General features: G+C 37.3%; 2 protein-coding genes and 1 pseudogene across 6 annotated transcripts; all 3 read right to left on the bottom strand.

Moving 5' to 3' along the window:
* Nucleotides 1–28,902: 28,902 nt before the first annotated feature.
* On the bottom strand, nucleotides 28,903–73,872 carry ANAPC4 (anaphase promoting complex subunit 4). Of its 2 annotated transcripts, XM_077136532.1 has the most exons (29): nucleotides 73,778–73,872; nucleotides 73,516–73,654; nucleotides 68,276–68,381; nucleotides 64,933–65,065; nucleotides 63,025–63,099; nucleotides 62,402–62,428; nucleotides 62,276–62,320; nucleotides 61,532–61,616; nucleotides 60,779–60,883; nucleotides 58,637–58,720; nucleotides 54,147–54,233; nucleotides 53,664–53,728; nucleotides 52,391–52,433; nucleotides 52,220–52,296; nucleotides 50,663–50,763; nucleotides 50,528–50,579; nucleotides 45,544–45,599; nucleotides 41,367–41,413; nucleotides 40,246–40,302; nucleotides 39,873–39,929; nucleotides 37,844–37,937; nucleotides 35,204–35,301; nucleotides 34,579–34,640; nucleotides 34,459–34,497; nucleotides 33,774–33,875; nucleotides 32,675–32,749; nucleotides 30,585–30,758; nucleotides 29,734–29,857; nucleotides 28,903–29,255 (listed from the first exon to the last, which is right to left on the bottom strand). In XM_077136532.1, exons 2-29 carry the CDS (start codon nucleotides 73,642–73,644, stop codon nucleotides 29,028–29,030), a joined length of 2,427 nt encoding a protein of 808 aa, XP_076992647.1. In that variant the 5' UTR covers nucleotides 73,645–73,654; nucleotides 73,778–73,872; the 3' UTR covers nucleotides 28,903–29,027. The 2 variants fall into 2 exon arrangements, with proteins under 2 accessions (XP_076992647.1, XP_076992648.1); XM_077136533.1 differs by lacking the exon at nucleotides 62,402–62,428.
* On the bottom strand, nucleotides 54,556–57,955 carry LOC143663520 (septin-7 pseudogene; annotated as a pseudogene).
* An 11,627-nt stretch (nucleotides 73,873–85,499) lies between the features above and the next one.
* Nucleotides 85,500–127,047, bottom strand: ZCCHC4 (zinc finger CCHC-type containing 4). Of its 4 annotated transcripts, none has more exons than XM_077136528.1 (13): nucleotides 126,843–127,047; nucleotides 125,945–126,063; nucleotides 125,030–125,112; nucleotides 117,915–118,190; nucleotides 117,418–117,498; nucleotides 107,685–107,757; nucleotides 102,757–102,907; nucleotides 101,098–101,207; nucleotides 92,612–92,733; nucleotides 92,303–92,378; nucleotides 90,771–90,822; nucleotides 90,134–90,278; nucleotides 85,500–86,602 (listed from the first exon to the last, which is right to left on the bottom strand). In XM_077136528.1, exons 1-13 carry the CDS (start codon nucleotides 126,967–126,969, stop codon nucleotides 86,467–86,469), a joined length of 1,551 nt encoding a protein of 516 aa, XP_076992643.1. In that variant the 5' UTR covers nucleotides 126,970–127,047; the 3' UTR covers nucleotides 85,500–86,466. The 4 variants fall into 4 exon arrangements, with proteins under 4 accessions (XP_076992643.1, XP_076992644.1, XP_076992646.1 ...); XM_077136529.1 differs by having other exon boundaries at nucleotides 101,098–101,198; XM_077136531.1 differs by having other exon boundaries at nucleotides 117,915–117,986.
* Between the last annotated feature and the right edge of the window lie 17,132 nt (nucleotides 127,048–144,179).

Genomic DNA, 144,179 nt, shown 5'->3' with positions numbered 1-144,179 from the left:
CTCTCCAAGACTCTCACCCGGCCCGGGAAGGAGGGAGGGAGGAGCTCCGGCCGCCACAGCTGCCACTGCTCGGGAAATCGCGCGCCGCTCGGGGATCTCACTGCAGCCGAGTCTCGCAGTCAGACTAGCCAGTTCAGACTGGGGTACGCTGTGTGTCCATTCCCTGCCGTGGCCCTGGGAGCTGTTCTGCACTGTTTCAGTTCACCTAGTAGTTGCTTTGGAGGAGGAACTAAGACGCACGTACCTTACTAAGCCGCCATCTTGGCCCCGCCCCCCCTGTCTCACTTGTATCCTTTTTTGTAATTTTCTGTGGTCCTCTCCTAAGTTGATTTCAAGATGCCTGATGCTTACGTCTGACAAACCCTTGTCCAAAAGTTGGGTTTATTTCAATCAAAAGAAATACATTTCAATCTGACTTTCTGGTTCATAATTTTGACATTCATCAGGCTTCCTGGAGGCTTTTAAGGAGACCTACAAAGTATTAAGGGCAAGTGGTAGGGATCATGGTTACCAAGATGGCAGGGCAGTGGGGCACACAGCTTGGCAAAAGTATTTAGTGATCATTCATTGTGTTTCACTGGCCACTCAAAACCAAGGTAAGTACCAGGTGTTTGCAAATGTGGCAGAATTCATTGTCCCAACAGTCATCCAGGCAGGTATCAACCAGGCACATTGGTCTTCAAACTGCTAGTGTAACAGAGCAGCAATGGAAGCTCGGGGGTGAGGTTGTCGATTATTCATCAGCAACATTTACTTGTCCAAGGCCACTCCCCAACACTTGACTTTAGAGCTGTGACTAGAGCAAAGGGATATCTTCCAAAACAACCTATCCAGAATTGTGGGTGCAAGTGAGCACTTCTTCCTTTCAAATGGCCATCCTGGGACTGTAGGCTCACTCCACCAATGCTACTGTTTTTCCAGTAGGCTGAAGAATGCCTCCATGAACCTGCCAATAGCCCTTGTGGCATATTGGTGGAGGAAAATGTTCATCTTTTGAGCATTTGAAGGGGAGTCAAAGCCAGACCTTGAAGAGATGGAGGGGGTGCTTATATAGGGAACTGCTCTTTGATTTAAAAGAAAGATCAAACCAAAGCCATGCAACTGATGTTGATGGCGATGGTGACATAAAGTTAAGTGCATAAACAACAGAGAACTAAGGATGGCCAAGCATCCTGGCTGTCAGTTTGCGCTGATACCTTTGTTATGTTGTTGAGCCCTCACCTTAGTTAGCCCTGTGTGGTAGGATCTGTAGCCCCATTTCACAGATGAGGACGATGAGGCTCCAGAGGTGTAGTAGCCTGGTTAAGGTCTCCCAGCTACTAAGTGGCATTGCTCTGAGCTGCTCTGTTAACCTGAGAGGCTTTTGTTAAAAATATGGCAAAGGGACTGGTCCAAACAAGGGAAGGGAAGGAGCAAGTGTTGCAGGGAAGACCGAGCACTCAAGCTGGCTCAGTTGACTTGGGAAAACTGAGATGGGAGCAATGAGAAAAACAAGTACAGAAAAGCCTCAGCTTCTGGTTGAGAAGCAATGTGCTTTTTGCTGTGAGCCCAAATTAGCAAATCATTGGGAAAATGTGTCTATTTTCGTGCTTTTGAATATTTCAGGGTGCATTAACAAGGCTGTTTACAAGTAGAGGACTGGAGAAGCCACTTTTATAAATGACAAAGAAGACACTGAAATGAGATTTTATACTAATTTTTATTAGTATAAGCCTGAGTTCCCTGGGTGTGGTGCCCATATATGTAAGAAATTAGATTTTACACTTATATGAGAATTGGTTTTGTGTAACTAGGTGTTGTTTAGGTCCATGGACATTTTACACTCCACAAATTAAATATTGTCCCTGCTTTCTCTGCACAAACTTTTGGCACAGTTCATATGCTTAAAGAGATTTCTTTTTCCTTCAAAAACATAGATCAAAACTTGCCTATTTAAAATGAACAGGATCTGGATTAGTGAAGTTTGACCCAAGCTGGACATTTGCTCCAACCTGCACTCACTGACCACCCATACCGCCCCTTCTGGCCACCGTGAGATGAAGGGACCAGCCCCTGCTGCCCTGAAGGAGCTGCTGTAGTGGGAAGGAAACCGGCACGTGGACAGGCCACAGGGAAGTTGTCTGCAGTATTTGAACCAGAATTCATCGAGGAGACCCTCAGGACTTGCCGACAGCGCCATGTAAGAGTTAGAAAGCTGCATGTAGATCAAGCTGCACCTAAAGCCACGGAGTGCCAGGGAAGCATCCTTGGTCATCAGCCTGGGGACGCATCCAGGAGCAGCTCCATAATTTGCAGGGCCCAGTGCAAAATAAAAATGTGGGGCCCCTTAGTAAGAATTTCGAGACAGCGACAGCAGAGCATAAAACCACGTGTGGGTCCTTCTGAGAGTTCTGGGCCTGGGTCACAGGTCACACACCCATGTGGCCAACCTGAACTGGCCTGGCCCCAACAAACCAGCAAGCTGCTCTCCTCTGCAGGTGTTCCACCCATCCTACCACCTTGCAAGACAAGGAGACCTCAGGACTCCCGTCTCCTGATGGGGAGGCTCCCACACAGGTCTTCCTCTCCAGACGTCCTCCTTTCTGGGCACCACACCCAGGGAACTCAGGCTTAGCCAGAAAGCCCACAATGTGCCCTACAGCCTGGGCTGCCTGGAGCGAGGACTGCCTCCAGCCATGGGATGTAGCTTCATCCTACCTTGGGTGGCTCAGCAAAGCTGACCAGGTCCCTAGGGCTGGGGAGCCTCAGTGTGGCCTGCTGGGGGCTAAAGTGACACATCTGGCACCAGGGGGCGCTGTGGCTTCCCCAACAACCCTCAGGATGTCAAGTCACCATCATTCACAGGGGCAGGGCTTCCCAGAGGGCACAAATATTTAGCTGTGGGATGCTTGCCCTTTAGGAGCTCACAGCCAGAAGGGAAATGTACATCACTCATAATTGAGGGAGAAGGTGGGGAGATGGAAGAAATGTACAGTGTGTCATTGGGAACTTGCCCTCCCCCCTTCCCTAGCTGTGTGACCCTGGACAAGTTATCTAACCTCTCAGTGCTTCTCATGTCCTCCTTCATGGAGGTAGGAGAGAAGAGGCTGAATGAGCTAATACATGTAGCGCTTTTAGTCCATGACCTTGCCCCAGGTGAGTGGTTAAAGGATATCTCAGTTATCAGGAAAACTGCTGAGGCCGGAGATCACAGCCAGCTGGGGGATGAGGCAGGGGGATTTGGAGGAGTGAAGGGAGGCTTCAGAAAAGCTTTTGAGTTGGATTTTGGGACAGATGGAGGGAAGGCAGGGGACAACAAATCATAGTTCTGAATGAGAGGGACACATTTAAAATACTTCTCCATACAGCATGGCCCTATTCCCTTCTGGTTTGCTTCAACCCACAAAAAGTACCCATATTCATTTTCTTTTCTAACGATTTGCACAATGTCATTTTTGCCACATCCCTCTGGCAGTGAGCAGTCATCCCTCCCTCCAGCTTTCAGAAATGAGTTGGACTGGGGTGTGCTTTACTTGCCTATTGCCTAGCCCAGAGCAAGACTAGTTGCTAATTAGCATTACATTTAATTAAAAATAAATAGACCATTGCAGTAACTTTGAAACTATAGGGAACGAAAAGTACTGAGCTAGAAATTTGAGAGATTTAAGGCTCATGTTTTAACTGAATTGCTGAGTCCATTTGCATATTTGCGACTTCAACTTCCATTTCTCAAATAGAATCAACATGATTGCATTTCCTGTTCCATCCCGGGATTATCTCAACCCGAGTCTCTTTTTCTTCTGATCACTGTTCATGATTTATTTGGTGTTTTAGATGGTATGACCCTGGGATATTTGGTTATATTGTTCATAGGTAGAACCTTCTTTTTACATTAATGGCAGTATACACAAAATAAGATCCTTTACAACAGTTATGCCCAAGACATGCAGTGTTGGATTTATACATTGGAATTCAGGATGTGATCGACTGGGGGGAAAGAATTGGACTAGATATGTTGGATGAAGCAACCAGAAGGTATATGAGACATGATAACTACACATTCTTCTGGTTTGAAAGGCAGCTGCAGCATGTGCAGGCACTGGGGCCTCAGAGGTGAACTATTTTATACTGACCAGTTTGGGACTACACAAGATAAGTATCATCTCCCTCATCAGGATACAGCTGTAGGGTTTAATGAACCATTCCTTCATCTAACTTTAAGAATTTGATGCTTTTTCTAAGTTATCTTAATGTTACTGCTTTAATCACAGATCAGATAAAAAGGACATGCACAACCCCCAACTAAAATCCTGTTGTAGACTAGACAGTGAAGTGGCACACTGAAGTCTTAAAAATTGCAGTTTCTTTTGGACCCCCACCTCCGCCCAAGTTGTGCTTGCACTCTTCTTCAAACAGACCTCTTCTCCAGGAATCAGAGTCACCTTGACAGCAACTGAGACTTCATTCTGTCCTGAGATGCAAGCAACATCAAAGAAGATGTCATCTTTGATTCCATAGGGACCCTCAACATGGTGGAAATTGAATGTACCCACCTTAGATTCTCCATTTTACTTTCTGCCAAATCTGCCAAGGACAGTCCAATGGGCCAGGAGGTGTGGCCTATCAGCTTGATCACCTCACAAGTACCACCTTATGGTGGTGATGGTTCGTGAATCTCTTCCCACTGTTCCTTCTCTGCATTTGTTCAAGAGACCCAACAACATTAACTCCACTCCACACAGTCTCCCTGCTCCTCAGGGACCCAGCTGTGACAGCTTAATGGGTGAACTGTCAGCCTCTCCCCTAGGTAAAAGAACCAGGCAGAATCCAGACTGCAACCAATTGCAGTAACACAGTTTTGGGGAAAGCCACTTACTTTCCAAGCAACGTAGGTAAAGATACACACTGCTTTGGAAACAACAAGCAACTTACAGTTCAGGCTGTATTTTATATCATTAGAAATTGCAACCAAGAAGTTAGGATTTAAGGGATGATTATGACTACTGAATCATAACATATTCGTTTTCCTTTTATTTTTTAACATGGGCAGGCACCAGGAATCGAACCCAGATCCTCTGGCATGGCAGGCAAACCTTCTTGCCTGCTGAGCCACTGTGGCCTGCCCTCGTTTTCCTTTCTGTATATAGAAAGAGAAAAATACCTGAAATCTCTGAACTATAATTCCATGTCCCTCATTGGTGATAATGATTGCCCCTGGCAGATACATGAATTTAAACAGCACTATCCATGCTCACAGGTTGGCTTAATATATTTCTTCTGTTTTTTTGGTATCCTTTATAGCTGTGGGTATCTGTTAGGAGCTCCCATAGGGCAGGCATACTATAGAGTTTTAAGAGCACAGCTCTATTTCAGCCCACCTGGGTTTAAATTCTGGCCTCACTACTGATAAGGTGACTTTAAGAAAGTTATTGGCTCTCCTCTTTGCCCTTTCAAAGGCCCAGTGCCTTGCAAGCATGTGTAACTTTTCCTCCCCTCATTCTGCCTCATTGGGATCATGTCTGCTTCTTTCAGCCACTTCGCCTCAATAGTGGCCTCAGCATCTATTCTAGTTTGCTAGCTGCCAGAATGCAACACACCAGAAACAGATTGGCTTTTAACAAAAGGGGATTTACTTAGTTAGTTTTCCGAGGAAAGTCATCTAACTTTCAACTGAGGTTCTTTCTTAGGTGGGAAGGCACAGGGTGATCTCTGCTGGCCTTCTCTCCAGGCCTCTGGGTTCCAACAACTTTCCCCGAGGTGATTTCTTTCTGCATCTCCAAAGGCCTGGGCTGAGCTGCGACTGAAAGCAAACTGTTTCTGGTGGTCCTTACTAATAGCTATTGAGAAAAAAGCATTTGCCAGATCAATAGCTGCATACCAGGTACCAGGGGATGTATTGGTTTGCTCAAGCAGTGATACCACATCTGGAACAGCAGCTGCAATTGGAGTTACCACCTGGTTGAGCTTACGATAATCCACTGTCATCCTCCAAGACCCATCTGCTTTCTGCACAGGCCAAATAGGAGAGTTGAATGGAGATGTGGTGGGAATCACCACCCCTGCATCCGTCAAGTCCTTAAGAGTGGCAGTAATCTCTGCAATTCCTCCAGGAATCCGGTATTGCTTCTGATTTACTATGTTGCTACGTAGGGGCAGTTCTAGTGGCTTCCACTTGGCCTTTCCCACCATAATAACCCTCACTGCATGAGTTAGAGAGCCAACGTGGGGATTCTGCCAGTTGCTCAGTATGTCTATACCAATTATACTTCTGGAACTGGGGAAATAACTACAGAATGGGTCTGGGAGCCCACTGGACCCACTGTGAGATGGACCTGAGCTAAAACTCCATTGATCACCTGGCCTCCATAAGCCCCCAGTCTGACTGGTGGACCAGAGTGACGTTTTGGGTCCCCTGGAATTAATGTCACTTCTGAACCAGTGTCTAATAATCCCCGAAATATCAGATCATTTCCTTTTCCCTAATGCACAGTTATCCTGGTAAAAGGCCGTCGGTCTCCTTGGGGAAGACTTAGAGGAAGGTTAACAGTATAAATTTGTGGCAATGTAACAGGGTTTTCCCCCAAAGGGATCTGGCCTCCCCTTCATTCAAGGGACTCTGGGTCTGTAAACTGTTTCAGGTCTGGAAATTGATTAAGGGGCCATGACCCTGCGTTTTTGTAATTCAGGTTAGACTTTTGTTCACTTGACCTAGAACTCTTTTGTTTATACAGCTCGAACAAGAATTTAGTAGACTGCCCTTCTATTGTATTTCTAGGTACCCCATGATTTACTAGCCAATGCCACAAATCTCTGTGAGTCATATAATTTTGATGCCTGCTTTGAGTTTGCTATCTATTTTAATAGCCACTTCTACCCTGTCTTTGGCGATTAAGTGCTGCCACCTGGCTTCTGCTAACTGGGGATCCCGTCATCCCCATTGTGTTTAAGGATTCCAGCTCAGTGACAGCAGTTCCTACAGTAATATCTGACCTACAGAGAAGTGCAACCACAGAGCTCTTCAGGGATGATGGTGCTAGTCTCACAAATTTATTTCTCACTGTTCTGGTAAAAGGTGCATCCTCTGGATATTCCTGGGGTATAAGAGCAGGCTTTGCATGATAAATCCACTCTAACATTCCAATTTCTCTAAGCCTCTGGATCCCCTCATCTACATTATACAAGGGCAGTTCTGGTATTTCAACCTCAGGTAATGTTGGCCACCTTGTATCCATGTTTCAACCAACCATCCAAACAAACTGTTAATACCTTTTCTAACCCTTTGAGCTATAACATGGAATGCAGAATCTCTGCTTAGTGGGCCCATATCAATAAATTCAGCCTCATCCAGCCTTATATTCCTCCTACCATTATCCCACACCCTTAAAATCCATTGCCACACATATTCCCCTGATTTCTGTCTATATAAATTGGAAAACTCACATAGTTCTTTTGGAGTATAACAGGCCCTTTTAGGGCCTGTTGGGACTTTAGTCTAGTTATAGGTCTGGAAGAAATGAGGGGTGGTAGGGGTGGGTCATGAAAAGAATTGGAAATATCTTCCAAGCCATTTGCTTCAGGGCCTTCATTTGCAGTTTCATCTGTTGAACCAGGATTAATCAATCTAGGGCTAATCCCTTTAGGAGGAGGTTGGGTGGCCAACTCCTCAAGGAAGGCTGGAGGTGGGGCAGCTATGTCCTCAGGGCAAACTATTACAGGGTTGTTCAGAGAAGACTCAGCATGACCTAGGGTTTCAACCTTACCCCAGACAGCATTGTCAATCCATATATCACCATCCTACTTTTCAGGGTCTCACTCCTTCCAATCAATACCCTCACTTTAATGGCAGACACCATGCAACACTGAGATTTCAGCTTACGCTGTAAAGTTGCTACTCTAACAATAAGATTCTGATCTGATTTTCAGAGATCTCAAGTCTATGGCTACAGGAAATAAGATTTTCCTTCAGGATACTCATCGAAACGTCTACATCTGTCAGACAGCGCTTAAGCATCTCGTTTGAAGGCTTAAACCCATCCCTTTCATTCCTTAATGTAGCCAGTGTATCTAACAACAAGACAACATCTCTATACCTCTTATTTCCACAAAACTCTATGAAGGTGTCAAAAACATTATCCCCCAGAGCCTGGCTTCATACAAGCAAAGCTTTAGGAGAATCGAATGGTGATATTTTGACTATCTCTTTCACAAACTCACCCCATGGATTGGGACTGTCATTCTGATTATGAGAATCAGACTCCTTAGTGCCTTTGAGTCCAGAGTAGAAAAACATTCATAAAAATCCATTTTTAAGATCCCGTTTCTTAAGAGCCATTCCTGGTACCAAGATGTATTAGTTAGGGTTCTCTAGAGAAACAGAATCAACAGGGAACACTCGCAAATATAAAATTTATAAAAGTGTTTCATGTTATCATGGGAACACAGAGTCCAAAATCCGCAGGGCAGGCTGTGAAGCCAATGATTCTGATGGAGGGTCTGAACAAACTCCACAGGAAAGGCTTGCCTGCCAAAGCAGGAAGAGAGCCTGTTTCTTCTGAATCCTCCTTAAAAGGCTTCCAGTGATTAGATTGAGCATCACTCATTGCAGAAGACACTCCCTTTGGCTGATTGCAAATGGAATCAGCTGTGGATGCAGCTGATGTGATCATGATCTAATTCTATGAAATGTCCTCATTGCAACAGACAGGCCATCATTTGCCAACCAGACAAACAGGTACCATCACTTGGCCAAGTTGACACATGAAGCTGACCATGAAACTATCCAATGCACTATTGCCTTCTACACTATTATCACCATCTTTTGTGTGGCAATTTTAATGCCACACAAAATCATACAAATGAGAAACCCACAACCCTGGCTTCTCAGTTCTTTTTTTTTTTTTAATTTTTAATTTTTTAAAATTTTATTGATAAAACCAATCAACATACAATGTGAACATTCTTTTTTCATCACAGTTGTATATTCATCATCATGTACATTTCTTAGAACATTTGCATCAATTCAGAAAAAGAAATAAAAAGAAAACAGAAAAAAATTCGTATGTATCATACCCCCTACCCCTCCTTTTCATTGATCACTAGTATTTCAATCTACTAAATTTATTTTAACATTTTCCCCCTATTATTCATTAATTTTTTTAAAATTTTTTTATTAATCAAAAAAAGAAAAGAAATTAACACAACATTTAGAAATCATTCCATTCTACACATGCACTCAGTAATTCTTAGTATCATCACATAGATGTATGATCATTTCTTAGTACATTTGCATCGATTTAGGAAAAGAACTAGCAAAACAGCAGAAAAAGATATAGAATGTTAATATAGAGAAGAGAATTAAAATAATACTAATAAAAAATATATATATAAAAAAAGGAAAAAGAAAAAAACAAAAACAAAAGATACAAACACACAAAAAAACTATATTTCAGGTGCAGCTTCATTCAGTGTTCCAACATAGTTACATTACACTTAGGTATTATTGTGCTGTCCATTTTTGAGTTTTTGTATCTAGTCCTGTTGCACAGTCTGTATCCCTTCAGCTCCAATTACCCATTATCTTACCCTGTTTCTAACTCCTGCTGGTCTCTGTTACCAATGATGTATTCCAAGTTTATTCTCGAATGTCGGTTCACATCAGTGGGACCATACAGTATTTGTCCTTTAGTTTTTGGCTAGACTCACTCAGCATAACGTTCTCTAGGTCCATCCATGTTATTACATGCTTCATAAGTTTAGTCTGTCTTAAAGCTGCATAATATTCCATCGTAGGTCTACGCCACAGTTTGTTTAGCCACTCGTCTGTTGATGAACATTTTGGCTGTTTCCATCTCTTTGCAATTGTAGATAATGCTGCTATAAACACTGGTGTGCAAATGTCCGTCTGTGTCTTTGCCCTTAAGTCCCTTGAGTAGATACCTAGCAGTGGTATTGCTGGGTCGTAATCCATTCTGCCAGTCTATGTCTTTTGATTGGGGAATTCAGTCCATTAACTTTTAGTGTTATTACTGTTTGGATAATATTTTCCTCTACCATTTTGGCTTTTGTATTATATATATCATATCTGATTTTCCTTCTTTCTACACTCTTCTCCATACCTCTCTCTTCTGTCTTTTTGTATCTGACTCTAGTGCTCCCTTTAGTATTTCTTGCAGAGCTGGTCTCTTGGTCACAAATTCTCTCAGTGACTTTTTGTCTATAAATGTTTTAATTTCTCCTTCATTTTTGAAGGACAATTTTGCTGGATATAGGAGTCTTGGTTGGCAGTTTTTCTCTTTTAGTAATTTAAATATATCATACCACTGTCTTCTAGCTTCCATGGTTTCTGCTGAGAAATCTACACATAGTCTTATTGGGTTTCCCTTGTATGTGACAGATTGTTTTTCTCTTGCTGCTTTCAAGATCCTCTCTTTCTCTTTGACCTCTGACATTCTAACTAGTAAGTGTCTTGGAGAACGCTTATTTGGGTCTATTCTCTTTGGGGTGCGCTCCACTTCTTGGATCTGTAATTTTAGGCCTTTCATAAGAGTTGGGAAATTTTCAGTGATAATTTCTTCCATTAGTTTTTCTCCTCCTTTTCCCTTCTCTTCTCTTTCTGGGATACCCACAACACATATATTTGTGCGCTTCATATTGTCATTCAGTTCCCTGATCCCCTGCTCAAGTTTTTCCATTCTTTTCCCTATAGTTTCTGTTTCTTTTTGGAATTCAGATGTTCCATCCTCCAGTTCACTAATTGTAGCTTCTGTCTCTTTAGATCTACCATTGTAGGTATCCATTGTTTTTTCCATTTTTTCTTCTTTGTCCTTCACTCCCATAAGTTCTGTGATTTGTTTTTTCAGATTTTCTATTTCTTCTTTTTGTTCAGCCCATGTCTTCTTCATGTCCTCCCTCAATTTATTGATTTGGTTTTTGAAGAGTTTTTCCATTTCTGTTCGTATATTCAGCATTAGTTGTCTCAGCTCCTGTATCTCATTTGAACTATTGATTTGTTCCTTTGACTGGGCCATATCTTCAATTTTCCGAGCATCATCCATTATTTTCTGCTGGTGTTTGGGCATTTGATCAGATTTCCCTGGGTGTGGGACCCGGCTGGTTGAAAGGTTTTTCTGTGAAATCTCTGGGCTCTGTTTTTCTTTTCCTTCCCAGTAGGTGGCGCTCCTGGCACTCGTGTGTCTGTGGGTCCCAACAGTAAAAGATGCTGTGGCTCCTTTAATTTGCCAATCCGAATCTCGCAGTCGGCCCGGGAAACCACGCGTGGAGGGGGGGTCGCCGGCCGCCGCGGCTTGGGGGAGTGCCGGTCCAAATTGCCCAGCTGGCCCGAGACGCCAAGCGTGGCAGGAGGGCCCCGCTATCCAACGTTCCCAGTCAGACCGGGGAGCCACGTGCGTGGAGGGGACCCCAGTCGCCAGCCGCCCTGGCCGGGAAAACGCGCGCCCCTCAGGTTATCTCACCGCAGCGGATTCTCCCTGCCCGTTCAGCTGTTCCAGAATGGGGTACGCTGTCTTTTTGGTCTCTGTCGTGGCTCCGGGAGCTGTTTCGTATTGTTTCTGTTTCTTTAGTTGCTGTTCTGGAGGAGGAACTAAGACCCGCGCGTCTTACTAAGCCGCCATCTTCTCCGGAAGTCCCTCACATGATCATCTTGATGCTGGAAGTCGCGAGCCATCTGTAACTCACATACTGTACTATGCTGTGGCCAAGCTCTTTAAGAGTTTGCCTCCCCGTCTTCCATGTGAGTCCTTGGAAGGCAGGAACTGGGCTTCATTTGTCTTCGTGTCCCTGTGCTGGCAGAGTCGTTGCTCGGTAAGCTGTTTTCCTCACCGACTCTCATTAATTTTTAATCCATATGTTTTACTCATCTGTCCATAAGGTAGATAAAAGAAGCATCAGACACAAGGTTTTCACAATCACACAGTCACATTGTGAAAGCTATATCATTATACAATCATCTTCAAGAAACATGGCTACTGGAACACAGCTCTACATTTTCAGGCAGTTCCCTCCAGCCTCTCTGTTACACCTTAACTAAAAGGGTGATATCTATTTAACGTGGAAGAATAACCTCCAGATAACCTCTTGATTCTGTTTGGAATCTCTCAGCCATTGACACTTTAGTTTGTCTCAGTTTTCTCTTTCCCCTCTCAGTTGAGAAGGTTTTCTCAATTCCTTGGTGCTGAGTTCCAGCTCATTGTAGGATTTCTGTCCCATGTTGCCAGGAAGGTCCACATCCCTGGGAGTCACGTCCCATATAGAGAAGGGGAGGGCAGTGAGTTTCCTTGTCATGTTGGCTGAGAGAGAGAGGCCACATCTAAGCAACTAAAGAGGTTCTCTTGGGAGTGACTCTCAGGTCTAATTTTAAGTAAGCTTAGCCTATCCTTTGTGGGGTTAAGTTTCATATGAATAAACCCTAAGATTGGGGGCTCAGCCTATTGCTTTGGTTGTCCCCACTGCTTGTGAGAATATCAAGAATTCTCCACTTGGGGAAGTTGAATTTTCCCCATTTCTCACCATTCCCCCAAGGGGACTTTGCAAATACTTTTTTATTCACTGGCTCCTCAGTTCTTGACCTGCTTAGCTCCAGAGGTTTTCCTCTTCACCCCATTGTTGCCACCTGCCACCACATTATACACGTCATCATCGATTCCCACCACCTCTGTGATAGTCACTGCAAATATCCCACTCTCTGGCCATAGCTTCTAACTTTCCCTCCCTCTGATTAAGAAATTTCACAATACTCCCACCTTATAATCCATTATAGGACTTTTTTTTTTTACTAGTTAACTCACCCTGTACCCTCATTTCCACTTTCCTTGGCCTAGTTCTCACCATCTGGCATTATAACTACCACCACTTTTTCCAAGTTTCCTTTGGTGGCTTCTCCTTCCCCTCAGACCCTGCAACAGGGGTTCTATGCCTTGGAGGAGGCCAGAGCAACAACCTCAGGTCCTCCCATTTGACCTTGACTTCACATCCCAGGAGAGCAGGGACCAAACCATATATATTTTCTATCCCTCACACCTCTTATGAAAACAATTAGCACTTCACAGGACAAAATAAGTGGCGAAAGTAAGAAGGGAAATAACTTATCCTGTTGTTATCAATGTTAGAAAAATATTTTCAGCAGCACTTAAAATGTTGACAGTTACTGTGTAGTTTATAGCAGATGCCTTCTGTAATGGTTAGGTTCAGCTGTCAACTTGGCCACATGATAGTGCCCAGTTGTCTGGTTAGGCAAGCACTGGCCTGTTACTGCAAGGATACTTGATGGCTGGTTTAATAACCAAAACACCAGTTTATTAAATCATTAGTCAGTTGATTGCATTTGTGGCTGATTACATGTAAATCAACTAAGGGTGTGTCTTCTGCAACAAGATAATCCAAATAGGTTGGATTTGATTCAGACACTTGAAGACTTTAAAGGGAAAAGAGAATTTTCACTTCTTCAACCAGCCAGCCTCTCCTATAGTTTGTTGAGAAACTTCATCAGAGTTGCCATCCTCATGACCTGCCCTTGCATGCCCACAGTTGTATGAGTCACTTTTGTTTTCTTTTTTTTTTATTAATTAAAAAAAGAATTAACAAAACAATTAGAAATCATTCCATTCTACATGTACAATCAGTAATTCTTAATAACATCACCTAGTTGCATATTCATCATTTCTTAGTACATTTGCATCGATTTAGAAAAAGAAATAAAAAGACAACAGAATAAGAATTAAAACATTAATAGAAAGAAAAAAAAAAAAACAAAAAACCTATACCTCACATGCAGCTTCATTCAGTGTTTTAACATAATTGCATTACAATTGGGTAGTATTGTGCTGTCCATTTCTGAGTTTTTATATCCAGTCCCGTTGCACAGTCTGTATCCCTTCAGCTCCAATTACCCCTTCTCTTTTTTTTTTTTTTTAATTAACGGAAAAAAAGAAATTAACCCAACATTTAGAAATCATACCGTTCTACATATGCAATCAGTAATTCTTAATATCATCACATAGTTGCATATTCATCATTTCTTAGAACATTTGCATTTAGAAAAAGAAATAAAAAGACAACATAAAAAGAAATAAAACAATAACAGAGAAAAAAAAGATTATACATACCATACCCCTTGCCCCTCACTTTCATTTACCACTAGCATTTCAAATTAAATTTATTTTAACATTTGTTCCCCCTATTATTTATTTTTATTCCATATGTTCTACTCTTCTGTTGATATAGTAGATAAAAGGAGCATCAGACATAAGGTTTTCACATTCACAGAGTCTCATTGTGAAAGCTATATCATTGTTCAATCATCATCAAGAAACATGGCTACTGGAACACAGCTCTACATTTTCAGGCAATTCCCTCCAGCCTCTCCACTACATCTTGAACAACAAGGTGATATCTACCTTATGTGTAAGAATAACCTTCAGGATAACCTCTCGACTCTGTTTGGAATCTCTCAGCCATTGACACTTTGTCTCATTTCACTCTTCCCCCTTTGGTCGAGAAGGTTCTCTCAATTCCTTGAAGTTAATTCTCAGCTCATTCTAGGGTTTTTCTCAGTCCCTTGATGCTAAGTCTCAGCTCATTCCAGGATCTCTGTCCCACATTGCCAGGAAGGTCCACACCCCCGGGAGTCACATCCCACGCAGAGAGGGGGAGGGTGGTGAGACTGCTCGTCGTGTTGGCTGGAGAGAGAGGCCACATCTGAGCAACAAAAGAGGCTCTCTTGGGGGTGACTCTTAGGCCTAAATTTTAAGTAGACTTGACCTATCCTTTGTGGGGTTAAGTTTCATACAAACAAACCCGAAGACTGGGGACTCAGCCTATAGCTTTGGTTGTCCACACTGCTTGTGAGAATATCAAGAATTCAACTTGGGGAAGTTGAATTTCACCCCGCTCTCACCATTCCCCGAAGGGGGCTTGCAAATACTTTTCCACTCACTGATCAAATCATTCTGCTCTGTTAAGCAAAACCTAATCTCACACAGGTAGGACATGAGATTTTTTTGGTTTGTCCAGAGTGATGCCCCGATGAATCCCAGCATGATGCACTTTTATAAATCTCATACTTACATCTCTTTTGGTTCTGTTTCTCTAGAGAACACTTACTAATACAGCTTGGTACTGAGAATGGTTCTTGAGAAACATGATCTTAAAAATGGGTTTTTGCAATTGGCTTTGTATTCTGATTAAACTCTAAGGTACTTGTTCTAGTTTGCAAGCTGCCAGAATGCAATATACCAGAAATGGAATGGCTTTTAAAAAGGGGAATATATTAAGTTGTAAGTTTATAGTTTTAAGACTGTGAAAATGTCCAAATTAAGGCAAGGCTATAACAATGTCCAATCTAAGTCTGGACATTCAGGGTTCCTCTCTCAGCTGGAAAGGCACATGGCAAAATCTGCTAACTTTCTCTTCAGTGGTATCCTTGGTGCTCTGTCCATTCTGTTGGCTTTATTGCTTCTGGTGGCTTTCATGGCTGTCTTGGCTCTAAAGCTTTTTTCAAAATGGTTTCCTCTTAAGCAACCCCACCTTGAATGGGTAGAGACACATATCCATGGCAACCATCTAATCAAAAGTTACCACCCACATTTGGATTGGTCACATCTCCATGGAAACAGTTAAGAAGCTCCCACCCAACCATACTGAATATTGAATGAGGCTTAACGAACTTGGCTTTCCTGGGGTACACAACAGTTTCAAACCTGCAAGGGTAGGTTGTGAGGATGGCAACTCTGATGAAGGTCCTCAACAAACATCTATAGGATGGCTGGCTGAAGAAGTAAAGTAGAGATACACAAAGTATCACCATTTGATTCTAATAATTGTATGCTTATGTGAGGCAAGGCTCTGGGTGAGAGTGTTTTTGACACTTTAACAGAGTATTGTGGAGTTAAGAAGCAGAATGATGTTGGCGGGTTGTTCTTAGATATGCCGGATAGTTATGGAAGAAAGAAATGAGCTGAAGGTTTCAAATTTGCAACTTAAATGCCATATTAAAGATGTAAAAGTTTTCATGTGGGCCCTGAAAGAAAATCTTATTTCCTGTGGTGGCAGATCTCTGAAAACCACACCCAGAGTTTCATTGTATGAGTAGCAGATTTACAATGTAAACTAAATTCTCAATCTTGCAAGGTATCTGCTGTTAAAAGTAAGGGATTTGACTAGAAAAGAATGGCATCCTGAAACTTGGGATGGGGACATATGGGTTGATAGTGATGGCAGTGGAAACATGCAAACCCTGGATTCTGCTGAGTCTTTGCTAGAGAGACCTGTAATGGTCTGTCCTGAGAAAACAGCTACCCCACCTCCAGCCTGTCCTCAGGAAAGAACTTCTGGACTTCCAGCCTGCCTTGAGGAAACAGCTCCCAGGACTTTAGCTATCCTGAGGAGCCTGCCATCTATCATACACATAATGAGATTAACCTTTCAGTGTCTTCTAAACCTGTAACCACTTCCCCTGGGGAAACAACCCTCATTCCTCTGTCTAGAGTGATTAATTCTGTTTCACAAGATAAAACTGCTATGGAATACCATGAGGTAATTGGCTTGAAAGGCACTTCTGATTATTTTCATGACCCACCCCCACCACCCCTCTTTTCTTCAAGACCTACAACTAGACTAAAGTTCTAATAGTCTCAAAAAGATGAGATACAAAGTTTGACCCATGAGGAGGTACACTATACTCCAAAAGAACTGTATGAGTTTTCCAGTCTATATAGACAAAAATCAGGAGTGTGGGAATGGTTATTAAGGGTGTGAGATATTGATGGAAAGAATATAAAGTTGAATCAGGGTGAATTTATTGATATGGGCAACTAAGCAGAGATTCTGCATTCAGTGTTGTAGCTTGAGGGGTAAGAGAGGGCATTAACAGTTTGGATGATTGGTTGAAACATGCATCCAAAGATGGCTAACATTACCTGACGTTGAAATGCCAGAAAAGTCCTGGTATAATGTAGATGATGGAATCCAGAGGCTTAGAGAGACTAGAATGTTAGCACAAATTTATCATGGAAAACTTGCTCACACATGCCAGTAATGCTCAGAGGACATTGACCATTTTACCAGGACTTTGAGGAATAAATTTGTGAGACTAGCTCCGTCATCACTGATGAGCTCTGTAGTCACTCTTCTTTGTAGATCAGATATTACTGTGGGAACGTCTGTCACTGAGCTGGGATCCTTAAACATAATGGAGATGACTGGATCTCGAGTTGGTAGAAGCCATGCAGCAACAGTTACTCACCACAGACAAGGTGACTGTGGCCATAATAATGGACAGCTATCAAAAATAATCTAACTCACAGAGACTTATAACATTGGAGATGATGGGTACCTAGAAGTTAAATAGATAGGCAGTCTACTAAATTCTTCTTGAACTGTATAAGAGAAGAGTTCTAGATCAAGTAAATAGAAGTCTAACTTGAAGTACAGAAACAGAGAGTCATGGCCCCTTAATCAATTCCCAGACTTGAGACAGTTTACAAAGCTACAACCTCTTGAATGAGGGGAAGGCCAGGAATCCTTGGGGAAGAACCCTGTTACACTGCCAAAAATTTACACCATTAACCTTTCTTCCAGCCATACCCAAGGAAACCTATGGCCTTTTGCCAGGGTAACTGCGCATTGGGGATAAGAAAACTATCAGATATTTCATGGATAACTAGATACTGACTCAGAAGTAACACCAATTCTAGGAGACCCAAAATGTCACTCTTGTTCACAGTCAGAGCAGGGGCTTCTGGAAGTCAGGTGATCAATGGAGTTTTAGCATAGATCTATCTCACAATGGGTCTAGTGGGTCCCTAGTTCCATTCTGTGGTTATTTCCCCAGTTCTGGAATGCATAACTGTAATCAACATCCTCAGCAATGGGCAGAATCCTTACATTGGTTCCCTGATGCATGGTGTAGGGGATATTATGGTAGGAAAGGCCAAATGGAAGCCACTAGACATACCCTATTCTAGTTTGCTAGCTACTGGAATGCAATATACTAGACATGGAAGGAATTTTAAAAAGAGGAATTTAATAAGTTTCTAGTTTACAGTTCTAAGGCTGAGAAAATGTCCCAATTAAAACAAGTCTATAGAAATGTCCAATTTAAGGCATCCAGGGAAAGATACCTTGGTTCAAGAAGGCTGATTACGTTCAACGTTTCTCTCGCAGCAGGGCACATGGCAAACATGGCAGCTTCTGCTGGCTTTCTCATGGCTCTACAAAAGGGACCCTCTCCAAAATGTTTCTTCTTTTAAAGAATTCCAGTAAGCAGCTCCACTTTCATTGGGTGGAGACACACCTCCATGGAAATCATCTAATCAAAAGTTACCACCCACAATTGTGTGGGTCACATCTCCATGGGAACAATCAAAATGCTCCCACACAGCAATATTAAATGATTAAAGGACATGGCTTTTCTGCGGTCCATCACAGATTCAAACCAGCACAGATTCTAATAAATGCAGTGTGTAGATAACTGTCATAACTTTAAGAGCTGTCAAAGAAACTCTGATTTGCTCCTGGTGAAATCATGCAACCCATGATGTCAGTTACATCTTCTCACTAGAAGTGAATATTCAGCACATGTCTGCTTGTGGACTTCCTCCAAGAATATGAAAATACTTAGATTAACTGAGTTATATATATAGATTCTCCTAGTTTTGGGGCCATGAACTTAAGACTCTACCAAAATAGTTTTCTTCACATTTATATTCAAATGCTCTGAATTAAGAAATAGAAATATTTTGCTGTGTAAACTTTTTATTTTGGAATACAAAACCAAGAAAAAAAAAAGAAACAAGAGAATTAGACTACTGTAACAGGCCTGTTGAGTTTGGAAAAAATAATAATTGTTTAAGAAATCAACAGTTTCTCCTGGAAAAGGGTAGCACAGAACATTGTAAATAAGAAGTACTACTATTTTATTTCACATGTGCCAACTACAATGCTTTACAGGCACCCTTCATTTAATACACAAACCCTAGGAAAAGTACTCAATTGTCCCCACTTCATGAGGCCAGAGTTATACACCCAGTAACTGGCAAATCTCCAATTTCCAGAGGCCTGCACATCCCCACACACCTCTTGCTACTCACTAAACTCAAAACTCAAATTTAGCATCTGCTGGCAAACATTTTAAAAGTAAAGTAATGGGGAGAGAGTGCACACTTAGAGAGGTGTGGGATTTAGTTTGTCTTCCAGAACAGCTACTAAATAACCAGGAACAGTACAGAACAACTGCTGGGGCCACATCAGTGACCGAACACACAGGGTAACCCAATCTGGATGAGGTGGACTGACTGCGAGTCCCCCCAGAACCATGAGTTCCCCAAGCCGCAGCGGCCGGCGCCCCTTCCCCACAGGCTGTTTCCCAGAGGGGAAAGGAAAGGGACTTTACCAGCAGCAGGGGTTGAGCACAACTAAGCTTCAATTAATTCAATTTGGAATTAATTCACAAATTATGACCACTAAAAATAGGCCCCCAGCTCAGCTGAACCTGGTCCAAGTGGAGGTTGCTGATTTTTTTGCCCCGGTGCCGAGGGGAAAGGGCTGACGGAAAAAGAAAAAAGAAAAAAAGAAACAGAGGTTTTTTGGATTGGATAGCACATAATACTTGAAAGGGTCTGGGCCCTGAAGGAAAGGAGAGGGCATATAGGATCTGAAAGTACACAAAGAAACATACCAACTTATGCTCTTGATTGGCAAACCTGAGGAAGGGGGGTCCTGCTTTGAGAAGGATTTCTCTCTTTCTTTTTTGTGGCTGTGTTTCTACAAAGGCTTGACTGCCTTTGGATACAGCAGCAGGACTTCTCAGGCTGCAACTGCACCAGGCATAGGCAGAAACAAGCTCGTTTGCGGGCTTGTCTGGAGCCTGTGCCTTCCCCAAGAGAGGGGTGGGGCCCAGCTCAGGTGAAATCCCTCCCTCAAGGAATTCAGACCCCAGGGTTTGGAAATTTGAAGTGACTAAAGCCAGCCTACAACCTCTTCTCAGTCTCCATACCCCACCCCCAACCCCCAGCAGAGAGAGTCTGCCAAAGTTAAAGGTACTGAATCACCTTATGCTGGCAGGACCCACAGGCAGACAAGCATCACATACTTGGCAGGATAAGAAAAACACAGAATCCAGAGACTTCACAGGAAAGTCTTTCAACCTGGGTCTCACCCTTAGGGAAAACTGGTGCAGGTGACTCTTTCCTTCTGACAGGAGGTCAGTTTGGTCTGGGAAAATCTGGCTGGGGACTATAATACCTAAGTAGACCCTCCTAAGGGTGGTGGGGGTGGGTTGGGGTTGGGAGGGAAAGGCACCATACAGGCAGGGCAAGAAACAAGAAAACAAGAACTGAAAAATTCTGCTCTGTTAAGCAAAACCTAAGTTAGTGGTCCAGAATTAGCTGAACTGAATGTCAGAGAATAGATAGACAACAAAGTCATCCAGCAAGAAAATTCTAGGTAAAAGAAGTGAAAACAATCTCCAGAATAAACTAATTAGGGTAATTAAATGCCTAGAGGCCAGCAAAAAATAATGAATCACACTAGGAAAATTGAAGATATGGCCCAGTCAAAGGAACAAACCAACAATTCAAATGTGATACAGGAGTTGAAACAATTAATTCACAATGTTCAAACAGACATGGAAAACCTCATCAAAAATCAAATCAATGAATTGAAGGAGGATATAAAAAAGGCAAGGAATGAACAAAAAGAAGAAATCAAAAGTCTGAAAAAACAAATCATAGAACTTACGGGAATGAAAGGCACAGTAGAAGAGATGAAAAAACCATGGAAACCTACAATGCCAGAGTTAAAGAGGCAGATGATAGGATTAGTGGACTGGAGGATGGAACAGCTGAAATGTGACAAGCAAAAGAAAATATATGGAAAAATATGAGCAGGGACTCAGGGAATTGAATGACAACATGAGCATATGAATACATGTATTGTGGGTGTCCCAGAAGGAGAAGAGAAGGGAAAAGGAGGAGAAACACCAATGGAGGAAATTATCACTGAAAATTTCCCAACTCTTATGAAAGACTTAAAATTACAGATCCAAGAAGTGCAGCATACCCCACACAGAACAGATCCAAATAGTTGTACTCCAAGACACTTACTAATCAGAATGGCAGATGTCAAAGAGAAAGAGAGAATCTTGAAAGCAGCAAGAGAAAAGCAATCCATCACATACAAGGGAAGCCCAATAAGACCATGTGTAGATTTCTCAGCAGAAACCATGGAGGTGAGAAAACAGTGGAATGATATATTTAAATTACTAAAAGAGAATAACTGCCAACCAAGAATTCTATACCCAGCAAAACTGTCCTTCAAAATTGAAAGAGAAATTAAAACATTTTCAGACAAAAAAATACTGAGAGAATTTGTGACCAGGAGACCAGCTCTACAAGAAATACCAAAGGGAGCACTAGAGGCAGATACAAAAAGATAGGAGACAGATGTGTGGAGAAGAGTGTAGAAATGAAGACTATCAGTAAAGGTAAAAAGAAGGAAAATTAGATATGACATATAAAATCCAAAAGGCAAAATGGTAGAAGAAAGTACCACCTGTACAGTAATAACACTAAGTGTTAATGGATTAAGCTCCCCAATCAAAACACATACACTGGCAGAATGGATTAAAAAATCCATTCTATATGCTGGATAGGACCCATCTATATGCTGTCTACAGGAAACACATCTTAGACCCAAGGACAAACATAGGTTGAAAGTGAAAGGTTGGGAAAAGATATTTCATGCAAATAACAATCAGAAAAGAGCAGGAGTAGCTATACTAATATCCAACAAATTAGACTTCATGTAAAACAGTTAAAAGAGACAAAGAAGGACACTATGTATTGATAAAAGGAACAATTCAACAAGAAGACACAACAATCATAAATATTTATGCACCAAGCCAGAATGCTCCAAAATACATGTGGCAAACACTGAAAAGAGAAATAGACACATCTACCATAATAGTTGGAGCCTTCAATTCCACACTCTCATCAATGGACAGAACATCTAGACAGAGGATCAATAAAGAAACAGAGAATTCGAATAATGCAATAAATGAGCTAGACTTAACAGATATCTAAAGAACATTACACCCCACAACAGCAGGATACACATTTTTCTCAAGTGCTCTTGGATCATTTTCAAGGATAGATCATGTGCTGTGTCACAAAGCAAGTCTCAATAAATTTAAAAAGACTGAAACCATACAAAACACTTTCTCAGGTCATAAAGGAATGAAGTTGGAAATCAATAATAGGCAGAGAGCCAGAAAATTCACAAACATGTGGAGGCTCAACAACACACTCTTAAACAACCAGCGAGTCAAGGAAGAAATTACAAGAGAAATCAGTAAATATCTCGAGGCAAATGAAAATGAAAACACAATATAACAAAATTTATGGTATGCAGCAAAGGCAGTGCAAAGAGGGAAATTTATTGTCCTAAGTGCCTATTATCAAAAAAGAAGAAAGGGCAAAAATAGAAGAATTAACTGTCCACTTGGAAGAACTAGAGAAAGAACAGCAAATTAACCCCAAAGCAAGCAAAAAGAAAGAACGAATGAAGATTAGAACAGTAATAAATGAAATTGAGAACATGAAAACAATTGAGAAAATCAACAAAACCAGAAGTTGGTTCTATGAGAAAATCAGTAAGACTGATGGACCCTCAGCAAGGTTAACAAAAAGAAGAGAGAGGATGCAAATATATAAAATCAGAAATGGAAGAGGAGACATAACCAGTGACCCCACAGAAATAAAGGAAGTAATGAGAGGATACTATGGAAAACTCTATGCTAATAAACTCGACAATGTAGATGAAATGGACAACTTCCTAGAAAGGCATGAGCAACCAACATTGACTCAAGAAGAAATACACAACCTCAACAAACCAATTATAAGTAAAGAAACTGAATCAGTCACTAAGTAGCTCCCCCAAAAGAAAAGTCCAGGACCAGATGGCTTCATATGTGAATTCTACCAAACATTCCAGAAAGAATTAGTACTAATCATGTGCAAACTGTTCAAAAAAATTGAAGAGGAGGGAAAGTGACCTAACTCATTCTATGAAGCCAACATCACCCTCATATCAAAGCCAGACAAAGATATTACAAGAAAAAAAAAACAAAACTACAGACTAATCTCTCTAATAAATATAGATGCAAAAATCCTCAACAAAATTCTAGCAAATTGAACCCAGCAGCACATTAAAAGAATTATACACCATGACCAAGTAAGATTCATCCCAGGTATGCAAGGATGGTTCAAAATAAGAAAATCAATTAATGTAATATACCATATCAACAAATCAAAGGAGAAAAACCACATGATCATCTCGATTGATGCAGAAAAGGCATTTGACAAAATTCAACATTGTTTCCTGTTGAAAACACTACAAAGGATAGGAAGAGAAGGGAATTTCCTCAATGTGATAAAGGGAATAAATGAAAACCCACAGCTAACATCATCCTCAATGGGGAAAAACTGAAAATTTTCCCCCTAAGATCAGGAACAAGACAATAATGTCCACTATCACCAATGTTATTCAACATTGTGTTCTAGCCAGAGCAAATAGACAAGAAAAAGAAATACAAGGAATCAAAATTGGAAAGGAAGAAGTAAAACTGTCACTGTTTGCAGATGATATGATACTATATGTCGAAAACCCCCAAAAATACACAGCAAAACTACTAGAGCTAATAAATGAGTACAGCAAAGTCGCAGGTTACAGGGTCAACACTCAAAAATCTGCAGTGTTTCTATACACTAGCAATGGACAATCTGAGGGGGAAATCAAGAAATGAATTCCATTTATAATTGCAACCAAAAGAATAAAATATTTAGGAATAAATTTAACTAAAGAGACAAAAGACCTATACAAAGAAAACTACAAGAAATTGTTAAAAGAAATCACAGAAGACCTAAATAGATGGTGTAGGAGCCAAGGGTTAATAGAAAACCTGTGGAATTTATTGGGAGTGACTGGCTTCAGAGTGGCCTTGGCAGTAAACTGTGGAAACTGTTATCTGCTTACTTGGAGGACAGTCTGAGAGGGACAGAATGTTTGTTTTATCTTAAGGTCTTTTTAGCTATCTCTTGTATGTAGGGAGTAATATCCTGAAAAGCAGGCTTGGTCAGCAAAAGAGCTGTGAGAAAGGATATAAAATAAAGCAGCTGAAGCTCTTCGGGGCTGCAGTCATCTTGTCTGTCTCGTGTGTCTGTGTGTTTCATTCCGCAGGGTTGCTCAAAGATTGCAACAGATGGAAGGGCATACTGTGTTCATGGATTGGAAGACTAAATATAGTTAAGATGTCAGTTCTATCTAAATTGATTTATAGATTCAATGCAATACCAACTAAAATCCAAAAAAACTTACTTTGCAGAAATAGAAAAACCAATAACCAAATTTATCTGGAAGGGCAGGGTGCCCAGAATAGCTAAATATATCCTGAGAAAGAAAAATGAAGTCGGAGGTCTCACGCTACCTGACTGTAAGGCATATTATGAAGCTACAGTGGTCAAAATATTATGGTACTGGCATAAAGATAGATATACTGACTAATGGAATAGAATAGAGTGTCTCATCCATGGACGATTGGTCTTTGATAAAGCAGTCAACCCATCTCACATGGGACAGAACAGTCTCTTCAATAAATGGTGCCTAGAGAACTGGATATCCATATGCAAGAGAATGAAAGAGGATCATATCTCACACTCTATACAAAAATTAACTCAAAATGGACCAAAGACCTAAACATTAGATCTAAGACCATAAAACTGTTAGAAGAAAATGTAGGGAAATATCTTATAAATCTTATAATAGGAGGTGGTTTCCTAGACCTTACACCCAAACCATGAGCACTGAATAAAGAAAGAAATGGGAACTCCTCAGAATTAAACACTTTTGTGCATCAAAGAACTTCATCAAGAAAGTAAAAAGACAGCCTACACAATGGGAGACAATACTTGGAAACAATATATCAGATAAAGGTCTAGTATTCAGAATACAGAAAGAGTTGTTCAATTCAACAACAAAAAGACAGACAACCCAATTACAAAATGGGCAAAAGACTTGAACAAACACTTCTCAGAAGAGGAAATACAAATGGCTAAAAGGCACATGAAAAGATGCTCAAATTCCCTGGCTATTAGGGAAATGCAAATCAAAATCACAATGAGAAATCATCTCACACCCACTAGAATGGCTATTATCAATAAAACAGAAAACAACAAGGGCTGGAGAGGATGTGGAGAAAGAGGCACACTTATCCACTGATGGTGGGAATGTCAAATGGTACAACTGCTATGGAAGGCAGTTTGGCGGTTCCTCAGCAAGCTAAGTATAGAATTGCCATATGACCCTGCAATACCATTGTTAGGTATCTACTCAGAGGACATGAGGGCAATGACACAAATGGACATTTGCACACCAATGCTTATAGCAGCATTATTTACAATTACCAAGAGATGGAAACAGCCAAAATCTCCATCAACAGAAGAGTGGCTAAACAAACTGTGGTATATACATATGATAGAATAAAGTTATGAAATATGTAACAACATGGATGGACCTTAAAGACATTATGCTGAGTGAGATTAGCCAGAAACAAAAGGACAAATACTGTATGGTCTCACTGATATGAACTGACATTAGTGAATAAACTTGGAGAATTTCATTGGTAACAGAGACCATCAGGAGATAAAAATAGGATAAGATATTGGGTAATTGGAGCTGAAGGGATACAGATTATGCAACAGGACTGATTGTAAAGACCCAGAAATGGACAGCACAATACTATCTAATTGTAATACAGTTATGTTAAAATACTGAATGAAGCTGAATGTGAGAATGATAGAGGGAAGAGGTCTGGGAGCACAAATGAAATCAGAAAGAAAGATAGACGATAAAGACTGAGATGGTATAATCTAGGAATGCCTAGAGTGTATAATGATAGTGACTAAATTTACATGTTTAAAAATGTTTTTGCATGAGGAAGATCAAAGGAATGTGATTACTGTAGGGTGTTGAAAATAGATGGTAATTAATATTTTAAAATTTTAACTTATGTGTAAGAGTAAAGCAAAAAATGTTTATTTGGTACAAAATTTCTATTTTGACTACTGCATTTCCTAGTATAACTTATGGAGACACCTTAATTGAACACCATAAGTACATGGAACCTTGAATAGGGCATGAGATTTTGTTGGTTTGTCCAGAGTGATGCCCCAATAAATCCCAGAGTGATGTGAACAGTGAATAAAAAAGTATTTGCAACATCCCCTTGAGGGAATGGTGAGAAAGGGGGAAAATTCAACTTCCCCAAGTTGAACTCTTAATATTCTCACAAGCAGTGGGGACAACCAAAGCAATAGGCTGAGCCCCCAATCTTGGGGTTTGTTCACATGAAACTTAACCCCACAAAGGATATGTCAAGCCTACTTAAAATTAGGCCTGAGAGTCACCCCCAAGAGAACCTCTTTTGTTGTTCAGATGTGGCCTCTCTCTGCAGCCAACACAACAAGCAAACTCACTGCCCTCCCCTTGCTACATGGGACACGACTCCCAGGGGCATGGACCTTACTGGTAATGTGGGACAGAAATCCTAGAATGAGCTGAGACTCAGCATCAAGGGATTGAGAAAACCTTCTCAACCAAAAGGGGGGAGTGAAATGAGACAAAATAAAGTGTAAATGCCTGAGAGATTCCAAACAGAGTCAAGAGGTTATCCTGGAGGTTATTCTTATGCATTAAATAGATATCACCTTGTTAGTCAAGATGTAATGGAGAGGCTGGAGAGAACTGCCTGGAGATGCAGAGCTGTGTTCCAGAAGCCATGCTTCTTGAAGATGATCGTATAATGATATAGCTTTCACAATGTGACTGTGTGATTATGAAAACCTTGTGTCTGATATACCTTATCAACAGACGAGTAAAACATACGGCATAAAAATAAATAATGGGGAACAAATGTTAAAATAAATTTAGATTGAAATGCTAGTGATCAATGAAAGGGAGGGGTAAGGGGTATGGTACATATGGATTTTTCTGTTTTCTTTTTCTGAATTGATGCAAATGTTCTAAGAAATGATCATGATGATGACTATGTAACTATGTGATGATATTGTGTATTACTGATTATATATGTAGAGCGAATGATCATAAATTAAGAATGTTTGCGTTTGTTGTTATATATTTTTTTAATTTAAAAATAAAGAAAAAAAAGTAAAGCATGGTCTATAATAATCAAATTGTTTATAAACATTTAAAAGAAAGTTGTTCTACCGACATGAAGAATCCTATAGCATATTTAAGACGATAATGATAAACTGAAAATTAAATTCTCTATTAAAACTTAAAATGACAGTCTGGTATCAGTTCAAACTTTTTCTTTTGATATAATACAAATCCAGTTCCTAAATATTTAATGTATCATGTACATTCAAGCATTCATGGAAAAGCCATTTTCCTATAATCAGAAATGATTTACACTATAAATTTAAGGGAAAGGCAGTACAAGGATAGAAGTGTTACTGATTCCTGGTTCCAGATAGGGGAAGAGTCTAGGAGTCTTAGTTTCCATTTATCCCTCCGCTGGAATCCCAGAAAACAAATATGTACATAGTAAAAAATCTTAATAAATTTAATACTGAAGTTACATGGGATAAATTACTTTCTAATGGAGAACTGCTTATTGTAAAATTGTAACTCATTCTAAGAATAATCTATAATTACTTGCCTAATATCTACCAAAATTATTTAAAAGTTATGTGGCAAATTTGTGTGATACAAAAATGTTCTACATACCTAACAACCTACAATTTCTCATTAATGCATTCAACAGTTCACCTTCCATGCTCACAAAAGTTAACTCAAGGCATTCTGCAGTATGCCATGCACACTGGCCAACTGTCAATAAATATTTAGATCATGGCATTGAAGGCTGCAGGCCAACGCTCCTGAAGATTAAAGTTCTCAACTCCAGACTCATATGCAAAACAGTGGCTTCTCTTTAGTTTTCCCTTCAAAACCCAAAAAGACCAGACCAAATGAGATACCTGAGGGATATGTACCTAAAGCCCAAGGGTAATAATTATCTACTAAAAAACAGCCCAACAACATGGGAATTCTGCAGTTACCCATGCACCTGGTTATCTTCCTGCCTAAAGATATTTAAAATTTTAAACAGTGACTCTTTCATTTCAAGGAACTAATATTAAAACTCATACATAAAGTAGAAATTTTGAGAGTCACATGAGGATACTATTCTACTTTAGGAATAAACATTAGGAAATCAACAGTATCCCTTCACACTAATGCTAAATTATGTCTCTTTGACCCATATCTCTAATATTCCCAAAGAGTCAACCAATAGATGACTACTATATATCACTGATCAGCTCTGAACAGTGAAAAAGACACATCTAAATACTGAGAATTCAAAGAATTATCCAAAAAGAATTTGGAGCTCAAATACAATAACAAAATGAGAAAGGGAGGAAAATCATGTAGGGTATCAAGCACCGTTCTGCTATTTAAATAATAAAAAAAAGTGTCCATAAGCATTCCAGTAAATCAGTATAATTTACAATTTACTTTGAAAACATACTTTTCTGGGGACCTGAAATGAACTAGAAGGAGATGATGGAAAAATAGGAATAAATGATAAATTTAGTTGTCTAAATTCTTAGAATACTAAATGCATCAAAATTTCCAGTGAAGAATGACTATTTAAATGTAATTTCTTCCTGACATATAAATGAATTCCTGATACCTACCTTTTGACAAAAAAGATTGAATTTTTTCCTCCCATTTATTTTATCTTCTTTAAACACTAGATCTGCACACAGTATTAAAAAGAAACCTCAGCAAAAAAGAAAGTCTATCACAGTGACTAAGAAAGATGAAACAGAATAAAAGAAAATAAAATTTATTGTTTATTTCTTTGTCACACAAAGAAAATTTAAAGTGATAACAAGGTATCTTAGTCTATTTCCTTTTTGACATAATGAGGACATACAAAATAATGACAACCTAGATTATGAATCTAGCTCTGGCTCGAGTTTTTCCACTTTAATTACTATCTCAGGAGTTAAAACAGCAGTACTGGTTTGTTGGCCCTCTGCCTCTGGCTCGGACAACACTTCCTCCTTGATTTTTACAGGCTTATTACTGGCTTCCTCCTCTTCATCTGAAGACTCATCGAGCTCCCACTCATCATCTATGTCCATCTCAAATACTCTCACATGACGGAGATTTGAGCTTAACTACAGAAGAAAAGGCCACACAAAGAATTTTTTAAGCAATGACTTAACATTATTTATATACAACTGTATATGTGATATATTTTTAAATATTATATATATACATTTTATATACATTATATATAAAGAATGATAAATCAGAGGCTCGAGTTAAAGAATGGCTTTATGGAAAGTTAAATTCCCCCAAGTTTCAACAAAATCACTAAACTCAGCTTTTATTTTGTATAAAAGGATCTCCATATACAACAGTGACAGTTTCATGACTACTAAGGTCCAGATTGTTAGTAATTACTTAGTAAGCTTTCTTAGAACAAGATAAACTAGCTAAGGCCACTATATGTTCATAATCAATAAACACTGTAAATCACAAAATTTTTACATGGAAGGGATCTCATACATCACGTATTTAATGAAGACTTCATAGAAGCAATACCACTTCCCTTTGTTATTTTTAGTTAGTCAACAATCTGTATAGACTTACCACACAGGACACTTTTCGAAAACCATTCCCAGCAACATACTGTGCTTTCATACTTTCCAGCAATCTCCAATGCTTCTCAAAATGCATGATACGTGTGGGAATAGCATTACGTTGTTCATCCAGCCTAAACCAGGAAAAGAAATGAACCCAGAAATGAAAAGGGGATCTTCTCCCTTGTTCACCAGGTGACATGAGGGACAACTATCAGTTCAACTTCAACTCACTTTCTGTTACCAATATAATTCTATCAGCTCACTTTATTAAAAAACAGTAATACTACATTTCATTAAAAATACTGCAATTTCAAGTAGGCAGAATATCATCTTAGTAAAGTTTTGATTCCCTTTCAAGAAAAGCAATTGAACTCATTTTTAAATTAGAGAAGGAATTTGGTTACTTAAACCTCAGTCAACAAAAGTTATCTGGTAGATTTGGCCACGTACTCTCCATGTGGATACTAAGGTCCTAATTCTGGAAAGGAAACACGAAAGGCAAATCTAAAATAATTAATTCTACTACAAATTCATGCTCCCTTGAAAACAGAACTAAAAGAAAGCCCCGGTTCCCACCCCAATAATTCCTTATCTTGTTCCAGCAAATACAAAAAAAGTTAAAAACAAAAACAAAAAAAAATAGGTAATCATGAAAAAAAGAAAGCAAAAGGAAAAAAGACAGTTGAAGCCAGTATTTGCTGAATAAAAAATAGGAGTATTTTTATTTCTGCTCAGCTGACTTTATGGCTATTCCTGGTAACTAAATAGCCATTATCTAAAACATCAGAACCTATAATGTACATTAAAAGTGTTTAACGTATATATAAGGAAGATTTTTAGCCATGAATGAATACATACCTTGTAGAGTAAGTCCCACTGAACTGATAATCTGCAGCATCCTCACTGTTATATACTAAAGACAACGGCAACTGCACCAAGAGTCTGTCTCTTCCTTCACGTCCTACTGTGTCTTTAAGGACGACTGTTACAGTTTCATCATCATAAAACTGTGCATCTAAACAACTGTAGGTGCTAGAATTGAAACAAGTTTAGTTATAGCAAACATGCACATCACTACTGAGAAAATACTATATGTATAACATTATAATGGCACCAAGCAGAAAACATGATGGTAAAAAAGATCAAGTGACATTCTTCATAGTAATATTTAAAATCTGCTGCTAGTTTGCACTAAAAATACAATTAGCTGTTGTACTGGTTATTCACAAGCATAGTTAGGTCTTAAAATGAGGTAATCATACAATGCCATCCTAACCAAAAGGGGAAAAGAAGTGTAACAAATAATGTATCAGTGGCTGAGAGAGTTCAAATACAGCTGAGAGGCTACTCAGGAGGCTGCTCTTACCCAAACTTCAGTTAGACATTGCTACCTATCATAACTTACCAAATCCCAACCCAAACCATTCCAGTCAATCCTAAAGAACACCTAGGGCAATATATGAGATCCTAGAAAGGTTCTATGCACTAGGGCAGCTTTCCAGAAACTTACAACATCCAGATGGGTCCCTGGATGGACCAGATAAGTCCTAGAACCCAGAGGGGCCAGTCTTTCCAGAACATCAGCTAGTTCCATCTCCCAACCCTATATTAGTGACAGCCCCTTCCAACACGAAAAAGTTAGAATAGCCATAGGCCAAATACCTCTAAAGAAAGGGATGGAAAGATCAAAGGTGATAGTGGAGTTGTACAGAGAAGGTAGGGTTTAACAAATGAGTATGATTACTGAATCATTACACTGATATTTTAGTCTCCAGTATCTTAGAGCAGCTAGAAGTAAAGTCTAAAATTGTGGAATTGTAACCCATGCCAAACTCTAAAATATGCTCTACAACTAACTGTTGTCCTGTGCCTTGAAATTTATTGCTTTTTTATATATGTTATTTTTCACAAAAAAGAAAAAAAGTAATGATAAAAAATATATATATTCCTTCTAGCCTCCAATATTCTGGAGGAGTTAGAAGGAAAAATCTGAGAGGATGTTATGGTAGCCCATGACAAACTCTGGGATCTGTCCTGTAACTACTTGTTAAAGAGTGCTTTGAAAACTATTGTTTTTTTCTTTTTTTGCTTTATATATATGCTATATTATACAATAAAAAAAGTTAAAAAACAAAACAAAACAAAACTAGGTAATCATGAAAAAAAGAAAATCTGTGGAGTTAGTTCACAATTCCAGGAAATTCTTGACATAAATGGACATCAAAAGCCTGCCGGGGGTGGGCCACAGTAGCTCAGCAGAGTTCTCACCTGCCATGTCAGAGACCCGGGTTGTTTCCCGGTGCCTGCCCATGTTTAAAAAAAAAAAAAGCCTGTCAAAATTCTATAAATGATGTCTTATATACACTTTGGGTAAACAGAGTTAACTATACTGATTTCTAATAGGTGCAGGGAAATAAAATTGAGATTTTACACACATAAAAAGATAAGTCCTCCAAAGACTTTATCATAAAACTATTTCTATGTAAGGAAAAGCAAGTGAGAAAAGGATCAGTCTATGATTAGTGACAACTTTTCCCCCTGCAAAGCCTCAGGGATGGCTTAGGTATTGTTATCCTTTTATACCCTAAGAAAATCTCAAATCAGTGATGATACCCAACATTTGTTTTGGTTATAACAAGCACTTCAGCCCAAGCCATCTGCCCCTTGGAATCCATATTTTCCTAGGAGACAGAGAACTCATAACTATTAATTGTAAGAAATTATACTACATAAATTTCCTCAGAGCAGTAACGGCCTATTCAATTGTAATCAAGACATTATCTCTATAAAAAATAAAGAATCCTGCCCCTACATAGCAAGTGGCAAAGTCCTTCTACCTTTATCATCACTTTACTGAGTCTGACTCTATTTCTATAATTGCATTCATTAAACATAAACACATAACATATGTACATATATATTTCATCCAAACAAGAGTTGAGATTTACCTTCTTCTCACTTTTTCAGTTGTGGCATAGGTGAAGCTCCCAAATTTAATAGCAATTAGTCCATTACTTACAGATCTTGAAGAAAGAAGGGGAAAAAAAGAGACTTAGTGGAACAACCTGGATAGCCAATAATCTAAATGCTTGTAAGAATATGACTGCCAGTGTTAGTAATTTACCCAGTACCAAATCCCATACAAAAATACTACTTCTCTCACTCTATAAAACTGATAACTAATTTACTTAAAACACCTAAGTAGATAAACCTAACATCAAAATTACAATGTGGTTTAAATCTTGGTCACCAAAGTAGTCAGATATCTTATAAAATTAAGGGCATTTGGAACAACCAAAATATTTCTCCTTGGCTTCATCTTGGTATCAAAAAACTTCCTTCAAATTCAGATTTAAATCTATTTAAGATACTACTGGCCACCTGAATGATTTGTTTTTCAGGACTTTTGCTTTGGATTTTCAAGAGAAGTGGATGGGCAAACAAACTGAGATAAAAATCCTTTCTATAAGGTACCCCAAAGTATAGTTTGAACTCCTAAAAATTCATGAGATGTAATGTAGTCCTAAGTTTTCTTCCACAGTATTCTTCCTAACTCTAAAATGATGACAATGTTAAATAATCTAGAATTAGAAGTGATCATGTAGCTTCCTCATTCAGCATAACATTTTAATGATGTGAAAACTAATACTGAGAAAGTTAAGTGACAAGTCTAAAGTCACAGGGTAGCTAGAAGCAGGGTTTATCTGTTCAACTAAAACCTGAAATTTGGGATGGAAGGAAGGATGTTTTATTATTAGAAATAATAAAATCTCATCTCTTTGATTCAGAAAACTTTAGACTACTGGGCCGCGGTGGCTCAGCGGGCAAGAGTGCTTGCCTGCCGTGCCGGAGGACCCCGGTTCGATTCCCGGCCCCAGCCCATGTAAAAAAAACAAACAAACAAACAAAATATAATAAAACAAGAAAATGTTTAAAAATGTTTCCCTTTCTACCTCCCTTCCTTCCTTCCATCCTTCCTTCCTTCTCTGTCTTTCCTTCCCTTAAAAAAAAAAAAAAAAAAAAAAAAAACTTTAGACTACTACTTACTGGGAAATATCAGTATGTCTCCTTAAGATGCACATTTTATAAAGTGAATCTTCTAAAATAGTAAAAAGAAGATAATGCAGATTTGAAGTTTTATTATTCCACCTAAGGAAAAAAAAAATAAGGTCAAAACATAGAAATATCTTCTCTGTGGATAGAAATCCCTTTTAGTTTATGGTGTATTGGAGTGGCTAGAGAGAAGTACTTGAAACTGCTGAACTATGTTCCAGTAGCCTTGATTCTGGAAGAAGACTGTATAAATAACCATATAGCTTTTACAATGTGACTATGTGATTGTGAAAGTCTTGGTCTGATGCCCTTTTATCCAGGGTATGGACAGATGAGTAAAAAACATAAGGACAAAAATAAATAAATAATAGGGGGAGACAAAGGATAAAAATTGGATAGACTGAAATACTGTGGATCAGCAAGAGGGAATGGTAAGGGGATGAGATATATGAGTTCTTTCTTTCTTCTGGATTGATGCAAATGTTCTATAAATGATCATGGTGAAGAACATACAATTATGTGATGATACTGGGAGCCATTAATTGTATAATATGGTTGAACTGCATGTGTACGGAGATTTCTCAATAAAAAAAAATTTTTTTAAACACATGGTAATAGCTACTGATACTTAGAACAAAACAGCATTGTTTATATAAGATAGGGAGAAAAACACACTTACAGAAAAGGAAATTTGAACAATCGACGGGTAGAGTCCACACTGAAACAAAAAAGTGGAAAAAATTAAGAAAAATTTAAATTTGTTGATGAATTATACTACACAAAAAGTAATCACAATTACCTTCTAGCATCTTTATATAGTGGAATACAGACTGCTTGATTCATCGATTTTCCAATTACATCCTATAAAAGTAAGATTTAAAAATAAAACTAGAACATATACATACACAGATAAACATCTACAGAAAGTGACTTGAGGGTCCTGTTCAAACCCAGTAAAATATCATGTATATCATCAAACTTTCACACAAGAAACTTTAATGACAATTATATCAGCAAGAAAAAGAGGGAGAAAATCTGAGCTGAAAGGGACCGAGAGAAGAGCATGGCAGGTAAGAACTGCCTCCTCTGGGCTCACCTCCAATGTCCATGCTTCGTTAGTAAGCATGAGATGCATCAGCTCCGAGATTACCACTCTTTATAGAGAGTTTGCTTTAGGAAGAACAAGTAAAATTCTCAAGATGTCAACACTTTCAATAATCCTGTATTTCTTTTCTTTTTATTTAGGTAAGAAACTAACAATAAAACAAATTAATTACTTGTGAAATTGCCATTTCTGTAAATCAAAAGAAATTAAATATCAGCATTTCCATGTGGTTCATTCTAATAATTGTGATTATACATAAGTAAGAATATTGTAGATACTCTTACTCCTATACAAAAACATGTGTCTCTTTCAAACTTACTGCTGGCTTTTGCAAACAATGATCAATAATGTTCTCCATCCGCCTTTTCACAAAATGCAATGATTTTCGAGGATAATAAGGAAACAGCAAAGGACTTTCTGGTTTCAAACAAAAACAGAAAAAAAAAAGCTATAGATGATTAGGAAAACATTTTTTAGGGCCAAGCTCATGATATCTGCACACAACCTCAGTAAAAATGAACATGGACTACTGGCTTTCATCGGCCCCATGTGCCAGCCCACTAATGTGACTACACTGACTGAAAGCCTAGCCCTAACAACTTATCATTCTTTATTCAACTTCTCTCACCATAATCCTATGGTATATTTCCATTGGTTATAAGAAAAGAATGATTTGATAACCATATAACGAAATAAAGTTCATTCGTTTCTATTCTTGCCACAATGGAACAACAGCAGTCCACTCTTTCTGGAAGAGTGATTATACTAAAAACAAAAACAGGGGCCAAAAAACCTAACTCTATGTAAATAAGATCCTTTATGTATGAAAAGCCTGCTTTATCAGAAGAAAGAAAGTAATAATTTAGCATTTACTGACCATCTACTATTCTACATTTTCTCTATTTCTTACAATAGCCCTACAAAGTAAACCTAAGACTCTCCAATTTACAGATGTAAAAAAAATTTGGCCTAGGGACATTAGGCAATTGCCCAGTATGAAAGTGATAAGAATCTAGATCTATGAATCAAACCCAAATCTGACTCCAAAGCCCCCCTGCCCCTTCCACTGTGTTCTGCAAGTTTCTTCTTACATAAAACATCTCGTATCATAACAATGCAGTATAAAATGAATATTAATCATATTAGCATTTTAAGCTCCCAATGGACAAAAGATTCTATGTGTAGAAAACCTCCACTGATAATAAACTGCTAATATCTACTGACTGCTTCCTACTTGGCAGGCACTATTCTAAGGGCTTTATCTAGAATGATATATTTAATCTTTACAATAGCTCTTTGAGGGAGACAGCCTCATTTTACAGATAAGAAAACTAGGGCACAGAGAGGTTAAGCGACTCTACACTACCAGAAAGTTGTAGAGCAAGATTCCAACCCAGAAGTCAGCTTCTAAAGCCCCCACTCTCACCCACTATGTTACTGATTCTCTAATGCACCTTAATAAAGTACACGTGTCAAGTATTTAGCATTTGATTTTTTGCTGTGTTGGAAACAAACTCTATCGATGTTTTCTTAATAGTTCCAAAATGGTAGCTGGTACTTCATATTGGACTAGAAACTGAGAGCTTGATGAGTCTGTCTAAACTCACATACTAGCTAAACCTTGAGCATTTACTAAATGCAGTTAATCTGAAGGGCACCTTAGTTAAACATGATACCTATAACTAAGATCAGGCCTTTCCGATTCAGACATAGAAGATGTGGGGAAAAAAAAAGAGAGAGAGAGTAGGACCTCCATAATCCAACAAAGTTCCTAGGACTGCTATTAGCACATACAATGACAGGTCCAGGTGCCATCACTCCTTGGTACATTGCAAACAGCCCTCCCCTGGTGTTCCTCCTTACTCCTTAGATATTCTTAGATAGATTACAGTATATGAGATGAGTCAGCCATAGCTTTCTTTTCATACTCCATTCAGTAGTCAATTTGCATCAATGCACCTCTAATGATCTTAATAAACACTCTGAAGCAATACAAAATAGATACCGCTCTAAAAAACAATTTGGACTTTTAGGGTTAAAACAAAAGTGCCATAACAGAGTTCTGGGCCTCAGAGAATTCCCACCTTCCCCCATTCATTCATTCATATAAGCAAAAAACAAATAGAAGTGGCAGAGATTATTACTGCCAGTTAAAAACCAGGCTTTGAAGTTAGTAGAATCCTAGTCCCAACACTTTACTAGCTTGTGCGATTCTGGGCCTTCTCTAACCTGCAGCCTCCTCATTAGTAAAATGGAGATTGCAATTCCCTACCCCATAGGTGCTTATGAGTATTAAAAGAGGCAATACATGTGTGTGGTACAGAATAAGCACTCCATAAATGTAAGATATTAGTGCATCCCACCCTCAAGGATCCAAGAAATTGCTCATTTGTGGGCAGATTACTGTTAGAGAAAGCAAAGAAAACTTGCTTTAAAAATATTTTCATCTAAAATGGCTAAAAGTTTTGAAATATTTGATGGCTGCTATATTTTGTTGTATCCCCTTAATGCCGGATAAATAAAGTTTTACTATATTAACATTTAAGGCCCTGGAGAATAAAAGGCATATGAAGTACACAAAAATGCTACAACCTCAGGAAAATTCAGATAAACATCATCATATTTTTAGGGATAAACTGAAATTGGTAAAATAGACTTTTCTTACTAGTAGGCTTTATACTCCCCCATTCCCCTATTATTTTTATGGTACAAAGCCAACAATATAAGAAGACTTAAACATAAGCAATCTTATATCACAGCTAATTTCAGAATGTTTTCTATCCTGATAATGCCATCCACTATTAGTTATTTTGCTGTCTCTCTAGTCACACAAAAAATAAGCCTAAATAACTCAAGTAAGTATTTCGTAAGTGTTTAGTAAAACTGTTAGCGGATCTACAGAAGACCAGGTCTCAAGTAAATTTAAGTATGGTTAAAGTCTACACGATATATGAAATACCTTTAAGGTGGCTACTATTTTGAAGAAAGTCATACCACTGATTTCCTTCTGTGTTAGGTGGTGAAACAAGATCATCATCTTCATCTTTCAAGTACTAGAAATAAAGAATTAAAAACTAGAAAACCAAAAGTATTGGGCTCTAAAAAAGTTTATATTTAATATTTTTCTACTCACTATGATATTCTATTTGACTGTCAAGTCTTCTGAAAGTACATTAGTATCATTCTAAGTAAGGTGACCAAAATGTGCTCACTACCAAGCAACTAAACAAACTGGAAAGTACTAAAAGATCAGAGATCATATATTTAGTTTAAATTTTATGTTCTATTTCCATGAACCATATTTTAGTTTTATATATGTAATTTTTTTTTTTTGACATGAGCAGGCTCCAGGAATCGAATATATATGTAAGTTATAAATTAGTTTTACAAGTTTCAAACTGTCAATACACTCTATAGTGCATGGAACCCTGGGGAGTCCCCAAGATGTATTCAGGGATCCAGGAGGTCAATATTATTTTTAAATGATAATAAGAAGTTATTTGCCGGTTTCACTGTGTTGACATATGCATTGATAGTGCAAAAGCATTGATGGGAAATACTGCTGGTGTCTTTGCCAGGGTCAAGGTAGTGACCTAAATCATACTAGTAATCACTGCATTTTTCTTTTTCTTTTTTTTTTTTCACATGGGCGGGCACCGGGAATCGAACCTGGGCCTCCAGCAAGGCAGCTGAGAACTCTGCCACTGCGCCACCATTGCCTGCCCTAATCACTGCATTTTTAAACACACACATACTTGCCCTTTCACTGACCTTGGATAAAGCTGTTAAAATTATTGTTTCATTAAATCTCAACTCTTGAGTACAAATCTTTTTAATATGCTGTGTGATACTAATGGGAAATACATATAAAACTCTTTTGCTGTATACCAAAGTAATAATGTTACCTTTAGGAAAAGCACTTATGAAACTGTTTTAATTGCAAGTTAAATTAGCTACTTTTTTAAAATGGAATTCCATTTTTACTTGAAAGAACAACTGACAAACAATGATTATTCATACTCTGGAATCTGGCAGACATTTTCTCAAAAGTAACAGAGGGAACCTATCACTTTAAGCAAAACAGGTGAGAGTATTTGTTGCCAATAATAAAATTTAAATTTAAAGCAGAATCAGAATTTTGGAAAACCTGTATCTGTCAAGGTGTTTGACAGCATTCCAACACTTAAAAGACTTTTCTGATAACACTGGTGGTGACCGTGACAAAATCTGACTTTTGAATAGTGTATGAAGAAAAGTGCCAGCATTTAGCAGATCTGCATAATTCAATGAACCAGCATTTTCCAAATAACCAATGCATGATATTTAAAAAGAGCCATTCAAAGTGTAAGGTCAATCAATGGATTTTAATGTGACAGAAAATGAAGAATTCACTGATGCAATTTAGATAACAAATCATAACTAACTTTTAAGACACTATCACTTGGTAAGATTTGGTGTAGTAACCAAGACTGTCCACAGTTATCAGAAAAGCTATTAAAAACACTCCTTCCTTTTCTAACAATTCATCTGAGTGAGGCCAACTTTCCTTATATTTATTAACTCAAAAAATATTATCATAAATGATTGAATACAAAAGTAGATGAGAATCCAGATGTCTTCAATAAATTTATTTTGTTTTGCAAAATATATTTTTCATTAACATTAATTCTATTAACATGTAATGGTTAATGGGTTACTGCTATCTTTAAATGAATTAAGAAATTAACTTTGGTGTTTAATTTCTAGTATCTAACAATATCTGCCATTAACAAATAGAATCCATATAATCAAAACCCTTTGGAGTCTATTAATAATTAAGAATGTAAAGGGGTTCTGAGACCCAAAAGTCTAAAAACTGCCGCTCTTTGGTTAATTTCTGTTGAGGGCAGGGCTTCTATATAACTTCTATCCCTTTCTTCAAACTGTGGATAATAAAACTAATGCTGTTAAAAATTTAAAAAAATAAAAAATAAGCCCAAAGTCCGTACCTGTCCAACTTTTTCAACATTAAAGTATTTGCCTTTTCGATTATAAAGGTCTGGAGCCTAGAAAGAATAAACATAAGTTAATTCTTAAGTCTACTCAAAAGAAAAAGACAAAAACCTTAAATTTAAATCAAAACTGTACTTTTTAAGAGAGGTGTTAGTGCCAAGTTACTCTTTTCTTTATTGGATTATAAGATACACAATACAGCCTTTAAGTTTAATAAATAAGTACTGCCAATAATTAGTTCAATAGTTTAAAAAACATAATTGCTAAGGACTGTTATTAAACTGGATTAAATATGATTATTTCTTATCCTTACCCAGCTTTCTCACAGGTGCTTTCAGAAAAATAGCATTATAAATGTCAATTTCCTACCTCATTGAAATGTTCAGTAAGAAAGTCAGCAACAAATGTGATATCTTTTTGAGTCATCTACCAAAAACAAAAAAGAAAAAAATCAAGATAAAAGAAAGTGTCCCAATAAAAGAAAGAAATACTAAGTATTAATAAATTGTGACTTTTTATTATCTACTAAAAGCCATGGGAAAGAGAGGCAAAGTTCCTTCAAGGAAACATTAATAGACATCCACATCACACAACTGTGAAAATCATGAAATATGGGGGCTCAGAACTCCTCATAGCTTAAAATTGCTCATTTATTATTTTATAGCTTGTGCTAAGAGTAGTGTGCAGAGTCCTTTCTGTGAGGGAAGGGGACTGCAAATCCAGATAGTTCAGGACTACAACTAAAGAGCATGGTTTGCTTTGGTGTTAGCCACTGCTTCTTGCAATCACCCTGACTACCCACCCCAGGACTTCAGCCTTCAAAAAACTGACATTAAGCTCCTCTCTCAACAATGAAGACATTTTATCTCCCAAAATAAAGCTAACAGTGATGTCAGGAAAACATATAACATATGAAACGTCCCTGTTTTGTAAGGCTCATCATCCATATCTCAAAAGACCCTTCCCCCAAATCTACTTAGTGTCTAAGAGTTGTAGAAAGTGGAGGATCTCTTACTCATCCAGTCCATGGAAGCTCATTTTAACATTCACCATTTTTTCAGTCTCAAATTTACAGAATCCATCTGAATGAAACAGTTTGGTGGTCTAAGACGGAGCCAGCCACAGGGGTCAAGGGATTTTGCCCTAGGCTGTAAAATCTTCCTGGAAGGAGACTCCATTGTCACTTGTTACAATCCTTAGAGATAGAAACTGCTGCTTACCAGACTTAACATAAGTACTAATACCTAAGCACCAGATTTTCAAGGAAAATGAAAATGCATTTTCATTTAAGAAAGTTAAAGTAATTAATACAAGAATCATATATTATATAGATTATAAAACCTTATACAAAGGCTTACTAAGAAGATCGGTCTAGTATCTATGGGTCTGACAACCTGTCAACTAATCTGCTAGTTATATAAGAGTAACAAAATAACCACCAAAGTTGAGCTAAATCAGAGCAATATTAACACATTAGGAAAATATACTACCTTATTTAGCTCAGGAAGCACATGGTCTTCTGTCATTCTCAACATTGCTGGCAATATAAAGTTAAAACAATCTTTAAAGAAAAACTACAAATACATTTTTTTAAATATTGTTTTATTCTTTTAGTCGATTCTTTTTTAAAAAAATATTTTTACTGAGCCATCTTCATGCACATACAGTCCATACATAGTGTGCAATCAATGGCTCACAATATCATCACATAGCTGTGCATTCATCACCATGATCATCTTCAGAACATTTGCATCACTCCAGAAAAAGAAACAAAAAGAAAAAAGAAAAAAAAATGCATACCATTCCTTCCCCTCCCTTTATTGACCACAACTATTTCCATTTACCCAATTTATTTCAACCTTTGTTCCCCTATTATTTATTTTTTTATCTATATTTTTCACTCGTCTGTCCATATGCTGGATAAACAAAGCATCAGACACAGGTTTTCACAATCACACAGTCACATTGTAAAAGTTATAGTTTTACACACTGTCTTCAAGAATCAAGGCTACTGGAACACAGCTCAACAGTTTCAGGTACTTCCCTCCTGCCATGCCAATACACCATAAACTGAAAAGAGATATCTGTATAATGCACAAGAATAACCTCCAGGTTAACCTCTTGACTCTGTTTGAAATCTCCTAGATTTCAAAACTCTATTTTGTCTCATTTCTCTTTTCTTCCTTTTGGTCAAGAAAGCTTTCTCAATCCCATGATGCCAGGTTATAAATACAATTTTAATTATAAATGCATTTCAAAGACTAGATATGTTTCACTCAAGATTAAATTTTCAATTTGAAACAGCTTCTAATGGGGTACAATATTTATATTATTATTACTTTCTCCAAGGAAAACTTATTTTTCTTCTGAAAACTAAAGGCTAAAGAACCTAAATTTGATTTTCCACGTTCAAAACTGTTGGCCTAATCATCCTAAACTATTATTTCCCTTTTTCTCCTTCAACTCAATAGCCTGCCATTCCAAACAAATTTATCTGCTGCTCTGTGCTAAGATTATGAGTGTAGGTCCTTCTACTCTACTGATATTTTCTCCATTAAAATATTTGAGTGCTTCTCTCCAAAAGCCCCAAATTACCAAAGAAATGTGATCATCTCTCTAGGGCTTTTTTTTTTAATTATACAAAGACATTTGCACGGACATTTATATGTATACACTCACATATCTGTGAACTTACATATTTTTCTTTAGTATCTATGATTGACTCTTTTGTCCTTCCATAGGGTTGTCCTCATGGACAACATACAAAAACATGTTTTTTTTGTATGCTGCGAGTGCTCATGCATAATGTTAGAATATGCTTCCTCACAATGTTTGGTCAGTACTAAGCTATTTGGAAATACTTTTGCAAATGCACACTATTTAAAAAAATTTTTTTAATTAATTTGAACAAGGTTATATAGCTAACAAGAAGCAGAGTTGTGTGGTAGTTAGATTCAGTTGTCAACTTGGCCAGGTGAAGGCATCTAGTTCTATTGCTGCGGACATGAGCCAATGGTACATGAACCTCATCTGTTACTGATTTACTTCTGCAGTCGGCTAGGAGGCGTGCCTGCTGCAATGAATGACGTTTGACTTAATTGGCTGGTGCTTAAATGAAAGACTCACCAAAGCACAGCCCAAGCAGCTCAGCATACCTCATCTCAGCACTCCCAGCTCAGCCCAGGCCTTTGGAGGTACAGAAAAGAATCACCCCGGGGAAAGCTGTTGGAACCTAGAGGCCTGGAGAGAAGGCCAGCAGAGACCATCCTGTGCCTTCCCATGTAAGAAAGAACCTCAGTGGAAAGTTAGCTGCCTTTCCTCTGAAGAACCAGCAAAACAAATCCCCTTTTATTAAAAGCCAATCCATCTTTGGTGTGTTGCATTCCAGCAGCTAGCAAACTAGAACAAGTTGAGATTACAATTAGGTCTCCAAATCTCCAATCTGGTGTCCTTTCACAATGCCATGCTCTAACAACTTGGACTGAGAAGTAATTTCTCTTCTCATCCAGATATTATTAAGATTAGGATAAGCAGTAAGAGTATAAACTGCTTAAATTATTTTCAATAATTCTAAGTAAAACCAAACTACTTCTGTAAAAGAAAATGGCTTCTAAGGTTTCATTCAGTTTTAATATTGTAAGGCTCTTTACTGTAATTAACAACTCTCATCTTAAACAGGCTGGCCTTACAAACACTTTGGCTCCCCATTCTGGCTAGTGTTGGTACAGTTTTGAAAAAATCTAAAATGTTCAAATATCAACATCTGCAACTCACATTCAGTTCTTAAACAACAGCCGTTCTATCAGGGAAACAAATATGAAGTTTGCTTTTATAACAGAATTGAAGATGCAGCCATTTGTTGAAATGATATTAGCACATTAGAGGTAATTTATCTTCTATTTCACTCAAGAATTTTAAAAAATATGGAAAAAATTCTATTTAAAGCCAAATTTTGCCTATGTTGGAGGAAAATGAATTCTGGATTATTTTAAAGATATTAACAAAAAGGTCACCAAAACAGCAGTACAAATGGACCTAAATAAAACATGAATATAATTAATAGTATATGCATGTACATAAAGTGAATAGTAAAACATGTAATATCAAGTCAATAAATATTTGTTAACAACTCACCCAGGAGATAAGGTACTGTGGAGATACAAAAAATATATCAGTCTCGGGCCTTGTCCACAGTGGTCTACAATCTACCTGGCTAGAGCACTGCTGTCCAGAATGGTAGCCACAAGCCACATCTGACTACAGGGCACTTCAAAAACGGCTAGTAGGATTAGGAGCTGAATTTGTAATTTTATTTAACTTTCATTTGACAGCCACAAGTGTGGCTACCATACATTGGGCCTAGAGACAGGAGACCAAAGTTCAAAATAGGAAGTAAGCTACTCAAGAGCAGAAGCTTATTTTTTCCCTCTTTAATCTAACAGTACCAAACACACAGCAGGGATTAAAAAATGTTACTTTGTCAAGTCTACTTAAAATTTAGGCCTAAGAGTCACCCCCAAGAGAGCCTGTTTTGTTGCTCAGATGTAGCCTCTCTCTCCAGCCAATACAACAAGCAATCTCACCACCCTCCCCCGTCTATGTGGGACATGACTCCTAGGGTGTGGATCTTCCTGGCAACGTGGGACAGAAATCCTAGAATGAGCCAAGACTCAGCATCAAGGGATTGAGAAAAACCCTAGAATGAGCTGAGACTTAGCAACAAGAGATTGAGAAAACCTTCTCCACCAAAAGGGGGAAGAGTGAAAGGAGACAGAGTGGCAATGGCTGAGAGATTCCAGAGTCAAGAGGTTGTCCTGGAGGTTATTCTTACGCATTAAGTAGATATCACCTTGTTAGTCAAGATGTAATGGAGAGGCTGGAGGGAACTGCCTGAAAATGTAGAGCTGTGTTCCAGTAGCCTTGTTTCTTGATGATGATTGTGTAATGATACAGCTTTCACAATGTGACTGTGTGATCATGAAAACCTTGTGTCTGATGCTCCTTTTATCTACCTTGTCAACAAACAAGTAGAACATATGGAATAAAGATAAATAATAGGGGGAACAAATGCTAAAATAAATTTAGTTTGAAATGCTAGTGATCAATGAAAGCAAGGGGTAAGGGTAGGTATAATCTTTTTTTTTTTCTTTTCTGTTTTCATTTTATTTCTTTTTCTATTGTCTTTTTATTTTTTTTCTGAATTGATGCAAATGTCTAAGAAATGATGAATATGCAACTAAGTGATGATATTGTGAATTACTGATTATATATGTTGGTGTTTTATTTGGTTTGTTAAAAATTTTTAATTAATAAATACATTTAAAAAATAGTACAATTATTTAAAAAAATGTTACTTTATTCTAATGAGACATTACAAAAGAGAAAAAGATGAACTTTCAGTGAGTGACGGATACAGTAAACATTATAAGAGAGCTTCAATGTATCTGTGGGGAGAAGGAGATGTGTGGGGGCACAGATGACACAAGCACAGCTATGTGTAGATGACTGCTGTAGCTGGTGAAGGCTACATTATACTCTTATACTCTTCTCTCTACTTTTACAGGCATGCATAATTTTACTAGAGCAACTGAAACATTCTAAGATGATACTCTCAGAATTTTTTAAAAGGTGTTAAAATAACAAGGATATTTCATTCAATTAACTTACCCACATACAGCCACCGAAAAAATGCTTTGAAGTTTTTCATACTACTATCTATAACTCTAAAAAGATAAAAATAAAAGCAATCAGAAAGAAAATTATTGTGTGGGGTTCATGTATCAATGCTCAATTGTCATGGAATAGAATAATCCTCACTTTCCTACTTTATCCTATCTGGATGACCTTTTAAGCCTTTAGAACAGCAGTTTTTACAGAATCAAACACATAACTAAAAATAAAATTCCAGAAGAGCAAATTCTGATTCTTTCAAAAAATAAAGCAAATAACTCTGATTCTAACTGGTTATAATAGCCTTGCCATACACTGAATAATATTTTTCCTAGCATTCAGTAAAGCGTGAAATCCTTTTCTAACTTTGCAAATAAAAGACATCAGGAAAACAATGTTTTCAGCATTATTTGCAGTTTTAAAAAAATGCCCACTGGTCAGTAAGAAGAAAAAACAACATCCCAAACAGAAAACCACTATTATAAATTTGTACTATGTCACCACTATTGATATTAAAGAATATTATTTTTGAAAGTTGATTTTTGATTCTAACAGTAACGAATGAGATCTCAAAAACTGAATTTCCCTAGGCTTTAAACAAATGTATGCCCCAAAATTAGTTTCATAAATGGAAGTCATCTTCATTCTGATGAAACTATCTCTGAATATACAGATGGATATCATTTTTTTATAATCTTCTTTAGGCTCACCTCTAAAGATAATTACTCTGGGCAAAATAGTAACTGTACTTTTTTCATTATTAAACCTCAAAGCCCTGCCCAAGTATTAAGTGTTATAATGCTACTGGAGAAGTAGGCTGGTAACATTAAACCCTTCTATACAGAGTAGAACATTCGAAAGAAAACATAAGACATCTCTATGTTACCAAGCAAAATGATCAAAACTCTCTTGCAGCAAAAATGAAAAAAGAAAACAACAAAATCATTACTTTGATAGTTCTCCTCTTATTCACCTTTTAAAATAAATTTTGAGATACAATTTACATAAAATTAAATGCACAATTATATGTGTATATACGAAGAACTTTGAGCCACCAATACAATCAAGTCAGAGATCATTTCCACAAGTCCTTCTGAGTCCTTTCTCTGAAGTCATCACCCCTGCCCCATGCAACATTAAAATTCTCACTGCCTCATTTTCTCCAATTGTAACCTGCAATAATAATGCTAAAACCTGTAATAATAATGTTACAGTCTACTTACCTCAATGGGATGGCAAGTTAAATAAAATATCCTTCATTCATATTCAAAGGTGATCATAAAGAGCTTAATAGTTTATATTTCCTCTCAACAGATATGGTGAAACAAAACATAATTCAACATATGGAATAGGTAATCTCATTTCTCTTTTCATTTTTCTGTTCTGAATTTACTGTCTATAGCCTCTAGTGGATAAGGAAGTTGGTCGTGTGTTACAAACCCACAATAACAAAGAGAACGAAAAAAGAGACGAAAATAAAATTCAGAAATGTCAAGAGCCGAGGGAGGCCTGGGTGGGGACTGATGGAGCAGAGCAGAGGAGCCACATGCCAGACAGTGGAAAGAGAGAGTAGGAAGCAGTCACCACCCTGCAAACCCCAGGGAAGTTCAGATATTAGAATGTCAGGTTCAACAGAGATAGGATGATGGGGTGGGAGGAGATAAGGGATAAATTAAATAGGAATAAAAGGCAAGCATCAGGTATTTGAAGAAAGCCTGCAATAAGAGAACAAGATAAAAAGAAAAGCGGCCCATAAAGCAAAAATACAAGATCAATTCAGCAGATACGATTCAGAGAGCAAGAGAAACCATAAAAAAAGTCTTACTAGTATTCTCAGAGAGATTTGAGAACAGCCACACCCACAAAACAAGGGTTGAAAAGGGAGTAAAGAAACAAAAAAAAGCTTCTGAACATTAAATAACAGGCACCATAATTAAAAATTCAATAGACCGTTCAATTCAATAATACTGTGGTGATTGAGTTATGCACCCCAGAAAAAAACATGTTCTCAATTCTAATCTGTATTCCTGTGTGTGTGTGAACCAACTGTAAACAGGACCTCTGGAAGATGTTATTTTTAAAGTATCACCAACAGAATGAGGGTAGGACTTGATCCAGACTACTGGGGGTGTTGTAAGAAGGCCACAGTGAGAAGTAGGTACCAGGAAGCCAGCGTGAACCCAGAAGAGAAAGAAAAAGACATGGATGTGAGGTAAGGAATCCTAAGAATTGTGCAAGCCAGCATAAAAACACTGCTGACCCCAGAAGGAAAGCAAGGCTTCTACTCTCAAAACTCTAAGCCAACAAATCTGGTTGCTTAAGCCAAAGCCAGTTTGTGGCATTTGTAATAATATCTCGGGCAAGCTAAGACACTATCTTTGTTACTTATTCCAAATTCACACCCCAGACAACCCAGTCATTATCAACTTCCACTCTTTCAATTCTCAATTTCAGGTATCCCATTAAACAACCACCATTTCCTATTTTTCCAGCATCCTCTCTTCAGTACCCCAATACTTGCCCCACTAGAACATGCTATCTGCGGATTCTACCACCCTTTCACTCTCTCATCCCCCTCCCCCAGGTCCTCACTCTTCAAGGAGCTCAGATTACAGGTTCCATACCCTTGCTTCACCTCACTTGCCCCTCTCTGTGTCTTTACTTGCCAAGCCTGTACATCTAACTACTCAGCTCCTGCACCTGACCCTCACAGAGAAACCCACCCAGTCAGCTGGTGTCCGCTTAACACTCTCATGAACACTCACCATGTGGCTCCCAGCTCTGCTGGCAATCCTCCTGTGTGTCACCAGTCCCTTCACTCTCCCTCTATAGGTTTCTTTTACTCCTAAATCTTTATCATTCCTCCCCATCCTTATTCTCAGCTAATGACAGAATATTCCTTATTTCATTAAGATTTAAAAAAATTAGAAATGAAAGCCCCAGAATGATTTCAGAATCTTTACACAAATACACATGCCAGTTTGCCCCATTTCAGTAAATATCAATTCTACTCTTCCAGGTGCTTAGACCCTAAATGCAGAATCATCCATGACACCTGTATTTCACCAGTGATATCTAACCACTCAGCAAATCTTACTTCTATTTTCAAAATTTATCCAGATTCTGACCATTACATATCCTTCCAATACCATCAAGACATTATCTCCTCTGTCCTTGCCCTCCTATAACCTACTCTCAAGATTAAGTAAGTAGCATGAAGGATCTTTTAAAGATTTAGGTCACATCTGACCCTCTCTCATATCATATCTCTGCTCATAATTCCCTCAGGGATTCTCATTAGAGTAAAATGAGTGAAAGGTAAAGTCCATCCACTTGTCTACTGGGTTCTACGTGAGGACATCACCTCGCTCAATTAATTTCCCACCCCTCATGCTCACCCATTCATTCCACTTTAGTACAGTGGCCCCTGAGGCTCCTCAAGCATGCCAGGAATGCTCCAAACTCAGGGTTTTTGCATGTGTTACCTTTCCACCCTAAGACAGCTCCAGGTGTCACTCTCTCCAACTCATCTTCTCAGTGAAGTCGTCCCTGACCACCTATTTAAAACTGTCACCCTCACTGCAAGCATAACCAAGGTAGCCTTCCCCTTCTCAACACTCCCTATCACTATCTGATATACCATATATTGTAATTATTCGTTTACTGTCTGTCTTACCACGTTTTAGTCATATGTTCTATGAAGGCAGAGATTTTTATCCATTTTGTTCACTGCTATATCCTCAGCATCTACAACTCTTTAAAACATAGTTGAGTGCTTAATGTATGTCTACTGAATAATTGAAAGCACTCGACAACAAAGTAAAGAACATTTCTCAAAAAACTGAAAAGACTGAAATGAAAACTAGGAGAGAAAAAATAAGAGACATACAGGATCAACCCATGAAGTCTAATAACTGACCAATTATAATCCTACAACAGAAGTCTAGTTTAAAAAGAAAAAGAAAAGGAAATTACCAAAACAATAACACAGAATTTCCCAACACTAAACAGGGATCTTTAACAATGAATGAAAAGACCCACACTGAGAAATGCTATTGTGCAATTTCAACATACCAAGGGTAAAAAATAAAGCTTTTAAGATGAGAAAAAAAATAACCCTATAGAAGAATGAGAATAGAGAGGCACAAGACCTTGAATTAGCAACAAAAGTCCAGAATACAATGGAATCATGCTTTCAAAGTTCCTCAAGACAGTGATTTTCCCCTTAGAATCATATACCCAGACAAAATCAACCAAGTGTGAGGGAAGGAGACAAGGACATAAAAGGACATAAAGCTTATTTTCCATACTGCTTTATGAGTTGGTGGAGGATTTATTCCAACAAAATGATTAAAGAAACCACAAAAGAGAGGAGATCCTGGAAATCCTGGATATAACCAATGAAAGCAATGAAGAAAATCCCTGCAGGGCAGCTGAGCAGGAAATCTGCAGCACAAATTTCCAGATTGATGTTGGGAGATGGGAGGTTAAAGAAGGAGAAACCTGGGCCAGAGAGAAACTCTAGGAACACGATACCACCTTTGAGAAAGTGAAAGAGCTTCAGCATGTGATAAAAGCAGACAATACTAATGGAAAAAAAAATGCCAAATAAAGTTTAGGAAAATCAAAGCAAACAAAAATAAAAAACAGGGAAAAATGATTACTAAAAATTGATAAGTAAAAGCAATGGCAATATAGTCATAAAATTTAGAAATAATGAGACAGCTTATAGAAGAAATATTTACAAGAGTTAACATGATTCCCTGTAGAGAAAGGATCTGAGTTGACGATGAGTGGGACAGGAAAACAGCACTTTATAAGATCCCTGTACTACTGGCTTGTTTTAATAATATAAAGGTATAATTTTGGTAAAAATAAAAACACTCATTTTAAGAAAATTATGACAACCTACTAGGTTCTTATTTAAGTTAAAAAGTGAAATATTCTCAGGTCAATAATATCAGGTATCCTCAATACTTACTGAAGAAGTTCATTTGCCTTGAGTATGAAAGAACCCACAGCAGTAATAGCATCTAAAGGGAAAATATAAGCAAATATCACTTGTCAAATAAGTTAACTGTACTTAAGGTATTCTACTGAGAAGTGAAATTATTACCTTCAATTCCTGCAGCATCTAGCCCAAGAGGTTCATATTTTTGCTTCCATGATGCCATGCCTTTCAATTCACTCAAATGGTATAATAAAGACTCTGAGCCACTATCAAACCAGAGCATAAATAAATATTATTACTTTTATCAAAGTGGCAGGTAAGTACTATCATTTGCCTGAAAATTTCTAAATTTTCAAAAATAAAATCTAAAGGTAACTTCAATTTTGTTTTCGGGAGAAACAGTTATTTCTCAAACTATTTCTAAAAACTGCAGTAGTATCACTGGGCATCGTTACTACTAAGATGAAACCAGAACCACAAGAATAAATCTTAAAAGAAGATCAAAATATGTTCCACAACTAGTCCTGACATTTAAGATAGTCATACGATCATCTTCTTCACTCAACAGCCACACATTCACCGTTCAACAAATATTTATTAAGCACCAACTTTTGGTCAGGCAATGTGTTGGATACTGGGGAAATAATGCTGAACAAAAATTCTTATGGCACTTAATGAAGAGACCACTATAACCACACAAACATAGCTGTGAAGGAAACATACAAGGAGCAGGTGTAACAAAAGAACATGATACAGTCTGAGGCATCAGGGAAGGCTTCTCTGAAGAAGTGATATTTGAACTGAGAACTAAAGAATGCAAGCAAGAGAAGGGCAGGGTAAGAGTACCGGAAAGTCAGAAGGGCAAACAAAAGCCCTGGGTGGGAGACAAAATGTCAAGTCGGAAAAATTAAATGGCCATCGTATATGGGTAAAGCAAAGAGGCAGATATGCTGAAGCCATGCAAAGGACTCTGGTCTGGGTCCTGAGAGCAATGGGGAGGCACTGGAAGTTTTTAAGAGAGAAACATGCTCGGATCCACTGCGGAGAAAGCATTTGAGGGACACAGTGTGGAATGGAGGAGACCAGTCAGGAAGCTACTGCAGTAGTCCAACAGAGACGCGATGCTAGCTAGGATGGGGACTCAAGGGTATAAAGGGACTTATCAAACTTTAAGTCGAAAACTCAGTATTCACTAGCAAACTTCTTCACTGAGGTATGAACAGAAATAGCATTAGATTTGAAGATGGGGAATGGAATCTTGGCTCTGGCATTCAGTAACTTTGGATCAGTTATAAAACCATTCTGAACATTAGTTTCTTGTATAAAATTAGGATAATCATAACCAAGACCTTAACAAGGTGTCAAATGAAAAAAAATTGTACATTTTTTAAACTGTAAAATGATACAAACATAATTTTGCAGACTCAAAAAAGGGGCATATTCCCTATTTCAAAATAAACCTCATGGTAGTTTGGATGAGAAAAAAGTCCAGACAGGGCCTAGCCTAGTGTAAAGAGCTGGAGAATTATTTCAAAAACCTGAATTATTTAAATCTTGAGCACTCCAAGACTTCCCTCAAATGCCAAAGCAACAATTTTAACTACAAAAGGCTAAAAAAGAGAATGACGAAGTGAAGGTTATAAAAAGAAAACAAATGCCATGACATAAGAGCTCCATGTACATTTGGATGCAATTCCAAAAAATTCTACATCACCTGCATACCTCTGTAAGTGACTTATAACCAATTTTTGTATGCTGGAATATGATGACTCTATAGACTGGCCAAGCTTTTTTAAGCCCTAATTAAAAGAAGAAAATACATTTAGCATACAACTAGGACATTATATGTCATTCTGGGAAAAAAAAAGGAATGTATTCATAAATACGTTATACCTTTACTGTTAACTGGTTCATTAAGAGGGTCTGAAGTTCAGCACTACAATGAAAAAGAACATATTTTTAGTCATTTATCCAAAACATGAATGCGTCCTCTCAACTTTGAAATTTTAAAGAACAAATAAGATTTTAAACAAAATAAACAAAAAGAAATAGCCCCTCTCCAGAAATTAAGACTCTGTGGTGTTCACAAAGGAGTGAACAGAAACAGAAAACAAAAGTCTAGAAACAGATTACAGTATATATGAAGATTAATGTACACTAAAATGACATTTCAAATCAGTAAGGAGAAGCTGTAATACTCAATAAATCACAATAGGCAATTATCTAAACATTGAGGGAAAAAAGTTGGCCTTCTAGAGCACATGACCAAATAAATCACATCTGAAACATGCCAATGGTAAAAATATAAACCATATTAAAGCTTTAGAAGAAAATATAGACCAATCTTTGAATAGACTTAAGATGGGCAGAGGGTTTCTAGAAACAATAGCAAACGCAGACACCATATAGGAAAATTTGGATACCAAAAGATATTCAAACTTTCATATATATATTATATATATTTTTTCATGCATAAGTGATCATCATATAGAGATATGTACACACACCTATGTACTTATAACAATTACATTTACATAAAAAGTATTTGCACAGAAAAATCTAGAAAGATATATACTAAACTGATAACAGCAATCATTCATTTAATAGTGGCTTTAGTGAGTAATGGGATTAAGCAACTTTTTTTTACAATATTTTTTTCAAGTCATCAAGATTTTCTAAATTTTTTTTTAATACAACCAACTGACAAACAACAAAAACATTCTTAACGTATGAACATTCCAAACTTGGTGTGCAATCAATGGCTCACAGTATCATCACAGAGTTGTATATTCATCACCATGATCATTTCTCAGACCATTTACATCACTTCAGAAAAGAAATAAAAAAAAGAAAAAACTCATACATACCATACCCCCTACCCCTCCCATTCATTGACCATTAGTATTTCCCTCTACCCAATTTATTTTAACCTTTGTCTCCCCTATTATTTATTTATTTTTAATCCATATTTTTTACTCATCTGTCCATATCATAAAGGGAGCATCAGAACAAGATTTTCACAATTATACAGTCACTTTGCAAAAGCAAATGACAATCACCAAGATTTTCTAAAATTTTTTACAGTGTGTATAAATTATTTTGTTCAATAAAAAGTTACTTAAAAAAAGAAAAAGAAAAGCAAGGGCACCTAGTATGAGTTTATTACCTTGCTTTACCCCACAACAGCAGGTGCATGAATTCATCTTGCACTGAGGTAGTTGTGTTCTTTTCCTATATGAAACAAATAAAATGCTAATTAATAAACTACCAGTATATTTATATGACATTATGAGAACAATACAACTCCCTTCCTCTACATCCCTAATCAAATTGATCACCTGCATATCAGTGACTGGAAGACAGTCAGTGAGCTATTCAAGCACTTGTCCTCCTTCCCCAAACCCCTTCTGCTCCACTCCACAATCCTGTTCCTACCAAGGCCATGTCATCAGGAAGAGAGGCTTTTTTGAAAATTTCTGAAGACTTCTACTTTTGAAAATAGTTTGAGTTTAGACCAGGTCATATGAAAGAACTCATGAATTGATTAGCTCTTTACACATCAGAACACTTTTTCTCAAGTACCTCATCAACTAAATAAGGAAATGATGCATTCTTAAGCTCTTTTTACAAGAAACTTCAGTTATATTACCTGCACAAACTTAGTGAGACGAGAATCCATCTGCATCAGTATTTCTTCCCAGGCTTCACACATACACGTTAGTGACAAATTAATATACTATTAACAAGAAGGAAAAAACAGTAAAAACTACTTAAGCTCACATGCTGACTAAATAATGTGCTTCTTATTGCCAACTGTCTCAAAGGAATACAGAATATGCTTTCAATCACTCTTGTAACTCCCTTAAGCCCGAGAAAAAGAGAAGACCATTGCTAATATTTAGAAATCATGTAACTCTAAAATATTCAATAATTCTTAGAATTCTACAATAAAGCATTCTTAATGCCTTTACCTAGTAAAATAAATGAACCCAAGCTTTTTATACATAAGATATGACTAAATACTAAATACTGTCAAAATGATGGCTTGGCAGTTTTTTTTTTATTACATCACAACGTTTTTTTTTTATGTGAATTTTTACAACACAAACAAAAGGTACAGAGACGCAATATATGAATGTAGCTAAATGCAGATGGTGACTTTTATTTCTTTTACAAGAGGCCAGGATTCCCATTTCTGGTAAAATAAAGAGACTGCACATAGGCAGAAATAGTTTGGTCGTTAGCTTCACAATTTTGCCTAGAAATGATCTATAGATGCATTTCCCCCCTGCTACTTAACATAAAGTGTAAAAAGGGAGTTAAGGGATCTGCAAGTGAAATTATTACCCTCCCCACTATGTGGGACATGACATCCAGGGGTGAAAGTCTAACTGGCAATTTGGGACATGACTTCCAGGGGTGAATTTAGCCCTAGCACCATGGGATCGACAATGCCATCCTGACCAAAAGGGGGAAAAGAAGCATAATACATAAGGTGTCAGTGGCTGAGAGAGTTCAAATAGAGTAAAGAGGCTACTTTGAGGGCTACTCTTATGCAAGCTTCAGTTAGACATTGCTACCTATCATAGTTTGCTAAAGCCCAACCAAAATCATTCCTACTAACCCTAAAGAACACCTAGGGCATCATATGAGATTCTACAAAGGTTCCATACACTAGGCTTACTTTCCAGAAACCTATAACCTCCAGATGGGTCACTGGAACAGATAAGTCCTAAAACACAGAGGGGCCAGCCTCTCTAGAACATCAACTAGTTCCATCCCCCATCCCATATTATTGACAGCCTCTTCCAACATGAAAAAGTTAGAATGGGCATAGCCCAAATACCCTTAAAGAGTGGGAGAAAGATCAAAGCAGATGGTAGAGTTATACAGAGAAGGTAGGGTTTAACAAATAAATATGAGTGCTGAATCATTATATTGATTTTTTTTAATCTCCAGTATCTTGGAGCAGGTAGAAATAAAAACCTAAAATTGTGGAATTGTAATCCATAACAAACTCTGCAATCTCTTCTACAACTAATTGTTGTGGTGTGCATTAAAATTTTATTACTTTTTTGTATATGTTATTTTTCACAAAAAAGTTGATTGTGATGATGCACAGCTCTATGACGATACTGTGAACCACTGATTGTACATGGATGATTATATGGTATGTGAATATGTATCAATAAATTGCACTAAAATTTTAAAAAAGTGGAGGGAGTTAAGGGAAACTTTCCTTGTTGGTTCCTACCATACGAAAGAAGCTATACTCTATTTTAGCAGGGCCAATATATGGAAAATATTTAAATTAAATGTTATTACAAAAATGAAGGAGTAAGAGATTCTGGCTAGAGAGAGCACTAATAAGAACAGCATATATTTAAAGAATCCAAAACAAACAAAAAGGTTATAAAAAACTCCAGGTGCACTGTAAGTATACAGGTTTTTTTCCATGTGTATTTTAAACAATAGAAGTGTCAAAAATAGGGTCGGCTGGGCAGGCTACGGTGGCTTAGCAGGCAGAGCTCTTGCCTGCCATGCCAGAGACCCGGGTTCGATTCCTGGTGCCTGCCTGTGCAAAAAAAATAAAAGAAAAAATAGGGTCAACTGTGTTAGACTAAATTATTTTATTGCATATGCTGCACTGAATGGAACTTCTGTATTATAATTATCACAGAGAAGCCTAGTTTGCATCATATTATGGCAATTAATCCTCAATGAAAACCTTCCAAAGTCCTTTTATTTTGGAATATTCTGTAAACAGTGAAACCACCAGAACATGATTGTACAACAGTAAAATGTTCTCTTGCATGAAATGGAAGATATTGTTTTTAAAAAAGGCGGGGGGAGGTGGGAGTAGAACTATTGCTTTCCAAGTACACAGCAACCCTAGACAATTCAAGGCACCTTAATCTTCATGAACAACAACGACAAAATAATAAGTTTGGGCATGTTGTTAAATCCATCATTTTGAATCAAACTGGTACAAATTGGTTAAATGGATCCAGCAAACACTGATGTCCAAGCTGGCATATTGGCAACTAATATGTAACTGGTGGTCAATAGAGAGTTTAAAAGATCTTCCCTTTTTCTTTCTTTTCCAAGATTCTCAAAGAGTTCTGTGGTTCTAATATACATTGTTGAGTGTCCCAGTTTGCTTTCTTGTCCTCAAACTGACAATGTTTTCCCTCTAATTCTTTGTGCTGTGTTTCCAAACTCTTTTTCATTTGCTCAGGGTGCAGCTTCAGTATCCTTCAGTTTCTGAATTTTTTCTTTGATCTTCATCTGAAACACCTGCTCCACCTCCATCTTCATCATGGCTACACACGCCCTTATTTCTTCCTCCATCTGCACCAGAGGGCTCTTAGAAAGCTGTCCTTTATTCTTGTTGTTCTCAACTTCCACTATAAGTCACAGCTGCCAGTTTTCTGCTACTGCAGTTTTCATAGTGTACATTATTAGTGACATTTTTCAAGTTCAGCATGTGTGTTCTTATCAACATATTTCTTAGAATTGTAAAATCATAATGTTCGCCATTTTCAACTTCAGCAACACCCTAGAGGTACAGCCTTTCTCTGACCCTTCTGCCATTAACTTCAATGATAGTATTACTACACACCACAGCAAGAGGTAAACTGTCCTTTATCTTCTTAACAAGCTGATTTTCTTCTTCATCATCTGTTTCTGGAAATTCACATATTTTAATTTTATGTTCTTGGAGTTCCTTCATTATCTGTTTTTCAAACTGTTGGCACTCCTCTGGTGTGAGAGTACCTGCCTTAGCAATAAGGGGGATGATATTCACTTTTTCATGTAAGCACTTTATAAACTCAATATCCAATGGTTTAAGTCCATGTCCTGAAGGGGCAATGAAATAAAAACAGCACTGCATCCTGTTGTCAGACACCTGTTGTTTGTTCACTCAAAATTCTGTATTTAGGTGGCCCTCAAATTTACTATCAATGTAATCGATGACAGGCTGCTGACAATTACTATTAGTGACCACATCTCCAAATCCTAGGGTATCAACTATTATGAGTAGCAACTGAACGCCATCTTCCTTGATTACAAATTTAGATTGTTCCTTATGGGAAGGGCCTGGATACTCTGGAGAACACAAATTTGTGAGGAATAATGAGTTGATTAATGTTGACTTTCCCAATTCGGATTCATTTACTACCGTAAGTGTGAATTCAAATCCCAAACTTAATTTGGGAGATTTGCAAATCCCAGACAGCCTTCAAGGTTCCTTTGTTGAGCTACCATGGCACTGCTGTTGACTCAGCTATTCAATTTTAAAACAGGATCCTGAGTGGTTCAGTGGTAGAATGCTCGCCTTTCATGTGGGAGATCCAGGTTTGATTCCCGGACCATGCACCCCTGCCGCCACTCCCACCCCCCAAAAAACAGGATCCTGAAAAAGATACTGATCTTCAAAAAGCTTTGACATCAAGTAACATAGTGACTGTGGGATGCTGAAAAACATGACCACAATTCTTTGTAGCTCCTTCCACCAAAAGGTAGTGTCAATTTCTCTAGCCCTTGAATTTGGGATGACCTTGTGTCTTTAACTGAATGCAGCAGAAGTGACACTGAGAGTCTAGGGCCTTGAAAGGCTTTGCACGCTTCCACTCACACTCTTGGGACCCCTGCAACTATCAGCATATGGACAAGCCTGGGCTAGCATGGTGACCACAGATGCACAAATAAGCCCAGCCAAGACTAGCTGGATCTCCCCAGCTGAGCCCAACCCAAAGCGTCAACCTACAGAATTGAGTTAATTTGGGGAGGATTCATCAGGTACAAAAGCTAAATGATACAATGACTCTTTTTCCCACAGTTCTTCATTTGCAATAACACTTAAAATTTCAGAATAGTACTCTATTTATGGGAATATTTTTAAAGTTTTAAGCTATTTTTTTGTTTTCTCTTGTAGGCGGTAAATAGGATGACGTAGGAGTAGATTCCCAATTAACTTTTCTCTTCTTGCTTTGATGAAGATATTAAGAAGATTACATATCAGACTGGATACCTCTACCACAGATAGTCAGCATTATAAAATCAAGTTTTGAAAGTTTTTATTTATGGGACTTAAAAAATTTACAATAAATATTTAAATAAGCTATAAATCAATACCTGTAAAAGAGCTGAAATGTGAGTAAATTTTCTGGCCATCCGAGTTACTTCAGGTAAGAAAGAGTACAATAGATTGGTTTCAAGCTGTAAAATCAAAAAAGTAGAATGCAGTCACAATCAAACACACTACTTTTAAAGATAAATCAGTCCTTCCCAGCTCAAAAAAATTCTACAATACAGAGAAGACTCTAGGTCTACAATGTATCAAAAAGACTATATTACAATTCTGCCCCCTTTGAACATGACATAGTTCAGAAATAAACAGAACATCATCTAGGGATTTTTTCTGCTGCATCATCTCCCAGGGTCATTGATCCTCTCCACAAAGCAAGAATAAAAATAACCTACTTGGTAACACTATTATGAGGACTTAAAATGATCACAAATATACCCTAAATTTTTTAAAAGAAAGAGAAAGAACTAGAGGCTATTGATAAACACAAGTAAAATATATACTGCAATAATATGTGAATCATACCTCAGTAAAGTTGTTATTAAAGAGTATCAATCAGAAAATTCACAGAAATAGTGAAATATTTTATTAAATGATCCTAGGAATCATATTTTCACAGAACCTTAAGATGAAGAAAAATATCAACAATGCTTACAGTGAATTAGTAAGTTAAGAGTTCTCTGAAGCTCAGGATAGAAGAAAGAATGCTGGAATACATCACACACACTGTATCTTGCATCTTTTTTTGTTCTACCTTTGTTTGAGAGTTCTAGTGCACTTAAATTAAGTGGTTGGGATATTGAGATAATAATTTTTTTTTAAATTTTTATTAATAAAACCAATCAACATACAATATGATTTTCTTGCAGGCAAGGCAATTTCAATTTAAAACCTATACTGGAGCCAAACAGTTCCTTTAATCTATAATATAAATAGCATAAAACAAGTTTTTTTCAATATTAAATGGACATCTTTATAAGACAAAGTGGTGGTTAAGATCACAGACTCTGGAGCTAGAACACCTAGCACAACTTTCCAATTCTTTGACATCAAACAAGTTCTGCAGTTTCTCTATGTGACCATTTACTCATCTATAAAATGGAAATAGTAATAGTATCTACTGAATAGATTGTTATGAGGGTCAAATCAATTACTATGAAGCTTTTATTACCTGGCATATACTAAGTGATCAATACATATTTGTTGTTATTATTTCTAGAGCAGAGTCCTGAGAACACAAGTGGTACAAAGCTGAATTGTCCAGTGACTAGGGCACTAATAGACCATTGTGATGGCTTTGAGCTATGTACCCTAAGAAAAATACATTCTTATACTTATTCCATTCCTGTATAGGTGTGAACCCATCCTATACAGGACCTTTTGATGCTGTTACTTCAGTTAGGGTATAACTAACTCAGGATGGGTCTTAATCCTACTACTGAAGGTTTTATAGAGAAGGTCACAGAGAGAGAAAGCAAGAGAGAATGGCCAGAGGCTAAACATCAACAGAACCCAGAAAATAAGGGAGAAGCCAGGAGAGGTTACTATGTATACTGTGATATGACAGAAAAGCCAAGGATGAAGGATTGCTAGCAGCCAGCCCCAAAACTCCACTCTTCTGGGAGAAAGTATCACCTTGATGATGCCTTGATTTTGGGCTTCTCCTAACCTCAAAACCATGAGCCAATAAATTACCATTGTTTAAGCCAACCCACTGCATGGTATTTGCCTTAGCAACAGGAAATTAAAACAACCATCAAAGCACTAATTTTTTAAAACTATACTGGAGCGTGAAAATACAATGATAGTCACTATAATAAGATTCCATATATGGTGATCAATAAAAGGAAGGGGTATGGGGTATGGGATGTTCTGGTTTTTCGGTTTTTCTCTTTGTTTTTTTTCTGGAGCAATGTGAATGTCCTAAAAATGATCATGGTGATGAATATACAGCCATGTGATGATATTGTGAACCACTGATTTTATACTTTGGATGGACCATATGGTACATGAAGATATGTCCATAAAAATTTTTTTCAATAAAGATTCTATATATACGAAATTTTCAAACTCTAAATAGATTGCTTTGTTTTAATGACCATCAGACATCAGGGAGTGGGTAATAAAAATCTACGACACCTGTACAAAAATATAATTATTCTTTATTGCTACCAGGTTTTAAAACTCACCTGAAAGTATGAAACTTCTGAAGCACCATCAGTAGAAACCTCTGTGACCACTGATAATGATTTCAAATCACTTGATAAACATAATGCAAGACAAGTACCAGCAATCTGTAAAACAGTGAAACCCGTCAGAATATTTAGTAGTATTGTTAGACTGCATGCGCTTACAATACAGGAAATAAAAACTCACAGTGAGCTTTAAAAAGTGGAAATGCATACACCTGGCATACACCATATCCACAGCCCTAATTAATCACAGGACACAAAAAAGACAGCCCACTGTACTATCAGGGCTCCATATCAATATACTACACAGAACCAAAAGCATTTTCTGCCCTTTTAGGGCATGCTAAGAGGAGATAAAAACGCTGTGGAAAAGACCAAGACTTAGCAATCATGACAAACTCTCACTATATTTCAATCACAAACTATAGCTCTTATCCATCACAGGTCAGAGCTAAATCACCTGATACAGAGCTAAATACACCTCCATATTCAGGTGTATCACACCAATCCTTTTTATTAAAATAAAACAAAAACACAAATGATTCCACAAAAAGCCCCTGATCTTTACAGGCATCATATCACAACTATTTTATCTATGTAAGAAAATTATCCTCTTAACATTTAAGAACTAATAATTTCAATAATTGAAAATGAAAAGAAAAAAAAAGCAAGTGTTGTATTTTTTTCCCACAATTAATTAGTTGCTAATTCTAAGAAAAATAATACCAAAAATTTTAAAGGAAAACTTACCCCTGTGACTCGAGCAATTTTGAACATTCCATAAGCATAAAGCTCAATAAATCCAGAGCTTCCTCCAAGGACAAGTATATTAAGCCTAATTAAAAATAACGTAAGAAGCTGAAGACAAATCAACAATGGAGTTCTTAAACCAAGATATAAATTACTACTGCTCTCATATAATCTACATGCTAAAGCTCTCCTGCAGAGGAAACTGAAACAACCAAACAAAGCTATTGACTGATACCGCACATTTACTCATATTGAGCTTATTTCCTTTTTTTCAAAAAAAAAAGAGCATAACTTTTCTCTAACCTAAAAAAAATCAATTTATAGCCAAAAAGACTATATTATTTAACAAAAACTGTACTTACTCTAAATAACAGAACAATACTTTGCCCACTGAATACAAAGTGACATCAGTTTTAAATGGTTATGATAATAAATGCATTAAGTAAGCTTAAGAAACTTGAATGTTTAAATTTTAGAAACTGTAGTTCTTCTATACTCTTTTACGTATTAAAGCAAACACAGGTACATTATAATAATATTAAAACTTGGCAAAATGAAAGACCCTACAATGGAAACAAGTATCCAATATATATTAACATCTGCATATTGCTCAGATCTATTATCTCAGCAATGAAATAACATGACAAAAAAGGACTTGCTCTTGAAACTTCTTTAAACTACATCAAATATCAAATATCAACTTGAAGAAATTAAACATGCTATTTTTAATATCTGCAATTTTACCTGACATCTCCTAGGAGCTTAATAATTTCTTCAGAATTTTCTTCACTACAATACAGAAAACAATTAAGTTATATATGTCAATAATAAAATATTATCTTACTTGAAAACAAAAAGGCATTAGCTTACCTGAATATTTTTGAGGTGTTGCTATAACTAGAGAAAAACAAATATTAGAGTAAGAAATATTGCTAATAGAAATATGTTTTTAAAACCATGATGGCTTATAATTACGTATCCCAGAAATACATGTTCTCAATCTTAATCCATCCCTGTGGGTGTGAACCCATGGTGGGATCTTTTGATGCGGTCATTTCAGTTAAGGTGTGGCCCAACTGAATCAGATGAGTCTTAACCCTATTATTGGAGGTCATACAGAGAAGGCACAAGGAGCAGGGAGAAGCCAGAAGTCAACTGAACCCTGAAGAAAAAGGAGAGGACACCACCGAGTGCACTGCCATGTGTCATCAGAAAAGCCAAGGACCCAGATTGAAGGCAGCCAGCCCCAGGATGTCATAGTCATTGGTGAGAAAGCATTGCCTTGCTGGTGCCTTGATTTTGGACTTCTAGCTTCAAAACCACGAGCCAAGAAATTCCTATTATTTAGGCCAACCCATTAAACGGTATTTATTTTATCAACCAAGAAACAACAACAAAAAAACCTCATTAGAAAATTGTCCCATAAGGGTTAAAAGTAAAGGAAAAAGAAATCTGGAAGATTAATTCCAAAGAAATGTAATCCTGATCCTTACTTTTTTGGCAAGGTAGGTAGTTTAGGTAAGAGAAGATTTGACTCATCCTCAGCATTATAAAAGGATGTTAGGACACTAAGAAGAAAAAAAAATCAAGCATTATAAAACATCAAAGATTTTACTTCACTTTCAATTAAAGTCATTTTTTTTAAAAGATACCCAATTTTATAACACTGTCAAGTAAACATGCCAGAAACTGTACCACTGTAAAATAGATCATGATTTCTTAACTATCATCTAAGAACCCACAGTAAATATATGAGCACCAAGAATAATTAAAAAAAAGAACACTGCAACTATTCTATCATTTATTTATAGGTTCTATGGCTTATATACTGTTAGGGACTTGACAACCCATCAGATCTGTAAGACTATACCATGTACTTTCTTTTTTTTTATAAAAATGAGAAAAACATTTCTTTTATTTACCCACATTTATCATTTCTAGCACTCTTCATTCTTTCTGTAGATACAAGTCTCCATCTGGTATTGTTTTCTTTCTCTTTGGAGAACTTTTTTCAACATTTCTTTTGTTTTTAAATATTTTTATACCGTGTATTTTGAAATAGTCTCATTTATCCCCTTTTCTTTCTCAATCCTACCTCCAAATAAGGTTGGAAATAAATGAGGGAGCAAGTAAAAAAGTGGTGACTTGATAAGCACTTTTCCCCACTTTCACACAAAGTAGCCTGAAAGACCCCAGAATTTCCATATAACATTTACAAATTATTAGTAGGAAGTATGTTAAGAATATATTTAGCGGGTAACTGGACTGGGATAGAAATTACATGGTATACTCTGCTCCTTTAACCTTCTATAAATTCACATAATCATTTGCAATCCTTGATTAGTTGATGATGGATTAATCACTCTGTTTAATCTACAGCAAATTTCAAACCCCAGGCTAGGTCCTTGTCATCATATTCTTTCCAGGCCCCCCTTAGGAAACTGAATTAATATTCGGGATTTACGAATTAATCTGATATTAACTTAATGAAATTTAATTAGAAAGAAAAAGCTAATGGAAAGAAAACAATCACATCTCCCAAAAAGAAAAACAATTATTTTTCAGTATTACTCAAACCCAATGATCTCTTAGAGCATTTTTATTGCAAACCTGGTATATTACTTGACTATGCAGACTAAAGCAAAATTAATGTCATGAAATAAGGAAACTATTAGGACTATGAATACAGAATCCAATCAGCATCAGAGCAGAAGGCTCAATTTAGCACTTTTCATATTAAGAATATTTACTAAGACACAAAAAACAAAGCTCCGGACAAAATACATAGTAAGAAGGAATTCAGAACCTCACTTTGCTAATCAGTCATTTTAATTAATATTACTTGAAAATAAAAGTCAGTCATATCATCAACTACCAAAAAAATAAGTAAAAAGAGAAAAAAAATTGGCCATTAGAGCATTATTGTTCTAATAAAAAATTTTTTTCAGGAGAAAAAAAAAACTAGCATTAAAAATTTTCAACTTAGGAGGAGTTATAATAGAAAAAAATAGGATTTAACAAATGAGTATAACTATTGAATCACTATGTTGATAATTTCTTCTAGCTCCAGTGTTTTGGAACAGCTAGAAGGAAAAATCTGAAATAGTGGAATGGTAACCCATAATAGACTCTGAAGTCTGTTCTATATTACTTGTTGAAGTGTACTTTGAAAATTATTGCTCCTTCTTTCTTTTCTTTGTATATATGTTATATTTCACAATAAAAAACATTTATAAAAGTTTAAAAAAAATTTTCAATTTGACAAATTTAAAACCACAGTTTAAATGCAATGTACACATACTTGACACTCAAATATTTATAAGGTACCCTTTTAAAAAAAATGAAAACTACACGAACATTCTATTGTGACTGCTGAGGTTTTTCTTCTTTTATTACTCTACCTGCTTTCTACAGTCACTTCCATCCAATGCATACAAGAAACTGGAGCCTCCACAGCAAAAGAATGCAAGCTTTCAGGTTTTTCTACATCACACAAGACAATTTTTTTGGTGTCAGCAAGAGCAAAGGCCAAAACTGAAATGAGATTAAGAAAAAAAAAAAAGAATAAGAGTTAATTAGTATAATATTTGAGAAAAATAATGGGTATTTCACTTACTGCCCAGTTTTACTATCTTAAGCATATTTTAATCATGAAAATTATTTCATCTAAAAATTCCTCCCTTAAATAATATTTTAAAAAGTAAAAAGAGATCTTTGCATATAGTTTCACTTCTATGTAAGTTTATTTTCAAGTGCTGAAACTTTCATGAGCCATCTACCACCTGCTTGTGTACTATACTTAATATTTTACACATCAAAGTCTTTCTTTTATGTTTCTAACCCTTAAGGGGCAACAAGGCCAACAAATACTGATGAATCTTCTCCTTCTGTTACTGAATTACTAGCACAGTTTCTTACATATGTAACTAATATCTTCCTAACATACCAAGTTTAAAAATTTCTAAATAGAGGACAATGAGTTTTACTGTATGACAGCACACGCTAGATGTGAGGCAATTCTGCCTCAAAGTTTTTTTTTTTCCTATTTCAATGTACTTTTAGTGATATATATATTCACATACCATGTAATCAACCAAAGCATACAATCAATGGTTCACAGTATCATCATACAGCTGTGCATTCATCATCACAATCGACTTCTTTTTTTTTTTTTTTTTACATGGGCAGGCACCGGGAATCGAACCCGGATCCTCTGGCATGGCAGGCAAGCATTCTTGCCTGCTAAGCCACTGTGGCCCGCCCGCAATCAACTTTATGTGAAAAATAACATATACCCCACAACAACAGTTGTAGAATAGATTTCAGAGTTTGATATGGGTTACAATCCCACAATTTTAGGTTTTTACTACTAGTTGCTACAAGACACTCAAAAGACTAAAAGAAATATTAATATAAGGAGTCAGCTATCATACTCATTTGTAAATTCTACTTTCTCTGTATAACTCTATCACCTCCTTTGATCTTTTTCCCACCATTGCCTGGTTTTCTAACTACATTTTCTTGTGTTATTATTATTATTTTTGCTTTTTTAATTAGTTATTTTCCCTTTATCTCATCCTCTAAAATAACGTTATAGTTACCTAACCTCTTACAGATACTTGCAGATGAAAAAAATAATAATTATCCATTCAGCACCATAATTAGGAAGAATGGAAGAAGTACAAAGTTCAGGGTACAATAAAGTGTTTTTCTTATTTGTGCGAAGTAACTTAGTAAAGGAAAAAAAGTTCTTAAACTATACGTCTACCTAATACTGCTTTTTTTTTATTCTTCACCATGATCATTTTTAAAACATTTGTATCACTCCAAAAAAAGAAATAAAGAGAATAAAAAAGAGCTCATATATTCCATAACTCTTACCCCTTCCTCTCATTGACCAACAGTATTTCAAACTACCCAATTTTTAACCTTTATCTCCCCCTATTATTTATTTATTTTTGAACCTTATAGATTATTATTATTTTACTCATCTGTGCATACCCTGGATAAAGGAGCATCAGACACAAGGTTTTCACAATCCCAAGTTACACTGTAAAAGCTATATATATAGTCTTCTTTAAGAATCAAGGCTACTGAAACACAGTTCTACAGTTTCAGGTACTTCCCTTTAGTCACTCCAATATACCAAAAACAAAAAAGGGATATCTATATAATGCGTAAGAATAATCTCCAGGATAACCTCATGACTTATTTTTGAAATCTCGTCTTCTCTTTTTTTTTTTGTATGCTATATGGTGGGGTCATACTTCATTATTTTTCCATGTGAGTACACCATTGCTTGGCAGGCAAGAATTCTACCACTGAACTACCCTTGCACTCCTTGCCTCCTCTTCTTAAAACCAATTTTTAAGAATCTTGAAATAATTATTACCTGATAAAAAACATATTTTGCTGTCCAAAACATCAGACACATTTTTTAATAATAAACACAACTAATTAACTATATTTTAATATACACTAACTTCTACAATTTATATCAGAGGTACAGGTGATTTTTGGATTAAATGCATAAGATCTTAAGATCTTATTTATAAAGACCTCTAATTTGACATACACTCTTTTAAAAAAAAAGGCAAAATAAGTACAGAATGATTATAGCATTTTAAAAGCATTTCTGGAAATCCCACTTTTAGAAATTAACCTAAACAGCTAATAGCAAAGTTCTTTCCAGTGTTCAGAATGTTTTATGCAGTTTCTTCTAAAAGATAAAAATTGGCAACATTTAAATGCTTATCTAGGGGAACAGATTTAAGAAACTCCGACATATAAATACAATGATTACTACACAGCCATTTTGAAATCGATGTTGTAAATCTACAAAAACTGACATGGAAAGGGAGAGCCAAAAAAATAAAATAACTTACAAAACAGCATGTACTGCATGAGCTTTTGAAAAAAATGTGTGCATATATCTCCACATGTACATAGTTTGTCAAGAAATGTCTGGAAGGATGTTCACCAAATAGGAGAAGTTCCTATCTCTAACTGATGGGTTTTCAGGGCATTTTTTTACTTACTTATACTTATCTAAAAAAAAAAAAAGATCATTTTCCATAACCCAGTCAGCTTTTTTTTCTTAAAGCACCAATGATATAGATGCATTTTAAACTGTATGAATTGCAATATTTTACTATACTGGCTGCATGTGTCAAAAGATCAAATAAGGACTGTCATGTAGGAGAAAGTGGAGTCACTACAGCCATAACTAGCTACAAAGTAAAAGGTATCAGACAAGAGAGACCATGCAGAAATGGAAGAAATGAGGTTAGATTAATCCTTTAGGTGAGGTAAATGCACATGCACAGAGAGGAGTATTTATGAGCCATACATTTAGTGCTAAAATACATTTTGCGGAGAAGAAAAGGCCATATCAGCACTGAACTGACTGGCGAGGGGCAAGTAGAGGTTGAACCAAAGGGTGCAGGTAAGGTCGCAGAAGGCACACCACCAAAGCATTTTGTATATTTCATGTTAGAGTTATCTTTGCCAAGAAGGCAGATTTTATTTCAGACACACCTTTACCAAGAAACAAGATGGTAGAACCAACATGAGCTCTATGAAAAAAATTTAGAGCATTCTGAAAAAAAGCTTCCAAACTGGTATTCTAATATATGATAAGAACCAATAAATTCTCTGGGAATGAGCTTTGTTTGCATAATACTTTTTGGTAGTAATAAAAATTTAGTTTTTCAAAAATTCATTTTCTTATAATGCTATCATTACGTTTGCCATCTGGTCTCCAAGCCAGGCAGGTCACTTCCTTTCCAGTATTTTCATTTGGTGGAAAACTCCAAACCCGGTGGAAACTTGCAAGTCGATGAAGTAAAACCTAAGACAAAACAGACATAAGGGCAAAAAAATAAAAAATCTACTTCCCAAAATAAAATAAACCTAGTTTTCCCACTACAAAATTCTGAAAAATTATCAGCTCTTGAGAATAACATTTTGCTATGAGAAGAAATTATAGGAAGACAACAGTGTCCAAATGAAGTTAAGATATTTTGAAAGAAATGGGTGAAACAAGATCTAAACTGTACCCTATACATTTTCTTACCTTTTACATAACAGGAAGACTTACATTTTAGAAAGGAATAAGATGGGTATTCAAGATGACAATAACCAAGAAAGATATAAAAAATACAAGTAGCACTAAAAAGAGAGTTATAATATAGTCTAGCAACAAGACTTGGGATTGATTTCCAGCTGTGTCACTTTCTAGCCATGGATCTCAGGCAAGTCACTTAGCCATTCTCAATTTCCATTTCCACATTGGTAAATCCCCATCTCAGAGTGTCAAGATGATGTTCAGGGCATCATCTGCTTCACCTAAGACTCCCCCAACTCCAGCCTCTATATAAACCAAGGAAAGTAAGGAAGAAAGAATCTCAGAATATACCTGCTGCTGAACAGATCCTCTTTCCCCAATACCTCCAGTTCCTCTCACTCACAGCTTGATCACCACTACCTGCCTTCTCATAACCCAAAGTGCCCTTCACTCCTGAGCACATTGGTTACAAGGAACACAAGGTCTCATTCCTTCTCTGGACTCAACGTTCTCTTTTCTGAACCCACTTTTGCTACTCCTTACTTCTTCCTCTGTGCCCTCCAGAATTCAGGATCAGATATCCTCAAATTTTCCTACACATTCATTCTCGTCTCTGAAATCTGCCTCTCACCTGAGGACACTGCTTCTCAAGAGGTAACTATTTTGGATCTCACGTCTGCTATACTATACTGGGCTAGGAGATGAAGCAGAAATCCTCCTTAATCCTCAATGCCATTCTTCTCTAAAATCCTTTGTGAATCACATGCAATCAGACCATACCACCTGCTCTCCCTTTTTGGTGTACTCATCTACAGACCTCTAGGCCCTTTCACTCAATCGTAGATTTGGTCTCCTGGCTCACTCGTGCTTTCCAACACTACTTATCACCATATTGGGCAATTTCAAATTCCACAACATCCTGGTTTTTCAGTTGTCAACTACCTCTCCTCTAAGTATAATGCCTTCTACTTTACCTTGGCCAGTCCCTGGTGCTACAAGTGTAACACCACCAGCGTCTGTTTCAAATTTCCACCTCCTATCCACCACCTCTGCTTTTCAGATCACCTCTATAAATACCCAATTCCAATTCATCAGCCTCACTAAAACACACAGTCCATTGATTCTGTGAGTCACTGTCCCTTACTCACATGGTTCTTCACTTCCCTCCGTAATTAGTTTAGAATCAATGGTTTATCATTACAATCACTCCCCTTGCATAGAACCTCAATTCCTTTGCTTTTCTCTTGCTTTGTCACACCTGCAAAACAACAATCCCGATTAATCCTGACTGTGCCTACACCCACACATCTCAACAGAACTGGATTCCCTCAAATTACAAGACCAGGGACTTCCGGAGAAGATGGCGGCTTAGTAAGACGCGCGGGTCTTAGTTCCTCCTCCAGAAAAGCAACTAAAGAAACAGAAACAATACAAAACAGCTCCCGGAGTCACGACAGAGACCAAAAAAGACAGCGTACCCCATTCTGGAACGGCTGAACGGGTAGGGAGAATCCACTGCTGTGAGATACCCGAGGGGTGCACGTTTTCCCGGCTGGGGTGGCTGGCGTCTGGGGTCCCCTGCACGCACGTGGCTCCCCGGTCTGACTGGGAACATTGGATAGCAGGGCCCTTCCGTCACGCTTGGCGTCTCGGGCCAGCTGGGCAATTTGGACTGGCACTCCCCCAAGCCACGGCCAGCGACCCCCGCCTCCACGCGCGGTTTCCCGGGCCGACTGCCCCGCAGACAAACGACCACCACGAGCGCCACCTACTGGGCAGGAAAAGAAAAACAGAGCCCAGAGATGCCACAGAAAAACCTTTCAACCAGCTGGGTCCCACACCCAGGGAGATCTGATCAAATGCCCAGACACCAGCAGAAAATAATGGATGACGCTCGGAAAATTGAAGATATGGCCCAATCAAAGGAACAAACCAATAGTTCAAATGAGATACAGGAGCTGAGACAACTAATGCTGAATATACGAACAGAAATGGAAAAACTCTTCAAAAACCAAATCAATAAATTGAGGGAGGACATGAAGAAGATATGGGCTGAACAAAAAGAAGAAATAGAAAATCTGAAAAAACAAATCACAGAACTTGTGGGAGTGAAGGACAAAGAAGAAAAAATGGAAAAAACAATGGATACCTACAATGGTAGATCTAAAGAGACAGAAGCTACAATTAGTGAACTGGAGGATGGAACAACTGAATTCCAAAAAGAAACAGAAACTATAGGGAAAAGAATGGAAAAACTTGAGCAGGGAATCAGGGAACTGAATGACAATATGAAGCGCACAAATATACGTGTTGTGGGTGTCCCAGAAGGAGAAGAGAAGGGAAAAGGAGGAGAAAAACTAATGGAAGAAATTATCACTGAAAATTTCCCAACTCTTATGAAAGACCTAAATATACAGATCCAAGAAGTGCAGCGCACCCCAAAGAGAATAGACCCAAATAGGCGTTCTCCAAGACATTTACTAGTTAGAATGTCAGAGGTCAAAGAGAAAGAGAGGATCTTGAAAGCAGCAAGAGAAAAACAATCTGTCACATACAAGGGAAACCCAATAAGACTATGTGTAGATTTCTCAGCAGAAACCATGGAAGCTAGAAGACAGTGGGATGATATATTTAAATCACTAAAAGAGAAAAACTGCCAACCAAGACTCCTATATCCAGCAAAATTGTCCTTCAAAAATGAAGGAGAAATTAAAACATTTATAGACAAAAAGTCACTGAGAGAATTTGTGACCAAGAGACCAGCTCTGCAAGAAATACTAAAGGGAGCACTAGAGTCAGATACGAAAAGACAGAAGAGAGAGGTATGGAGTAAAGTGTAGAAAGAAGGAAAATCAGATATGATATATATAATACAAAAGCCAAAATGGTAGAGGAAAATATTACCCAAACAGTAATAACACTAAAAGTTAATGGACTGAATTTCCCAATCAAAAGACATAGAATGGCAGAATGGATTACGACCCAGCAATACCACTGCTAGGTATCTACTCAAAGGACTTAAGGGCAAAGACACAGACGGACATTTGCACACCAGTGTTTATAGCAGCATTATCTACAACTTCAAAGAGATGGAAACAGCCAAAATGCCCATCAACAGACGAGTGGCTAAACAAACTGTGGCGTATACCTACGATGGAATATTATGCAGCTTTAAGACAGACTAAACTTATGAAGCATGTAATAACATAGATGGACCTAGAGAACATTATGCTGAGTGAGTCTAGCCAAAAACTAAAGGACAAATACTGTATGGTCCCACTGATGTGAACCGACATTTGAGAATCAGCTTGGACTATATCATTGGTAACAGAGACCAGCAGGAGTTAGAAACAGGGTAAGATAATGGGTAATTGGAGCTGAAGGGATACAGACTGTGTAACAGGACTAGATACAAAAACTCAAAAATGGACAGCACAATAATACCTAAGTGTAATGTAACTAGGTTGGAACACTGAATGAAGCTGCACCTGAAATATGGTTTTTTGTTTGTTTGTTTGTGTGTTTGTATCTTTTGTTTTTGTTTTTTTCTTTTTCCTTTTTATATATATATATATTAGTATTATTATTTTAATTCTCTTCTCTATATTAACATTCTATATCTTTTTCTGCTGTTTTGCTAGTTTTTCCTAAATCGATGCAAATGTACTAAGAAATGATGATCATACATCTATGTGATGATACTAAGAATTACTGAGTGCATGTGTAGAATGGAATGATTTCTAAATGTTGTGTTAATTTCTTTTCTTTTTTTTGATTAATAAAAAAATTAAAAAAAAAAAAAAATTACAAGACCACTAAACTCATGGATCAGCCCACTTGCCTTGTCAGCTTTTTCATACCTCTCCTTTCACTCAAGCTTCCAGTATTTTTTTTTTCTTCATCAGCTTTCTTAGATTATTCCCTCAACAGGAAAATGAAAACAAGTGCCTACTCATCTGATTGCACTGATGCCCCTATTCTCTACTTTCCTCCCTATTGCTGAGGCTGAACTATCTGTAGCTTATCTACTCCCATCTAGAACCGTCACAAAGTTACAAAGCACCCTGGCAGAAAAAAGACTAGAAGATTTCACGGAGGGGCAAGAAATCTAAGGACATATTTCATCTTCTGGTACAATTATCAGTACCCTGGTAGCGGGGTTATGGCAGGCAACAAGGTGAAAGAGTTCTGTATACTGCTAACCTTACCTTAACATCTATCTTTGAAACTCGGGCGCACACACCGCTCAAGGTCTGACAACTATCAGGAAAACTGTCAGGAGGCCAAAGGAGGGAAGATGCACCAGTGAAGGTTTCTTTACAGAATGGCTCTGCGGTCAATATGAAATCTCGGCAAAAAGTTGTATACATTCTGTTTATACATGTAGGGTAATGTAATATGAACTAGAAATGCTTATCAGTAAGTCACTGCACGTTCTGGTAGAAATCCTGCGAAGCATGTCTCCCTTGTTCAATTTAAATGTATTTAGCAATGAAACCACAGTTTAAAACTTGGACAGCAGAATGAAAATCCTTAAACCTGTAGTATCTGACAGTTACGTGTATGTTGATTTTCAGCGAACTCACAGTAATAACTCATTTTTCTTTTGCTACTAAACTGTAAGCAAACTTAGGGTAGAGTCTGTGCATCTTCCACTATTCTCGCTCAGTGAATGAAGACCATTTGGGGATGCAGAATTGTGTTAAGCTATGTGAAAATGGACCCACAAATATTATTAATTTTCGCGCATATGGCCCTTTGCACTCTCTCTAATAGCTGCGGTCATGGGAGTGAGAGGCGGGGAAGTCAGGTACCCTGCCCTGTCCACAGAAAAGGAAACTGAGGCTCGGGCAGTGGGTGACCCGCACCAACAGGGGGTCAGCCCTGCCCCAGACGGGCTCCACGCCGGTTCACTTACCTCGCCCGTCGTATTGGCCAGAGCAATGAGATCCCGCTTGGGAGACCAGACTAGGAAAATGATCTCCTGCGGCAGCTGCTTCTCGCCCACCACCCGGAAGGATGGGAAACAGGTCGGAAAACGCAACATGGGGGCCGCCCTGCAAAGACACCCTAGTTGGAGGCCGGTAGCATCCCCTCCGCCGGCCCAGGGAGCCCCCGCCGCCCTGTCCCGGCCGGACACGGCGCCGCCTCCGACCCCGCGATCTCCGACAGGGCGGTACCTGCGAGGGTCCCCTCGGCGGCCCAGGCGATCCAGGCGGTACAGACCGCCCCAGCAGCCTCCCTCCCTCCCTCCGTCGGCCGCGCGCAGGAGCCTCCGGGCCGTCCGGGTGCGCGCTTCGGCACTTCCGGCGCCGGGACTTCCGCGCTAGAAAACGGAGCTGGCGCGCGGCTGGGTGGGGGCAGGCGGGATCGGGGGTTCGGGGTCGGTGGGCTGGGGGCGGCGAGCGCGGGGCATTCGGGAGCGCTGGGCCAGGAGGCGGCGAGCGGGACGCATGGGGCTCGTCCTTATGGCCGCCTGCCCGCCTGCCTCTCCCGTTTTCCCGGAAATTTGCTTCTGCCAGCGAAGGGACAGTCCAGAGGTTAAGGCTGAGGCCTCAGAGATGATAGGGAGAGAAAAAGGCATGTGAATTCCGGGACCTGGTCAGCCGCCTTTGACAGCCTCTAAACAAGTGGTCTTCAGTTACAACGTGGGATCATCTGGAGAGGTTTTAAAATCCTGCCCATGCAGCGCTCCACACGAATTCAAGGAAAATCAGTACCGTGTGGCAGCCATCAGGTAGTAAGGATGGCTTACTGACTTTACTATAACTCCGTAGGTGATTACAACTTGAAGCCAAGGCGGGGACTCTAAACCCTCCTTCAGATGGGGATATAATGCCTTGAGTCCTTATCCTACATAAACCTCACTACATATTGGTAGTACTAGCCCCATCATATGAGAATGCGGAGTGTGGGCTCATCCAAGACTTAGCCTGTAGCTATTTGAGCATTTCCTATGTTCAAGAATCTGGGGCTACAGAGACGTATTGGACATGACTGTTCAAAAGGCTCTGTTCAAAATGCTCATAGGCCAGTCTGGCAGAGAACATGTAAATGCTGACCCTTCTGACTGCCCTTTATAAATGACATATTTAAATGTGTCAATCCATTCAACAGTTTCCTGAGCCGTGACTCGGGCTTACAGGATGTCACCATGACATCCTATGACTATGGTAGAAAGGCCTCCAGGTTTCACTTTTTACTTGTTCAATGGAAAAAAGGTGGCAGGACCTTCAGTTTTCAAGCTCTGTCATCTTGTACTCTCTCTGATCTAGCCCCTGGGAAGTAGGTGACAGATATAGATTAATTCATTCAGAGACAAATATTCAAGAAGCTGTTTTTGTGCCAAGTGCTGTTCTTAACTCTTGATGTTTACCTGGAACTTACACTGAATAAGAACCCTCATACAGCACATTATAAAAAGGATTGAAGGACAGGACAGTGTTAACTAGTTGTACACTAAGAAATTTTAGAAGAGATTAGAATGAATTTTCTAGAAAGAAGGTATTAAAGTTCAGGAAACAGGATAGCTTTGGAGTTCCATATGTGGTGAAATAACAGCAAATAGTTTTATATCCTCGTGTGTGTTGGTGGGGAGTAGGGAGCAGGGATTGTTGTTACTGGAAATGATCCTAAATAGGGAAAGGAAAAAAAACTATTAACACGCATGTGTTTTTAGCTTTTCCTTACTACCTGATGAAGAAGGTTCTTTGCTTTACCAGCTCCTTTCTTTACCTTCTCCATCTTTTGTGTAAGAACTGCTTTGCCAAACCTGCTCATTTGTGCTTTTGTAACAGAAAATCAAGAAGAAACGGGGAGAAAGTAGTTCATGGATCATACGCTATTTAAGGAAACAAGGCAGGAGATATTTATGTGGGAAAAGTGGGGAAAAGTGAAGTAAATGGAAAATAGGCAGATTTTAAGCATTTCTGCGCTCTGTATATTCTCTCCCTAAGTGTTTCTTTTTAAAATGCAAGAAAGAACTAACTTTTTTGAAATACCTCTTTGACTAGCTAGATTGATTTTCAATCGCCATACTCTTTGGTCTAGATTGTACTATTATAACAGTGAGGAGCCAGATTTGGAAAGGCCAGAGAGCTACCAACAGAGATTTCTGGGGGGTGAAGTCTATGTTAAGGTGGGAGTGTGGCATAAAAATCAATCCATCATGGCCAGCAGGCAACTGAAAAATCAGGTTTGAAAGTGAAAGGTCAGGACCTGAGAAAAGGTTTGAGATTCCCTCTTCTGTGTACAAAATGGAAGATGGAATTGTGGGATGTACCTATACAGGCCATATGAAGAGCTATTATTTTGAGGCCTGTTTTGAAGTCATAAAATGGTTGAAACACAAAACAAGCAAATTGAATGTGAATTTGCAGGAAAGAGAAAAGGATGTAAATGGGTGGTGTTGGAACCTCTCTGCTCTACCACAGTTGCATCCATTCGGCAACAAAAAAACGTGACTCAAAGTTGAACAGGCAATAACAAGAAAGTTGTGGTTAATGTAAATTAAAAGTCCAGCAGGAGGGCAGAATTCAGGCCAAACTAGATCCAGCATTCAGTCTCATCAGGAACCCAGCTACCTTGTCTGCCTTCTACAGGGTTTATATCATCATGAGGCTGGCTCCCCATGTGGTCACAGAAGACCGCAACTGGAGCTGTATGCTACCTCTTTCAGACCAGGAGAATGAACGCCTCCTCTACCAACCATAAGACAAAGATGTTGGACTTCATTATGATTAGACCAACCCCTATTAGCAGCCTAGCCAGAAATCACCCACTGGGAAAGGTGAGGGAATTATGCTGATTGATGGAGCCCAATAAAAAGGTTCCCCCCCCCCCCGCCTGCCCCCAGAGACCAGGAGAATACAGTCATTCCTCCCCCAACTCCCATGGCAGGTCTACAGTGGAGCACGCAATGGGAAGGTCTGTATGATGCTGCTGAAGCCATCGACACTGCGCAATACAACAATCAATCATGATAGTTAAGGGGTAGCTTTAAGTAGGAAGAACATTTGGGACATGATGTCTTGGCAAAATGAGTCTAAATTGGATTGCTGGGGTTTTTGTTGTTGCCCATGACTGTTTTGGTTGCTTTTCTGGGAAAGATATTCATACTAACTCATGGGAACTATTTTTCCAATTTGAAAAAAAGTTCTAATAAGAATTACAAGTCCAGTATTCGTATGTATAGGAATTTATCCTGAGGAAGTAGAGACTGGAATATAAGGAAGCTTATCATAGGATTATTTACAATCATGAAAAACTGTAAACAACTCAGGTTGTTTACTATGGGAGACTGACTTAAGAGTAGGTTGCAAATAATATGTATTTACAGTTCCGTTTTTGTTGGAGGAAATTTAGAGTGGGTCTACCTATTTAACTATTTATGCAAGATTCTGTGTTTGGAAGAGTACATGCCAAAGTTGTAACAGTGGTTATCTGTGAGAGGTAGAATTAGAGATGATTTTAATTTTCTTTGATATACTTGGATCATGTATCAATTCTAAAGATATTAAGCAGGAACCTTTGTTTCCTTTTATCCTCTTTAAACCTGAGGAATGTTTGGGCTGATTTTCCCTAGTTTGCTCCCATTCCTTGCCTTCACATTTGTAGATAAAGAAACAGAGGCCCACCGATTCAGACTGCTTCTTAGAGCTCACTGGATATTATCTAACCTGCCTCATCTAACCTGCATGCTATTAAAAACAAAACAGTTTTGAGAATTTTGTGGCTGTCCAACCAATAGGATAAAACTCACTGCTCACAGCTCTGAGATCTGCTTTCTCACTTTTGGTCTTGCTGAGTTTAACATTCACACTAAATAGCCTTCCAAACAACAGAAATCTCCTTTTCACAGTCGAGCTTCTTAGCTGACCCTGAATTATTTTAAGCCATGTCCTAATGCCCCAATTAAAATAGCATCAAATGCATGCAATTGGATTTTCTTTTGCGTTTTGTGGAAGCTTTCTTTACCTGATAGCTTTTCATGTAGCAGTTAGGGTTTTGAGGCATCATGCAGTTTATAAAAGGGATTTCCATCCACTCAATCCATAAAGAACATTGACCACTTGGAGGGCATTGTCTTGTTGCGAAGAAATGCCTTAGCCTATCTGCCCTACTCCCATGGTTATTGGGAGGAGGAGCTGAGAGCATATGTGATGCACCTGGTTGTCTCCTGATATCACTGTGTGCAAGGCCCAGGGCTGAGGAGTCACAGTGAACACACACGATGATGTCCACAAGGCCCCTGCCACTAACAACAAGCTTCTAATTTGCTCAGAGGTAAAAAAAGTACTCAAAGTTATTCCAATATAGGGCATGATTTAAGTACCTTAAAGAAGTATAAACTGGGGGTCCAAGGGTAGTTAAGTGGTAGAATTCTTGCTTGCCATGCGGGAGACCCGGGTTCAATTCCTGGTTCATGCACCTACCCCCACGCACAAAAAATTCAATAAATGCTAATGTAATAATGAGATAGTCACATGGAAAAAGAATGAAATGTGACCTCTACCCTACAGCATACCAAAAAATATATAAATAAAAATATATAAAAACAAAAAAATATATATAAACACACATTTTCCTCTCACTAGCCAGAGATTTTTGGAGAGACCAACGAGGACATTGTGAAGGAAGTGGCATCAGACCAGGATCCTTTGCAGGCTGTGCTTTTATATTTAAATATTAGTCAACTGTCTCCCAAGTGCCCGTATTTTATAGCTTACTTTGAAGGGACCAGCCATCAACTTAAATTTTTTCTTAAAATAACTTGGAAAGGCGTGGGAATGAGAAAGCTTTTTTGACCAAAAGGGGTAACAGAGAAATGAGACAAGATAAAGTCTCAGTGGCTGAGAGATTACAGACTCAACAGGTTATCCTGGAGGTTATTCTCATGCTTTGTATAGATGACTCTTTTTAGTTTATGGGACTGTTTAACTGTGTTCCAGTAGCATAGATTCTTGAAGTAGACTGTATAACTATATAGCTTTCACACTGTGACTGTGTGATTGTGAAAACCTTGTCTGTGATGCTCCTTTTATATTGTGTTAAGAACAGATGAGTAAAAATAAATAAATAAATAATAGGGGGAGATAAAGGGTAAAAAGTAGGTATATTGAAATACTGTGACTCAATAAAAGACAGAGGTAAGGATTATGGGATGCATGAGTTTTTTTAAATTTTTATTTCTTTTTTTTTGAAGTGATGCAAATACTCTAAAAATGATCATGGTGAAGAATACACAACTATGTGTGAGCCACTGATTGTATAATATGGTTGGACTGTATATGTATGGATATTTTTCAATAAAAATATTTAAAAAATAACTTGGAAAGATGAATTATTCCTAGATAGCACTTCCAGATAAGACTGTCAGTTTTCCTCACATAGTTTAAATTAAATCCCAACATTTAAAACCTCAGTATTAAAACTGTCTTCAGGGCAGGCCACGGTGGCTGAGCAGGCAGAGTTCTAGCCTGCCATGCCGGAGACCAGGGTTCGATTCCTGGTGCCTGCCATGAAAAAAACAAAACAACACAAAAAAAACTTTCTTCATATTGATTCTAAACATCCCCATCTCCATCCAATATTGTTTAGGTTTTCTTTCCCTTTTTCAATACTTAGGTTAGAGCAAGTCCTCTCCATAACATAGGCAAAGCCTCTAGAAAGTTCTATTCTAGCATCAAATTTTTATTGAGCACCTACAATGCATAAGAAAGATGAAAGAGGGCATAAAATGGACAGTGATATGAAGAACTTTGAAATCTTTGGTGGGAAATAAAAATCTGTAAATATAATTGGAGGGTAACGAGTCAAAGTGCCTCAAATGTGGTACAGAATGCTAGAGAATATGGTACTGGTTTGTATCCTGTTCCCAGAAGAGAACAGGACTTAAGTCTGAAAGCCTAAGATTTCAAAACATGGCCATATGGACAGAAACATTCCACACAGAAAGAATAGTATAGGATGAAAAAGTTGGTGCATACTAGAGAAATAAGTTAGTCTAAGCAGCAGACTAATGAACTTCTATAAAGAAGTAACAGGAGAGAATGTTAAATTGTAACAAAGGTATCAGTACCTGAGAGACTTCAAATAGAGTCAAGAGGATACTCTGGAGGCTACTCTTATACAAACTTCAGCTAGATATTGCTATTTATCATGATTTGCCAAACCCCAATCAAAACCATTCCTGCCAATTCTAAAGAACACCCCGGCTCTATCTGAGATTCTACAAAGATTCCATGCACTATGATTACTTTCCAGAAATCTACAACCTCCAGATAGGTTCCTGGACCAGATAAATCCTGAAACCCAGAAAGGCCAGCCTCTCCAAGAACATCAATTAGTATCATCCCCTAATCCCGTATTATCAACAGCCCTTTCCAACATGGAAAAGTTAGAATAGGCATAACCCAAATACCCTTAAAGATTGGAAGATAAATCAAAGAAGAAGGTGGAGTTATAATATAGAAGATAGGATTTAACAATTGCATATGACTGCTGAATCATTGTACTGACATTTCTTTTAGTCTCCAGTATCTTGGAGCAACTAGAAGGAAAACCCTAAAATTATGGGACTGTAACCCATACCAGACACGGAAATCTGTTCTATAATTAATTCTTGCAGTGTCTTTGAAATCTATTGCTTTTTGTATACATGTTTTTTTTACAATAAAAAAGAAGAGAATGCTAGAAAAACATGTGAAATCTAATCATTGAAGGCCCACAAAACTACTTTTGTATTGCATTAGATTTTGTAATTAAGCAAGAAGCAAAATAAAAATTGTATATATATAAGAAAAATGCTCTTTTAAAAGCTTAGTAAATCTTAAATTCCAGGTAATTGATGCATCCCAAAGTCCTAATTTAACCTGCCAAAATTTCAGGGATTTTCTTCTATTGACTCTGATTAGGTTTCTTAATGTTCAGATATGCAGATTTCTAATAAGAACAACAGACCTCATCTCTCTTCACATTCTATGACCCAGAGACATATATTTTGACATTCCACCTACTAGTTTATTCTCTGAAAAGAGAACTGAGATTAAGTGCTTCAAATTTGTATTAACTGAATGCAAGAACAGAATCACATTTCCCATTTTCAACTTTCTAAGAAAGTAAAGTTTTAAAGTACACTGTTCTTGATTTAATTAGTATCTTATGTCTTCATGTATTTTCATAATTCACTACTGAAAGCTTTAGGAGGTGAAAGGGTGAGAAAGAAGAAAGGTACACCAGGAAATTTAAAGTGTGTGGGGGGGGTATTTCTGCGTTCCCAGACAGAACCCACCAAACCCAAGATGGAGGGAGGTGAGTGCGCACGTGGGCTTTGGCACAGGCAGCTTTTAAGGATGGAGGTCAGTTGACGTCCTGAAGGGGCGGTTCATTAGTTCCGGAAGTCAGGCTGGGAGGGGTGACACAGCCTCCGCAGCTCCAGTTGCAGTGCCCTTCACCGTTCCCCCGACCTAACATTCAGCCTTTTTGTGATAATAGGGTGCAGAGACCTTTCTGGCTACTTCCTGTAATGGGGCGGCATGGGGTTATAGGCTGGAACCATCATGGCCAGGGGAGTGGGGAGGCTGGCTGTAGGAATCTGGTGAGGAGGGCAGGTGATGATAATGATGCAGGAGCATTTGGTTGACTGCTACCGGGGATTGTGCCTTCATGCATCCCTGAAGGAAGTTGAGGAGGCAGGGAGCTAGGAGGAAAAAGAGACAGATTAGGATAACTAGTCCTAGTAGTGGGAGGAGCCATGTTGCCAGAGGAGAAGAAATCCAGCTTAAGGCAGAGTTGGTTCCTTGTTTTCTGTGGTAGAGATCATCTCTTAGTTTGTTTAGGGTTTGAATATTTTGTTCCACCAGACCTGACTCGTTGACGTAATAGCAGCATTCCTCTTGGAGGAATATACACGTTCCTCCTTTTTTTTTGGCCTTCAGCAGGTCTAAGGCCCGTTGATTTTAAAGAGTTACCTGGGCTAGTGAGGTGGGTTGGCATTGTAGAGAGGTGAGGGATTCTGATGTTGATTCCAGGGCTACCTGTAGTCGAGTTTCAAAGTTTTGAGAGGTTAAAATATTGTGTCCCAGCACCCCTCCCGCTGTGGCTGAGGCTGCCACTGAAGCAGTTAGGCTGATGTCTACTAGGATAGGAAGAAAGGCAGCCCTTTTTGAGCCAGGAGAGGGCAGAAGCCAAGTTAGTTCGGACTCCCCTTTTTGAGCAAGGAGAGGGCAGTAGCCAAGTTCGGACTCCCCATAGAGGGTTAATTGAGGAACAATAGTTTCTAGGAAGCATGGTCCTGGGGCAGTAAGAGTTCCATTACACCAGGAATATTGTCCTTTGGTGGGATGGGTGGTGTTGCGGATAGTGATGTTAGTTTGGCACTTGCTATGAAGTTTTGTTTCAGGGTTTTTTATCCAGCGTAGTGAGGCTCCTAATTTGACAAGAAGATCTTGCCCCATTAGTGGGCTGGGGCAAGAAGGCATTACTAAGAAAGAATGTGTAATGGGGTACCCTTCTATTAAACATGTAAGCGGTCCAGTAGTTAAGGGGTGTGAAGGACGGCTGTCTATGCCCATAACCGTGACCTGGGAAGGAAGGAGTTGACCTGAGTAAGAAGGGAGGACAGAAAAGGTAGTCCATGTGTCCACTAAAAAGGAGGTGGACTTACCCACTACCCTGATTGTTACCCTGGGATTGATGAGGGTGATCGGGGTCACTGAGGCCGGGCGTCATCAGTCATTGGTGGCCAGACCCAGGACTGCTAGCAGTGGGTTAGGGGTTGGAAGGACGGCCCCTCCACAGCCAGGCACCGAGGGGCAGTCACTTTTCCAATGTCCGTTTGTACCACAGAGAGGGCACGGTCCCTTGGGCGGTCGAGGATTGGGGCACTGGCAGGACCAGTGTCCTTCAAGGCCACATTCAAAGCACTTTCCTGGCAGTGGATTAGCCATAGCCGGGTTCTTCTCCATTGAAGTGAGCCGCAGAGCCGCAATCAGGGATTGGGTTTGTAAATTTGCCTTGTGGCAGTCCCAGGATTCCTTTTCTGCCCTCTCCAGTTCATCACGAGTATTAAAAATTTTAAAGGCCGTGTTTACCAGGTCATGGATAGGGGCCTGAGGGCCTTCCTCAATTTTTCTAAGTTTACGCCTTATATCTGGAGCCGATTGGGATATAAAGTGTGTGGCTAAAACAGTTTTACCAGCCTCCGAGTCAGGGTCTAGGTGGGTATATTGGGAGAGGGCTTCTGTGAGCCAGTGTAGAAAAGTGGCCAGGATTTCATCAGAACCCTGGGTAATTTCCCTTAGCTTATGGAAGTTTACTACTTTATGTGAAGCTTTCTGCATGCCTGCTATGAGGCATGTAAGCATTTTGTCCCATCTAGTCCGCCCGTTCCTCCCAGCTGGAGTGTCAACCTGATATTCCCACCTTGGCTCTTGGTCTGGCACAGCCTCGGCCCCTACTGACATGGTATGGTCGGTTATATGCACCTGGTTAGCATGAGCCCTGACTGCATTGAAAATGCGGTCCATTTCATCTGTAGTGAGGGAAGAAGAGAAGATTGCATGAATATCATGCCAGGTTAAATCGTAGGTATTACCTAGATATTGAAATTCCTTAGTATAGGCGGTTGGGTCATTGGAGAATGAACCTAGCCATTTATCAATATTAGAGAGGTCAGCTAGGAAGAAAGGGGTGTGTACTTGAACTAACCCCTCAGGTCCCGCAACTTCCCATAGTGGACAGTAAAGAGTTCTTTGAGCAGGTATGAGAGCTTATAGGTGAGGAGGGCAAGGCTGTTGAGGACAGTTGGGGACTGGATGGAGATGGAAGGGGAGGATAAGATGGCAGCTGCAATGCTGCCGGGGTTGGGGGAGGAAGAGGGGGGTAAGATGGCGGCTGGAGCGCCGCCAGCAGAGAAGGAGGAAGAGAAAGGCAAGATGGCAGCGGGAGTGTCGCCTGCGCAGAAGGGGAGAGAGGCAGGCAAGATGGCGGCTGGGACGTCACCAAAACAGAAGGAGGAAGAGAAGAAGAAGATAGCAACTGAGATATCGCCGAAGCAGAAGTGGGGAGGGAAAGGCAAGATGGCAACTGGAGTGCCACTGGAGGGAGGGGAGGGTAGAGAGAGGGAGAGGAGGATACAAAGGGAGGGGCGGGAGCACAGAAGGAAAAAAGCCTGGACATAAGGAATTTCGGCCCATTTGTCGTTCCTCTGGCAAAAGTTGCGGAGGTTCATAAGGATATTAAAATTGAAAGTCCCATCTTCAGGCCAATGAGAGAGGACCTATTGCCCATACTGATGGGTCTCAAAGGAGAAAGGACTGGCCCAGGGGGTGTCAGGGTCCCAACACCCTGAGACAGTCCTCGGAGCACTTATGAGCAGGGGCTCGTCTCCCCAGGGGATGTCTCACCCTGGTTTGAGGCCCTTTCAGGTCCTGGACCTGAATTTGCGAGGGAAACGAGAAGCAGGGTGTCCCCACAGCTTTTCGAATCCTGGGAAAGGGTATGAGGCTTGCGGGTAGACCTGTTGACCTCAGCCCTCGGAAGAGAACCTGACGTGAATTCACGATTTTCAGAGAGTAATTAACGGACAGGCTCTCTTGGAACCGTGAGACCCAGCAGCAGGGCTAGGAGGGGAGGGACCTACCCAATCTGTGGTGGATGCAGTGGTGGGTCGAAGGATCCCTTGTCGCTGGCTGTGTGGAGGAAGGAAGAGAAAGGAAGCCGGGGCACCCTTGGCCAGGTGGGCGGCACCTGTGCTCCTCTCCCGGGTTTTGGCACCAGATGAAAGGTTTAGGAGGCAAAAGGGTGAGAAAGAAGAAAGGTACACCAAGAAATTTAAAGTGTGGGGGGGGTATTTCTGCACTCCCAGGCAGAACTCATCAAACCCAAGATGGAGGGAGGTGAGTGCGCATTGGGCTTTGGCGCAGCAGCTTTTAAGGATGGAGGTCAGGTGACATCCTGAAGGGGCAGTTCATTAGTTCCGGAAGTCAGGCTGGGAGGGGTGACACAGCTTCCACAGCTCCAGTTGCAGTGCCCTTCACTGTTCCCCCAACCTAACAACTATTTCTGTATCTAAGAATTACTATGTACAATTAATGAGGGATGGTTTCTTTCCTCCACCCTGAAAAGCTATAATTACAATGGTGTGTTTTACAATTGATGATATCTTTAAAATTAAAGAAAAATAGCCACTGAACATCAGGACTCAATTCTTCAATAATCATAGTCTCTCAGGCATCTGAATTTCAGAGGCAGATGCCTGGGAGATTTTTCAGTTAACCCGACATGCTGGACACTATGAAAGGCAATGCTCCTTCCTCACACCTGAATCAGAGAGAACTCTCGAAATCATTTCACAAGGTTCATTCCTAGTCATTCATCTCCAAATGTGCTTCTCCTGTCACCACGGCAATCTATTTAACAAAGGTGGCGAGAAAAATTCTCTGATGCTTCTTAAGTCTAAGAGTTTGGCTCATCTTAAGATGTCACTTGATATGCACGGCTACGCCATCAACCCAGAACATGCCTGAGAATTTCACATGATGCATCCCAAAGTCCTAACTCACCTGGAATTTAAATATCAGCTGAGATACAGTTCTTTTACCCTTACTCACAAGAGACTCTGACCTTAAGACTTTAACCTCAAATTTGCACTAAAGCAGTTGTTTGGGAACAAAAGAAAGTCATTATGCTAATGTAAGCCAACCATTCAATCTTGAAGAGATAATGTCAGATTTCTAGCAGAGAAATGGGGAAATGAACTGTTAGTTCTCTGAGTTCACAATATTCCCTTTAGTAGTATAATACTGGGCCAACATTTGATACTGAACCAACCAGTGGATTAGGTCCCTGTTACAATTCTTATTTGTTAACATTACTCACAAAAGACAGGAGAACCATTGGTGAGGCACATATGTTTCATTTAATCACTAAAACAAATCTAAAGTATAACTATTATTATCTCTATTACAATAGTGAAGAAACGGGGGCTTCTAGAAAGTGAGTGACCTAAGCAAAGGAAGCACAGTCAGGAAGTGCTAGTCAGGATATGAATGAGGGTTTTAACCACCAAATTATCCTACCTTCTGCTACTAACTACTTTTACATAGAAATAAATTTACACATAGATTAAATGACAGATGACAAACCAAGGCATAATTCTAACTGTTTCATTCATTCAACAAACATTTAAGTGATTCAATATCAAAAGATACTTGCAAATGGATGTTTTGGGGTATTGTAACTGTTAAAAAAAAAGATAACTGCAAAAAGTAATTTAAAAATATTGTTTAATAATAATCCTTATATCTTTTGAGTATCTTTTTCAAAATTCTTTCCATCATCTTCCGATTCAATCTGAAGATAGTATTTTAATTTTTTTTACATGGGCAGGCACCGGGAAACGAACCCGGGTCCTTGGGCATGGCAGGCAAGCACTCTTACCTGCTGAGCCACCGTGGCCCGCCCTATTTCAATATTTAACTTAAACTATTCCCATATCTAAAGTAACAATTTTTGTGTTAGTATAAACAAAACCTCATAGATTTTTCATTTCCATTTTCTTGTGCAAAAGAATGCCATATGCCAATATTTCAAATAAAGGAGCCAAAAATAATATGATTAGAAGAGATTTAAAAATAAAAAAAAGACATGCAGAGAGAGCTAGTAAACCAGTTAAGGATGGGTGACAACTCCCCAGCTCTCTAGAGGCTCACGAGGAGTCCAAAAACCTGCAGTACTGCCTGCCTAGAGCTAGCTTAGCAAGGTGCATACCTCTGAAAGCAAATGAATTTAAGTCCAGTGTAGCACTTTCAAAAAATGGCATCAAGGCTGGACTATAAATCTTTCTTATTCTCAAGTCACTGGACATTTAAGAGCAAAGATATTGATGGGCTCTTTCCCTCCTTTTCTTTTGCCTTGTAACAGATGTATGATTCATGGATGTTCCTTTAGTGGTCTCCATTTTCATCTTATTACCTTTTCTTTGCTTCTGCTTGCTGACAGCCCTGAAAAACAAGGTGCTAAATTATTTTAAAGAATGAGCACAGTGAATTACATAATTATAGTGAAGTTTAATTAACTAGCCAACCAAATAAGAAAATAGGAGGGAAAGAATTTATTGCATTATAAACATAAATTCATGGAATCCTAACCAGAATAACAGGGAGACTGTCAGAGGCCTGACCAAGTCAAATGTTTGAGAAGAGAAAAGAAATTTCTTTGGAAGATGCTTACTACTGATTTAAAATAATCTCTTCAGGAAAAATACACCACAAGGTAAATAGCCAAGACAAACTGGGGTCTTTTGGTTGTTAATAGTTTGTTCTATTCTTACTACTCAGCTCAGCACTTCAATCTCCAAACCCTTGCATCATATTTTTTTTTTAGAGAAAAAGACCAACATGTTTGGCAGCTAGCAAAAGTAGAAAAATGAAAAAGTACAACCGGAAAAAAGTGGTATCACTTGAAGGAGACCATTTTATAAGTCCTCCAGGTAATTTTTTCTTCGTTGATAGATCTAAAAGTCCTGACAAAAGTGGCACACAGGATGTCCACATTTTGTGGTCCTTGTCTACTTGAAGACTAGCTTTAAACAAGTTAGAACTCATCCTCTAAAAACACTAAACCATACCTGAGAAAACAGATCCTTTGCATCTGGTATTCTCTGAATTAAGTTGCAGGGAATTTATACTGAGAAAGATTGCTGGTCTGTTCATTTGCCTTTCTCTAAACTAGAAGAATCATGTTATTTGCCATATCATGAACCAAGGCACATGCAGGAGCTCAAAGTACTGCCAAGTCGGAGAATTTCCCCTTCCCCATCTAGCAGGTTCACTTGTTAGATGTACCTCTCCTAAGCCATGATAAGTCCTAGGAGAAGCTTATCTTGATCTTCCCAGGATCAAAACCTGGGAAAGGAGCTTATAAAATCTTTCATAAACAATATATAACCCCCTACTGGACCTCACTTTTTGTTCTTTCAGCATATACTAAATGTCAGGGATACAAAAATTAATGGGCATCATATCTTTGGCTCCAAGGAGCTTAGAGACAAGAGTAGCCAGATACCAGCTTCCCTTTACTAGTTTTTTTTTTTAGGTGAAGAAATTGAAGCTAGAAAGCCTACTATACTCATTTACCAAGTAAATGGCAGAACCAGCTTGATTTCAGAAGTTGTGCTCCTAATTATTTTTATACTGTATATTCTATTATAAATTACTCAGGTATGTAAAATGCTAAGCATATAGTAATCACTCAATAAATATTAGCTATTATTATTAGTTCCACATAGCTAAGTATGATTCAGAGTTTTTCTTACAATTTTACATTTTTCCATATTTAGATTTTATACTATAATTGGGATACTCCATTAGTTTAAAATAAAACAATCATCTCTATACTGTTTTGCAAAATGTTATTAAAATGTCCTCTTTCCCCATACCATTTTCTTAATGTAGGATAATTTCTTAATAAGTGATTTAGCAAATTTAATGAGGTGTATTATAATCTCTTGATGGCAAAGTCAATGAAGCTATGAATGCCTGTATGCAAAATTTAAACAAATTTCTCTTTGGCTCATCCACTCATGAGCAAGAATAAAAATCAGCACTATAATCAGATTTTACTAGGGATATAGCAAATAAAAAACAGAAGGAAATGTTTTGAAAATATTCATTTGTAATATTAATAAACACAAGGATAAAGTCTTTAAACTGTGATGAATTGAGTGTAAACCAATTAATCGCTTTATTTTTGCCTTAAAATTAAAGTGACCTAGTACTTGTCCTCTAAATTACAAGTATATAATCGATAAAATGAGCTTTAACCACAAGAGGGAGCTAGAATCATTCCAGTTCACAGCTAAGGGAGGAGTAACACCAAGGAAAAGTAAATTAATATAAAATAGCTATAAATAACATAAGAGGAACATTTCCTAAATGGTTACTAAAATTATTTTTTCTAAATATTTTAAATAAAAATTAATTTTATCTTGTCAGTTTCATTATAATTTTTTTTTAACCAATACCTGAAGATAACTGTTAACAGGAGTTTAAGAGTCTTCTTTGAAATAAGAGTAAAACAGAATTTAAGAATTATCAGGTGTACTGAATCCCAAGGGATTTGCTCCTGGAATTAAACCTGATAAAATCTAATTTTGAAAGATACTAGATGATTTTTCATAATGAAAACAATGTATTACTCCCAAATAGATTAGCTGAGGCTATTCAAGGAGCAGGGAAGAGCCTAGAATATATTACCAAAATGTACATTCATTTTCCAGGTATCATAGTTCACAGAATCAAAGGCTAAGCACGTTATTTAATTACTATTCCCATGGAGAACTACATTGCAAATGGCATAATAGTCCCAGACCAATAGCTTATTAGGTGATTGTCTACTCTTGAAGGACTCTAAAGAAAAATATTTTATAAGATTCTTTAATAACCCTCTTTAATTTTTAAAAATTCTACTTCCACCCTGGGTGACTTAGTGAAATAATCTTTTTAAATAGAGTGAATGATTAAAAGTAATAGAAGAGGCAGTTTAGTAGGGAAATTCAAGTGGCTGGGCCTTAGTTGTAAAAAATAATAATTTTCACTTACCAAGAAATAGAAATTAAAAAATATATATTCTAATACAATCATAAAATAGTTACTAAAGCATGAGATACTTCTAATACTAATAGGTATTTTTTTTACCATAACCTCAATCATCATGTAATGTTAAATTTGGATAGCTGATAATCTGCAACTAATAATTGTATGACTTTTGGAAAAAGTCTTACTTTTCTTACCAATAAAACGAGAGGATTCAATCCCTACCATCCTTTTAAGTTAAAAAAAAATTGTAATTATAACCTTTCCAATTAGCCCAGTTGAAATAGCAATGGTTTTTTAAAATATGATTTTGTCATTGGTATAACTTTTTTCTGAGTTATAATACAAATATTGGTAGGAAAAGTTAAAATAATGGAAAAAATGATAAAAATAAAATGTTTAATATTTAAATGTTAAATACTTCTAAATAATTTCCTTGAAGCCTGATATAATTAAAACAAATAACTTCATTTTACAATTTCTTTATTATGGAATTACACATTACTTTCAGTCTGAAATGCATTCTCCAGCCTTTGTTACTACCACATCTGTCCTTGTAGCCTTGTTAAATATTCCATCAATAAAGCCTGAACTCTTAGTCCACAAATTACAATTGCACGTGACTCATAAGGGAAGTTAATCACTTTCTACCTTGTATGTTGATTATTTTCATGTCTTACCCTGTAATACTGCAAGCTCCTTGAAAATAAGCTGTTTGTTTCTTTGTAACCTTCCTTCCCCATTTATGCAATTTTTGAATAAATGATTACTAATGGATTGTGTCCCTTCTAAAGTTTCGTTAGTACTTTCTCGAGAATAACAGTGAAAGGAACAATTAATTTATGAACACATGTAAATCTTCTGAGTACTGCATTTTTCATGGCTTGTACAAATCAGAAAGGGAAATTTTTTTCTGGTAGAAGAAATATTTCAACTAACTTGTTAGCTCTCTTAGATTTAGAGATGTTAGGACATGAAGTACGTTTGTGATCTAATTCACCACAAATAAAGCAGCCATCTTTAGGGCCCTCACAAGAATGATCTGGAACAGCACAGTGATTGCAAATGCTACAGTGGATCCAGGCTGTAAAATAAAAGTTAAAATTTAGAAGTTTATTGAGTATAATTTTTCATTTTATTAACTTTTAAGATAAGAAAGCATGAATAGTGTTTACTTCAAATATTGTGACCAGTGTGCATAGCTGATTATAATTTGTTGGAATCTCACAATAACTAGGTAACTTCTTTCTGCTACATGACAACAAAGCCAGCCCTATTCCAAGGAGTGATGGGCTGACAGCCACTGACACAAGGGCTGGATGAGGGATATAAAGCCCATCAAATTAGTTAAACTAAATGGTGCACTGAAACAGGTTAGCAAAGGTCATCTCTCCCTATGAAGGAGTTAACATACACTTTTGGTAATTCTAAAAACTAAGAGGCAAGTAAATTAATGAAGATCGATACATTAACTATTTTTTCATTTATAAATACAATTAAATAAAAATCCTAGTTAGAGGAAGAAAATCTCTAAAATGTTTGAATAGGACCTCAAACACTAAATTTCAATACTTACAAGGTTTTACACACTTTCTGCAGAGAAAGCAATGGTTCCATTTCCTCCCATCCTACAAAAACAATTTTTAAATTATATTTAATTTGTTATTGAAAATCAAGTTCCACAATTAAAAATTAAAATGTCTTATTAAAATCTGTATAAATTATTCATTCCTTATTTCTCACTTTCCTGGGTTTCACAATTAAAGAATTTGATTTAATTTACACATTTCTCCACTCAATTCATGTGCCTCCTCTCTGGGCCTCAATTTCCTTAACTGTAAACCTGGGGTATTATATAAATGATCCTGGAAGTCCATTCTAGTTCAAGCAGGCTGATTTGCATAAAGAAGAAGTCTATAAAAAATTCAAAGGAATTAATCATTTATAATTTTAGGTGTTTATACTGCACAATCCTTAATAAAATTCAAATTTCAGAACTTTAAGTAATTTCAATGGAGATTATAGGTTACTGCTTAGATAATTTTAAAACCATGAAATAAAACATATCTAGAAAAATGCACAGAACATATCAGTTAACGAGTATTATAAATACCAATGAATAACAACAGATTAAGAATAGAAAACCACCAGCCCCCTAGAAACGTCCCCACCTTGCCCTTCCTAATCATAGTGTTCCCCCTTCCCCACTATCAGCTCTTCTGGGTTTTCTGATAGTCATCTCCTTGTTTTTGTCTATATTTTCATCACCCATGTGTGCACCCCTAAATAAGAATCTTATTTCCTCTTCTGAACTTCATATGATCTAGGAATAATTTTTTTAAATTAAGAAATAAAATTTCTAAACTACTGAAAAAAATATATAATCAGATGTGTTATCATAGTTAAAAACAAGTATAATCAGTAACAAAATTATATAATTATGAAAAATGTATTTTCTAATAGTTACATGATACAATCTTTTCTTTGGGGAATAATTTGTGCTTACCAGTCAAATTAAAGTTCACATGACTTTTTTGGCTGGATGAAGTTAAAATAAACAAAACAACTTAAGGATCATCCTAACTTCCTAAAAAATAAATAGGCAGCTTGTCTTTCCTCATCTGTAAAAAGTAGGGAGTAACTGTACCTACCTCAAAGAGCTGTTGTGAAGATTAGATGAATTAATCCAAGTAAAGCTATTAGGAAAAGGACTGGCACATAAAAGTGCACAGAACATGTTTTTATTATTTTGTCATCAGGACAGTAATGGTATCTAGTAGTTCAATGCCTTATTTGAAAATCCTAATTTTGTCCTTAAACATTAGCATTTATTTAGTACCTTGTTTTAAACAGGTATAGCTTCAGGGTCATACTATACTATATAAATATGAATTCAAATAACTGTTGTTGATGATGAAGCCAATTGAAGTTTTTAAAAAGTCAATGGTCCTCTTAATTAGAAACAAAATATAGCATTAAAGTATAATCAATAACACATATAAATACATATAATATTAACAAAATAACATTAAAAAAATATAATAAAACTAATAAACTAAAATAAAACCAATATATTTGAATAAAAATCATCCTATCAGAAAACTATACCTTGGATGTACAAGAATTACAATGCTCACAGTGTTGATTCTCTAGAGAAACATATCGTTGACACAATGGGCAAAATCTAAATGTAAAGAAATAAACAGAAAAATCAGCTACATATGCTTGTTGAGATTCACAGAATAAATAAAAGATTACAAGTCACCTATTATACAAATTGGATATAATAGAAATTTAACTCAATATAAAATTATGAACCAAACAAAATTAATAGCAGAAATTTATATGTATCAACACTGAAAGCATTTACTTTATTTTCAGTGACTCCTGTATATCAAAGTTCCACTGTGATCTTACCTGTACCCTTCTTCAGCAGGAAGGATTATTTTGTTAGGTGGAATGTTCGTGAAAATACGCACAGGAGACTGTTTTCGGCCTGTCTTTCCATGTTTGTAAAGTATATGGTTATCATAATCTACCTAGAAATTTTTTTAAAAAAGGCAAAAAGAAAATGGACTCGAATCAACATTCATTAGCATTCTTTAACCAATATATGAAGAAGCTGATGCCAAGATACAAGTTAAACCAAAGTGTTTAATAAGTAATCCTTAAAAGCATTTATTGGGCAGGCCACAGTGGTTCAGTAAGCAGAGTTATCGCCTGCCATGCTGGAGACCCACGTTTGATTCCCGGTGCCTGCCCATGTAAAAAAAAGAAAGCATATACTTATTAATCGACAACCTCAGATAGGCCTCTATGGCAGTGAAACTTCATTATAAAAAAGATAATATTTGTTGTTATGATAAATTCATGTTGCCTGGTATTAATGGAACAATCCTAATCTTATATCTAATACAAAAGACTTTATAAAAAAAGCTATGTGATCAAGAATTTTTTGGTGTTAAAGAAAATCTGCCTTTAAAGATGTGTGCTAGTTTTTCTAGTGCTTTTTATATTCTTATGTGTGAAGTCTGATGAATGTCTATATTCAGCCTACCAAGTCTAAGAATAATGTCAGTGTGGCCCTCCACCACTCAGTACCTGTCCTCTCACTTTCTGGCCAGAGCCCAGGTTCAGAAGCCAGACAGAGGCTCTGACATTCATTTGTTATGTGATCTTCGGCAAATTTACATAATTTTCATCTCTAAAAGGAAGTTACTGATATTTACCTTTACTGTGAAGGCTAAATAAGATAATGTAAAATACCTGGCTTAGGGTCTGGCCTATGATAGAGAAGGATGGAGAAGAGAGACATTCACAACCAGAGCTGTTCTCCCAACAGTGACAACTTTCAACACTGACCTCTCCTTGAGATCCCCCACTGAACTTTCAATTTCAGTAGATAATCTTGAAAGTAAATCGAAGCCAACAAACATGGTTTCTGCTTGCTTTTGTCTCCTCCTCCAAACTCTATTATCCACACACATTCTCAATTTAGTTTTAAACCTGTTATTTATCCACCTGACCGCTAAATCCATCTTTCTCAATTCTCAGAGTGTGCATCTGGATCAGCAACAGAAATTTTAGAGGTGGGTCCAGCAATCTGTGTGCTAACAAGCCCTCCTGGCACAATAAATTTTGAGAACCATTGCTTTAGATTGTCCACAAGAGTATCATGAGATTTTAAGAGATCAATACAGGTAGATCCCAATTTTCAAATAAGTTGAAATGAATTGTTCAGATTCTAAGAACACAGTAGAACTGGCTTGCAATTTAGCTCATTTAATAAGTGAATCACAAAAATGTAAGGTATTGCTGACAATGAAAAGAAAGGGTGTTAATGGCATATCCCACAGCTCTCTCTTGTGCCTTGTCCAGAATAATAATAATAACCTTAAGCAGTGGGAAAAAAATACATTCTGCATAAGGAGACCCAACTAAGCAAGGAAGAATGTAAAAAAGCCCTTGAGGTTTGTGGCTAACTGTCGGCATGGGGAGTCCATCATACAGCTGTGTAAAAGTTGGGGCGGACTCACAGTTGGCCCCACAGACATGAAATACCATAACAAGCAAAGTATGAGGTTTGATCATACTTGAAGTTCTGCATCCAGTCATTAAATTTTAAAAGGGACTATGATAAACCACTTCATTTCTATTGAAAATAGTGGGAATAAATAAGATTTATAGTTTAACAAATTGGGCGTGTTTATTCAGAAAAGAGAAGACTGGGAGAACCTGATAGCTATTTTATAACTGACACACTGGAATAGAAATTAAGTCTTATCCTTTATTGCTTCAGAGAACAGAACTAAGACCAATGGTTAGAAGTTAATGGGGAGCATATTTTATCTTAATATGAGAAAATTTTCTGATGATTAGAGCTATTAAATAAATTGAGTTGCCTTGTACTGCTGTAGGACTCTGCTCACTGAAAGCATTCAAGTGAGGTTAGATGAGGCTTGTCATGAATTTAGTGGACAGGCTATCACATTGGGAAGTTAGCCTAGGTTAATTCTATGTTTCTTTCTAACTTTAAAACTCCATGAATATATGTTACCTATTTGAGGCTAAGATACAAAAATAGATTTGACATCAAAACCACCTTAATACTGTACCTGAAACTTTTCTCTTAAATGATTTAAATTAATAATTTTTCCCCAATGAACTCCTCTATGTACTCAATAAACATGTTATTTTATTAAATTCACAAAGATGTTTTGAACATTTATGAGTGTCATAAGAAAAAAACGTACTTTCCAAGAGAATCTTACAAAGGTTTTCAAATGTTGGAAATAATATTTTAGAAAGATTTCTAGTGCATGGAATATTTCATGTAATATAACAACAGATGGAAGAGGAGGAAAAAAAGAACAATTTCTTTATGGTTACCCAAGGAGTCAGAGTATGTACATGTCAGGAAGGTGGCTGATTGCTTGATTTTGCATAACCTAATTGAGATTATTATTATTTTTAAATGCAGGTTTGTTGTGCTAATTAACTATAAACATATGGTATGTAAAATGCATGCTGCTAGGGTAAATTAATGTACCTCTAACATGCATCCATATTTCATAGCTTCATCCACACAAATAAACCTCCTATAGAAGTGCTGTAAAGCAAACACAATTTTGCAAATTGCATATCACTAGTAGTTGAGCTGATACACCATTTTCTCATCATTATCCCTGACATTTCACTCACAATGATGATGAGAGGCATTTTCAAATAGAAAATCTCTCCCATGGAACTGATTAATGTGATGAAGTACTGTATAGAAATGAGGAAAGCACAAAATCTCTGCAATTCCTAATTTTTAACTTTTAATTTTATCTGTACGCAAATAACTTTGGTAACATGAGAGTAAAATGAATTATATGGTGACAAAGACATTCGAATCAACAAACATTATTTTGCACCTACTACGTTCCAGGCATCATGCCACAAAATAGAGATTAAATAAAACAGAGTACTTGCATGTTGTAACTCGCTAAGGTTATTTTTAATTTCCATATATTCTAAAGGTCCCAAGTGTACTTTTTAGTTTTATCAACCAATTTCTACCTAAGCAATTAGGTCTTAGAGTTATATTCTCCATATCCCAAGTAACCTCTTATTTAAAATTACTATTTACACATAGTAATTTTCACTACAAACCCATTAAATGTTTTATGTGTATTATATAATGAGTTTAAGAATTTAAATTGTCATCTTGCATTTTGCAACAATTTCTTAGAAATACCTACAAAAATACCTTTATTTCTGAATGTGAAACCAGCCCTGAAAAATAAAGAGAGGTTTCTATACAGGCTGACTTCAAAAAAAAAAAAAAAAAGGATAGTTTAAATAAAAGCAAATAGCATTACTGTAGACAATTTAAGCAAGTATCCCATATTAATTAAACAGAAATCACTGAATGTCCGAGGTGGAAGAGACGTGACATTATCTAGTTCTGATATGGTAACTAAAGTGCAGAATGCCTACTCCCTGCCTCTGGCCCCGTGGCAGACTTCACCAATCAATCATGTTACTTTTTGCCACTGAGCCTGATATTCTCAACAAATTCCCTAGAAAGTCACTTCCAATTTATCAAGCTTAGCACTAAAAGTGAAACTTATCTGCCATCTCTGTTCTGGTTCAATCATTTTATTTTATAGGTAAGGAAACAAAGACCTGGAAAGATAAAGTGACTTCCCCACAAGATTAAATAGCCTCCAAAAGGCAGTGCAAGGACTCACACTTCTTCTGACTTTAAATCAGAATTTCTTTTCACATCCTTCCTTTCTAATCTACCCTTAATAAAACTTTTGGCTTTCTAAGTCTTTTATGGCTATTTTGTTCTGTACTCATCAATTGCTTTATCACTGAACTGTCTACATAATTTATATTTTATGAAGATTTGCAGCATTTCCTCCCTCCTCTTACCTGAAAAGTATTTTGAAATAAGAGACAGTGATTTTGTTGTTTTACTGCATTGTTGCATGGGGACTTATTATCATCTTAGGCAATGTCAGAAAGAAGGCCTATGAAGGACTATCAGTGCAGAAGGAGAGGCTTTCCTTTTTTTTTTAATTTGATGAATAAGGCTACTAAAACGGGAAAAAAGTACCAAAAATGGAGAAATGAGGTCAAAGTAAGAAAAGGAAGAAGGCAAAAGACTCAGAAGGGGTTAATAACAATTTCAGAGAAGTTGTTTTTGAAATCTTTTGTAATAGTAGAAATGCTTCAGAGCCCCCAACCCCCCACAGAAGCTTTGAACATCCAGCGAGAACTTAACAGAAACATCTTACTGAAGTAAACAGAAACATCTTAGTGAACTAACAGAAACAACTACTGAAGTAAAGTTGGTACCAAGGTAAAGGAGATTTTTATACGCTTAAGATATTAAATTTAAGCCCCATTGTAACTACAAAGAAAATACTGGAGAATATGCAAGCTCATAGATAGAAAATTAGAGTACAGATTACCAGAGGCAAGGGGTAGGGAAAAAGAGGAGTTAATGCATAATGGGTGTAGGGTTTCTGTTTGGAAAGTAGGAAAGTTTTAGTAATAGAAGTGGTGACGCAACGATGTGAACGTGATTAATCCTACTGAATGGTATGCTTGGGAGTGGTTGAGATGGTAAAGTTCATATTACTTATATGTTCCCATAATTAGAGTAACTAAAGATCAATGACAATTTAATACGTGATACCAGACAGGATCTAGCAAAGAAGGAGATATGCTCAAAGGGACATTATTATAACAAAGGAAAAAATTGAAATATACAGTGTAAGCTTTATACCAAAGTTAAATTTCTTGAATTTGATAACTGTATTTAGGGTGGTTACATAAGTGAATATCCTTAGGATGTTAGGAAACGTACATGGTAGTACTAAGTGTTCAAGGAACATGATGTGTGCAGCTTACACTTAAGTGTTCAGAAAATGGATTAATAAATGGATGGAAGGAAGAAAAAAGACAGCAAGAGGAGGGAGGAAGGGAGTTGGCAAATGTTAAAACTAGTGCATCTGGGTAGCTGTGGATTTAGGGGTATGATAGAGTTCCCTGTATGGGGTTTGTATTATTTTTTTCAACTGTCCTATAAGTTTGTAAATATTTAAAAATAAAAGGTTTAAAAAGAAAAAGAAATAGGAAAATCAAAAGGGAGGTATAAGGTTTCTAAGTACACTATAAGAAATGAAATCAATTTCTTCAACATCAGCAGGCCACAGGCAATATTTTAGTAAGACTCATGAAAGACATATTTCTTTTGTTTTGATTTATAGATTTTTATCTCATTTTTCTTTTGCAAAGGCTGGCTTTCTCTTTATCAAAAAGACAGCTTTTCACCCTGTCAGATACATATGACCTAACGAGAACATTTTTCCACCAACAAACTGAAGTGTATAATTATTTTCAATAAGCGTGGATCTTAACTGTTTCTCAGAAATAAACTCTAATAGTTAAAAAGTTCTTTCTCAGTAACACAGGCTACCTAAACAAAAAATAATCAGTTACTTCATTAACCTTTCCCATCAATTTTATTCTGGATCTGCCTTCTTTTGCTTTGACACCATTTCAAACTCCTGCCCAGAGTGAAAATTCTTCTTCTACGAAAGTGGATGCAACAGTTTCCTTAGGGGCTTTGTCTTATGCAATTTTAATGTCTCAGGTATTGTACAAAGAAAGGACTTGAGAAAGAGTTTTACTCCCACCTTGAGACTATCTAAATGATGAGAAACAACATCGTTAGCAACAACCTTTACTCCACACTTGGCTGTGTATTAGGGACTGGGCTAAGTCTTTTCATATGCTATCTCACATAATCCTCAAAACCTCTGTAAGGCAGATAAATTACCACCATGCTCATTTAACAGATAAGATCTTCAGAGATGCTACGTAATATGTGTAAGAGCTACCAGGAAGTGATAGAATTAAAACTGAAACCCAGATACATTTGACATCAGAGTTCATGTTCTTTTCATGCACTTATAAGGCACCTACTATATGTCAGGCATTGCACTAGACAATCACTTACTGTCATCAAAAGCAGCAAGTTCTGCTAGAAACTGGAACCAGTATACTTAGTTAACGTCTTTAAAATATTGGCAGCTATCTCTCTTTGCAAATGTCAATACTAGAAGCATCCTTCAGGCAAGGAACAGAAAACTAGGCACCCTAAATAGGAGAGTAAACCAGCTCTGAAAGGATTTATGATATGGGTTTTGCCTGAAGCAGAGCTCAACAAGTCCCAGTTTGGTTGTGCCACACACTTTTGAAAATATATCTCAATAGCCATAAAAATGTCCATTAAATTTGATATAGTAATCTCAGCTTTGGCAACCTATTTTAAGGAGTTTACCTAAAATATGGAAAAACTATATGCATAAAAGCTGTTCATGGCAGTGTTATCTATAAAACCTTAAAGATGGATGTGCCAATTTGAAAGGATGTATATACCCTTGAAAAGCCATATTTTAATCTTAATCCCATTTTGTAAAGCAGCCGTTTCTTCTAATCCTTATTCACTATTGCATGCTGGAAACTGTAATTAGATCATCTCCCCGGAGATGTGATTTAATCAAGAGTGGTTGTTAAACTGGATTAGGTGGAGGTATGTCTCCACCCATTTGGGTGGGTCTTGATTAGTTTACTGGAATCCTATAAAAGAGGAAACATTTTGGAGAATGAGATTCTGAGAGAGCAGACAATGACATAGCCATGAGAAGCAGAGAGTCTACCAACCAGTGACCTTTGGAGATGAAGAAGGAAAATGCCTCCCAGGGAGCTTCATGAAACAGGAAGCCAGGTGAGAAAGGTAGCAGATGATGCTGTGTCTGCCACATGCCCTTCCCCAGCCAAGAGAGAAACCCTGACTGTGTTTGCCATGTGCCTTCTTATTTGAGAGAGAAACCCTGAACTTCATTGGCCTTCTTGAACCAAGGTATCTTTCCTTGGATGCCTTAGATTGGACATTTCTATAGACTTGTTCTAACTGGGACATTTTCTTGGCCTTAGAACTGTAAACTAGCAACTTATTAAATTCCCCCTTTTAAAAGCCATTCCGTTTCTGGTATATTGCATTCTGGCAGCTAGCAAACTAGAACAAAGGAGGAAGACTATAAATTCAAAAAGAAGGGAACAATAATACAGTCTCCCAATGAGATAATTTAGTTATTAAAAGCATAAAAATCATATAGCTATATTTAAAATGTACACTTATATAAGACAAAGTGAAAAAAGTATAACTCAAAATTGCTATGATTACAAATATGTAAAAGGTGCTTTTAAAAAGACTGGAAGTGGATGGGCCATGGTGGCTCAGCAGGTAGAGTTCTCGCCTGCCATGCTGGAGACCTGGGTTCAATTCCTGGTACCCACCCATGTAAAAAAAAAAACAAAAAACTGAAAGTGAATATTTAGCAATTATAGTTGCTGTTTGGGGTGGAATCATACCTGTCCCTTATTTTTGGTAAAGCTGTGTCTTTCAGAATCGAAAAATAATTTTCATAATGGCATAGGCCTTCAATATTAGAAAGATTAGAACCAGGTGCTATCTTAAAAAGCTTTAAGCAGAGGCTGGCTCATTATTCAGGATTCCAAGCTAGAAGAATGTCAATACAGACGAGGAAGCAGTGCCCACTTGGTGACCCAGTGTAGAGATGGTGACAAGAAATTAATAACTTGAGACCTCAAGGGAATGAATCTAGGAAAATGGACATTAAAGCAGAAGAACTTGAGTGGCAAAGGGAGTTGCCATGGACACTGGCATCTATTCTCATCTAAGACATGGGGAAAATACCAGCAGGGATGTGAAGGAGATCAACTCACTTCAGTAAATAGCACCCTGATTTAGCACACTCACATTCACAGACTTTGACAACTCTGCCTTATCTGACACTTCAAAAACTTGGACACATCCCTCTTTAAGGGCCTGGACATCTTCTGAATGGCATAGTAAAGTATACAGTTCAGTCTACCAACTAGAAAAAAAAAACAATTTATTTCTTTACAACCTCTGAACAGAGAAAACTGATATTTATTATAATGCTTCTGGGGGCTAAGAAATTTTCTAGTGATTATAAAAGATTAGATCTATTGGTCTAAATAAAACCTAGCTACCTTTATAATCACCTGGGAAGCTTGATAAAATATTTTCTTCCTAGGGTTTCACCCCAGATTTTGAATCAATAGGCTTATTTTGGTACTCAAGAATCTATTCTCTTAAACACCATGGTATTACAGACATTCAAAAATCACTGGACTAAGCTATGCATGGTACAATTTTAGTGTTTAATACAGCTTATAGTATTATATTTTACTAAAAATGGTGGATAGGCATACAGAATATTTATTTAATCAGAATACCAAGTCTACCCCAACCCCACCCCAACCATGCTAGGAAACAGATTATTTTACCGTACCTGGTAATCCAGCATGCAGAAGCTTGGAAAAAATTGACAGATTCGTGATTCAAAAAAATAGGGGAAAATCCAGAAAATGGGTAGTTCTTTGTGACTGTCATCTAATGGATCTCAAAAGAGGGGAAAAATTAGAAATTGATATTAAAAAGAAAAATTAAAACAACTATTATTGAAAACTTCTGGTATCAGAACAAAGTCCAATTGTCCAACAAACTTAGAGCTCATACAAAAATAGAGGATGTTCACTAGAGTGCCATTTACAACTTGACTTTTCTCAAAGGTCAATGAGAATGTTCTTTATATCTAAATAAAGGTACAAAGGGTATAAAAGAGTAATCCTTATATTTATATATCACTGTAGTCTAGGAAAAGGCAAAAATATTGGCCAAAAAGGTAGAAAATGAAAAAATATATATATATCACTTTGAAGAACCTAAAGGTAGTTGTCACACAGTAGAGGAAAACCTAGACTAGGAAGCAGAAGGTCCCAAGACTGAATCTTCACTCTGTCACACCTTACTCTCTCAGTTTACAAGAATAAATCAATCTTCTGAATCATGAAAGATTTTTAAAAACAATCTTCTCGAGATTAATTTTTCTGAGACATAGAGAATGGAGCTATCATCTACAGAGCACCTAGTTGGGGCTAAGCATTATGCTAGAACCTTGTTATAAACTGTTGCTTACAATAATCCATAGACTTGATATTAATAACCCCATTTTATAGATGGGAAATGAAGCTACAAGACATTAATTAAGCAGCACTTTCAAGTTCATGCAACTAGTAAGTGGAAGAGCCAAATTTCATGCTCACAAAGCTCTACTGCTTCCCTAAAAACTTTATCCACTCTGATAAGTGGACTTAAGAACAGCAAATAAGAGAAATACCTAAGAATGTGAGTCACATTTCAGACTCTGTTTGCATTCTGCCCTCAAAGCATACATATCACACAACTAATGGAAAAGTGTGATAGTACAATTTCTGACATTTTATCACAATTTCTGACAATCTATCAGTTTGCAAACTAGCAACCATATCTAAAAATTATTGAATCGTCTAGTTAGGTAATTATATAAAAGACTTTGAAGTTCGAAGCCATTTCAAATGGAACAATAACTTAGATCATCAAGCCACCTTCAGGGTCAGGTATCTATTGTTACTGATAAATCAGGCTACTGAATGTCAGCTCTCCACATTCAAATCTTGGCAAAGTTTAGAATTCTTAGCCAGAGGTTAGGTGCCCTCTTAGAGTTTCAGGTAAGACTTTAGGAACAGGGAGGTAAAATCCATGAGGGCAGAGATCTATGTTCATTATATTTATCCCTCTATTCCCAGAACTTAAACAATTCTAGGCACATAGTAACCACTAAGTAAATACGTATGAAAGAAAGACAACAGTTCATTGCTATTCTGCATGATGCCCCCTATCCCCAACAAAACCAAATATTTTATCAACAAGCCATTTTAAAAACACATAATTAGAATAAGACGAAGTATATTATGATAATAAGGGCTGCTATATCATAAAATAAGCCTGTTAAAAAAGATAAGAACTCAAGACATGTATACTTTATCAGTGCTCTGATCCATTGGGCTTTGCTAATATTTGACAGAAAATACATACATGCTTATTTTGCAGTAAGTAATAAATTGCACACCTTGGTTTTGACCTTCTTTCCATATAGCAATTAACTTCTTGAATGTAACAGCCAAAGGTTCAACCAAGCCTCCAAATGGCGGATCTGTCACCATAATGACTCCTTCGCCTTTATCTTCCTGTAAAAATGCTCTGCATACTTCAAGGGCAGCCTGGAACAAATAAAAATTCATTATCAAAATTAGTAATGGAGGCATTTCATCCTATCTGGAGGAGAATGCATTACACTCAGGCACACTCTCAGTACTGAAAACTTCACCCATCCAGCCACCCCAGAGTCCTCAGTGACAACTTGAGGGAGAAGCCTCCTCATGCAGCCCTTGAAAGATTTTATCTTTGGGTTCCTTGACAAGCAGGTTTTTCAAATTGCAAATTCAAACACCATCACTATCAGAGGAATACACATCTCAAATGATTAAATTAAAAACTAAATTTAGTAACCTAAAAGAGTGAAACTCATTACTCATAAAGACTATCTAAAACGTTAAATTCAAGTCAATAGAACCAGGAACTGTGCTAAACACTAAGAACACAAAGATGAATAAGACACGTTTTTTTTCCTATCTAGTTTGTCTACTCCCATGAGTTTGGTTTAATAACTGTACAAATTATATCTGTGTTTTGCCAGTTAAACATTCAAGTTTTTGTGTATCAGAAAATGACATATTTGAACATGCACAATAAGTAATAAATTAAAGTTCACGAACAACAAAGCTTATCCAGTTCATGAAACCATGCTATTAACACATTTGACCAACAAGCTGATTAAAGTGTTTTTAGTAACTGTGAAGTTAACATTAACCACTGCCTAAGATATTTATTATTTTTTGCTTCAGAAGAAGTTAATTAGAAGCTATAACTATAGTAGTATGTCTGGTCTACTGACTTTGTAGCAGTTTTCAAGTACTCATCCATATAAGTAAATGAACATTTACAGATTACAGTATACAAAAATGGCAGAAGATTTTAAAGTTTAATGGCACTTTAAACTTTAATAAACCTATATGTTCTTTATAATAAAACTATATTGTTCTACTAAATCAATTTAGAAGACCCTACTGAAGAGAGGAAATACTGTAACATTCTACTCCTTTTTCCCTAAGAGAGTCTTTATTAACTCCCTCCAGGACAGAGAATGTGTGTCAAGAAAGTTAATCATTTTTTAAGTGCTGCTAGGTACTGCCTTAACTTCCTTACATGAATAAGGACTTAAAGCACAGATGATATTCAAAAACCTTCAAATTCCACAGAGTTAAAAGTGAAAAAAGGAAAAAAATTAAACTAAGCATAAACTTCCAACAAAGTTTAAAACAGTAAAGAATATTTTCCCAAGAAAACATCCATAGTATAATGTCCCCTCATAAGTTGCTGAGGTCCTAATGTTGACCACCTGAAGGACATGCCTGCTTATGCCACGAATGTCAAGTTACTTGAATCTTTCCTTGATTTCAGTTATCACGAAAAAAGTTCTTGGCATTTTTTTTCTTTAATCCTTGTTTATATATGTATTTTATCTTTTTTATTGTATAATATAACATACAAAGCAAAGAAAGAAAAAAGCAATAGTTTTCAAAGCACTCTTCAACAAGTAGTTACAGGACAGATCCCAGAGTCTGTCATGGGCTACCATAACATCATCTCAAATTTTTTCCTTCTAACTGCTCCAGACCATTGGAAGCTAGAAGGAATAAGTATTTTTTTTATTACCACAAACAACTTTTTTTTCTTTTTTGTGAAAAATAACATATATATAAAACAGCAATAAATTTCAAAGCATAGTAAAACAATTAGTTGTATAACAGATTTCAGAGTTTGGCATGGGTTACAATTCCACAATTTTTACTTCTAGCTGCTCTAAGATACTGGAGACTAAAAGACATATCAATATAATGCAATCACACTTGTTTGTTAAACCCTATCTTCTCTGTATAATTCCACCATCACCTTTGATCTTTCTATCCCATTCTTTAGAGGTATTTGGGCTATGCCCCTTCTAACCTTATCATGTTGGAAAAAGTTGTCAATAATATGGGCTAGGAAGATGGAACTAGCTGATGTCCTAGAGAGGCTGGTCCCTCTAGGTTTTAGGACTTCTGGTCCAGAAACCCATCTGGAGGTTGTAGGTTTCTGTACAGACCCTTTGTAGAATCTTATACATTGCCAAGTTCTTGGCATTTTAAATAGTTATTCTCTGTATATATATTTAACCACCTTTACCATTAAGGCATATGAGAAAAAGTTTCCTTAATGGTAAAGGTATATGTCTTTCATATGCCTTAATTGTGAAAAGGTTGAAATATGTATAGAAGATGGCGATTTAAAAACTATATTATTTGCTATGAGAAAATCCTGATCTAGATATTCCCACTTTTTCATGCAGTAAACGTAAAGTACTTATGTAGAATAGCTGGGTCTTATATCTTCCAAAGCATTCTATAGCATCTAACAGGCCTTTAGTACACCTAAATATTTGGTGAATGATTAGTAGATGGAAAATCTCTACTGAAAAGCTTGGTTCAGGGAGTAGGTAGGAAAAAGGCAGACAGTAAAATCATTAAAATAGTAATTTTCTGTCTAATAATCTCGATAATCACAGTGCTACTTAGAAGTTGCTTCCCAAGTATTTAGTAAGGAAAGCCTGAGCTGGATGTCTTTTTCTTCCAGGAAATATAAAAGTGAAAGCTCAGGTGTGGCAGCGTATTCTAACAGTCATTCTATTAACTTATTCTATAAATTTTTAAATTTTCAGTAATGAGTTACATAGAATTTCCAAGAAAAATAATAATTACCTGTTACCTTTTTGAAACGAAATCACTAGCTAACTGTTTGGTATTTAAATGCAATTTCATACTGCTTTTGTCTTTAGTGTTGAAATCAAAAGCAAAATCATGATACTTTTTTTTTCAATCCACTAGCTCACTAAAGCGGCATCAAGTAGTAAAACAAATTTGGTTACTTCCTATGATGTCACCAGCTATAGCCTCACCCCTGAGCCCTAGGTCCCATACTTTCAGTTGGCTCCACTAGACAATTCCACATTAATACCCACCAACCCCACAAACTCACATTTCCAAACTTCTTTACCTTCTGGTTTAGGAATAAAATATAGGTATAGGTTATAGCACCAACTTATCTTTGGCTTCACCTCCAGTGAGATCACTAAGTCTTTTTTCATCTGTGAAATGCCTACACTACTTTCCTCTTCTCCCCACTGCCTCTGTCCTGAATGAGTGGTCCCTTATCACCTCTTGTGAAGTGGTTTTCAATTCCCTACTCTCTTTCACTCTCATCTAATCAGTTTTCAAATTCCAGTGATTATCACACACACACACCCTTTGGGAAACAGTGAAATACATCTAATTTTAACTTTTCTTTATTTCAACATTTTATTTCAATGGGTATCACAGCTGAAAAATATATATATCCCAATGTTAGATTGATTCAAATGGCAAGAGTACATTAGTTATACTTATTAAATCAGGAGATAGATTTTTTTCAATCCCAACCACAATTTAGAATCTGTTTTCATTTCCAGAATACTTAGATTTTAAGTCTTGCTAATCAAGATTTCATTCTCTCATTAGCTAATATCTCAAAGCACAATATACACTTACAGCATGGTTCACAATAAAAAAGAACAGATATATATATCCATATATCTGCAATTATGTTTCAAATAGTCTTTTTGATAATTTCAAAGCATTTTAGGCCAACTTTCTGGAAGGCCTGATTACTTAGTTGGTTATAGTTTTTATTTGGTAGTAGGCCTGAAAAAGCACTCAAACTAGGAGTAGAAGTATCAGCTATGCTGTATTATTTGTTGTGACATTATTAGCATCATACTAAGGAAAGCTTTTTTAAGCCACTTGTCCGTTTTTTAAGGGACTAGTTTAATATAACCATAAACCCCCTTAATTGGGGCACAAAATTTATCATGGAAGCAGACACTAAACTACGAACTACAAAATTCATTATTACATTATAGTGCAATAAACCTACAAAAGAGAACTTGATCTTGTCTGAGGGGTAGAAGTGGCTGCTATTGGAATACAATTCTGACAAAAGAGATGAAGTTAGGAAGGCAAATCGAGAGTGCAAGGCAGATGGAACATTATGGGCAAAAGCCTAGTGGTTGAAAGGCATCTGACTAGTCTGCGATAAAATTCATATGCCCTTATATTAGTTAGGGTTCTCTTGAGAAACAGAATCAACAGGAAACACTGGCAAATATAAAATTTATAAAAGTGTCTCATGTAACCACGGGATTGCAGAGTCCAAAATCCACAGGGCAAGGCTGTGAAGACAACGATTCAGATGGAGGTTCTGGACAAACCACAGGAGAGGCACACTGGCCAAAGCAGGAAGAGAACCTGTCTCTTCTGAATTCTCCTTAAAAGGCTTCCAGTGATTAGACCGAGCATCCCTCATTGCACAAGACACTCCTCTTGGCTGATTACAAACGGAATCAGCATGGATGCAGCTGACGTGATCATGATTTAATTCTATGAAATGTCCTCATTGCAACAGACAGGCCAGCACTTGCCCAATCAGACAAACAGTTACCACCACTTGGCCAAGTTGACACATGAACCTGACCATGACAGCCCTGATCACAAACAGCATCAGGAGGAACAAGGAGAAGTGGGTCTAGACAGGTAACAGGGGTCAGAAGACAGAGAGCCACCCAAGCCTTGGATTAAGGATACAGGTCTTTATCCAAAAAGCAGTGACAAGTCACGAAAGGGTTAAAATGATCACTACTAGATACTCAATAAAGATTCAGTAAATGAAAACAAACAAACAAAATCAATAAATGGGAGAAGATTCACAATTTGATCTTCTGGGAATTTAGAAAAATTACAAAGGAGAAATCCTTGAATCTGCTATTTCACAATAAAAGAAGGAAGTGATAATGGTCATAATTCTTACCTTTCCATCAAAGAAATGATGGTTAAACATGTTATAATGGCAAAAGCTATCTTCCATATAAAACTGTGAATACCTGTAAAATAATTTTTTTAATACTGGAGTTACTTGCCCAGTCATAGCTTTACATTAAATAAACATAAATCAAAATTTAAAACTAGGAAATCACATCTTTAATAAAACGTTTTTCATCATTCTTTAATTTTTTTGAAATAAAGAATCTTTCCAATAATCTCAGGGAGTCTACAACAGTGGATAGATAGTGAACAAATTATTTTTCCAAATTTAACAAACCAGTGGCAAAACTACAGAATATACAAAATAAGTATATAAGATACAGATATAAAATACATATGTACTTACTGACCAGAAGATTATACTTAAAAAATCAGGTTGCTGATCCCAGAATTTGTCATGGGCTACCATACGATCCTCTCATATTTTTCCTTCCAGCTGCTCCAGAATGTTGGAGGCTAGAGGGCTTAAATATTCTTTTATCATAACAATAAACTTTTCTTTTGTGAAAAATAACATATATACAAAAAAGCTATACATTTCAAAGCACAGCACCACAATTATTTGTGGAACATATTTCAGTTTGACATGGGTTACAATTCCACAATTTTAGGCTTTTACTTCTAGCTGCTCTCAAATACTGGAGACTGCATGGAAAATCTTTTTCCATCCTTTCACTTTCAATCTTTTTGTCTCCTTGTGTCTAAGATGAGTCCCTTGTAAGCAGCATATAGCTTGATTATGTTTCTTAATCCATTCTGTCACAATGTGACTGTGATTGTGAAAACCTTGTTGTGTCTGATGCTCCTTTTACCTATGGTATGGACAGATGAGTAAAAAAGATGGATAAAAAATAAGTAAATAAAAGGGGGGAACAAATGTTAAAATAAATTGAGTAGACTAAAATACTAGTGATCAATGAAAGGGAGTGGTAAGGGGTATAGGAAAAAAAATAGAGGGAACAAAGGTTAAAATATATTGGGTAGAGGGAAATACTAGTGGTCAATGAGAGGGAGGGGTAAGGAGTATGATATGTATGAATTTTTTCTTTTTTCTTTTTATTTCTTCTTCTAGAGTAATGCAGATGTTCTAAGAATGGTCATGGTGATGAATTTACTTGATTTACTGATAGTAAATCAAGTATGGAATGTTCATATGCTAAGAATATTTGTGTTTATATACTGCTTTGTTTTGCCAATAAAAATGAAAAAAAGAAGGCACTAGAAAAGGATAAAGAAGAATTTGAAATAATTAACAGTCAAATAGAAGATATCATAGAGATAAAAGATACTGCAGATCAAATTAAAAACATACTAGTGATACAAAACAGCAGATTTGAAGAGGCAAAAAAAGAACAAACTAGAGAAAAGGACAATTGAATCTGAATACACAAAAGGCCAAATGGCAAAAAAGATGGAAAATTTTTAATTGGATTTCAGGGAAATGATGGACAACATGAAGTGCACAAATATAAGACTCATTGGTGTCCCAGAAGGAAAATAGAAGAGTAAAGGGCTAGGAAGATTGTTGAGGAGATTATAGAGGAAAACTTTCCAATCCTTATAAAAGACATAAATATACAAATCAAAGAACCCCAGTGAACTTCAAATAGAATAAATCCAAATAGACCCACTCTGAGAAACACTAATCAGACTGTCAAATGCTGAAGAGATGTAGAAAGTCCTGAAAGCAGCAAGAGAAGGGCGATTTACCACATAGAAGGGAAGCCACATAAGATTAAGTTCAGACTATTCAACAGGCACCATGGAGGTGAGAAGGTAGTGGTGTGATATTTAAGATTTTGAAGAGAGAAAGACTTCCAACCAAGAATTCATTATCCAGCAAAGTTGGCCTTCAAAAGTGAGAGAGGGATTAAAATTTTCACAGACAAACAAATGTGAGAGAATTTGTTAATAAGAGACCTGCCCTATAAGAAATACTAAAGGGAGTCCTGCCAGTTGAAAAAAAAAAAAAAGACAGGTCTGAAGGATGGCACAGAATTGAAGAGTATCAGTAAGGGTAACTTAAATGATAAAATGAGAGAGAGAAAAGAATACATAAATATGCCAAATAAAAACCAAAGGATAAGATGGTAGATTCAAAAACTGCCTTTAGAGCAATAACTTTAAATGTTAACAGACTAAAGTCACCAATTAAAAGATACAGCTTGGCAGAATGAGTTACAAAACATGATTTGTCTATTTCCTGCTTAGAAGAGACTAATTTTAGACCCAAGGATACAGATAGGTTGAAAGTAAAAGGATGGGAAAAATATTCCATGCAAGCTGTAACCAAAAGAAAACAGGGTAGCTATATTTTTAGCTTACACTCTATACAAAAATTAACTCAAAGTCGATCAAAGATCAAAATATAAGAGCCAGTACCAAAAAATCTTAGAAGAAAAATATAGGGAAACATCTTCAAGACCCTATAATAGGAGGTAGCTTCTTAAACTTTACCCCCAAAGCATAAGCAAAGAAATAAAAAAATAGATAAATGGGAACTCCTCAAAATCAAATGCTTCTGTGCCTCAAAGGACTTTACCAAAAGGGTGAAGTCAGCCAACTTAACGGAAGAAAATATTTGGAAATCACATAGTGGATAAAGGTTTGATATCCAGTATATAAAGATATTATACCACTCAGCAACAAAAGAACAAACAACCAATTATAAATTCGGCAAAAGATACAAATAGACATTTTTTTGAAAAGCAAATACAGATGGTTAAAAAAAACACGAGATGTTCCTCTTCATTAGCTGTAAGTGTAAATCAAAACTATAATGAGATATCGTCTCACACCTATAAGAATGGCTGCTATTAAACAAACAAAACTACAAATGTTGGAGAGGCTGTGGAGAAATTGGAACTTTTATTCACTGCTGATGGGAATGTATAATGGTACAAATGCTATGGAAGACAGTTTGGTGGTTCCTCAGAAAACTAAATATTGAGTTGCCCTATGATCAAGCAATACCACTATGAGCTGAAAGCAGTGACACGAACAGACATTTGCACACTGATGTTCAAAGTGGCATTATTCACAATTGCCAAAAGATGGAAACAACCCAAGTGTGCATGAACAGAGGAGTGGATAAACAAAATATACATATTTTGTGTGTGTGTATATATATATATATACGTACACACCACAATGGAACATTATGCAGCAGTATGACAAAATGAGGTCATGAAGCTTATGACAACATGGATAAGCCCTGAGGACATAATGCTGAGTGAAATAAGTCAGACACAAAAAGACAGATACTGTGACTTCACTAACACGATCCTGGTAAAGGTAAACTCAGTCTTATAATATAGAATACAGGGGACCTACGGATAGAGAGAAACTAGAGAAAGGTGAACGGCTAGCTAATGAGGTTGAAATTAAATATATGAGAATGGATAGAAGTAACAGTAGTTCATTAGTAGGTTTATAAGTAATATTGCCATAATGAAGGTGAATATGATTGAATGGGGTTGTATAGAGCCATGGATCTGATGAACAGTATAAATATACTGTTGGTCTGGTGATCACAATATCCATCAATGCCATGAACAAAAATGTGCATGGATTGGCTTAAATGTGTCAGGAGATTTGTATAACTTGATGGTGTTTTTATACTACTTTCCTGTTAATGTTTTGTTCTGTTGGATACATGAATGTGTGATTGATTATACTGTGGGGTTGGCAGGGATAGTTTTTAATGCAATAAAGAACTGTTGTTGAAGAAAAAAAAAACTAACAATTATGGTCACAGAAAAACTTTGCATGAATATACATAGCAACATTATTCATAATAGCCAAAAAGCGGAAACAATCCAAATGTCCATCAAGTGATGAATAGAAAAGAACTAGCATACAAATTTTATTCATGCATAAAATGAAGTTTTTTGTTTTTTTTTCTTTTTCATATTTACATTGAGGGCATTTTTTCCTACATACCATCCAATTACGAACACCTTGTATTAGTGTTGTACTTTGTTATAAATCATGAAAAAACATCATCCACAACAGGGTTCACTGTATTATACAGTCCCATGTTTTATCTTCTTTCTTTCTAGTAACATACACGATCTCAAATTTCCCCTTTCAACCACATTCAAATAATTCAGCGCTGTTAATTACACTCACAATACTATGTTACGATCACCATTATCCTTTTCCAAACCTTTACAATCAACCTATATAGAAATTCTGTACAAATTAAACATCAGCCCCCATTCATCCCAACCTATCCCTGGTAACCTATTTTCTAGATTCTAACTCTATGAGTTTACTTATTATAATTAGTTCATATCAGTGAGATCATACAATATTTGCCCTTCTGTGATTGGCTTATTTTACTCAGCATAACGTTCTCAAGGTTCAGCCATGCTGTCACATGTCACATTCCTTCTTATAGCTGCATAATATCCCATCTTATATGTATAACACATTTTGTTTATCCATTCATCTGTTGATGGGCATTTGGGTTGTTAACATCTTTTGGCAACTGTGAATAATGCCATCATGAACATCAGTGTACATGTCTGAGTCCCTGCTTTCAATTCTTCTAGCCATCAGGGAAATACAAATTAAACCCACAACGAGATGCCATTTCAAAAAAACAGACAATAACAATTGTTTGCAAGGAACTGGAGAAATTAGAAGCTGCCTACATGGTCATGGGAAACAGTTTGGCAGGTCTTCAAAAAGTTAAACCTAAGCAATCCTAAAAGCAGGATTGCCCATCATAAAGTAATCCTCTATTTACTTTCCTGAGGAACTGCCAAACTGTTTTCCACAGTGGCTATACCAGTTTATATTTCTACCAGCAATGAATGAACTTGTTTCTATTTCTCCACATCCTCTCTAACACCTGCAATTTTTTAATTACAAGTTTCTTTACTAGTAGTCATTCTAGTGGGTAAAGAATGATACCTCATTGTGGGTTTGATTTGCATTTCTCTCATAGCCAGTGATGCTGGGCATCTTTTCATGTGCTTTTCTGGCAGCTCCAATTAGGGTCCTCAATGAATTCTCAGGAGAGGCTGGCTGGCTGAAGCAGGAAGAGTGACTCTCTTTTGAATCCTCCTTAAAAGCCTTCTGCCGATTAGATTAAATGTCACTCACTGCAGAAGACACCCCCCTTAGCTGATTACAAATGCAATCAGCTGTGGATGCAGCCAACATGATCATAATATAAATCCATGAAATGTCCTCATAGCAACAGGCCAGTGCTTGCCCAACCAGACAACCGGGCACTACCACCTGGCCAAGCTGATACATGGACCTGACTATGACACCCCACCATTATTAATTCCTTCTAATAGTGTCATAAATTTGCTCTAGTTCATTGAAGAACTTTTTTTATAGTTGTTCACTTAATCACAGGCATCATCCACCACAAGATTCACTGTGTTATACACTCCTATGTTCTAACTTCCAAATTTCTTCCTGGTGACATACATGACTCTAAACTTCCCCCTTTACACCCCACTCATACATCATTCAGCACTGTTAATTATTCTCACAGCAGCATACTACCATCACCTCTGTCCTTTTCCAAAAGTTTTTCAACCAAATTAAACATTCTGCACATATTAAGCGACCATTCCACATTCTTTAACCTTATTCTACATTGTTTGTTTCATTTTATACTTTCAAATTCTTCTTTATGTTCATTCATTGTCTTCTTCATTTTTTTTTTTATTTTGGTATGCTATATGGCGGTGTCACATTTTATTCTTTTTCCATGTGAGTATCCCATTATTGCAGCACCATTTGTTGGTTTTTTGTTTGTTTGGCTTTAGTTAGTTTGTTTTGTTTTTTTGTGGGGGGGGAAATGCATGACCCGGGAATCGAACCGGGTCTCCAGCATGGCAGGTAAAAATTCTACCACTGAATTACATTTGCTTGCACCCCTTCATCCATTGTTTTCTTATTAAACATTATCTCTTTATGCATATTTTCCTTCATCTCCTTGAACTGATTTAGATTTGTTTGAACTCTTTGATTAGTTGTTCCAACTTTTGAGTCTCCCCTGAAGTTTTAATTTGTTCCCTGTGCTGAGCAATGTTCTCCTGTTTCTTAGCATGCCTTATAAATTTTTGTTGATGTCTAGGCATCTGAACATGAATTAGTTCTGAAGATCTGTTTTTCCCTCTTGTCTGGAGTTTTATTGTTGACTGGCTATGTGTTAAGGGTCTTCTTTGATGCATGGTCTAACTTATTCCAGACCTTTAGAATAGCCTGTGTTTAACTATTCAGATCTTCTCAGCTCTTCTTCATCTGCTTCTTACCCTGGCTATGTGGTACAATTTTTAAGATTGTACTGTTTGTGTGATTGTTTCCCCTCCAGGACAGAGTGTCCTTTTCCTCTGTTCCTTCTCCAGAAGTCCTGAGCTGTTCTACTTGTTTTTGTGCAGATCTTTCTCCCAAGCTCTTATGATTTATTTAAATTCTCTCCCTCACTCAGCGCCCCACCTTCCTTACACTTTTCAGTTCTGGGTCCTGTTCTATCTTACAGCAGTTCAGTTTAATCCCTTCCCCAACCTACCCTGCTTTTTTCTTTGGAGGCTTTTCTGCCTCCGGTTTCTTTTCTGTTAGGGTATCTTAACCCAGGAAGCTAGGTGGAATCAATCTAAAAAAGATGGGTCATGTCAGAAAAATCTGTGCTGCCCTTAGGTGTCCAGTCAATTGAAAGTGAATTGAGTGAGGGCACAACAGCTCTTTATCAGCCTTGCATTGAAGTTTCTCTCTCTCTCTTCTCCCCAGCCCTGCACTGAGATTTTCTATGTAATCTTCAGCAGCTTGTGTTCTGCCCTGAGTCTCTGCAGACTTAGGTCTCTGTGCCTGGATATGCACTGAGTTCTAACTCTGCTGCGAATCGACAGTCTCAGTCTGCAGTGAGAGGGAGCTGGGCTGTGAGACCTTTGTATAATTCCCAAGCTGGCAAGACTGTGTGAGAGAGAGGGGAAAGGGGATCAACTAGCACATGGAATGGAATTCTTCTACCTGAGATTTTTCTGTTTCTTCAGTTCAGTGTTTGTAGAGCCCTGCCATCCTCTAGGGTTTAGTCCTGCCATCCTGTAGGGTTCTAAGCAAGTGGAGTTTGTCCTTTATTCGTTAAATCTCTGGGAAGGCTTTTTCAGGGGATATTTTATGTTGCCATGTTGGTGACACTACCCAAAATAAAGTTTTGAAATATGCTACATAGATGAATCTTGAAAACATGTTAAGTGAAAGCCAGACACATAATGTTATGTATCATATAATTCCATTTATATAAAATATCTAGAATAGGCATATCCACAGAGACAGAAAGTAGATTAGTGACTGCCATGGACTGAGGAAAGGGGAAATGAAAAGTAGTTGCTGATTGAGACAAGATTTTTTTATGGGGTAATGTAAATGTTCTGGAATTAGATATTGGTGATGGTTGTGTTACCTTGTGAATATACCAAAAACCACTATTTTATGTATATGAACATTATCTTAAGTACGAGGCCCAGGATCTCTACTGCCTGTTATTTCTTAGACTTACAATAATGTGAGCCAATAAATCTTCTTTTACATGAATGGATTTCTCAGATTCCAGTGAAAAATTCCTGAGTAGCATGAGTGCATTACTCTAAATACTATGAATAACCTGAAAACCAGTGACATTACTGAAGTGTCCAAAAATCTGTATGGAACAAGGTAGGGGGATGGAAGGAAAAAAGGAAAGATGGCAAAAGAGAAATGTTCCTATAAAAGGTTATTTAAAAGTTCAAAAGCAAAGTTTTTCCTACAGGTCAACTTATTTTTTGAGCCACTCTGTCTGGGTTAGAATTTTAGTTAAATGACTTATAAACTGTGATTTTGGTCAAGTTATTTAGCCCCTTTGTTTCTTACGTATCTCATCTGAAAAATAAGGATGATAATAACATCTACCTTTTAGGGTTACTGTGAGGACTAAGTGAATTAAATGCTCAGAACAGGACTTGACACGTGGTAAATATTCGATACACATCGGCTATTATTATTGTCATTGTAAGAGGGAAAGTAAAACTTCTATGTTTTATTAATGAATTTATAATAATTTAACAATAATATTTTAGGAAAGGAATGTGAGATTTAAAAAGAACTTTATATATCCATACTATGTATTATTCAGTTGTAAAAAGGAATGAAGTATTGTTACATGCTACAACATGCATGAATCTTGAAAATATTATGTTAGGTGAAAGAAGCCAGAGACCAAAGGTCACAGACTGTATGATTCCATTTATATGAAATGTCCAGAATAGGCAAATCTGTAAAAACAGAAAGTACACTAGAGGATGGGACAAAGAGTGAATTGGTACTGACTGCTAACAGGTACAGAGATTCTTTTTGAGGTAATGAAAATGTTTGGAATTTGACAGTGGTAATGGTTGCATATCATAGTGAATATACTAAAAACCACTCTAAAAGTTACAGATCAAGAGGATGAATTTCATGGTATGTGAACAATATCTCAATTAGAAGAAAAGAAATGGAAACTGAGTTTATCTTTAAGAAGCTGATATTATCACTTATGGAATTCCATTTTTCCATGATTCATTCATGTCAACCAGATGCAGATACACTGGGCTAGTCCTATTAACAAAGGACAAGTGGTTGGTTATATAAAGTGTGGGTTATTTCTAAGAAAAATGGCTGCTTATATTAAACAACCTAAAGGTGACTTAGAAATCCAAAGAAAAATAAATTATAAAAACTGTATTTTTTAATGTGAACTTTTACACTTTAAAAATACATCTGCTTTATTTTTAGGGAGAGAACATATTCCATTTTATAGATTCTCCTCAACAAATATTGAAACATTGGCAAATAGACTTTATCAGATCTAAAAGGAAAAAAAGGAACACAGCCTGATTCCTTCAATACATTCATGAAAAATACTAAGAACACAGAGGTTCTCCATGAATTCTTGGAACCTAAAATAATTAAGGAAACTAGAAAGAGTACTTTAAATTTACAGTCTGAATCATAGAGACCATGGATATTTGCCATCCTATATTATAAATCAAAGTCTCTTAAATTTCCACCAGAGGGTAAATGGGAACTCCGTATTTTATGCACATTTTTTCTGTAAACCTACAAATTCTCAAATTAAAAAAAAACTCCACCGGAGGAGAGCTTCAAGGTGTGTTACTCAGTCTTTCTCAGCTCTGTTTATCCCAATACACTCAAAGTTTGTGTGTTTCCTAATCCTCTTCCTTGTAACCTATCTATTCTCTAGTTAGTCCTCCCTTCAGTTCAGGTTATATTTGGTGAAGGATAATTGCACATCATCTGGTAAAATATATTAAAAGTCCTATCACACCTCAAAGATCTGATGATGAAATAAAATCCTGAAAACCTGATTAATTAAGAGGTAGTTCAGAGTTTTCCTAGAAAATAAGAATCTGAGAAGAAAGCTCACTCAACAGTAATTTATTTCTAAGCTATAAGTCAAGGACAAACAGACACACACATAGAGAAAATCTGGGAAGAACACTAGGAAAAAGAGAAATATACTGTTTCCCTGTTGGAAATATGGAATATCACATGATGTGTTTATATGATATACAGTTAAAAACGTGTCTCAATAGCAAGTACTGCTCTAAATGTTAATTAAAGAGGTATAACAGATTATAAACAATTAAGAAGAAAACATTTAAAGGAAATAGGAGATAATGAAAGAAAATAAGTATTATACTTTGTATACCTACCGAAAATCAATATCCAATAAAAGGCTTTTAATGTTAGACTTCTTGTCACCTGATGCATTCATTCTAATCAGTTCATGCAACCTACAGCAATTAGTAAAAGAAAACTCAATAAGAAATTACAAATATACACAATAAGTAACCAAAAAACACACCCATTGATGTTCTTCTGATATTTTTGATATTTTAACAAAACACTGAAGAGAATTTGGCATGCATGATCAAGTTTTTTGTTCTGCAAATATTTTTAAAAGAGGGTAGAATCTCTTTAAAACAGAGAAGTGTCAAATTTTAAACAAGCTCCTCTTATATGCCAGAAATAAAAGATTTCTCATAAATTAAATATGAATTACAAACTCCTTAAGTACAGGGACCATGCTTTATACTTCCTTTGTATTCTCAATGCTTAAGGCTGTATCCTGCACACAGGCAATGACTTCTTGATAAATAAAGTTAACAGGGGAATTAAAAAAAAGGAAAAAAAAGACCAGGGAACATACCTTGGTGTTCCAACACAGAGTACTCTTCTGAATCCCAGGGTAGAAAGTAGGTCCACCAAGAACTGACAGCTCCTATCAGCAAACAAATACTGGGCATTTGTCTTCTTATTTTCCAGTGGATAGAGTAGTTGACTGGGCCTTTTTAACTGTGTGACAGAAATATCACCCACCACCTGATGCTCACGATGCTTCCCCCAGTCACCTGGTAAAAGCAAGTGCTGACAGCCTTGACAAAATTTCCTCTGCGACAAGGGCAACTCAATAAACTTCAAGTACCTTCAAGAAGACACAATAAAGCACCAAGTAATATATTTTAAATTTGTTGTTTAAAGGCAATGCATCTTGCTATTTTTATTATTCAAAAAGTATTCTTACTTGTTAAAAAGTATTGAGTGAAAAGAAGCAAAGGTGAGAAAAATTTGTGGAATCTTGTCTAGAATTTATGTCTGTCTGCAAACCTTCAAGTGGAAAAGAATCAGCAATTTCATAAGAACTGAGATGCTCCAATTTAGTCACTGAATGAAGATCAATATCCATTTAAAATCTGAATATAATATATTACTCAAACAACTTAGTAATGGAAACTATATCTAGTTTAAATTTATTGACAAACCCAGAGGTTTGTCACTATTTGAAGTGTCAAGGAGTTTGGCTCATATGATAGTCTGCCTCATAATTTAAAATGAGAAACTAAGAGCATTCTTCAAATTCTTATGGCATACTTAACAAGAAAATTTACCTCCTAGATAAAAGATGTTCCTCTATTCTTAGCAGTACTGATGGAGGTAAATTTCAGAAGCTCAAATATCCTCCAAAACACAAGACAATATTCAAAGCCTTAAAAAAAAAGACTCTTAGATATCCCATTTCATCTCTCTCAAGTAACCTTTACATCTGATTTCAAAGTCACTATTTTCTTCTTTTCCCCATTATATTAGAGATGATTAAAAGAGAAAATAATCATGGTTAGTGCATTTAAAAACTCTTTTTGTATATGCAGATAAATAGGCTGTGATTCGGAATAAGAAAACACAAGAAAAATAAGATTATTGAGACCTACAGAGAGTCTGAAATGTCTAAAGCCAAATAGTATTTTAAAGGATTCTTATAGCTTGAGAAGAATCACATGGTTTCAATGGAACTAAACATAGGAAATGCACTGTAAAAACTGTGAATTTAACACAGAGAATCAGAGAGATTTTTAAAACTTTTTGTATATAAGCACAGTTTCACCTCAAAGTATCTGAGGCAGTGACAAAGAGATATTCTGAATGTCTAGACTAAAAAATGAATTATTGTGCTAGTAATTTAAATATTTCTATTCATATACCTGTCCTTTTGATAGCCTTATATTTGACTAGAAAGTAAGAGGGAGATTAGAAGGAACTATTTGGTAATTCAAAGTAAGAATATCAGTAGAGAAAAGCACCCCCTCAAGACATGAAAAATGCAAGTGGAAAGAACCACCAGACACTCTTCAGTGAGAGAACCACTGAATTTATTACATCTTTCATTATTAAATGTTAAGTACCGAAGGCATTCACATCTAGTCATGACAGAGTAACACAGACCATGTTTACCATCCTGTCTTAAAAAAGAGTAAACAGATAAAATATATGAAACAACAGTTTTCAGATTTTGGACAACTGGTGACCCAAAACAGTAAACCCTGAGATAAGGGAAACAGATGAGGTGAGTCGAACAACTGTCCAGCTTACTGTGTGTATAGAGATGTCAGCACAATGAGGCAGAACCCACACAGAGCCTGGTGAGCTCACTGAGTCCATGATACAGAGGTGAGAACTCGGGTAAGCTAAGGTAGCTACAACTCAGAGGGCAAAAAGTGGAGAAAATATATGGAGCATATTGGGCATGTGGGGAAGTGAGAGTTGCACACAAGGAAAAAAAGCAGGAGCACCAAGATCTGCTGGAATTCCCCTCACATCTTCAGCTATGCACTGATCAATACATGAATGTGAAGAAGGCACCCGAGGCCAGAGAAGAAACCACTGAGAAGGTGCAGGATTAAATGTGGTATTGAAAGTTACAAAGGTAATCACTAGTACAAAAATACAGAACAAACACACATTACAAAAAGAAAAGCAAAGAAAACACAGACCATATAACAAAAATGAAAAAAAAAAAGCAATAAAAACAATGCATAAAATTATATTGCAATCAACAACCCCTTCCAACATGAAAAAGTTAGAATGGGCATAGCCTAAATACCCCTAAAGAGTGAGAGAAAGATCAAAGGTGATGATGGAGTTATACAGAAAATGTTGGTCTTTACAAATAAGTTTAAGTGCTGAATCAATATATTATTTCTTTTAGTCTCCAGTACCTTACAGTAGCTGGAAATAAAAACCTAAAATTGTGGAATTGTAACCCATACCAAACTCTGAAATCTGTTCTACAATTAATTGTTATGATATACCTTGAGATTTATTGCTTTTTTGTATACACGCTATTTTTCACAAAAAAAGAAAAAAAGAGAAGGAAGAGTATAATAGAGAAGATAGGATTTAACAAATGAGTATGACTGCTGAATCAATATATCGATATTCCTTTTGGTCTCCAGTGTCTTAGAGCAGCTAGAAGAAAAAAATGAAAAATCATAGAACTGTAACCCATATCAAACTTTAAAATCTGTCATATAACTACTTGTTAAAATGTACTTGGAAATTTATTCCTTTTTTGTATCTGTTATTTTTCAAAATAAAAAATGTTAAAAAGTAAAAATTAAGGAGAAAATTGAATCTAAAATAATAATAATGTTATAAAACTCAGACTATATCACAAAGTAAAACCCAACCACTCTATTTCACCACTTCTGAGATGCATATTTTGTCACATATTAATATTAACATCTATGATGTGAAGACACAATTTATAATTACTATCTGCCAGATGTACAAACTTGGTCCTAGCTCTCCATGCTGTCATTACTTCAATTCAGTAGCGCATACAGCTGGAAACACACACAGAGTGTAACTGCCATCACACATTATGAATTCAGCACCAAACACAAAGGGATTGAGCACACAGTCGGACATCAAGAGAAAGTAAGGGAACATTCATTTAATACTGAAGAAGTAAATGTTCATTTTTGGAAGAACAGGGGCATAAATCTAGTGCTTTACAGGACCTAAGAAAGGTAGAGTCCACAAGGAGATGATGGGCGAAAGATTTTTCTTACTATGTGAACAAAGAACTGTCTTTCACGTGCCAAGCAACATAACTGAAGGCAGGACAAATGAGAAAATCCCTAGGAACAGATGAATGTTCAAAGCAATGAGAAAGTAGTATGACAATTCACATAAGAACCATCTCAAAACCGTCTTAAAAGACAGAAAAGAAGAACACTGCTAAAATGAACATCCACTTACATATGTTTGTACCTTGGAAATATATTTTCCCTTCAGTATTTCCAAGTTGTCCTTCAGAAAGCTTTATCACTAATTTATTAACCAAGTCGTGACAAAAGATAAAGAGATTTTGTGTCTGTTTCTCTCTACTCAAAATCACATCATAATCATTCAACTATACTCTTCAAATTTAACAGACACAAGGTTTTTCTCAAGGTTGGTTAGAAAGAGCAGGAGAGTATGAAGAGCTACAGATGATGCTTATTTAAATTTACTGTACACACTCAAGGGAAAAAAATTCATTCTGCTCTATAGATCAGCATGATTCACAAATTACACACTAGCATTTTTTTAATTAATTAAAGAAAAAAAGAAATTAACACAACATTTAGAAATCATTCCATTCTACATATGCAATCAGTAATTCTTAACATCATCACACAGATGCATGATCATCATTTCTTAGTACATTTGCATCGATTTTGGAAAAGAACTAGCAAAACAACAGAAAAAGATATAGAATGTTAATATAGAGAAAAAATAAAAATAATAATAATAATAATAAAAAAGAAAAGGAAAAAGAAAAAAACAAAAGACAAACAAACAAAAAAAAACTATAGCTCAGATGCAGCTTCATTCAGTGTTTTAACATAATTACATTACAATTAGGTATTATTGTGCTGTCCATTTTTGAGTTTTTGTATCTAGTCCTGTTGCACAGTCTGTATTCCTTCAGCTCCAATTACCCATTATCTTACTCTGTTTCTAACTCCTGCTGGTCTCTGTTACCAATGACATATTTCAAGTTTATTCTCGAATGTCGGTTCACATCAGTGGGACCATACAGTATTTGTCCTTTAGTTTTTGGCTAGACTCACTCAGCATAATGTTCTCTAGGTCCATCCATGTTATTACATGCTTCATAAGTTTATTCTGTCTTAAAGCTGCATAATATTCCATCGTATATATATACCACAGTTTGTTTAGCCACTCGTCTGTTGATGGACATTTTGGCTGTTTCCATCTCCAAACTAGCATTTTGAAATGTCATTTTTATTGATTCCCATTTGATGTTCCATTTGCCCTTTCTGTAGTAAACAAATTATGTTTATGGCATTTCCCTAATAGCAGACCTTGAAAATGTGAGTTTAAATGAACACTTGAAAAACGTAACCAAATGAATTAACTTAAAAAAAAAATCTGAATGCACATAAATTAATGCTGATTTTATCATTCAAATATATTTTCCCTAAGACTCCAGAGGTCACAATAAGAGTGCCAGCATACTACATAATGGAATAATAACACATTTCAGGGCATTACAGACAACTAAAAATTGTAAGAGGCAAATCTTCAGCCACAAAATATAAATCTGTCAACTGAACACATACGACACATAAAGCATGCTTCAAAGAGTAAGAAGATTAAGAACACGAATATCAAATCCTGTTCTGTAGAACCCAGAGATCTGTGTAGTATGTCACTCCATAATAAAAATCAGGTATTAATAAAGATCAATTTATCTTGCTAACTATCATTTTTCCTTTCTAACGATTTAAAAAATAAAATAGCCAATGAAAAGTAACTGCTACTCTACAGTTACAGATAAAAAGTTTGCTTTATAAAATAGGTATAAAGTTTAAATGCATTTTAATACTTTCAAATATAGTATAGTAAGCTAACTTATTAAGGAGTCATACAAATTATATGATTCATTAATAAGTTAATAATATACTAATTATTATTAATTAATATATTAATTATTCAAGTTAAGCAATTACACTTTCAAGTAATAAATGGTTTGTCATCCTTAGGTCCATCTGCATCCACATCTATATAGAGTATATTTCCCAAGGTGAAAATATACTAGGGAATAAGTAATTTATTAAACTTCTGATTTTAAAAAGTCAAAATATTCATAGGGCTTTCATATCTTAAATTACTGAAAATTTTTAGAGAAATGATGGATTTCAAATTTTTTATTCCATAGAAAACACATCATAAAGCACAGCAGAGAAATTAAAGATATTATATTGCAAAAAGTTGAAACTTCTACCCAAAACCCATTCCAAAACCATGTCCTTATACAATGCCTTTATTTATCCCAAGGCACAAGTCAGCTCTGAGGCCTGTGATTCAGAACACTTCATGTTTTTGGTGAACACTGATGGCACTTAACACATTGTAGATACTTTGTGTATACCTCAACTCCATCACTAGCATTGTAAGCTCTCTTTGAGCCTTCAACAAATACCTGCTGAATGAACAAATGATTGGATGCATGGATGGTTGGATGGAGGCTTCTGGCAACAAAATTCAAGGTTATGAATCACAAATTAAGATGGTAAAAAACATTTTGTTAAAATGTGCTGTCAAGGACCAGCACAAGATAACCAATGAAATAATGACTCCCAAGAAATAATCTTTTAGAAATTCTTTAGTATTTTATATTTCTGCAAAAACACTTTTTTTATGTTCTCATAAATATAAAATACAAATTTCAAAATTTTTATTATCAAAAAACCATATTTTGGCAGTTTAAAGACATAAATTTCATTATACAGGGACATAACATCACCTAGATTTTGGTATAAAAAGTAATTGTATCATCAATATCCTTATGTAACAACATGAAAAGCATGCTTATGAGATAAAAGCAAGTGATAAGGACAGAGTACAAAACTATGTACTCATGGTGACTGCAACCATGTAAAACAATCTGTGGTAAAGGAAAAAAGGCCAGGAGGAAACACTACAAAATGACCTAAATGGTAGTTTCAAAGGAAGAAACCATGGGCAACGTTTCTAACTTTCTACTCTTAATGGTTTCAACATTCTATTTTATCTACTTATGATAATCTCATTACAATAGATCTCCATATAACTCTTTACATTTTATTTCCTTAAATTAAATCATATTATATGTTAATTACTATCTGCATTTAGGTCTAAAAATAATATTTCAGATCAGAGAGAAATAAATTTGAGATACTGTTCAGTCACTTCAGTTGCAAGACCCTGACGAAGTTGTACAAGTTCTTCAAATCTTAATATTCTGTTCTAAGTAAACCTCCCTGGTAGCACTAAACATAAATATTTATATTTATTTACATAAAATGTAAACACTTACTACAGTAGTGCTCAATTATATTAATGCTTTTTTCAACACTGTCTGTTGTTGACTGAATGAATTCTCATTCAGTAAGTAGACATCTTGGATGGTAGTTAAGATGTAATCAAGTTATCTTAAGATAACTTTTAGGTAGTTATCCTAGAAAGAAAGAAAGAAAAAGAAAAGCCTCTCCACTGAAGAACTTTAAACTCTACTGAGAAACTCAGGAAAGACATCTTTAATAGATCTCACTATTTCTTTCCACTTACTCTAGATAAGGCCTCAAAATTCTTCTGAACACAGCAGTCCAGGAAGGAGGTAACATGATCGTTAAAACTTATTGGTCATCTGCATCCCAAACCATAGGCTTCTTAAGGAGTTTCCCTACCACCCAAATCATGATACCTATGACAAAGGAGGCATTAAATCACTGATTGCTAAAGGAATGAATTCTTATCACAGATTTGCCGAAGAAATAAATCTACAAATTATTCCAATTCATCCACAAGACAATTTAACCATGCAGAATTTTTAAAAAAGGATGTTTAAACTTCTTAAATTTTTTTCATTTTTAGTATTTCAGAAAAGAAATATTGCAGTTAAAATAATAAAGAAAAATGACATCACATCACTACCTTTCCACACACTGTTTTCGAGATAGGGGAGGCTGACACCTTCGGTTATGAGCTTCTCGTGCAGCAAGTCTAGGTCCTGACACCTAAAAAAGGGTTTAAAATCCATTTAGTAAACTATGAAACTTGCTAGCATCCTAGGAAAAATAATGTCACATTTCTGACATCAGGGAGTCAGAAATTCAAGTAGCTTAATGTTGTATACAAGCATTCGTTTCAGAGGAAAACAAAAACACAGAAAGCATTTGTTTCAGAGAAAACAAAACACAGAAAGGGGGGTGGATTCTAGAGCAGTTTGAAGCAATGTTAAAGCACTGAGATTAACTCTCCTGATGATATTAAGGGATCTGCAGAAGAGTGATAAGACTATTTTCCCATAAACATGAAAAAGCCAAAAATTCTCTAGTCAAAATACTCAAACTTTAATTGTAGCTGAGCCCAGGAGGATACCAAGCTTATAACTAAAACTCAAAGTGTATTCATAGTCATGCAGTAATTGCATCAAAGAGTTCATTCAATGCAGATATTCAAAAAAAGTGTTTTCTGACATTTCCTGGAAATGATCATGTTCTAGACTCTTTAAGAAGAAATCTATATTTGTAAAAGAAGATCAGCCACCCAGTACTGTCTTTATGACAGTAGTTTAGGGCACCAGTAATCAGAGTAGGTTCATATGTAAGTCCAGTCTCATAAACCTAAAACAAAATATGGCATCTTCATCTCATTTAGAGATGCATCTCATATAATGTTCAAACTATATTTTTTAAAAATATTTTTATTATAAACAACAAACAAACATTCTTGACATTCAAACATACTTGACATGGTTCAAACTATCTATTTTTATTGGTTTAGGCATTCTCAATAAAATTCATACACATCAAAAATAAAAAGTATATATGCAACAAGTCGATATACCTTTTCATCTTCCCACTGAAAAAAACCACAGTCTTTTCTATCTCTACAGGCTGAGCAGGCATAAAATCTCCGTGTTTCTTCTTTCCCCTGGTTGGCTCTTACAAACAAAAGAGTAGGTCCTAGTTCCAGAACAGGGAAAAAAGTACTTCAAACAATACTCATCTACATCAAGTTCCTGGTCTCACAGCCCTTAAATAGAACGTGTTTTGAATTTATAAGCAATTTATCATAATTAAATCCACCATTCTCTTTAATAATCTTTTATTTTTTCAGTCACAACATTCAGGCGTTGACTACTTACTAGATATAAATATTAATCTTTGAAAACTGGTTTTCGCCAGAAAGGAAACGCTATTGTCAAGATAGCAGCGAAGATAACGGACCTGAGTCGTGAGACTAAAACAAGGAAGAGGTCTACTGAATTGAGCACTTTGCCATCTCCCGCTCGGTTACACTTTCAGTAAAAACTCAACTTTTTAGATTTGGACACAAGCTCTTCTTGTAACTTAGACAAAAACTGGGTCTGTTTTCCAGGCAACAACTCATTCAAGCATTTTCCCTAACACATTTTTTATTGAAAAGGGCATAACAACAAATGAAATCTCCGAAAGGTTGGCACCGAGAGACATCTGATCCTACTTGCCTCAACTCACTTCTCCTACCAAAAAAAAAAAAAAAAAAGATGTAACAGCGGTGGAGCCAAATCACAACAGTGGGGACTTGGACGGTTTCTGAAGAAAACTGAAAACTAAAACGACCCAAGATAAAGACGTTTTCCAGGCATTACACGTGGTGGAAAGAGGGGCAGATAAAAATCTAGGAGCCCTGAAGGCCCAAGGACTTCCAAGCCATCCTGCCCACGTCCCTGGCGCCGGGCCGAGACCAGACGCCGACCCACCGTGAGGGCACAGCGGGGCGGGGGCGGCGGGGTACGGGGGAAGAACCACTTCCACTCCTGAGTCTTCCCGGCGCCCGGAGATCCCTTCTGCCTCCATAGCTTCAAGCTGGACCCTGGGGGCCGCCATCTTCCCGCCGCCGTCCCGAAAGCCTCGGTCTGACCCAAGGCGACTGAGAAAAGCTCCGCCGCCATCCGCAGCAACCGTCAGCGCCCCCGCGCGCCCAGGAGGAGCTGCAGACACAGGGGCGGGGCCAAGCCCTGGAATTTAGTCCCTGCCCACACACCGGATGCTCCTAAGGGCCATCTAGCCGTGGGGCTCGCGGGCCACTTGTATGAACTGCGCAGTGAGCTGGATTCGCACCTGTGTTGTGCCTCACCTTCGGCCCCTGCCAGAGCCCCCTTTCAAAAAAATATATAACCAAGAGATAAGATGGCACTTTGGAGGAAAGATTTTGGCGTAGTTGTAGGTGCAAAAGGCAGCATCACCACCAGCTAATGATAGCAGTACTATTCCCTTTTTTTTAGGTTACATTGTCATCTTCCAACATTTGAACAACGTTTACACTTTTTTAACCATGGACATATAAGCATGTGCTTAAGTGAACGAAGTGTTATGTTGGTATCCTCTTTTTTTATCATGTGTGTGTCGGGGGTGGGGGGGCGGCGGGGGGTATCATAGTATCATTATTTTGGCTCAGGCCAAAATCTTAGCATCATCCTTGATTCCTCCCTTTCATTCGTACTCTACATCTGACCATCAGTAAATCCTGTCTACCTTCAAAATATATCCAGCATCTGACCTCCTCTCACCACCTCCTCAGCTACCTCTTGTGGCCCAAGCCATCATGGTGGCTCTCTTGGGCCCTGAAGTAATCTGTTTATGAGTATCCACTTCTGCCCATGCTACCTAGTGTCTGATTTCAAGTAGCCAAAGTAATTGTTTTAAAGCCTAAGACAGATCATACCCCTCCTCTGCTTAAAATCTCCAATGGCTCCCATTGCATTAGAGTGAAAGCCAAAGTCTTTATAATTACCTATGATCTGCCCTTTCTCATATACTTCTCTGACTTCATTTTCTGTGCTCTTCTCTCACTGCATCCACTCCAGCTGCATTTGCCATCTTGCTGATTCCTCAAACAAACCAAAGATGTTCTTGCATCGAGGCTTTTGCACAACCTGTTTCCTCTTCCTTCTCCCTGAAACACTAGCGGTGTTGTCTGTCTTTGGGTATATAGAACCAGAGAAAGAGACTCTGAAGAATCATATGGTGGGCTCAGCGTCATGGCAGAGGATGAAGGGGCCTATGGGAGGTGTGTCCCCTTGGTTTCATAAATTTCTTGCCCTGTGGAACCTGGCTGAAGGAGAACCAGAGAGAAGGCCCTCCCACCCAAATCTACACTCATAAATTTGACAACTTAAATGAAATTGATGAATTTCTTGAAAACAAAAAAGCTACCGTAACTCACCCAATATGAACAAATCACTTGAAAACCCCTATAACTTTTAAGGAAATTGAATTTGTAATTTAAAGACTGCCAAAAAGAGAAATCTCCAAACCCAGATAGCTTCATCAGAAAATTTTTAGCAAGTGTTTAAAGCATAAATAACACAAAATCTATATAATCAGTTCTAAAATAAAGGTAAAGACAGTACAAAAGAAAATTACAGACCAATATCCCTTATCCCTTTTGAATGTTGATGAATACATTTGTACAGGATTGACTCTGTTATGTACCACAGAAAAGCCGTGTTCTTCTAATCCTATCTTGTTGGGACAGACTTTTTGCTGGGTGGGATCTTTTGATTGAATTGTTTTATGGAGATGTGATCCATCCAATTCTGGTGGGTCTTAGTTCTTTTACTGGAGTTCTGCATGAAGAAAATCAAAGATAGAAAACATAAAAAGAGCTCATAGTTAATACAGAGACCAGAGAGAACATAGACACTTGTAGAAAAGAATATGCCTCAGGAGGTGTTAAGAGATGAAATCCAGAGTTTGCCGCAAGGAAGCTAAGAGAGGACCCACAGACACTTTGAGAGAGAGATGCCCTGGATACGCTAAGAGAAAACCCACAGTATACACAGAGAAAGCCACCAGAATCAGAAGTTGAAAACAACAAACTGGAGCAAGACCAGCAGATGCCAGACGCGTGTTTTCCAATGGCAGATGTGTTCCAGATGTCAATAGCTGTGCTGGTTTGAAAGGATTATGTGCCCTAGAAAAGCCATCTTTAAATCCCGATCCAATCTCATGGGAGCAACTGTTTCTTTTAAACCTTATTCAATACTTTATATTGGAAATGTGATTAAATTATTTCCACGGAGATTTGACATGCCCAATTGTGGATATTAACGTTTGATTAGAGGGAGATATGAATCCACTCATTCCAGGTGGGTCTCAATTAGTTTACTGGAATCCTTCAAAAGAGGAAACGTTTTAGAGAAAGTCCCTTTTTTTTAGAGCCACGAGGCCCATCAGAACCCATACAGCCAGAAACCTTTGGAGATGAAGAAGGAAAATGCCCCCAAGGGAGCTTCATGAAACAAGAGGCAGGGAGAGAAAGCTAGCAGATGCTGCCAGGTTCACCATGTGCCTTTCCAGTTGAGAGAGAAACCCTGAATATCATCAGCCTTCTACCAAAGTATCTATCCCTGGATGCCTTAGATTGGACATTTCTGCAGCTTGCTTTAATGTGAACATTTTCACAGTCTTAGAATGATAAACTAGCAACTTAATAAATTCCCCCTTTTAAAAGCCACTTTCTGATATATTGCATTCCAGCAGCTAGTAAACTAGAACAATCGCCTTTCTTAAGAGTCCATGTATCATCTTGTTGATGCCTTAATTTGGACATTTTCATGGCCTTAGAACTGTAAATTTGTAGCTAATAAATCCTCTTTATGAAAACCAATCCATTACTGATATATTGCATTCTGGCAGCTTTAGCAAACCAAAACAAAGTTTGGCACCAGAGAAATGGGGTGCTGCAATTGCAAATACCAAAAATGCTGGAATGGTTTTATGAATAGATAAGGGGAAGATTCTGGAAGAATTGTGAAGAGTTTGATCAAAAAGACCTTTGCTTTGAAGAGACTGTTGGTAGAAATATAGTCTCTAAAGATGCTTCCAATGAGGCTCTAGACAGAAATGATGAATGTGTCATTGCAAACCAGAAGAAAGGTGACTCTTGCTTTAAAGTGGCAAAAGATATGGCAAAATTGAGTCCTAGTGTAGGATGGAAGGCAGAATTTGAAAGTAAGGAGCACAGCTATCTAGCTGAGGAAATTTCCAAACTAAATGTGGAAAATGCAGCCTGACTTCTCCTTGCAGTTTGTAGTACAATGTGAGAGGAAAGAAATAAACTGAGAACTGAACTCTTAAGCACAAAAAAAAAAAAAAAAGAAAAGAAAAATGGAAATTGATGGTTTGGAAATTCTGAAACTTTGGAAAATGAGTCTCCAGAGAATAGTGCCCACATGAGGATTTAGCCAAGCATGGAACCAGTCAGCCATTTCAGAAAAAGCCAGGATTGGAAATGCAGTTATTTAGAAAGGATTGATAGCTGTAGCCCCCATACGCCACATGTCAAGCCAACACATTTTTTTTGTGTGTGTGTGAGATCTGTATAAATGCAACCACAGCCAGTATGGACTAAAAGGGACATAAAAGGAAATTAAAGGAAACGTGACTTCAGAGGCAAAGCTATGGAATCTAAGGTCTGGAGCCAGGAAACCTTGGGTTAGGAGAGTGGACCCACCCATTCATTTAGAGAGGGTGAGTTTGCCATGGAGTTTACAGAGGGTAGAGCATATTCCCTGGGATTGGGGAAAGCCTGGCTGCTGTCCCACTGTCCTGAAGAGGTTGAGCATGTGCCCTGGAGAGGGCAGAGAGTCTGGGTGCCTCCCGGAAGCTTGAAGTGCATGAGGCCAAGAACAAAGTGGTCTCCCCAATGCTCCCTATTGTTGCAACCCTCACCCCAGTGTTTGGAGAGAGAGCAGGGCCACTGAAGATGCCCTTGGAAAGGGTGGGGCTGCTGCTTTCTCAAGCCCTGAGGATAAAATGCCACTCTATAAATGATTCACAGACCTTAAAATCTAATGGAATGGGTGGGCCATGGTGGCTCAGCAGGCAGAGCTACAGCTATCAATCCTTTCTGGAGACTTGGGTTCGATTTTCAGTGCCTACCCATGCAAAAAAAAATCTAATGGAGTATGCCCTGCAGGTTTTGGAATTGTTTGGGTCTAGTGAAGACTGTTTTCCTTTCAATTTCTCCCAATGGGAAATTTTATCCTTTTACATTCCCTTCTTTGTATATTGAAAGGAAATAATTTGTTCTGAGTTCCACATGTCCATAGCCAGAAGAGAATTTTGCCTTAGGACAGACCATGCCTATAGCTGATTCTGATGAGAATCAGTACTGTTTTTTATTTTGTATTTGTATTGTTACTGAAAAGGTTTAAGGTTTTTGTGATATTGTGATGGAATTAATATATTTTGTATATGAAAAGAACATGTTTTTTTGGGGGGGGTATCTACAGGGTGGAGTATACTGGTTTGAATCTGTTATATACCACAGAAAAGCCATGTTCTTCTAATCCTATCTTTTTGGGACAGACCCATTGCTGGGTGGGACCTTTTGATTAAATTGTTTCCAAGGAGATGTGACTCACCCAGTTCAAGGGAGGGGGGATCATAATCTTTTTACTGGAGCCCTGTATGAAGAGAGTCAAAGACAGAAAACATGGAGAGAGCTCAGAGTCAACATAGAGAACAGAGAGAACACAGATGCTTGGAGAAAAGAAAATGCCCAGGGAGATGCTATGCTGACAGATGAAATCCAAAGTTTGCCCCAAAGAAGCTAAGAAAGGACCTGCAAACACTTAGAGAACTACCCTGGAGATGCTAAGAGAAGCTCCACAGGACACACAGAGAAAGCCAATGGAACCAGAAGCTGATTCAACAAACTGGGAGCAAGGACCAGCAGATGCCAGCCATGTGCCTACCCAGCTGGCAGGGGTGTTTCAGATGCCAGTGGCCTTTCTTCAAAGTCCAGGTATCATCTTATTGATACCTTAATTCAGACATTTTCATGACCTTAGAACTGTAAATTCATAACCTAATTAACCATCTTTATAAAAGACAATCCATTTCTGATATATTGCATTTCAGCACCTTTAGCAAACCAAAATCATTCTTAATGAAATACTAGCAAATATAATTTAGCAATATATAAAGAGAATTAGACTCTTAGACTATGTGGATTTATTCCAAGAATGCAAGACCAATTCAACACGTGAAAATCAATCTATATAATCCACCATATTAACAGACAAAGGTACAAAAATCACATGATTGTATCAACTGATAAAGAAAAAACACTTGATAAAATTCAACACCCTTTCATGATAAAAACTCTCAGAAAAACAGCAACAGATTGGAACTTCCTCAACATAAGGAATATCTACAAAAACATATAAACAAATAAAAAATACCTGCAGCTAATATTATATTTAATGGTGAAGACCAAATGCTTCCCTCATTGTATAAGGAGCAAGGCAAGAAGCTCCACTCTCACTGCTCTTACTCAACACACTGCTGGAAGTTCTAGTACAATAAGTCAATAAAAGAAAAACAAATGTGAAAGGAAGAAATTAAACTGTCCTTATTTGCAGATGACATGATTGTCTACATAGAAAGCAATCTATGTAGACAATCTACCAAAGAAATCTACCAAAAAACCTCCTAGAACTAATGTGTATGGTCAGCAAGATTTCAGGATATGAAATAAACACAAAATTTAATTTTATTTCTGTATGCTATCAATTAACACATGTATATTGAAATTTAAGAAGTTACCATTTATAATCTCTCATATAAATGAAGTTCTTAGGTGTAAAACTAACAAAACATGTATCAGACTTGCATGCTAAAAAATGCAAAATACTGATGAAAGAAATGAAAAAGATCTAAATCAATAGAAAGACATATTGTGCTCATGGATTGGAAGACTCAACATAATAAGGTTGTCAATTCTCGACATGATATACAAATCTAGTACAATTTTTACAAAAATCCCAGTGAAATTTTTTGGTGATCTAGACAAGATTGTGACAAAATTTATATGGAAAAGCAAAGGAACTAGAATAGCTGGAACAATTTTGAAAAATTCATAAAGTGAAATTTAATTTTAATGAAATTATAAATATCAGTTTATATAAAAAATGTCAATTTTAAGACATTATATACCTGCAGTAATCAAGACTCATACTGGAAGATATATAGACGTCTAAGTCAATAGAACAAATTAGAGAACCCAGAAATAGATGCACCCAAATATACCCCAGGGAAATTTGACAAAGGTGCAAAAGCAATTCAATGGAAGAAAAGATTTTTCAACAAATTGTGTTGAAGCCATTAAACATACATAGGCATAAAAATGAACCTCAACCTAAGTTTCATAACTGATACAAAAAATAACTCAAAATTTATCATGAGTTTAAATGTAAAACACAAAATCCATAAAATTTATAGACTGTAAACATAGCAGAAAATCTTCAAGATGTAGGAATAAGCAAACAATCCTTAAACTTGACAATAAAAGCACAATCCATAAAAGAGGAAACTGAAAAATTGAACCTCTTCAAAATTTAAAACATTATGTGAAAGCTCCTTTTAAAAGGACGAAAAGACAAGTTACAGAATGGGAGAAATTGTTTGAAAATTACATATCTGACAGAGGACTAACATTTAGAACATGTAAAGAACTCTTAAACAGTAAAATACAAGCAATCCAATTAGAAAATAGGCAGAGATGTTGCACTGAAGATGATACACAGATGGAAAATAATAAGCATATGAAAAGATATTCTTTATCATTATAAAATGCAAATTAAAACCACAATGAGATTACACTGCATAGCTATCAGAATGGCTAAAATGGAGAAGTAGTGATACCAGATTCTGATGAGGATACGAAGAAACTAGATCGCTCATATATTGCTAGTGAGAATGTAAAATGGTTAAGTCACTCTGGAAAACAGTTTGGCAGTTCCTTAAAAAACTAAACATGCAAATGCCATATGATTCAGCAATCACACTCCTTAGTATTTATCCTAGAGAAATTAAAAGCTATAGTCACCAAAAATTTGTAAATGAATGTTAACAGTCATTTTATTTTTAATAATAATAAAAAATAAACTGGAAACAACCCAGTTGTCCTTCAGTGAGTGAATGGTTAAACAAAATGTAGTACATCCTAGTTATGTGAGACCAGGAAAATGTCCAAAACAAGGCACCATCAAGATGATGCTTTCTTCCTGACGACTGGCTGCTGTTGATCCTTGGTTTCTCTGCCATGTGGCAGAGAAACATGTGGCAGTGTCTGCTTGTTTCTCCCTTTTCTTCCAAATTTCATTACTTTAATCTTCTTGCTTTATGGCTTTTTCTCTCTTTCTCTGAATTTCATTCTCTTATAAAGTACTCCCGTAATAGGATTAAGACCCATCCTCGTTAAGGTGGGACACAACTTAATTGAAGCAGCCTCATCAAAAGGTCCTACCTACATTGGACTTACACCCCAAAGGAATGGATTAGATTTAAGAACATGCTGCTCTAGGGGTACATACAGCTTCAAACCACCACAATTGGCAAGGACTAGGATCCTGAGAATTGGGATGGGGACACATGGGTTGATAATGATGACAGTGGATATATTGAAACTCTAGTTTCTGATGAGTCTTTGTCAGATAAAATTGTAATGGTCTGCCCTGAGGAATCAGCCACCCAGTTTCAAATTTGTCTTGTGTAATGGGCCATCCAAATTCCACCTGAAGAAATTAACCCTGTTGTGCCTGATAAACCTGCAACCATCTCCCCTCAGGAAACATCCCTCATACAGCTATCTGAAGAGATTAATCCTGTTTCACCAGATGAAACTGCAATGGAATGCCCTGAATTAGTTGGCATGAGATATTTCTAATTCTTCTCATGATGCACCCCTCTTTCCTTACATGTCTATAACTAGACTGAGGTCCCAACAAGCCCCCAAATCTGAGGTACAAAATATTACACATAAGGAAAGGCTCTACATTCCAAGAGAACTTCATTTTCCAACTTCTATAGACATAAATAAGGGGAATACGTGTAGGAATGGATATTAAGCATATGAGATAATGTGGAAGGAACATAAAATTGGATAAGGTTGAATTTATTGATATGGGCCCACTAAGCAGAGATTCTGAATTCAGTGTTGAAGCTTAAGGGGCTCAGAGGACTGGCTGAGGCATCCTCCTAACAGTGGCTTACATTGGCTGAAGTTGAAATGACGAACTGCCCTGGTATAATGTAAATGAGGATGCCCAAAGACTTATAGAGGTAGGAATGTTAAAGTAGATTTACCATGTAAGACCTGCTCACTTCCCCAGGAATGTCCAGAGGACATACCTCTTACCAGGACTTTGAAGAATAAATTTGTGAGACTAGCTCCATCGTCCCTGAAGAGCTCTGTAGTTGTCCTTCTTTGTAGGTAAGATATTACTACGAGAATTGCTGTCACTGAGCTGGAATCTTAAACACAATGGGGATGATTGGATCCTGGGTTGGCAGAAGCCACGCACTTAACTGCCAAATACAAGATAGGCGTGGCTACCATAAAGTGTACCAGACTCAAAATAGCAATCAGAATAGTCTGATTCACAGAGGTGTATGGAATTGGCTAGTAGATCATGGGGTACCTAGAAGCAAAATAGATGGGCAATCTACTACGTTCTTTTATGATCTATAAAAGTAGAAGTGTTCTAGCTCAAGTGAACAGAAGTCTAATTTGAATTACAAAAATGGATTCATGGACCCTGTTTCAGTCTGCCAATGCTGCCAGAATACAACACACGAGAAACGGAGTGAATTTTAATAAAAAGGTATTTATTTAGTTAAAAATTTATAGTTCTTAGGAGGAAAGGCAGCTAACTTTCATCTGAGGTCTTCTGTTACATGGGAAGGCACACGGTGACATCTGCTGGCTTCTCTCTAGCTTCTGGGTTCCAACAGTCCTCCTTGGGTGATTCCTGTCTGCACCTCTAAACATATGGACTGAGCTGCAAGTACAATACAACCACTGCTTGGGCTGTGCTGTGTTGAGCTCTCTTCTGACCTCTCTCGTAAGACTCCAGCTAATTACATTAAACATCACTCATTGTGGAAGGCACTTCTCATAGCTGACTGCAGATGTAATCAGACATAGATGAGTTTCAAATGCTAATGATTCAAGTCCACAGCAACAGAATTAGGCACCATTACCTGGACAAGTTGACACCTGAGCTTAACTACTACAGCTCCTTAATCAATTCTCAAGCTTGAGACAGTTTACAGATCCAGAGCCCCTTGATTGAAGGGAAGGCTGAGTCTCCTTGGTAAAGGACCCTGTTGCACTGACAAAAAATTTCACTGTTTGTCTTTCCCAAAGAGACCTACAGCCTGTTATCAGGATAATTTTGCATTGGGAAAAGGAAATGATCAGGCATTTTGGGGACTTTTAGACAGTGCCTCAGAAATGAAATTAATTCCAGGAGACCCAAAAGTCACTGGTCTACCAGTCAGAATAGAGGCTTATGGAGGTCATGTGATCAATGGAGTCTTAGCAAAGTCTGTCTTAGAGTGGATCAAATGGGTGCCCACGCCCATTATGTGGTTATTTCCCCAGTTCTGGAATAGATCATTAGAATAGACATACTCTGCAACTAGCAGAATCCCACATTGACTTCCTGACTCATGGAGTGAGGGCTATTGTGTTAGGAAAGGCCATGCAGAAGCCACTAAACTGTCTTTACTTAGAAAAAGAGTAAGTCAAAAGTAGTACTGGCAGAGTTCTTGCCTGCCATGCTGGAAACCTGGGCTCGATTCCCAGGTGCCTGACCATGCAAAAGAAAAAAAAGAAAGAAAGAAAGAAAACAAAGCAATATCAGATTCTTAGAGGGATTGCAGAGATTGGTATCACCATCAAAGGACTTGGAAAATGCAGGGAGGGATGGTGTGGTGGTTAGGTTCTGGTGTCAACTTGGCCAAGTGATTATGCTCAGTTGTCTGGTCAGGCAATCACTGTCCTGACCATTGCTGCAAGGATATTTTGTGACTGGCTGATAAACCAGAGGTTGGTGTATTAAATCATTAGTCAGTTGCATTGCATCTCTGGCTGATTACGTCTGCGATCAACTGAGGCTTGTCTCCCACAAATGATATAATCCAATTAGTTGAAGTCTTTAGGGAGAAGAGAGACTCTCACTTCTTCTTCAGTCAGCAAGACTCTCCTGTAGAGTCCATCCAGATCCTTCATCAGAGCTGCCAGCTTTATAGCCTGCCCTGTGAATTTTGGACTCTTCCATTTCCATGGTTGTGTGAGACACCTTTATAAATCTCATATTTACAGATTTCTCCTGTTGGTTCTGTTTCTCTAGGGAAGCTTGACTAACAGAGCTTGGTACCAGGAGTGGTTCTTGAGAAAAAGAATCTTAAAAATGGGTTTTTACAATTGGTTTTCTACTCTGACTAGACTCAGAGGCACTAATGACTCTATTTCCAATCATCAAGATGGCACTGATAGTCCATGGGGTGATTTGGCAAAAGAGATACTCAAAGTATCATCATTAGATTCTGCTAATTGAATGCTTGTATGAGGCAAGGCTCTGAATGAGAATGTTTTTGATACCTTTACGGAGTGTTATGGAATTAAGAGGCATAATGACGTTGGGTGATCGTCGTTAGATACACTGGATACAGTGTTGAAGGAAAGGGATGAGTTGAAGATTTCAGATTTGCAACTTAAGTACCATATGAATGATATAAAAGTTTCCATTTGTGCCCTGAAAGAAAATCTTATATCCTGTGATTGCAGACATGAGACCTCTGAAAATGAGACACAAAGCCTCATTGTGAGAGAAGCAGATCACAATATAAACTAACATCTCAGCCTTGCAGGGTGTCTGCTGTTAAAGGAAGGGCTTTGGTTGGGAAAGAATGGAATTCTGAAATGTGGGATGGTAATATATGGCTTAATAATGATGGTGATGGGAAGATGGGATCCCTGAAATCTGCTGAGCCTTTACTAGATAGACCTGTAATGGGCTTCCCTGAAGAAAGAGCTTCCTGATCACCAGCCTGCCTTGAGGAAACAGCTTCCCAGTCTCCAGTCTCCCCAGAGAAGTCTACCATGCGACCTCCACCTGATGAGATTAACTCTTCAGTACCTAAACTGATACTAATCCTGTAACCACCTCCCCTGGGGAAACAGGCCTCACTCCTCTGTCTGGAGTGACTAATCCTGTTTCAACAGATGAAATTGCAGTGAAATGCTCTGAGGTAATTGACTTTTATTTCTTTTCATGACCCACCCCCATTACCCCTATTTTCCTCAAGACCTATAACTAGACTAAAGTCCCAACAGACCCTGAAAGGTGAGATGTAAAGTGTGAACCATAAGGAGGTACACTATACCTCAAAAGAACTACATGAATTTTCCAATCTATAGAGACAGAAATCAGGGAATGTGTTGGAATAGATATTAAGGGTATGGGATAAGGGTGTGTTCTGGTTTGCTAGCTGCCAAAATGCAACACACCAGAGATGGATTGGCTTTTAATAAAAGGGGATTTATTTTGTTGGTTCTTCAGAGGAAAGGCAGCTAACTTTCCACTGAGGTTCTTTCTTACGTGGAAGGCACAAGATGGTCTCTGCTGGTCTTTTCTCCAGGCCCCTGGGTTCCAACAACTTTCCCCGGGGTGACTTCTTTCTGCATCTCCAAAGGCCTGGGCTGAGCTGCAAGTGCTGAGATGAAGAATGCCGAGCTGTTTAGGCTGTGCTACATTGCATTCTCTCATTTAAGCACCGGCCAATTAAGTCAAATATCACTCACTGCAGCAGACATGCCTCCTATCTGACTGCAGATATAATTAGCAACAGATGAGGTTCAAGTACCATTGGCTTATGTCTGCAGCAACAAGACTAAGTATGCTCACCTGGCCAAGTTGACAACCAAATCTAACTAACACAGGGTGGAAGGAACATCAAGTTGGATCAAGTTGAATTTATTGATAGGGGCTCACTAAACAGAGGCTATGCATTCAGTGTTGTAGCTTCAGGGGTTAGAAAGGGCATTAACAGTTTGTTTGGATGGTTTTCTGAAACATGGACCCAAAGGTGGCTGACATTACCTGAGGCTGAAATGCCAGAACTTTCCTGGTATAATGTAGATGAAGGGATACAGAGGCTTAGAGAGATTGGAATGTTAGAGTGGATTTATCATGGAAGACCTGCTCACATACCCCATGAATGTCCAGAGGACACATCTTTTACCAGAACCTGGAGTAACAAATTCATGAGACTAGCTCCATCATCCCCAAAGAGCCCTGCAGTCACCCTTCTTTGGAGGTCAGATATTACTGTGGGAACTGTTGTCACTGAGCTGGAATCCTTAAAGACAATGGGAATGATCAAATCCCAAGTTGGCAGAAGCCATGTGGCAGCACTTAATCACCAAAGACAAAGTGGTATGGCTATCATAATGGACAGTAGACTCAAACCAGGAGTCTGGTTTGACCAGGAGTCAAAATAATCTAACTCGCAGAGACTTGTGGTGTTGGCTAGTAGATCATGGGGTAACTAGAAGCAAAATAGATAGGCAGTCTACTAAATTCTTGTTTGACAAGAAGAAGAATTCTACATCAAGTGAACAGAAGTCTAACTTGAATTACCAAAAGAGAAAGCCATGGCCCCTTAATAAGTTCCCAGACTTGAGACAGTTTTCAGAACCAGAGCCCATTGAGGGAGGGGAGGGCTCATTACCTTTGGGGTAGGACCCTGTAATACTGCCCAAAATTCACACTATTAACCTTCCTCCCAGCCTTCACCAAGGAGACCTACAACCTTTTCCCAGGGTGATTGTGCACTGGGGAAAAGTAAATGATAATATTTCAGGGATTATTGGACACTGGCACAGAAGTGACACTAATTCCAGGAGACCCAAACATCATTCTGATCCACCAATCAGAGTTGGGACTTATGGAGGTCAGCTGACTGATGGAGTTTTAGCTCAGGTCCATCTCACAGGGGGCCCAGTGGGTCCCTAAACACATTCTGTGGTCATTTCCTCAGTTCCAGAATGCATAATTGGAGTAGACATACCCAGCAATTGGTAGAACCCACATATTGGTTCTCTGACTCATGGAGTAAGGGCTATTATGGTAGAAAAGGGCAAGTAGAAGTCACTACAGCAGCACTTATCTACCAAAATAGTGAATCAGAAACAATACTGGATTGCGGGGATAAATTTCACAGGGACAAACTCCAAGATTGAGGCTTCAGCCTATTGATTTGGTTGTCCTCACTGCTTGTGAGAATATCAGGAATTCTCCAAATGGGGAAGTTGAATTTTCCCCCTTTCTCACCATTCCACCAAGAAGACTTTGCAAATACTTCTTTATTCACTGTTCAAATCACCCTGGGATTTTATCAGGGCATCACACTGGACAAACCTACAAAATCTCCCTATTCAAGGTTCCCTGTACTTAAGATTTTCAATTAAACTGTTCATAAATGTTAAATTAGGAAATGCACCAGTCAAAATATAAATTTTGTTCCAAATATACATTTCATGCTTTAGTCTCACACAGAAGCTGAAGTTTTAAAATATGAATGACCATCTATTTTCAACATGCTGAAATATTGACATTCCTTTGTTCTTCCTCATACAAAAACATTTTTTAATTTGTACATTTAGTCACCACCATTGTACACTCTAGGCATTCCTAGATTATTCCATCTCGGTCTTTATCATCTATCTTTTCTTCTGGTTTCATATGTACCCCCAGCCCTCTTCCCTCTGTCATTCTCAATTCAGCTTCATTCAGTGTACTTACATTATTGTGCTACAACTAAGTAGTGTTGTGCTATCCAGTTCTGAATTTTTACTGTCAGTCCTGTTGCACAATCTATATCCCTTCAGCTCCAGTTACCCAAACTCTACTCTATTTCTATCTCCTGATAAACTCTGTTCTTAACTGAAATTCTCCAAGTTCATTCATTAATGTTAGTTCATATCAGTGAGACCCAAGGGGACTTTGCAATTAGTTTTTTATTTACTGCCTAAATTACTCTGGAATATATTGGGGCATCACACTAATCTGGACAAACCAACAAAATCTCACACCCCATTCAACCTAGGACATCTCTTAGTACTACCATGCCCTGTAATTAGAGTCAATGGAAAATGGCAACAACCCAATTCAGGCAGGACTGCCAATGACCCAGAAACTTCATGAATGAAGTTCTGGGTCATCCTATATGCTAAAGAACCATGGCCACCTGAAATGCTTGCTGAGGGTAAAGGGAACATGAAATGGGTAGTAGAAGAAGGCAGTGATAAATATGAACTATAGCCACATGACCAGTTAGAGAAATGAGGACTGTGATGTATGAATATTTCCTACCTGTTTTGCTCTATTTTTGCATTTATACATAAGCAAATATATCATTTTCCTCTAATCATATGACATAAGTTGTATTTTTCATGTTATAGTATTTAATCATAGGATATAAAGTTTAAGAGTGAATGTTACCTAAGGACTTGCACCTTATTCTGGAGAGATATAGTGCATTTCTGGTTGTACACAGGACAGTTGAGTGTTTTTAGGTGACACATATGTCTGTTATTTTGTTCTATTTGGAAATTAAGGGGTTTCAAGGTGATGTGTATAGCTGTCGGGTTAACAATGGGTGGTTCTGGTGTCAACTTGGCCAAGTGATTATGCCCAGTTGTCTGGTCAGGAAAGCACTGGCCTGATCTTTGCTGCAAAATATTTCATGACTGGTTGATAAGCCAGAAGGCTGGTGTATTAAGTCATCAGTCAGTTGATTGCATCTGTGACTGATTACATCTGTGATCGCCTAAGGCATATTCCCCAAAATGAGATAATCCAATCAGTTGGAGGCTCTTAATAGCAGAGACTCTTTCACTGCTTCTTCAGCCAGCAAGTCTCTACTGTGAAGTTTGTCTGACCCTTAATCAGATCTGCCAGCTTCACAGTCTGCCCTATGGATCTTCCACTCCTAATGTTGTGTGAGATACCTTTACATATCTCATATTTACAGATCTCTCCTCTTGGTTCTGTTTCTCTAGCGAACCCTGACTAACACAGGTGGAAATTCCCACCACTTCCCCATACAACTCTCCTATTTGACCTATGCAGAAAACATATGGATCTTGAGGATGACAGTGGCTTATGGTAAACTTAACCAGGTGGTGGCTCCCATTGCAGCTGCTCTTCCAGATCTGGTATTGTTGCTTAAACAAATCAACATTACTCCTGGTACCTGATATGCAGCTATTGATCTGGCCAATGCTTTTTTTTCAACTGGTGTTAGTAAAACCATCAAAAACAATTTGCTTTCAGCTGACAAGGCCAGCTGTCTTACCTCTGGGGTATATTGACTCTTCAGCCTTATGTTATAATCTAGACTACAGGGACCTTAATCATCTGTCCTCACACAAGACACCACAGTGGTCCATTATCTTTTTTTTTTTTATTAATTAAAAAAAATTAACTAACAAAACATTTAAAAATCATTCCATTCTACATATACAATCAGTAATTCTTAATATCATCACATAGTTTCATATTCATCCTTTCTTAGTATATTTGCATCGATTTATAAAAAGAAATAAAAAGACAACAGAAAAAGAAATAAAACGATAATAGAGAGAAAAAGAAAAAAAAACACTATACCTCACATGCAGCTTCATTCACTGTTTTAACATAATTACATTACAATTAGGTATTATTGTGCTGTCCATTTTTGAGTTTTTGTATCTAGTCCTGTTGCACAGTCTGTATCCCTTCAGCTCCAATTACCCATTATCTTACCCTGTTTCTAACTCCTGCTGGACTCTGTTACCAATGACATATTCCAAGTTTATTCTCGAATGTCCGTTCACATCAGTGGGACCATACAGTATTTGTCCTTTAGTTTTTGGCTGGACTCACTCAGCATAATGTTCTCTAGGTCCATCCATGTTATTACATGCTTCATAAGTTTATCCTGTCTTAAAGCTGCATAATATTCCATCGTATGTATATACCACAGTTTGTTTAGCCATTCTTCTGTTGATGGACATTTTGGCTGTTTCCATCTCTTTGCAATTGTAAATAACGCTGCTATAAACATTGGTGTGCAAATGTCCGTTTGTGTCTTTGCCCTTAAGTCCTTTGAATAGATACCTAGCAATGGTATTGCTGGGTCGTATGACAATTCTATATTCAGCTTTTTGAGGAACCACCAAACTGCCTTCCACAGTGGTTGCACCCTTTGACATTCCCACCAACAGTGGATAAGTGTGCCTCTTTCACCACATCCTCTCCAGTACTTGTCATTTTCTGTTTTGTTGATAATGGCCATTCTGGTGGGTGTGAGATGATATCTCATTGTGGTTTTGATTTGCATTTCTCTAATGGCCAGGGACATTGAGCATCTCTTCATGTGCCTTTTGGCCATTTGTATTTCCTCTTCTGAGAGGTGTCTGTTCAAGTCTTTTTCCCATTTTGTAATTGGGTTGGCTGTCTTTTTGTTGTTGAGATGAACAATCTCTTTATAAATTCTGGATACTAGACCTTTATCTGATATGTCATTTCCAAATATTATCTCCCATTGTGTAGGCTGTCTTTCTACTTTCTTGATGAAGTTCTTTGATGCACAAAAGTGTTTAATTTTGAGGAGCTCCCATTTATTTATTTCCTTCTTCAGTGCTCTTGCTTTAGGTTTAAGGTCCATAAAACCGCCTCCAATTGTAAGTTTCGTAAGATATCTCCCTACATTTTCCTCTAACTGTTTTATGGTCTTAGACCTAATGTTTAGATCTTTGATCCATTTTGAATTAACTTTTGTATAAGGTGTGAGATATGGGTCTTCTTTCATTCTTTTGCATATGGATATCCAGTTCTCTAGGCACCATTTATTGAAGAGACTGTTCTGTCCCAGGTGAGTTGGCTTGACTGCTTTATCAAAGATCAAATGTCCATAGATGAGAGGGTCTATATCTGAGCACTCTATTCTATTCCATTGGTCGATATATCTATCTTTATGCCAATACCATGCTGTTTTGACCACTGTGGCTTCATAATATGCCTTAAAGTCCGGCAGCGCGAGACCTCCAGCTTCGTTTTTTTCCTCAAGATGTTTTTAGCAATTCGGGGCACCCTGCCCTTCCAGATAAATTTGCTTATTGGTTTTTCTATTTCTGAAAAATAAGTTGTTGGGATTTTGATTGGTATTGCATTGAATCTGTAGATCAATTT

The sequence above is a fragment of the Tamandua tetradactyla genome, chromosome 19 (assembly GCF_023851605.1).
Source record: "Tamandua tetradactyla isolate mTamTet1 chromosome 19, mTamTet1.pri, whole genome shotgun sequence".
NCBI classification, from domain to species: Eukaryota; Metazoa; Chordata; class Mammalia; order Pilosa; family Myrmecophagidae; genus Tamandua; species Tamandua tetradactyla.
This window is presented reverse-complemented; position numbering and strand designations above follow the sequence as displayed.

Excerpts from the sequence above, each read along its gene's own strand:
- ANAPC4 (XM_077136532.1), bottom strand. The coding sequence starts at position 73,644 with ATGTTGCGTTTTCCGACCTGTTTCCCATCCTTCCGGGTGGTGGGCGAG. Across the intron at positions 33,876-34,458 it reads TTGTTCAAATTTCCTTTTCT|GTGGAATAATAAAACTTCAA; the intron begins GTAAGTGTGTTT and ends TTTTTTCCTTAG. Across the intron at positions 32,750-33,773 it reads AGACATACTGATATTTCCCA|ATCTGTAAGTAATGGACTAA; the intron begins GTAAGTAGTAGT and ends TCTTTCTTCAAG.
- ZCCHC4 (XM_077136528.1), bottom strand. The coding sequence starts at position 126,969 with ATGGCGGCCCCCAGGGTCCAGCTTGAAGCTATGGAGGCAGAAGGGATC. Across the intron at positions 101,208-102,756 it reads GAAAGAAGGTCAAAACCAAG|ATCCATTAGATGACAGTCAC; the intron begins GTGTGCAATTTA and ends CCCTCTTTTGAG. Across the intron at positions 86,603-90,133 it reads AAATCTAAGAGAGCTAACAA|GGCTGTCAGCAAGCAGAAGC; the intron begins GTTAGTTGAAAT and ends CTTGTTTTTCAG.